The sequence below is a fragment of the Perna viridis genome, chromosome 1 (assembly GCF_037379345.1).
Source record: "Perna viridis isolate PV_CMFRI_1.1 ecotype Kerala chromosome 1, ASM3737934v1, whole genome shotgun sequence".
NCBI lineage: Eukaryota > Metazoa > Mollusca > Bivalvia > Mytilida > Mytilidae > Perna > Perna viridis.
In genome coordinates, this window is record NC_142445.1 from 66,792,611 (window position 1) to 66,936,789 (window position 144,179).

Consider the following 144,179-nt stretch of genomic DNA (forward strand, 5'->3'; position numbering starts at 1 on the left):
TAAAATTTCCAGTTTCTGTATCTAAATTATGTGTCAGTAAACATTCTGTTTCTTTTACATGTACATGTATTTTTCCATAATTCAACCCTATAGAAATTATTTACAATCAAAACATTGAAACTATTCATTGAACGAAGATGTGGGAACTGCAAAATAGATTTGGACAATACTTACGTTAATATAATTTACTGTTGTTTCGTTCATGGCAAATTATTCCGAATAACTAGATCATCTCGTCAACAGATTTACTTCACGGTTATCTCTTATTCTTAAGCTTATAATACCCAATATAATCATATCGAATCACTGTTACCAGCACCAACTGTATGCCACTATTGGTGGAAGTGCTAATCAATATGGTTCCAATATGGTGTGTTCCGCTTTCGCCTTAATTGGCTGGCTGTCAATTACAGGTCAAAAAAGGTAAATTTCGGATAACCGATATCCTTCTTCTGCATAAAACCAATGACGTTCTAGATGTGGGTGATTGTACCTTTATGAAAGGCACACATAAGAAATCTGAATGAATCAACTGTGGAACACAATGAAGAAAAGTCAATATATATATATATATATATATATATATATATATATATATATATATATATATATATATATATATATATATATATGATATGGAGTTGATTCACGTTTATCCTACATTTTATTTATTTATCTCATAACTCGGACTAAACAATCAATCAAGGCAGGGGATACGGCATCACCCCTTTGCGCCAATTGGAGAAATAAATGTAGTTCATTTGTTCCAAAATTATTTCTCCGCGTAGTAGAATTGCGCCAAAAAGACTACAAATTGCCTCAGTTTAGTAGTAAAATATCTTTAGAGGTAGTGTTATTTTCAAAAAAAATATATCTGAAAATAAGATATACATGTAAGTGAAATATACATCTAAAAATGACTAAACGATGTTGGCGTTACGGTGATGAGATCAGCAAATGGCTGATATATTTCTTTAATTATTTTCTTTAACCTGAAGATGCCAGTGATAGTTTTGTATACAGGATGCCATGTAAACGTGCATTTGAGCAGTTTTTAGATTACGTCTTAACAACTTCTGTATGCGGCCAATTTGGGCAGAAGGCTAAATCCATCGATACTGGCCCACAGTTAACACTTCAAAATCAATTTTGCAACTAAATCTTGTATCAAACAATTTTATCAACTTTAAATAGTTAAATACATTTGTAATCTGAAAAATGTTTCCCTGGACAACACTGTACTTGTTTTGCAGCTGTATAATATATATCCAGAGGCACTGCCAGTATCATTTGGTTTCAGAACCAACATAACGTGTATGAACATTCAGTACTTCACAACACTGTCATTAACTTTAGAATCTCTATTTCATTAAATCCTGTAAATCATCTTCACAATTTAACAAAACTTAGTTATTTTTACGTGTGTAGTATCAAGTCCTTGATACTTAATAAAAATCCCCTTTCAACAGAGACATCCATATTTGTCTATCTGCAAATATAAGAAGAGTAGACATTTATTTTTAATACTTTACAAAAAATTATCAAAAGTGTATTTTTTTTACATTGTTGTTTATCAATGCCTGTAATTGTTGATTGAGTGTATGTCCTTACTTGTAAATCCGTAAATCTTACTGTGTAATTCAAAATCAATATCTATTGAATATTCTAACGAAAACATTATCTGACATCACTATGGCTATAATAAGAAGATTTCATGTACAATATATTTTAACTTACATGCACATATGTATACTATCATGATAAAATGAGCTCGGAAAAGGAGATTATTACAACCTCATTTACAACCTGCGTATGGAGTGTTCATATCACAATTCATACGTTATACCAGAGCTTGCCGAAACTACGCAGACTTTTTGTATTGCGCTAGAACTCTAACAAATAGGCTTCTGGAACAAGGTTATGTTATAACAAGATTGAAATCATCACTACAGAAGTTTTATGGTCGTCATCATGAACTCGTGGAACGTTATGGTGTATCCATCTGCACCATGAAAACTGATTTATTCAACGGGTCATAGTTTCCCTTTCCTCGTTTGTCTACCCCGGACTGGACTTTTTATGAGCAACTCGGCGGGTGTTTCTAGAAAAGCAGAGGACGCTTACCCTACCGGTGCACCTGCTCCATGCGCCCAGTTTTTAGTGGAGTCCCAGTTGTTCATTTGCTTTTGTTACTTTGTATGTATGATTTTAGTGCTTTCCATGTCTGGTCTTTGTCCCTGGATTACATTCTTTTGATTAACGCTATAACCTTTGTTCCCTAGATTACTCTTTCTATTTCCTAAACTATTTCTCCACTTCTTATGCTAAAGCTCAAATGTTGAAAATCAAATTTTACCTTTTCCAATGTCGAAATAATACTGAGGGAGAATCTTGAGTGATACAAATACATGCACATAACTCTAATATGATTACCAGGTACCCTAATACTTTCCATTTACGAATCAATTTGTCGCAAGAAAATAAACTGAAGTATTTTTGTATTTTGTTGACTACTTTTAACCTCGTTGAGGCAAACATATTTTTTTCTTCAACCTTCTGTTTCTGCAGAAAGAAGTAAATTCACGCATTAGACGGCCCAATTGGCCCAGCTTTCCAATGGTAACACGAAAATTGCTGTAACATACGGTTATTATGTTAAATGCAATATATGTGCATGTACCACTTCCCTACCTAAAAATCACATTTTTTTCCACATCAAGACGTATCCTAGAATATTTATGCTTCAGTAAAAAATGTCTTATTTGGTATGTGATGTTTAGTACTTTCATAATTGATACTTCTGACTTTCAAAAGGCATTTTTTTTATGACAAATGTCAGAATTTATCAATAATAGGTTTGTCGATTTCTTCCTACAAATTCGACTCTACAAATTATTGCACAATGAAAACGTTTTTTATAACGTAAAAAATATTTTTTTTGTTACAAACTTGTGAACTTTATTATGATCTTGGTGTAATGTTAATCAATAAGATAAGAATACGATGGGTATTACAAGTCAAATAATACAATGATAAATGTAAGTATTTATTACTCAGTATGTTTCTATTGTATAATATGATTATTTCATTTTGTTTTTATATCCATATTCTGTTATACTCTTCTTTTTCTCGCGTTGTCTTGTTTTATCTTGTTCATAAGCTATTGTGTTCTTCTTGTGTAAATTAATCTTGTAAATTGTAGAACTCGTCCTTTTTTATTTAGTTTATTTTTATGTTCTTTGAGTATATAGGGGCAACTCTTTCGCGGTACTTTTGTATAATGATGTTTTGGGGCCAGTTGCAGCCTCTCTGTGTTATGCGCATTGAAGACCAATGTATGGCCTTAGGCTGAAATTTTTCATCCTGGTGGGGTTATTGTCTTTTTGACATATTCACCACACCTAGTATTCTCGTTATATTATAACGTTTTTATTAGTTCTTTTTCAATTTTATTTTCTTTATTTCTTTTATTTTAACTCTCTTTCTTGGCCATATGATTAATGTAATTTAAATGTTAAGGCTAGAAACCACTAATTCCACTTCCCATAGCCTTCAATGATAATTTCACAATATTCAATGGCTTCTCTTAACTTTACCTTAACTTTAACCTGCAGAGGACTATATATCAGCATGATTCTGCATGTCAGCTCACAATCCTCAATGGCATGTGGGATTAGCAGACTTGCAGTGCAGTACTGGTCACTGGAAGTGAAGGGTCTATAAATTCCATAGGAAATCCCAGTGTTTTCACAAGATAGGGGTATATTTAGAAATCATTATGGAGATTAGGCTTCACATCACAAGAAGCAAAATGCACCTATAAAATGTACAGAAATGTTTTTCTTTACAGAAACAGTTTAATTTCTTTAACTAAAATGCGAACTTTTTTTACAGCACTATGAGGGACAGAGGTAATTTCTGCGTAGGAGTATTTTTGCGCACGTTCCAAGTGCTCATTAGTTGAATTGGTGGTCTGTAACCTAAATTAACATTAGTGTCTCATAGGTCATATTTGGTCCATTATCGAGGTTCTTTAATTATAATTTTGTTGTACAATTTGGAACTATGCGTTAATATTGTACTCTGTAAATATATGACTTAAACTTGTTTTCTTTGCTATATGTATATTGTGTCACGCACAGTGCTTTGACGATATTAAATTCTTAATTATGTTACATTGGAACTATCTGCTTTGATTATACCAATCTCATCAGATTTGCATGTACTGATAATGTGTCCTTTTGTCACACGCCATACTCAATTACCACGTTTTCTTTTTTTTTACAGCATACACTTTAACAATACTGTCATATCATCTGCCTAATGTTCATCCTTCTTTTTGAAATAGACGAACGTGTCGTTGAACTCAGCAACAACTTTACCATGATTACTTTTAGTTTCAGTCATATGGTAATAAGTCCGCCCCGAGTTTTCTTCTTTTATGGAAATTCTTTTCAAAATCTGCATATTTCTAGTCCATGGGGAGGTTAATTTTCCAGCGGAAATTGAGATGGGATGTTCAAGGTGTTTGACTCTTCCCACCTTTTTTTTTTAAATTTTGTCAATTTTGGGCCCAAAAATTTACATACCCCTGGTACCCCTGGATCAGACCTCCCGGGTCATAGACACACACTTTTCGAAGAAATTAATAGATTTGTCCTTGTTGTCGAAGTACAGACTACCTGACCTCAAGCTCAACTGAATGATTCGTTTGTGTCTTTGTCTTTCTGTGTACAATTTTTATGACAAGAAAAGACAAGAAAGATACTTTATTATCCTCAGTTACATACGTGTACAAGAGGGTATCAACGAAATACGCCCCGTGCGGGTCCGGGTGTCAAAAGAATAGGCCCGCTAAGCTTGTAAAAGGCGACTAAACATTGCTCAGAACCCTGGCCCACAGAGCAACTGTGTTGTGTGCCCCAGGTAGTGGAATGGGGTACCCCTAGCATGTTACATGCTGTGGTCGTCAGGCCATAATACGGCAAAGCTGACCGCAAACCATAGTGATGCAACGTGCTGGAAAAGATGCCTCGTTCCTCGCACGTTAAAGAGTAATCGAGGGAACCAAAATTCTAGCGAAAATTAAAAGAATGTAATCAAGGGACAAAGACCAGACATGAAAAACAGACAAACACAAAAAAGAACACAAAGTAACTAAAATCATACATACAGAGTAACGAAAGTAAATAAGCAACTCGGACTCCACTAAAAACTGGAAGCATGATCCTAGTGCACCAGCAGAGTAAACGTCCTCTGCTTTCCTAGAAACATCCGCCGAGTAATCTAATTAAAATTTAATCTTTAATTACGCTATCCTCCATAAAACTATATACTATTATTATGACAGGAAAACACACATGGATCCTTGTGGCCCACCTTGGTATTACACTGTTTTGTACAAGATAGCTTTGTGACAACTTAAAAAAAAAGTTTTTTTGTTCTAGCGTCAGCCGTAAAAGGTTATATGAGAAAGACAACAGATCAATGAAAATGGCAACCACATACTGGTTTTTATCAACAGGTTTGCCAAACCTCAAAATTCCAACGAGAGTATCTTAACAGCTGTAATTAAATGACGACAAATTTAATGATATGAAAATGTAAATACAAATTATCTAGCAATTGTTCGTCTTTACACACCCCTTAAAAATTGAAATTGTAGGATGCTAGCCTTACTGGACTATAATCATCTGTAAGTAACTACTATTCTGTTTATGTATGGTTCAATTTGGACTAGCTTTGTCTGGAAAGTGATGTATCAAAAGAAATTTAAGTTGAGTATTCGGGGCTATTACTGTAGGTTTCGCTATTTTTAGTATCTTAGGTTATATCTAATTTTTAATTTTGTTTGAAAGTGTGTGTTTTTTTTAAATCATCGGAGACATGTTGGAATGTTAATTTACCCTGAATAGCATTTGAACTACACATACAGATGCTTGAGTGGCTATCATCTATAGGTACTGAATTTTATCTTTAGCTGCATTTACAGAAAAATAATTCATTAAAAACATTTGATTTTTCTGATTCATGACTTAGTAAATATGTTGGGCATTTAAGAGGGCTCTTATTTTCTACGGCCATATTACTTGCGAGTGGAATGTACTACTGATGTCTTCTTAATTTTAAACGACATCAGATTCAAAATTACATCATTTATTTTTTAAAAAATGGCTATAGAGTGGGCCAAAGGTCATTTGTTGTTTTTTTTTCTCGGACCTCCAATACGCCTTTTTAAAAAAAATAATTCTGATTGGTTCTCTTTTAATCTTTCTAACAATATGTTAGAACCAAAAAACTTAAAGGTATTGCTCCAATGATTTAGAATTTCTTTTTACTTTTTTACACATGTATTTGACAATTCTTGCATGTATATATACTACATTCACATCCATCAAGGTCTAAAGTAAAATTCTAATAAAGTTTTTTTTGCTTCTATACATTCTAATTTTGCCGGCTCCAGTAAAATAGTGGATCCTATAGGATTGTGGTATTTTGCCGTCTCTAAATAAAATTGATAGTAGGACTATAAAATAAAGAATAATACTACCTTTTAATCAGAATAACACCATAAAAACAGTTATACATATATATATATGCACATTAAACAAAGTACACACATATGGTCAAACTGAGATATAAATACGTCTTTGCATCAATAAATAAAAAGCTTCTTAAAAAAACTATAAAAGTATTGAAATTGTAGTATTTACAAGATCTTACTCAAACTGTTCAAAGATTAATCAAGGGAACCAAGATTCTAGCGGTAATCAAAAGCATAAAATCCAGGGACAAAGACCAGACATGGAAAACAGACACACACAACAAAGAACAGAAAATAATGAACATGATACATACAAAGTAATGAAAGTAAATGAGCAACTCGGACTCCACTAAAACATGGAGCATGGAGCAGGTGCACCGTTAGGGTAAGCGTCCTTTGCTTTTCTAGAAACACCCGCCGAGTTGCTTATAAAAAGTCAAGTCCAGGGAAGACAAAAGAGAAAAATAAAACAATGACACGTAAACAAATCAGTTTTCATGGTGCAGATGTATACACCGTAACGATACATGAGTTCAATAGACATGATGACGCCTATATAAAACTTCTGTAGTGATGACTTCAATCTTGTAGCAACATAACCCTGTTTCAGAAGCTTAATTGCGTAGTTACGGCAAACTCTGGCATAACGTATGAGTTATGATATGAAAACTCCGTAGGCAGGTGATGAAGGGATGTTGCCACAGATGAAGGGAAAATTGACAATTCGGAATGCAAAGTCATCGCGTTTGTCGTGTAGTTTGGTAAATAGTTTTCCTTTATCAACGACCCCAAAGCGTACGTCAAGACATGAGGCTGACTTCACAATGATTACTGTGTCTGTAGTATCTTTTATCTCAAGTTCTTTGGAGGTAGAGGCAATCTAAAAAGATGTATGATCATTACAGTTGAAAGCCTCTTAAACTCTTAAAATAAATCTTACATCATATCACACACACACACATAATGTACCTGCATAGTTTATAAGAAAATGTATGGATACCAGAAAAACATGTACATATACAAGTAGTATCTGTAAAAAAAATATATCACATTATTCTACGTATACACGGGGTCATATTTACAGTGGAGATACAGAGCCATTTTTTTTATTGAGGTGAGTTTTTGAGTCGTGCCCACTAAAGATGCTGCCACTATAGACATGAGCTACACATAATGTTAGTTTCTTTTGCAAATATTGCAAATACACAGAACTTTCTTCTTTGATAGAATTAATGTTTTCAGTCCTCTGTACAATTCTTCTTGATTGGTTGAATGCTGACAAATTTGTCTAGACAAGATGTAGAAACCATTTTGGGATGAGTTTCTGTGTGTTCTTTTTTACTAATTACTAAACCGTCATCGATTGCCGCCTGTCTTTACCGATAAACCAATCGTATGTTTCTTCATGATCGAGTTGACGAAGTGTACGCTTTGTTTTTCTTGCTCGTTTTTAGGCAGTCCAACGACAGTTTGTACAATCCCTTTCTATCTTCTTCGTTTTTTTAATTACTGGTGGCAGAGACCTATGATTAATTCTTGATCTATGTTCATAGAAGGATGGTATTTGAAATCGTGTCGATAGATATTTTATTATCGTCACTCTCTGATTCATCGTGTTTTTCACTATTTAGAGTATTCTGAATGTAATTGTTCGTATTTTAGGGAATCTAGAAAAATATATATAAAACCTTATTATACGAATAGACCGTAACCTGCTAAGCAACGTTTTCCAACTTCCATTGTTTACCTCGTTGGCACGAGAGAATATGGGTCCGAAACAACATATATAGTGGTCACTATTTATTACTTCCGGTGGTGGAAAAGAATCTTTTTCGAGGAAAATTCAAATTGTAAAAATATATACATGTAGTTTTGTCTTTTTGAATAAGGTGAACAGAATGAAAGATCAATTTGAACTTATGGGAAATTTGGATTTCAATTTTGTGGCTACATATCTGTTTTTGGTCTAACACAGTAACAGCTGTAAGGCTAAGAGAGGAGACGAACACTCACAACAACCCATACTGGGCCATAGGCACTGACAGGGCTTTACTATCCTCACGTACCCCGAGAAAATTCTACAAATTTACAGATATCTAAGGGTACCTGTTGATAATAAAGCCACGTCATTGACAATGACGAAGCATCAATGATATCCTACATATGTCAGTATGTAGATCATCTAGATGCTCTGAAACATGAATGGTTCAAAATGCAGGGATTTAGCTAGCGCTCATCATTTTCGTCATTTAAAATTTGAAAAGTATATAAAAAAATTTCATTCAAAAAGTTTCAGATAAATTTTCGTCACCTTAAATAAAAATGTTGTTAAAAACTGACAATCGAAAGTTACATAATTTCACCTGGCCTTAACACTCTGAGAAGTTTATGATCCCAAGCTTGGTAATTACCTGGTCAACCAGGTGTGAAATACAATCTATTGTTTTTAACCTGGCATCCCTGATATGTGCGTAGTTAATAATCCTTTAAAGTATCATCAATTTATCAATCATTTGATCATTAGGACCACTGAAGATAATCCCAGGGTTCTCACTCAACTTCAGCCAGTGGTTTTTGACCGCTGAAAAAAGCCTGGAGTTGACTCGAGACATTTCTGCTTTTAAGTAAGTTTAAAATGTAACTTGTATACAGGGATTTAGCCAGGATTTTCAACCCATTAGTCATTTTTGTGTAAGACTAAATCTCAATACTATTTTTTCTTTTCGCGTCGCAAATTTATCAGCATGCATGTATATACATATACTTATAACAACTATATTATAAATAATAACATGTTTATTTCTATGTCAGCACTTGTATATAAATAACAGATAATTCATATTAATAAAAAATATATAACATACAGTTTCTACATTAGCAACTATTCATGAATAAAAAATGCAAAAAAATACTTTGTTACTGTGTCATACATATCATTGTGTAAAAATCTAAAAATTATATACATCAGCTACTATTGCTGGCATGTGTCTAAGAATGTAAAGCACTGTTTACTTGATCAGTAATGCATAAACCTCCTGTCCTTAGCCATGCACCACAAAGTGAAAGCTATCTTAAAATCAAAGGAATGCATATCAGAACTGAACTGCCCGTTTATGATCAGCAGTGTTGATGTGCTTCTGTATATTATCTTTTAGGAATGCGTTGCTTCCGATAGAAAATGTATTGGTAAGTCCAGCATCTTGGCAGTCACAGCAGTACATCGCCCCATCTATGTAGTATATGCATGGAAATATCTTTGACCACTCTGGTTTAAATTTGGACGTTAATAGTCGATCACTGCAACTATTTGTAGTAGTTGACTTATTTTTAGACTTTTGACCTTGTCATGTGACGACGAACTAAAATAGTTCATAATGGCGGACATAGTTGCGATTCAAACTGTGATTGAAAAATCCAAACATCTTTCCATTTTAAATACATACGATGACACTTTGAGTACTTTGAGAACGTGTCACAGCGCTCAACAAACAAATCATTACTGTTAATTAATTTGTTTGTCGGAATAATTAGCCTCAACCAGGTGATCAAGCAAGATGTGATCAAAGGTGATGCAATCAAAACATTGGTCATGATTGTTTATTGTAAAACCCTAATTGGCTTGGCTTTTTTACCGATATTTCTTGAGGGGAGCGAAATATCAAGTGACGAATCGTGCACGAGAAAAATTCGCCACTTTCGAAAATCATTCATCAATGGCGAAAATGGCGAGCGCTAGCTAAATCACTGTGTATTGTTAAACAGTTTTGATCTTTAATGGATACCGACTGATTTTACTCCCATATAAAAACAAACCCTTCACAAACCTCGCAACATATATAGCTATCTATTTTTAGAAATTTAAATGCACACAAAAAACAATGTTTCCAATGTGTGCTTGGTCATCTCATGGATTTCAATTAATTTTAACACAATAGCAGACAGTTAGGAAGTATTAATCAATGATAAATATTTATTTTACAATTCTCTTTTCTTCTTGAAACGAAATCACAATGATTATGAACGTTTTCAATTCTACTCATGATCTGGGGTCAAAGGTCACTAAAAAAATTACCACCCAGCAGTAAGATATCACGCATCAAGCGCTTACAGATTGCAACATTCTACAGTTGACTATACCAGTGTGGCCAACCTCCTTTCTATCTGTTTAGTTTCTGCGTTATCTTCTGGTGACTGAGAGGGGATTTAGTAGGTACTATCTGGTCAAGACCTATCTTAGGAACAGGCTCAAGGTTTCATCAGTCAATTCTCTTCTAAAGATCTGTCTCCATCCTTCTGATTTGAGGAGTTTTAGGTTGAATAGGGCTTTTGAGGTGTGGTGTTTTGGAAAGGACATGAGGTTTTTTTTCTTGTTAGTTGAGTGTCGGGTCATACCATAATAGTAGCTTATGTCAAATAGTAGCTATTTTTTAAAGTGAATGCATCAAAGGACATGTAAAATGTTGACAACTTGACATGTACAATAACATGTGTCCGAAAATAGCCTTGGACACTGAATCTTAAATAGCTAGCACCAAACCTGAAGTGGGATTACAGATAATCATGACATTTGTCTTGTTTTAGTTTTTCACGTTACATTCTTATAAAGAAAATCGAATACTTTCAAAAACTTTTTTAATTTCTACTTTTAAAATATTTTGTAAAGTTATCTGCATGATTTGGTGGTATTTGTGTGGGATTTTAACCCAGGAATTCATGATCTGGTGGTATTGATGTGGGATGTTAACCCAGGAATTCATGATCTGGTGGTATTTTTGTGGGATTTTAAGCCAGGAGTTCATGGTCTGTTGCTATTAATGTGGGATGTTGACTCAGGAGTTCATGATCTGGTGGTATTTGTATGGGATGTTTACCCAGGAGTTCATAATTTGGTGGTATTTGTGTGGGATGTTAACCCGTCAGTAGGCATTATTAACTTACAGTGCAGCCAATTAAAACTGTTTCCTAGGTCACTAATCGATTGACAAATTAACTATGAAAATTGATGTTCAAGTCATGCACATTTGTAGATTTTTGTTATTTTTGATACATTTGAATGTAGATTCATGGATTCTGGATGTGAAGTAATTGACCTGACTGATTCACCACCTCCAGTTGACAGGAAAAGAAAGTGGTCAGAGATCAATTCTGTCAATAAGGTATGCGATATGAATTGTATTTTAATTTGTTCCAGCTAGCAAGCTATAATTTAGTTCAGTGGGAAAGGGCAAAAATTAAATCAAATGAACAATATCAACTTAATTGTAATATATACATGTATAATGAGGAATGAAACTGTTACCCAAACTGATGTTCCTATTTATAAAGAGTTATATGATAATGCATTTGTTGCATTTCACCATACACTTATCTGTTGCTTTTTCTATTGCATTTGTTGTTTTTTGGCTCACAAAGTATAAATGATTATCGAATTGGAATTTTTTCTCACAGTTCGAAACTTATACTGAAAAGCAAAATATTTGCAAATTAGACATTCTAACAAGAAAATGAAATATTAAATTTGAAGTTTTTGTTGTTTAGTTTTGTTTTCTTTATTTTTGAAATAATTTTACTCAAAAATCACATTTACATTGTATTGATATGTGTTGTACATATAAATTCTCAAGTTGGTGGAACTTTACTGAGAGATGGTCTGTATACTAGCTTGTTACCTAATCCTATTGATATTTTTTTGTTTTTCCAAAAATGGATATTGTACTTTCAAAATGTCATTTTTCATTTTTTTTTTAAATTTTGAAGTACGTGTAAAATGAGTGACACCAAACTCAGGACAAAAAATCAAATATATAATAGACTTAGTCCATAGCCAGGAGCACATCCACATGTATGTTTACAATCATTTCTAAATATAAACAACCAGTATTTCTTACTCTTTGTTTTTCCATCTAGAATAGAGAAAAAGTATCTGTGGCTTTATTTTTCTTCTTTTTTTAACTGTTAGACATTCAGCAGGCTTTATTTTTTTTTCTTAAAATCACAAATAAAAACTTTCGGGTAGGTTGACTGGAAACTTTACATTTTTAAAGGCCTTGTGCATGCTCATGCTAATGGTTCTTACATAGACAGTAAATGTTTGTTAACTACACATATTTGTAATATTCTAAATGATGTGGGGGAAAAAATCTCTGGTCTAAAAATTTAGTAGGTAGGTTTTAAATAAGTAGGTCAGTAAACAGCAAACAACAATTTTTTAAGGTCAGCATTAATGATCGGGGTTAGACAGGGCCTTGCATAATTTATCACATTCCAGCTGACAATGCCTCATTAAAATCAACAGTTTTTATGAAGAATGTTAAAGTATGTCCAATTGGAATTCTGAAGATCATCAAAAATGGCCCATTCTCAAAATTCCCATCCCAATCACTGCCGGTAACAGTCACTTTTACCCAGCTGTGTCTTGACCCAAATCTGCTGTACCCATTGTTTATATTTTGAAACATGTTTGTTATCTTGCTTTAGAGACCATCAGTATGGGTGACATCCTCCTTTGATGATCTTGCCCCTAATGACCAACCAAAGTCGTCTAAAAGTACAAACAAAGTGAGCTGGTCCAGGAAGAATTCAGAACAGGACATAAATGGACTTGATTCAAAATCCCAAAAGGCAACAGCTGTCACAGATTATTTTAAACCTGGAAAAATAATATCTAGAAATAAAAGGAAAAATGTCATAGAAACTGAACTCTGGGCAGATAAACATGCACCCACTTGTCAGGTATTTATTACTATGGTATTGTTGATTGGGTATTTATTTTCTTGGTTTTCATGGGGGGTTTGGAACCACAAAAAGAAGAATTCAACTTCACTTATCTAAAGTCCTGTTAGAAATACATTGAATGTTAAATCTGAATCATACACTTGTCGTGGAAGAAGAAGCTATAATGAGCAGTCTGCATCCTGTCCCCCTACTTGTATGATTACATGTAAATAACAAATCAATTGTTTATTTGTGCTTAATAGCCTTTATGTAATGTCAGTATTAATCATACATGTAAGTGATGTACTGCAATTGCAGCTTTTTCCACCTTTCCACTGATTATATAATAGTACATGGAGGTACATTTATAAAAGTGGCATTCAGTAAATTTCAGTTTAACCATCTTCATTCAACTAAGATATTGGAATGGCACCAGAATTTTTCAATCAAAAGAGTTTTAACTTACCAGAACTCTTACTCATAATCAGGGAAATAAAAATGGGAGTCCTCTACAGATGTATCATATATGTAACTTCTATTTGTAATTATAATTACCTCTGGCTCAATTGTCATGTTCTGAAACATGTCTTCTAAGAAAACTAAATGCTAAACAATTTTTAGCTCACCTGGCCATTCATGTAGGTCATGTGAGCTCTTGCCATCACTTGGCATCTGTTATCGTTGTTAACAATTCTTCAAACATCTCCTCTGAAACTACCGAATGGATTTGGATGAAGCTTAAAATGATTGTTCCATAGAGTATCCTGCACAAAATAACTGTTCAGATTTTTGATCTATTAAAAAACATGGCCGCTGTTACTAAAAGTAGAACATTGGGTCAGACAGCAGTTTTTTTGCATATATAGTGAATCTCCAAAACTGTTAAGTTTAACCACATTTTGACAGGTTATAAGTGTTCACCATGATGAGATCTATCTTTGATGTAATTTTGGGGAAAATCTGTTGACCCATGTTGGAGTTATTGCCCTTTTTGGATGTTTTTTGCTGTTTTTGATGTTATTACTTTCTTCTCCTTTAATAGAATCTACTGGACGAAATTTAATGAAAGTTGGTATACTGCTTTAACCTCTTTCCGAAGCATAACTAGTTCCGGTGTATTATTAATATCCCTTTTTGATTTTTAATTGTTGAGCTGAACGTTGAATATTTCCAATGATTCCAAAACCTCCGTATGCCATATTATTCAATCGCTTTTAGAAATGTAGAAAATACACTTGGAACCAATCTATTGATATTGATTTATCGTCATCCATTTGCAAAGCTTCCTAAACAACAATCAGGTAACCAAATTATGTCATGTGTCATAAGAAAAAACTAAGGAAAGCCTGATTAACAAAAAATGAACATTTTCTGAGGATTTAACAAATTATTAAAAGTATCAAACATATTCCCTCATCTTAAAAACATTTTACTTAGAAAAAGTCAATTGAAAAGAATAGATATGCAGTATTTAACTATAGGAAAGTTAATATTGGACAAAATTAAGCTGATTTGGGATATTTAATTATTTACTGATATCTCCAAAATTAAGAAAAAAAACATGTGACTGTGATGCTTTGAAATCTGCCTTCATGCTTTATTTTGTTTATAATATATCCCTTGTTTGACAAGTAATTCCAACATTGAAAAATTTGGATATTTATTTATTTGACAGTTTTTTTGTTGAGTTTATTAAAGTTGTTCAAATGAATAAAAAATTTAATTTTCAAAGTTAGAATTGATTCTAATGAAAAATAATTTAAAAAATGGTATATATCATATATTTTTAAATATTTGAAAATTTAACAAATCAGCAAGTTTCAATAATCTAATGATAGAGATCACCCTGCAGTACTACAATTTTAAGTATCAATGTAAAAACATATTCTAAACAATTTCATTTCTAAATCAATTTCAATTAAATAATTATTTGAATAGGAATTAAAATAAAATACCAGTAAACATCATTTTGAAATAATCTGCCATAAAAAGCAAAGTATTTGAATTCCCACAAATAAATATTTATTTTTCAGGAAGTAGATTCTATATAGTCATTTTTGTCCAATACTATATTTTCATCAATAAATCAAAATACTAGCAGTTTTCTATTTATATATAGAATTGTGTTGTATTCCATATGGCTCCCCATACTTGTTTAATCTCTGCACCAGAAGTAGGGTACGACAACAATAATAGCAGATAGTTGCATCTGATTTTCATTCACTGGTTTATTTATTAAACAAAGACAAGAATATGACATGATATACAGAAGTGGAGAGTAATATGTCCCAAATTTTATTGATATAAATAACATTGGGGTTGTCTGTACAGATCAGTAACACAATCAGATGATAAACATTTTGACCTCAGGAAGGGGGATAACCCAGTATATTACTGTTTTCTTTTAGGGTATCCTGCACAAAATGACTGTTTGGATTTTTTATTTGTGAAAAAACATGGCGGCTGTTACTAAAAATGGAACATAGGGGTTGAAATACAGTTTTTTGCAAATAACTCAAAAACTGTAGACTTTATCAAAATTCTGATGGAGAATAATTCTGTTCACCATCAGAAGACAGGCCATAGCCGAAATTTTCAAAATGATTTGTTCCCTGTTGTTGGAGAAACTAATTACAACAAAATTTGATAAATGTTGCCATAATTTTTTAAGGGTTCCTCGAAAAAACTGATCATTTAAAATTTTTCTTTCTTCAGTCAAAAAACATTGCCGTCATTACTAAAAATAGAACATAGTGGTCAAAATGCTTTTTTTGCAATTTTTTCCTCAATTATAGAAGAATAATGAAAATGAAAGCTACTTATAAGATAAACATGATATTATGAGTGGACCGGCAGTTATGAAATTAATTTTTAGGCGGCCATTTTGCTACCATTTTCACCAGTTGCTCAGATTCCAATGATTTTTGGTTTCTGAAGAAAAGTATGTGTTTTAATTTGAATGATGATGACAAAAGATTGTTCTTGACGGCCATTTTCCTGCAAATTTTTATACTTGCTTTGATTTCAACAATAATTGGTTTATATAGTAATCATGGTCTCCTGATATGAATGGTGACGATGAAAATGTTGGATAGCCATGGTTTAACTTCATTTTATGTTCTTTGTCAGCAAATGTATACTTGGCTGATGCCACCTCAGACATGGTGGAATAACTGAGCATAGGGAGACCCCTGCCCAAATTTTTGCCTTTACTTACAGCTTTCATCAATATATGCTCTTTTTCAGCATTTTTTTGTCGAACATGGTAACAAAGCATGATACGTTTACTTACTTAGTTAATAAGGCATGGTTTGTCAGGGGAGCAGTTCAGGCTCTTTGAGAGCCTCTTGTTTTTAATCTTCAGTAAAAAAGCTACAGTGTATGGTCAAAAGTGAGTCATCAAAATGGCTTACCATGTTCAAGCAAAATGTATAACCAAACTTTGTAGGTATTTTCCTTTACAATAAAAATCATTCTGATGATGAATTTGATATGAGATGTTTATTGGGGTATTACAATATACGGTCATGTATTGTGACATCATCAAAGACATTGACCTTCATAGACATAAATAAATCGTCTGCTAAAAATGGCAAACACCATTGAAACAAACAGTGATATCTTTATCAAATGATGGAGTTAGCCAACGTCTTATTGCAGAGATACTTAGATTGAGTCAACCAGGCATCAGTAAATTTTTGAAAACATTTGGTTGACAGTGGAAATAAACGTCGAAATGGCAGGCCAAGGAAAACAGATGAACAAGGGGACTGAAAATTTTGCGTTGTGGAAAATATGATCGACGTCAAGATTTGACAGAAATTTCATACAATGTGAACAATATGCTACTAATTGTTATATCTTCAAGACTGTTTGAAGGCGAATACGTTTTCATTGGTTCACAAGATGGAAAATTCAGAAGACACTGACAATTCGCAAAGAGAATCAATAGAAGCGAGTGCAGTGGTGTCGATTGAAACTATGATGGACTTTGAATAGAGAGTGGGAGAGGGTGATATTCAATGATGAAACAACGGTGTTCATTGATAAGAACAATTGCGTTTATGTATGGAGACACCCCAAAGAAATCTGGCGACCAGAATGTCTTGGCCTTCATGGAGGCAGCAAATTTTTGGCGATGTTTTGGGGTTTCATAACTTATAAAGTAGTTGGAACTTTTACAGAAGTTCAGGGAAATATTAACTCTTAAAAGTATATAAAAGTGTTAGACACTGAATTATGGCCTGTTATTGCCCGTCATTTTTCGACAGATGATTAATTGTTTCAAGAGGACAATGCTCCAGTCCACACCTCTACAGAGAAAAGCTCTGGAAAACCGAGAACAATATTATAAGTATGACTTGGCCCTCTCAATCACCAGACATCAACTTTATAGAAAATGTGTGGCGTACGATATAAATTCGCTTGCAAAAAGACGTACATGAAATTGTTTCTAGAGCAAAATTAGTAGAAAAAGTTAAAGAAATCTGGTTTTCACTTCAGTTGTATTATATCAAGAGTCTGTATGCTTCAATTCCAAACTGATTGCTTCATGTGATCAGGTCTAGGGGTCATGCAACCAAATATTGACAACAAAAGGTGGGGAATTCGTTTATTTATATGAAATTAATTGATTTTGTTCAACATCAGCCATTTTGGTGACTCACTTTTGGCCATACACTGTACTGGTAACTTTGGTTAAAATTTAACCAGAAATGCTGGCAAAACAACAATTGTTTTAATGTAGCAGGTGTTGACCCACAATTCAGTATCTAGGGAGGGGAATGAATGGTAGTCTTTAATGAGCTGTTTTCTGCTTTTAATCCAAAAAATTTAAATTTTCCATTTGCAAATTGCATCTTATGGTATTATACATCAATTTTCATGAGTATAGTGAAGCTTTTGAAAATGGCAAGGTTATTCAGTCAAAAAAGAGCATTCTACATTGTAGTTCATTTGAAGCCACATCAGGCAAGCATTAACATATATTTATGGAAAATGTACAGAAAAGGGCAGGGCTTATACAAACCAATAAAAAAGGCAGCTGCAGGGTGTTCATACCCACTCAAAACTGTTTGTAGAGAACACTAAAGAAAAAAAAAGTGAAATCAATAGCCATCATTAAAACTTTCATTGTTAAACAGAGTGTAATTTTCAAATGAGGAACAGCAAAATTGAAGTGATACCATGTAACACAGAAACAATTATCTGCAATAATAGGTTGATCTACAGTATCTGGATACCATAATACCAGAATAGGGAATTGATGATATTGATTATCTGGCAGACCTGACTGATTCCAGGGTTTGCAAGATAATCACGTCGCGATCATCAAGGATCGTGACAAATGTGAAAATCGCGAGGTGATGTCTGTAGGTGCTTGTAATCATTAAAAGTACTTGAAAACATAAGTTGGGAAATCAAGGACTTATAAATATAATTGTACATGTACTTTGGGAGGGTCCTTGAAACTCTGTTAATTATAGTTTGTTAAAACAAACTGATATTTGATTAAACATATTAAGTTTCAAGCTTATTTGTTGACTTGAATGTTACAGCTCAAATTAAAAAAAAAGACTATTGTGAAAATAGTTGAAATCGTCCAATCTAAAATAGCTTGTTTATATGAAAACTGCTGAATGATGGTTTAACAAAAGTCTTCATATGATAATCTTGAATTTAAAGTCCTAAAAAGGAGATTGATTTTTTTAATGTTTAAAGTTTGAATAAATCATGTGATACCTGTTGCTTCAACAAAAATGTGATACTAGCTTTTACATGTACATGTACTTTTATTATTGAAGGCTGACTTAGCTGTACACAAGAAGAAAATAGGTGAGGTAGAACTGTGGTTACAGAGACATCTTGGTACACAGCAGAAGGTGAATATATTTTATTATGATCATGTGATTATTTTGGTTTACAAATGTTCCAGGTTAGGAGGAGGGTTTAGCACTCACAAACCCAGCCAAATACTTTATGTGCCTGTCCCTACCCACAAACCTATAGTCCAGGGGTCGTCATCTATGTTCATTTTTATTCATTTTACAATTTTTTCTACATTTTTTGGGACCATTTACAGCTTGATTTATGGTATGGGTTTTGCTCATCATTGAAGACCATGTGGTGACCTGTAAAAATTTAATTGTTTGTTACTTGGCTTTTGGTGGATGACTGCCTCATTGGCAATCATAATACCTCTCCTATTTTTATACTGGTATTCATTGTAGTATCCAATATATTTTTGATGGTAATAATTACATTTTAAGTTCAACATAAGTTGACACATACTAATTCAAAAAATAGTGAATGCCATATCTAATGACTTCTGTTTTTCACCATCATGGCATGAAAGTTGATGGAATAGAGTGAGGTTTTGTTAACTTTAGTTTTAAGGTTTCTATTGTATTTATCAGGCAATAAAACTTGTTATTATATGGCTAGAAATAACCATGATTTTGATTGGAATGGTCCTTCGCAGATTATGATGATCCCTGCGCAAAATTGCTCGCATACATTCAAAACTTGTGAAGGCTTCATCGTGTACCCAAATATAGTATCTGGTAAAATACTATAACTTATTTTTAAATCTTTATTTATGATTGGTCAATATGTTAAGATGTCTCTTTTGGCCAATAGTAGCTCTCCTTACTTACCATTTACGTTCATTCAACAATATTGGCTGGTCTGAGCGGCAGCAATGGGCAAAAAAATACAGGTTTCTACCTTCAATAAAGATGATATTAAATAAATACCTTGACTTACCAAGACGTCAAAAGCTGATTTCCCTGTTCAGACTTTTATCAGCATGAGTAATTTACATTGTGAATTAAGAGAAAACACAAACACACACAAAACAGAAAAACAAACATGAGGCAAACAAAAGTGTCTTTTCCTTCCCAGGGACCCTGCCCTTTTAAACTTCTAGCTGGAGCACTGAACGTTATAATTGATTTAGGAAAGTCACAAATGCTTACATTTGTATCTCTGTACTGATTTTTACCTTTGAGCTTGTTAGTTTCATCCAGAAATTTTGTCAGTTGAAATTGTTGGAACAAATTAGTCATGTAATAAAACAGTTGGTAATTTTGGATTTCAGTTTATATTATGATTTATCAACCCTTGAGGTCTATAATCACTTTGCCTGTGGCCTTGTTTATTATTTTTTATTATATATAGATTTAATTATAAGATTGATAAATGATGATATTTAACTCATCCAAAGTCATTAATTGTATATTATCAGACATACCCTAAAAAGTCTGTACATTTTGGTATCTAAGGCTTGAGAAATTATTATTAATTTTAAGTTACCTTGTTTTCTACCTTTGTTTTATTGTCAATGTTTCCTTCCAGTTACCACCAATTCTTCTGCTAACAGGGGCATCTGGAGTAGGTAAAACAGCGACCATACAGGCTTTATCACATGACCTTCAGTATAGTGTACAGGAATGGATCAACCCAATTACTACAACGTATAACCAAGGACTTACTGATCAAGATGGTAATGTTGTTTGTTGTGAAAATTTATTAACTATGCTAGCTTGAAAAAAATCTTGGAAAATTTGTTTTTTATGTGCAGTGAATGTATATACTGATTAGGGCTACTCTAGAATTAATTGTGAGGGAAAGAGGGGTCAGGAACAATTTAAATATTAATTAAAATAACTAATGAAATATTAGTTTCAGCTGCAACTATTCAGAAACTGCAGAATGGAATTTGATGAAATTTTCACACATTAATGATCTCCATTGTACACGTCCTGTTTTGCTTTTGAACGAGTTCAGGGGTTTCATGATTAATATTGATATTCATAAGCAAAGTTGGAGGGGGATATTGCTCACAGTATTTCTAGAATTCATTGGAAGGTTTAGGAATTCAGGATGAAATAAAGTTTTTAGCCTTAGGATTATGTTTTAAGAAAGAACAAATTTGGGGTAAAGACTAACATGTACATGTATTATATTTTCCAACTTGCTCTACTTCAAAGAAATGGGAATTTTATTTTTTATGTTTGCCTGTCTGTAACATACATTTTCCTTTCATTCTCTACATATTGCAACCACACATTTTGATGGTATATAACATCAAGATGTTCTATACAGTGCTTTATAGTAGATGAATTCTGATATTACACTCCTTTACTTTATGTCCTTTTAAACATTTATGGTTGCTATCAGTATTATGTTCAATGTACAGTATCTCATGAGGTGTTGTTTTTTTACTACTGAATGTAAAAAGGATATAAACAATTATGATAATGTAGTCTAACATTGTTTTTTTTTGTTTTCAGATAAAAAATTCCATAATTATATTCCATCGGAATCCCAGATGTCACTGTTTCAGCAGTTTCTATTAAGGGCTAATAAGTACAACTCATTAGGTATTTTCGGTGAGGACCAGTCGTCTAGAAAAGTTATACTTGTAGAGGTAAGAATTCAGAGCATTGTCGTACTAAAGTGCACAACATGATTATATACATGTAGCTCAGTACTAAAAGGATAGAAATAAGTTGGTTATCTCTCTTGCTGAGACTGGTGAATAGTCTTGGTAGATTTTCTCTCAGTGGGTGGGGGGGGGGTTGTATTTTTACAGTTAGCTCTTTGATACATGTACCTTTTATTGTGGAAAATGATAAATCTGTGCTATCCTCTTTTGGTCTCTCTACAAAGGACAATGTGATTTACTGTCTATGTACTGGATTTCTAAACTCCACAAGAATCCATACAAACGACGTTTCATAGCTGGATTTGCAAAATGTACTACCAAAACCTCTTTCAAAACTTTTACCTTCTATACTCACAACTGTCAAAGAGGGTCTGCAGTCCTACCACAATACTTGTTACTCCCGTAGTGGTATTAATTCAATGTGGACCCTGAAAAATTCGAAAGATCTTTTGACTATCAATTCAAGACTATTATCTGAATATAATAGCATAAAAACCTGTAATTTTTCAACACTGTATATTTCTATTCCCCATACTCAGTTAAAATCTCGACTTATACATTATACATCGTTGTTTTTCCAAAAAAGATGGTACACCTAGATACAAATATATAGTTCTTGGTAGAGATTCCTCATATTTTGTAAGAAATAATTCCAAGTCATCTTCCAAATATACAGAGGAAGATGTTTACAAAATGCTGGAATTTTTAATTGACAACATATTTGTCCAGTGTGGTGGACATGTTTTTCAACAAACGGTCGGTATTCCAGTTTGAACAAATTGTGCTTCTGTACTTGTAGACCTATTCCTTCACTCTTATGAGGCTGACTTTATAGCTGATCTGACCCGAAAAAAAGAATATCGTTTGGCTAGATCCTTTGATCTCCATTTTCGCTATATACAAGACGTATTATCTTTAAACAATCCTAATTTTTGGGAATTTGATACATCGCATCTACCCCCAAAGAACTTGAGGTAAAGGATACTACAGACACTGTAAAGTCAGCCTCTTATCTTGACTTACACTTAGAAATCGATGGTAAAGGAAAATTATTGACCAAACTTTACGACAAACGTGATGACTTTTCATTCAGAATATATTGTCAACTTTCCTTTCATCTGTGGCAACATCCCTTCAGCACCTGCGTATGGAGTGTTCATATCACAACCCATATGTTATGCCAGAGCTTGCCGAAACTATGCAGACTTTTTGTATCGCACTAGAACTCTAACAAATTGGCTTCTGGAACAAGGTTATATTGCTACAAGATTGAAGTCATCACTACGGAAGTTTTATGGTCATCATCATGAACTTGTGGATCGTTATGGTGTATCCATCTGTACTATGAAAACTGATTTATTCAACAGGTCATAGTTTTCCTTTCCTCCTTTGTCTACCCTGGACTTGACTTTTTATGAGCAACTTGGCAGGTGTTTTTAGAAGAACAGAGGACGTTTACCCTTCCAGTGCACCTGGTCCATACTCCCAGTTTTTAGTGGAGTCCGAGTTGCTCATTTGCTTTTGTTACTTTGTGTGTGTGATTTTAGTTACTTTATGTTCTTTGTTGTGTATATCTGTTTTCCATGTCTGGTCTTTGTCCCTGAATTACATTCTTTTGATTACTGCTATAACTTTGATTCCCTTGATTACTCTTTCCCACAATTTCCAGAATGTTCTAGATTTTACTGATGAGTGTAATGGCATAAGGTATTATTATAACCTTTGTAAAGTCAACTTTGACAATATAGCAGACAGGGTTTTAAAATTGATATTAAGATAAAGCACCTTTGAAATGGGGGTGATGTGAATCATGCATGAAACTTTATTGCTTTCTGACTTGTATTTTTTCCCTTGGCATTCCATACTTTTTTAAGTATAGCCAGTAGATGTGAATTATTACACAGATTTCTGACTTGTATTTTTTCCCTTGGCATACCATACTTTCCTTGGCATACCATACTACCATTGCCAGTAGGTGTGAATTATTACACAGAAAACTGTTAAAGGCTAGGCTCATTAAGCGCTAATTAGTTTGCTTCTTTTTATATGGCACAAACAAAGTTTATAAACAGGAATCACCCTGTCTGTCTGTTTGTCTGTTTGTTCCTTCCTCTGTCCATATAATTTGTTTGGTCTGATTTTGGTCAGGAATGTATAATGCTGTTAGGGTAAAATCAAATCAGTTACATTCATGCTATACATTTGTTTTTTGTGGGTAGTAACATGATGCCCACTATTTGATTATTACAGGAGTTTCCAAATGTGTTTTACAGAGATGCAACAATTTTCCATGACATAGTGAGGTAATTTAATTCAACTAAATTATTTTATGACATTGTTTAGAATGTTTAGGTCCCTCTCCCTTTTTGTTATTTCATGATACTTTGTGATAACTTGATCTCCCATCCTGTTGGCTATTTCATAACATTGTAAGTTAAATTAAATTTCTTCCTTGTCTAGTTATTTTACATTGTGAGGTAATTTGACATTAACTCTCCTTCTTTGTACTTGTCATACCATTAAGAAGACAATATCTGAACAGTTTTAGTAATTCAATAACTGTATTGTGCTTTACACTGAAGTATGGTCTATACATTGTTCAGGGTTGCAGTGATATTGTTTTACACTGAAGTATGGTCTATACATTGTTCAGGGTTGCAATGATATCGTTTTACACTGAAGTATGGTCTATACATTGTTCAGGGTTACAGTGATATTTTTTTTACAGTAAATTTTCAACTTAACTGCAGACTTTGTTCACTTAACACAGATGTTTGTTTTGTCCAGGTTCAAAATACATTTACACTGATATGAATATGTGCTTTAGACAGTTTTTTTGGGGTTCAGTTTAGATGGATTTTGCTGTATGACAAGAAAGTTTGTATTGTACATTGTGGTACCAAGGGTCCGGACAGCCCATGTCAGACATTTTATCTACTTAGCAGATGTTTTTGTCAGTCTTTTACCTGCCTAGATCGAGTTTAAACTTTAAAAATCCTTTTTGTAGTTATTTAAAGATTAATATAGGAATTTGTGTTATTCCATCTTGTACTCTGTCTCTTACAAAATATCTCAACGAGTGAACGAGTTAGGTTTCAACCACACGTGGATGTCCTGACATGTAAACAAAACATCGTGTCTCTCAGACTTTTGCTTCACATCGGCAAACAGTCAAAAACTCCCAAATGATGAAAAAAATATTGATTATTTTAAAAATGAGAAATTGTGAATACATTTTGTATATTGATTTGAATGGGTTGTTAGCTTCTGTATTAAAAAGATTCAATCAATGAATTAATAATAACAAACTACAACTGATTCGTAGTTTCAGCACCATGTTCTTTCGTTACTGCTGAAAGATTGGCGGGGAAAATGGTTTTGTCAATCTTTTCCTTATTTAAATCAAGTAATGAATGTATGAAAATTCTCTGAGTCACTTCAGTTAATTTGTATACATAATGGTGCTGCATGTGAACCGTTAAATCAATAATATTGTTAATTTAATTATGCAATCAACTAATCAGTTACAGGTAAAATAGCAGTCACAGGTGCTGTACATCGGCTTATTAATATTGACACACACCTGTTAAATAATTTCCAATAAACAATTAGGAGACAGATAGCTAGGATGTTTATAAAGTAATAAAACCATGTTGACTGTAATTAATTAGGGTTGACGAATTTTTTTAATGTCCGATACTGGAAAATGATTGTCGGACATTTGAAAACTTTGTCAGTCAATGACCGGCATTTTTTACCGTTTCCAGATCCTAGTGTGGTACTATAGACAATTGTTGTCTGCACATCAGTTTGGTCAAGTTGGTGGGTGTTTCTAGAAAAGCAGAAGACGCTTACCCTACAGGTGCACCTGGCCCATGCTCCCAGTTTTTAGTTGTTCGACTTGCTTATTTACTTTTGTTAGTTGGTACATTGTACGTATTATTTTAGTTACTTTATGTTCTTTGTTGTGTTTGTCGGTTTTCCATGTGTGGTCTTTGTGACTAGATTACATTCTTTTGATTTCTACTTGATTACTCTTTGAGAAAAGTATTTAGATTTTTACGATGAAGTTGTACCATACAACAAAACGGAAGCTGGTATTGATTTTAAGGTTTGTTTATAATACTGTTAAGGAATACCAGGATGTCTGGACAATAACTGGAGTATAAGTATATGGATTTCTTTGAAGTTGTAAATAAGGCTGTATCATGTAACAACAAAAGATACTTGGACACTGACTTTATAGGTTGTAACTTGAACCACTTAGGACCAAATAGGCATCAGAAACAAAAAAAAATACTGATGTCTGGACAATAATTTGAGTCAAAGTATATCTATGATATTGTGCCTCACAGTTTCATATCACAAAAGGAAGTTTTGTTTCTTTTATTTGTATTTAATGTTGATAGGCTATGGCCCTAATGTTTTAAAAAGCAAGGGGTCAAAAAAGGTAAGAAAAAAACATTTTCCTAAATAACTGCATACTTAAAACTTCTTCGAGCACTTCATTCAGGTAATATCTTTATACTATGTCAAACATTTAATAAAGGTCAAATCAAATTTGAATGTTTTCTCTGTACTAAAAATGTGTCAACTACTTAAAATAAAGAATCAGTAAGTCTTAATGTCATTGAAGAAAAATGGCACAAAATTGAACACCGTTTTCGGCTGTTACAATCCAACAAGAACCAGTTTTCAGCTTTTGTATTACAATTTTTTTTTTCATATTCTATAAATGTAGTATGATCGTATGTTAGTTTCACTTGGTTTATTGTTTCAATATTGAATATTTTTTTCAATATAAAATTATTATTGACCAGAGAATGGTTGAAACTTTTACATGCATGTATAGTAATATTCTGTCCAATGTGATCTTTTTAAATAAACTTAGCCATTACTTTTAACCACTCTAATATACAATGTAGGTTGTGTTTTAAAAAATATGTCACATCTGTTAAAATGATATAAAGTAACGGGGAACTATTTCTTTCCAGCAATATGCATGTTATTTCCTTTGATGAGGTTACACATAAGGACTGAACCTGAAACTAAAATTCATTGTGTAATTAATTTCAAGCCAAAAGTTAGGTGTGACATTGAAATCCTTGTTTAGAGCATGTTAATGTGATGTTGCCAATAAAACACCTTCATGTCCCCCTTTTTTCATTTTTTATAACAAATTCTTCATGTTTATTTGTCTATAGTAAATAAACAAGTCTGCTGACCCCCTAATTTTATTTGCTAAAAATGCTACAAATACACTAAGGAACATAATATAACGTTTTCAAGAAATTCTATAAACCAGATTTTGTGTTTATAGTAGAATAACAACACATTATATGGTATATAAGTACTAGATATCCAGGGATTTCTATGTTTTTGGTGAAATGAAAGTTGTATTTCTCAGTTAAAAACTTGGTAACACATGCTGAAAATTTAGAATGTTGTGTTAAATTGCGAGTTCTAACTACAGACAAAATTTTTAAATATCTATGGATAGACGCTTACTGAACCTTTACCTTAATGCAGAGTGGGGTATTCTAGGTAGTCTGGAATATTCATATTAGTTGATGCCTGGCTCATAAGAACATAGGGTGCATCATCAATATAGTCCTCTTGGTGGTACAATTACCTTCCAACCTTATAGGGAAAGTATAAACTTTTATCAGAAACTACTGCATTTGTCTGTCTCTCTTTACATGTATTTACACTCTAAACAACATTTTGAGGAAATTTTTGTATGAAAATTGAGTTCATTTTATATGAATGTACATAATAAATGATGGATTCTTGTCAGTAGGAGGTTTAGGGCTAACTTTAATTTTCCAAGTGGATGTGTCACTTAAGATTTAATGTTTTTTATTTCAGGAAGTATAGAAAGATTGGAAAGTGTCCATTAGTGTTTATAATCAGTGATTCTACAAAGAGTGAATCTAATGAGAGATTACTCTTTCCTAAAGATCTCCAACAAGAGTTAGATGTGGAAAATATCAGGTAATGCATTCATGTTCTGTAGAATATTTAAAAAAAAAAAGAAAAGAAAAAAAGAGATTAATGGATAAAAAATAAGGGCTATTGAATAAAGGCATCATAGCTGGATCCAGAAATTTTAAATTGAAGAGGAAGGTAAAAGTGTTTTCCATGCTAACATTTTCTTGTGTTTGCCCTAATTTTCCTCTACATTTAACGAAATTTTCAAACAAATTATTGTAAGAATGAATTCTTGTAATGAAACATCTTTTTGCCTCCAAGTAATCTTTGTTGACCTGAAGTAAGATGGAAATTGTGTAGTTTGTATTGCAAAATCATCCATTGAACTTTAATCCTTTGATATTTCCACTGTACACCTCCTATTTTAAATTTTGATCAAAATCAGTAGGATTTCACAAAGCGAAGCATTGACTATGTCATCTATAAAATAGGGGAATGGAGACTAATCTTTCATTTGTTAATCCATTGCAGAATGGAATCTATTGAACACAGAATCTATTGGGTGTTTTGTAATACCCCTGAAAAGTTGCTTGCCCGTCTGTCTATCCATCTGAACATTCTTTGTTTCCAGATGATAACTTGAGAATTAAGCAATGAGTTTTTAAACTGTATACAGTTGTTAAGTACTATAAAATAAGGTTATGTTTAATTTTAAGCAAAATCCATAAGGTCATCTTAAGTTAGGCCATTTTGATCATTTTGCCATCCCCTTCTTAACTCACCTTGCCAAAGGCCATGTGAGCTAATGCCTTCATTTGGCATCCGTCACTGTCCGTCGTTGTTAACAATTTTTCAAAACTCTTCTGCTCTGACACTACTTGACCAATTGGAACCAAACTTTGTTCGAATGTTCCTTGGGGTATCCTGCATAGAACTGATGTGGGGATTTTTGATCAGTCAAAAAACATGGCCACTGTTACTAAAAAATAGAACATAGGGATCAGATGATAGTTTTTTTGCATATATCTCCATAACCATATAGTTTAGCCAAATAATGATTGGATAATAGTGTTTAGCATGATAAGATCCATCTGTTGTCAAATTTTCAGTTAAAACTGTTTAGCTGTGTTGGATTTATTGCCCTTTATTTGGTGTTTTTTTTCTATTTTTGATGTTATTTCTCTAAAAAAAAACCCTTCTCCTCTGACACTTTGACCAATTAGAACCAAACTTGGTATGCATGCTCCTTTGGGTATCCTACATAAGACTGATATAAGGATTTTTTTATCTGTCAAAAAATGTGGCCGCTGTTACTAAAAATAGAACATAGGGCTCAGACAGTAGTTTTTATTATATATCTCTTAAACCCTAAGGTTTACCCAAATTTTGACGTGGGTCAAAGCATTCAGCATGATGAGATCTGTCTGTGGTCAAATTTTCGTTTAAATCTGTTTAGCCATGTTTTAGTTATTGCCCTTTTCAAACATTTTTTGTTATTTTTGTTATTTCTTAAAAAAAATCTTCTCCCCTGACACTTGACCAAACTTAATATGAATGTTCCTTTGGGTGTCCTGCATACAACTGGTTTGGGGATTTTTGACCTGTCAAAAAACATGGCTGCTGTTACTAAAAATAGAACATAGGAGTCAGACAGTAGTTTTTCGCATAATATATCTTCAGCGATTTAGCCAAATTGTTTCAATTACAGAAATGATCTGTATTATAAGATTTACAAAAGTCTAGAAGGGATCAAAGTTGTCAGACAACTCCTTGTAAGAGTTATTGCCCTTGAAAGGTAAAAAATGACTTTTTGGGTTTTTTTTTTTACAGTTTTCAGCCAATATCTTTTAAACTATGATAGATAGAAACTTCAATTGCAGAAATGATTCTTATTATAAGTCCTACCAAAGTCTTCTGAAGTCAAAATATTTCGACAATTCCTTGTTAAATATATTGCCCTTGAAAGACAAAATTTAACCAGGTGAGAAATTCAGAATCCTGGGAGCCTCTTGTTCTATGTTTTTTGTGCTATTTTTAATGTTATTTCTTTCAAAAATCTTCTCCTCTGACACTACTTGACCAATTGGAAGCAAACTTGGTATGAATGTGCCTTGGGGTATCCTGCATAGAACTGATGTGGGCATTTTGATCTGTCAAAAAATATTACTGATGTTACTAAAAATAGAACACAGGGGTCAGTCAGAAGTTTTTCTCATATATTTTCTCTTATTTTTAATGATATTTCTTTCAAAAATCTTCTGCTCTGACACTACCAATTTAAACCAAATTTGGTATGAATATTCCTAAGGGTATTTTTCATAGAACTAATGTAGGAATTTTTTATCTTTGGAAAAACTTTACCATTGTTACTAAAAATATAACAATGGGGTTAACCAGAAGTTTTTCTCATATATCTCCAAAACCGTAATGTGTAACCAAATTCTTTCAACCGCTGAAAGGATCCTTATCATAAGGCAAAATTTAACTGGGTGAGTGATTCAGGCTCCCGGGAGCCTCTTGTTTATATTTGAATCCAGATTAAGTTGAAGGTCAAATGGTGCATGTTATTAAATTAGGGAGTGGGGTTAAGCATTGCTTCCAGTTTTTAGCTCACCTGGGCAAAGGCCATGTGAACTGTTACCATTACTTGGCATCCATCATCGTCGTCCGTCGTCTTCAACTATTTTTCCTCTGACACTACTTGACCAATTGGAACCTAACTTAGTATGAATGTTCTTTGAGGTGTCCTGCATAGAACTGGTGTGAAGATTTTTGATGCGCCAAAAAATATGGCTGCTGTTAATAAAAATAGAACATAGGGGTCAGACAGAAGTTTTCCACATATATTATTTGACCAATTGGAACCAAACTTGGTATGAATATACTTAAGGATATCCTGCATAGAACTAATGTGGGGATTTTTGATCCTTTGGAAAAACATGGTCACTGTTACTAAAAAAAAACAGGACATCAAAGTCAATTTTTTCTTGATTAATATGAAAGCTAATAACTCCATGGGAGGATTTGATTCACTTATCAGTGTTTGTTTTTTGCATGTTTCTGATTTGATATATAAACACACAAATAATAATTGATATTGAAGGTTATTTGTTGAAGCTGTTGTTAGTTGTAATTGTTCGATTGATACATAAAGGATGAGCAACGCATACCAATTATAATTAGTAGTCATTTGTTTGAGTTCTGCAATAATTTAATGTCTTCCTTCAGATGTCATATTATATTATGATCTTTTAATTCAGGTAACAGACATTCCATATCCCAACAAGAATCAATTCTTTTCTTTTGTGTAGTTTGTATTGCAAAATCATCCATTGAACTTTAATCCTTTGATATTTCCACTGTACACCTACTTTCTCTGTTTTTGAGAAGTTATTTATTACCGACCTTTTTAGACTGTTGAAGTAATATGCTGTGATCTACATTGATTCTGACATAAAAATAAAACTGTTCTGATGACATTGTCTAAGGAAGGACAAAACTTATCTGCTCGCATTTGAAACTCTGTGTTTTTCTTTGTGGATTTATTTGCTATATGTATATGGTATATGGTAGAAATGGCTGTGCAGTTCTCTTTGTGGATTTATTTGCTATATGTATATGGTATATGGTAGAAATAGCTGTGCAGTTCTCTTTGAAATGACATGAAGACTTAATTGACTACTTTACATGCCATGAGTTGATGACAGCTATCAATTACTAAAGATAACTTCAAAAATCTTCAGGAAACTTCAAAGAAAATCCATTAGTATACAGTTTACCTGAAAAAGTGCAGATTTACACAAACTGAAATTGACAAATTTGAAGAGTATAATCCATGTTACAGAACCTTTTGTTATTTTAATTATTGATCAACAAAGAATATAATGGGCACCCCTGTTGAGCTCCTGTATAAATGGTTAAAGATGCTCCTCATTGACAGTTGTACATAAAATAATTATCAATAGGTTGCATACATTATATAATTTTCTTCTTGTACAACTGCAAACAATTTGTGGTTGTATGGCCCAGTTGTTTTCGTCATTCATAGACACTTGGTTTTCGTGCGATAATATGAGTATTACTTCGTTGATCTTTATAGAATTGTATAACAAGGTTTCAAACTCAAAATAGAATTAAGGGCCAAAAAAGGGGCTTAAAACAAGCATTTCCTAGAATTTAACTATATAACTCCAATAAAAACATAGGAATATCTACATTATTGTTCCACAATATTCTATACCACAATGGTCAGACTTCGATTGATTTTTTGGGTAAAGACTTGAACTTTTCAGAAATCAAGGACCAAAAAGGAAGGCCAGAAACATTTATTTTCCTGATGTCCAGAAAATAGCTTGAGTATTAGTGAATGAATCTGTTTTGAAATTGTACTATATGGGTAGATCACCTAGAGACAATGTGTCGCCTTCTATGGATAATGGCCTGTGACCTTGAAATTTGACATCAAGGTCAAATTCCTGGGGTCTAGGCTGAAACATTTTTGCCTTTTGATGTGGGTTTTTGATATTTGGCACATGGGTAGATCACTTTTATACATTTCGTATATATATAGCTTAATTGCCACTGTGGGGGGACACAGAGATGGATTCCATCTCAATAGTTTATTTCTGGTCTGATTGTGAATTTTTTTTTATTAGATTCCTCATGAAAGTCCTTGCCTGCATTTTCGAATCTGATTTCAGATATCATTAACAGTTTTGGAATAATAAGGAGTCAGAGGAGGGTCACGCCCAAATGAATTGTCTCTAAATTTTTGGTGTGATTTTGATTTTTTTTTAATATTTGATTCCTCATGAAAAACCTTGCCTGTATTTTTCAATCAGATTTCAGATATCTCATACAGTTTTGAGTTGTAAGGTGCCTAATGGGATCATGCCCCAAAAAATGGATTTTTTAAATTTTTGGTGTGATTTTGAAAAAAAAAAAGATTTTATTGGATTCTGTATGATAATTCCAGCCTAAATACAAGAGCTTTAAGAAATATGCTTGCCAAATTAAGCCTGTGATTGACTGTTTTTGAGATGACGAGGTTTCTAGAAATTTGTTCCTTATTTGATTCACTTGTATTGGAGAAATTTATTTCCTATTAATCAGATGCATTACTCTGCATAGTCAAAATAATAGTTAGATTGGTTACTGGTAATGCTTAAGACACTTTTAGTACTTTATTGAGCCTACAGTTGATTTTGTATCGCTTTGTGCAATACTCTTCAGTTTTTGTTAAATTTTGATTTATTTTATTTTCAGTTTCAATGCAGTTGCTTCCACTAGTATGATTAAAGTATTGACAAAAATAGCCAAACAGGAGTCAATGCAGGTAATTTCCTATGACAAATTGCGAAATAGATCTTCTCATAGGCAAAAATATCAGAAAAAAAAACTTGAAAGTCAATTTTCAAGAGAAAGTGTAAAATTTGATTCCTATAGAAGTAATGGAAAAGGAATATCATGTTTACCCCACTCCTAAAACTAAATTACCATTACATACCACATGGACTAAATAACATTATTTAGGCCATTTCCCTACCTATACGCAAAGAACCATATATATTCTTCTTACAGCAAAAAAGATCTGTAGTAATCTTAATAAGGAATACATGACTGTAAAGTTATCATAATTATTTCCTGATATAAATAACCACATTGAACATTGCAATTAACATGAACCATTTAATTATCCATTTATATGTCATACATCAGAAAAGTTTTTCCTTTATGTTTTTTTCAGCTCATTACCAGTGATTGATATATCCCATCCTTTCTGGAGTTCTGACACTTCACTCTGTGAATTGATATATCCCATCCTTTCTGGAGTTCTGACAGTTCACTCTGTGAATTGATATATCCCATCCTTTCTGGAGTTCTGACAGTTCACTCTGTGAATTGATATATCCCATCCTTTCTGGAGTTCTGACACTTCACTATGTGAATTGATATATCCCAACCTTTCTGGAGTTCTGACAGTTCACTCTGTGAATTGATATATCCCATTCTTTCTGGAGTTCTGACACTTCACTCTGTGAATTGATATATCCCAACCTTTCTGGAGTTCTGACAGTTCACTCTGTGAATTGATAAAATGTCCACCATTTTGTGGTTTGTCTTTCAATACAGCCCAAAAAAATGTCCACCATTTGCTTGACTTATTTGTTTTGCTGGAGATTAAAAACACTTGTAAGCATTTAGTTCTATTTTTGTGGATCTGTGTACATGACCTTTTGATTAACATTATTAAAAAATAGGAGATGTGGTTTGATTGGGAATGAGACAGTCATCAACCAAAAGCCATGCAACAAACAATTATTCCACTTTCATCAGGGGAGATAATAGTTCATTGACTTCTTGATTTTATAGTTCTAAATTGTCCATGAAAACCACAAAAATACATACATCACAAGTATATATATGCATAAAAAACCCTATAAAAATTCATATTGGGAAGTAACACACAAAAACATAACTATATTTTTATTACATAGCTGTGATTTTTTTCAAATGCTCCCTGTGTTATAAATTTCACTAAATAACATGTGGATTCTCTCACTAAAATGTCACAAATACAATATCAACTTGTTGATCACAAAATTAAAATTTTATGTTGAAAAAGGTATAATTACTTTTGTCAAGCCCACTTGAAGATTTTAACTCTTGTTCTGCACCACTCATTAGTTTAGGCATTTTTCTGCACTCATTATCATATTTCGGTTATGCAATCTTTCCAATTAATTTCAAATACACAAGAAAAAAACTGTGGGAGTTCATTAAGACTTCTTACCATCATATTGAATGACTGTTTTAAGTAATATATCAGGGAACTCAGATGTTTTTGTTTTAAAAGGGGAAAGATTATTTAACAACAGTTGTATGTCTATCAAAGACAGTTTCTATGCAAAGCATGCTTGAACTACAAACTTTGTGTTGATTGAAGGCATCTATTGAATAATGACTTTTCAAATTTCTTAGCAGTACAAATGTACTTTATGTTTTTCTTTAGCCTTATTAGACTTATACATGTAGTTACATGAACTTATTTTGTTCTAACATTTATACTTTTTCCTTTTCTTTTTTTACTTCTACCTATAGGGAGGTCACAAGTTCAGTATGCCATCAAAGACTGTAATTGAATCTATATCTATGTCAAGTGCTGGTGATATCCGTGGTGCTATCAATGCTTTACAGTTTGCATGTGAAAAAGGTACTATTTGATGGTTACATTTCCATCATCATTATTCTTTTTAACGGTCTTATCATTATTGATAAGTAAAATCAATTATATGTTCAAAATATTTTTTTTGTATAGTCAACTGTGAGATAATATCAACTTCACTAGAATTTTGACCATTTAATATCCATGAACAACAAATCACTAGAAATGATCAATTTGGTTGAGAGATGGATAAATTTTCAGAATATAAAGTAATTCCCAGACTAGAGTTAGCTTATATGTCAGCCTATTACATGTACCTGTAGATGCCTATCTGTCTGTCTTGTCTACAGGTCATGTATGGGTTAACTGAAAAACTTTTAGACAGATTTAAGTAATATTTTGGTACACTGAAGAAGTCTTTGTGTTGCATTGTTGGACTTCTCACTTCTGAATTATAAAAAGTATTGACAGGCATAGCATAGGTTAGCTGTGCATTATCTGTCTTTCTTGTCTTGCAGTAACTTAAATGGTTAAATGGTACATTCACTCTGTCAAATAATGCACATTCAATTCGTATTTAAAAATTGACTACAAAATTTACATCCCAGACAAATGTTTGTCCCATCAAATCAGGCAAATAATACCCCATGAAAATGTACATGTTATAGTAAACATTCTGTTTATCATTGGAGAAGTTGTGGTCCCTTTTTCAATTTTTTAAGCAAGGTAATCACTTTCTGTGATCATCAGATCAAATTTCTGTTGTTATGAATAATGATGTCACTCTAACTCTAGACACAGTAGATTTAGTAGCTACAGGAAGAATGAAAGGAAAACCACCACCAAAAAAACAATCAAGTAGAACAACCAAGTCTAAACTGAAATCGTCTGAGAGTCAGACTGGTTCACCAGAGAATGAACTAGCAGCCATTGGAGGAAGGGATACATCATTGTTCCTGTTCAGGGCCCTAGGAAAAATCCTTTATTGCAAGAGTAAGCATCACTTTGGTCAATATTTTGGTGTTTCAGATGTATGTCCCAAATGATTTTAAATGGTAAATTAACATCAGTTCCAAATAGGCTGAGAATTTCTTTGCTATGACAGTATAGAATAATACCTGTAACTATGCAGAATAGCACTTTGTTTTTTATGAATTTACAGGTGTTTCTTTGTTATTCATTGATGGTCTGATTTTAATGTAACGAGAATAGATATGGTGATTATGTCGAAGAGACAACAACCCCACTTGGATGAAATATCAATCCAAGGCTATCCATTGGTCTTCAATGAACCATGTGGAAATCCTCATACCCCAGGGCAGGCTGCAGCTAGCCACATTATTATACACAGGTATACAGAGGTACTGTGAAAGAGACATTTACATTAATAGATTTTTCACGACCTTTTCTATATTTTAAATGGAACAGGGAAAACATCTATTTACGAAGGCAAAAATAAACTTAAATTAATTTTCATACAGGCAACCCATTGATTTATGGTAGGTCTAGATTTTGCCAGACTTTTAGGTTAATACATTATAGTATCTTAGCAGCTGAGTGAAAAGTTGTTTATTAGTCCCTTATTGGTAACTTTCTCTGAAAAGGACTTAAGGTTTGCATTCCATGTAGCCTTAATTCAGTCAGGCACAGGGACAGGTCCAGGATTTGATGAAGGTGAGGCATAATTACAAGAATCAGTATCTAATAAAATCAAATTATGACATGTCGAATGAATTAATATGATAAATTGCCATATTCAATGCAATATTTAGCAGATTACGATAGTTTTTTGTTTTGTTTCATTTAGAAAAGGCGGACGTACGCCCATCATGCCCTTAATTGGACCCATCCTTGAGGCAAGTCAGTTTTCCACATTTTTTGGGGGGGCATGCTTGAAGATACATTTGTATACATTATAAATTTTTGTAGCATTGCTCTATCATGACAAGTTACAGGTCAAGTTTTAATTTTGTTCTGGTTTGTTTCTTTTTTGCTGAGTTATGGCCCTTGTACTTTGAAAATTAATACACAAACTTAATTTTCAGTACTTTTTTCTCATGATTGCTGTTTTTTATTTGATATTTGGTACATTGCGTGACAAGTGTTTTCTGCATTTTTATGCCATGCTTGCTGATATACACTTAATAGTATCAAGTTTGTATTTTGTTTCAGTCAGTTGATTTTTTGCAAAGTAATGGCCCTTGGACTTAAAAAAATAATGCAAAAAGTCATTTTTGTGGACTTTTCTCATTTCTAAATTATGGATAATGCTTTCATTGCATTCTCTCTTCAAAAGATTTTTCTTCCGGTAAGGAATTTTTACCACAATCAGTAATACCTGGTAATAGGGATAAACAAATGGAAAAAGTAATAGATTTGTTACACCTGTAAATAAATAGGATTAGGTTCTTTATTACATGTACATACAAACTTATTAATAGTCTTCATAATTATCACCACATTTAAAGAGAAAGTGAGTTGGCTTGGAAGTGATTGTTGACTAGAATGAATTTGTCCATTCATCAGTGATATTATCTTGTTTTCTAATCTAGATTTCTAACTGTGAAATACTGAAAAGCAATTTTGAAGAGCAACCAGTAACGATCTGTGTTGTATTTATTTTTGTCACACGGAATTATTTCCTATTTATCAAGAATGTGTTTGCCTCTGAACCATTTTTACTATCTATATAATGAAAGAAAGGATCTTTGTTAATATATAAGACTTAAATCGACATAGCAGCCCCACAATCATTTCTGTAAAGTGCCACTTATTGGATGATTCTGTGCTGAATACAAAACGTTCCTAAACTGTCAGAGCAGACATCTAGCAAAATTCATTCAGGCAGTAGAGATTTCTATAGTCATGACCATCAGGATTTTTACACCAGGATATTAAGGAATTGCACATTCTACCTGTCAATATGTCCAATGGTTCACCTTTTAACAAATCTTGTGACCACAACTCTTCATAAACACTCAGGAAGGTTAGGTGGGCATCCTTTGTAGATCTACATTTAGGGAGAAAATGTTTACACAATGTCTCTAAAGAGAGCTAATGCAATTTATGTTTTTTAAAGTTTTAAATTTTATAGGTAGGTTAGACAGCATAAGTAGATTGATGTGCATGAAGGAAGACAGTTTTTATGGCTGCAAAGGGGATAACCCAACTTCTGTGTTTTGCATGTGGAAACATTGTAAGCCCTGGTTAACTACTTTATTGATTTTGATGAAATTTTAAATAAGTACTTTATATGTAAATATACATCTATACTACTAAAGGAAGAGACCGATTTCTTTGAGCCGCAACTCCTCTGAAACCATACAAGGTCGAATATATTTGTGATATAAAGTATAAATGTAGTGTTCCTAAATTTGTCCTGGAAACAATCTTTTTTTCTACGGAAAACCCAAATTTTTGGGAAATAATACCAATTAGGAGACTGTGTGTTATAATATGCTTTCGCACATTTCAATTGACATACTGTCCAGATCGTGTGTACATGTGTTACACAAGTATTGTACATTCATTATTTTACTTAACGAAACAACATCCACCATTTTTCTGAGGTGCAGAATATAGAAAGGCGTAGAATGTGCCAAAGTAAACCTTCCCCCTTGTTATGTGTAAAAACACCTGCACCCGAAGTCTGCGGGTAAGTCTTCGCCTTTGTCTCCCGGTGTTTTCCATTTGATAATCAAAACTTTGTACAGTTGTTAAGCACAAAAATACATGCATGTTTGATTTTGAGCTGGATAAAAATATTTTTCGAGTTATCAAGACACTACTTCGATGACCTACTTGAAAGCATTATTGGGCGTAATTCTTTGATAATTAACATGAAATTTCGCAGAATAATAGGACAAAATGCTAAAAAGTCCCCTTTTTACTTTTCTCACCAATTTATCCATTAAAAAATTACGAGTTTGGGGGTTGATTACATATGTGTATATACATATGAAAGGATGGTTATGGAGTGAATATGCACCTGAAAAAAACTCGCATGATACATTGAAATAACTGATATCAAGGAACAAGGCTTTAATGTCTCTTCTGCGTCTTGATGTTGCAAAAACATTAACACCCTCAAACTAGACCAAGAAGGCCCCCTATAGTGTGCTTATAAGTGAAATTCTTGATAACATAAAAATCATGGTTACTCTCTTGCCCACTGTCCATGGAGTGAAAACTTGGGCAAGCCTCAGGATAACCAGCTAATAGCACCAGGGTTACAGGTAGAGACTGCTAATATTGAATTAATCCATTGCTGCAAAGATAGGTCATTTACACAACGCATGTCTTGAGCAGTCAGATTGTTTTAATGGAGTTTGTTTTTTTCCACAACGGGCCATATCAACTTTTGAAGTCCTCACTTTGTCTTTGTCTGTGTCGTCATCGTCATAGAAAAACATCAGCTCCCCCCATACCCGTGGGTCAACTTAAACCTGGGACCAATAAAACAGCTTCTTTGTCCCAGATTAAACCAATTTTTCCAGGAAAGTTCATTTGGCATGAGGATATGAAACTTAAGGGTGCACCATTTAAATTTCGGGATTGGGATAGGTTTTTTCTTTGATTGTTAAAAATAGTTCAGTTCTGACTTAGGAGAAAGATAATTTGATAAGGAAGGATTAAAAAAACAAAAAGAAAAAAGTTAATGGTCAACTCCTCTTAAACCACTAAAGCAATTTTAACAAAACTGTACACAATTGATGTATGGTAGATGATCCTTTACAATGATTACTCATTTTGTTTGGATCAGTCAAATTAGTACTGTGTCCACATTTAGCTCAATTGACCGCGATTTTGCGGGCATCCTCTAGTTTTCAATAAAGGCAACTATTTGGCTGTATCTGTGTATAATGTTGTTTTGGGGTTAGCTTCAGTCTGCCCTGTGGTGTGAGGGTTTCCTCATTTTTCATTGAAAACCCATTGATGACCTTGACCTGACATTTTTCTTCCTAGTGGTGTAGTTCTTGCTTTGACATATTCACCATATCCACCAAAGATAACTACCATCAGAAGCATGCAAGAGGAGATAATCAAACCAGGAGTTGGTTAAAACTAAAGTCCAAGAGGGTATCATTTATGTGAGCTTCCTCATAGTATTCTTCATATTAATTATTTAAAATGCAACATGGATTTTATGTTTTTAAGGAGGTGATCCAAACAATTACACAGACCTACCAAGACTACCAACACATTTGTTAGAACATGAAAGAGATCCATTGATTATCAGTCCTGAGGTTAGTAGATTTTTTTAAAATATGATCAATTGTTGTTACTGAGAAAACCTGAATTAAAACAGAAACTCCAGTTTTACTTTTGGTATTAATGTTTATTTATAATAAAACCTTTTTTTTTCAAATTCTAACAAAGTGCTCTTAACATAAGATACAGTTCAGTTTTTTGTGTATTTCAAATTTGCTCTCATATTAAGTATGGGTCACATACTTTCTAGGTTTTATAAGCCTGTTTTTTCTTGGCCTTTTTACAAGGTACATGTATTATGGTATACATGTACATATATAACAAAAAATCTTTAAAACAAATATGTGTACAATGTTATAGCATTTTTTATTGACAGTTTTAAAGTGGAAATTTAATAGTGAGCTCAAATGATGTTAATGGTGTTTAGTTGAGCCTTTGAAACAGTCTGACTGACTATGGAATTGCCATTGGAAATTAAAAGTATATTTTGTTTTATGGCAGTGGCCTTTCGGGCATTAGAACAATAGGAAAAAGATGAAATATTGTTGATAAAATATAGAATATGAGCTTGCCAGTATCAGTGATGTTTAATATGTCTCTACTACTTTTTTTTCATTGACAGGAGGTGATAGAGAAGTGCCATTTATCAGGAGAGTATTTTACTGCATATCTTCACCAGAATTATTTGGAGTTTTATACTGATATAGAGGATTTAGTTAGGTCTACAGAGTATCTCAGTGATGCTGATTATCTCACTGTTGATTGGGCTGTAAGTTGTGTCAAAGATAAGTTAGGTCTACAAAGTATCTCAGCGATGCTGATTATCTCACTGTTGACTGGGCTGTAAATTGTGTTAAGAAGCTAAAAAATAGATTGTTACAACTAATTCAAAATATGTTCTTACCCTAATCCTCCAAGTACGCCTGGTCTATACTCCCAGTTTTAAATGGAGGCGAGTTTGCTGTTTTATTATTTTAATAGTTTCTGTGTTTATTCTTTTGCTCATTTGCATTATCTATGGTGTTGCGTCCATTTTTATGGGTCAAGTCTTTGTCCCAAGCATTGCCTTGGTAGCAAATTCTAATAATTCAAAAATTTTATAGTCCAGGTCAGCATTACAAGATTATGCTGCATCAGTAGCTACCAGGGGAATAATCCATTGTAACTCGGGAAGAAAACGACATGATGTTGGTGGTTCTGGGTTTGGATGGCGACCATTACATAAACCTCAGTGGTATACAGCAAATAAAATAGTAAGATTGAATGCTATATAAGAAAAATATTTTAAGATGTTCTTGATGGAAATCAAATATGTATTTGCATTTTCAACAATGAATGTATAACAAATGATTATATTTAAGTTACTATTTGACACCAGTCAAATGTCCTATCTTGACAGCCGTCTTTTTGAAAACCCTAAGGTTACATCTATTTTCATGAGTTGCTAGCTGGTTAATGACAACAAGTAAATGAATTGATAGTATTCTGTATAGACATTTATAGTGTTATGTAGATGTCAGGTCCAAAAAAAATTTGAAACTTTGAAGGATTAGTAAAAATTGCATTTAAGCAGATAAGTATACTCTATTATGAAGTTGGGTGATATGTAAGGATTGATAATGATTACTTGAATTTGTCCTTTTGTTTTCAGCTTTTGTATAGAATGACATTTTATATACATGAAGGAATGTCTTGTGAAAAGACATTTCTGTGTGTCAGTTTCCTAGAATTCACCACTAAATATAGATTGTTTCCCCTGATTAAAATTGTTTAAAAATCATGCCAAATTTCTGATCTGGGGGTTTTCAATCCATTAAAAAAACATGGCTGTTGTTACTAAAAATAGAACATAGGGGTCAGACGAAAGTTTTTCACATACATCTCCAAAATCATTAGGTTTAGCAAAATTCTGTGAGGTTGAAAGTGTTTAGCTTGATGAGACCTATTTATGGTCTAATTTTCGTTTTAATTTGTTAATCCATGTTGGAGTTATTGCCCTATTTTTAATGTTTTTTCTTTCAAAAATTCAGCCTCTGATATTACTTGACCAATTGGAAGCAAATTTGGCATGAATGTTCCTTTGGGTATTCTGCATAGGACAGGTCTGGGGATTTTTGATCCATTGAAAAACATGGCCCCCAATTAAAGTAGAATATATGGGTCAGAGAGAGTTTTTTCGCATATCTCCAAAACTGTTTGGGTTAGCCAAATTCTGACATAGGATTAAAGTGTTTAGCATGATGAGATCTATCATTGGTCAAATTTTGATTTTAATCTGTGCTGCCATGTTGGATTTATTGCCTTTTTCAATGTTTTTGTCTTCTTTTTAATGTTGTTTCTTTAAGAAATTTCTCCTTTGAAACTACCTGACCAAAAGAACAAAATGTAGTAGGAAAATTCCTTAGGGTTTTCTGTATAGATCTGATGAGGGGATTTTTGATCCATCGAAAAAAACATGGCCACATTTACTAAAAATAGAACAAAGGGGTTAAAAGTTTTTCTCATACTTCTCCAAAATGGCCAGGTTTAGCTTAATTCTTTCAATTGCTAAAATGATCCTTATTACCAGTACATGGCCAACAATAGTTTGCAAGGGATCAAATTTGTCCTACAAATGATGTTTTTAGCAGATTTAAGCCAATATCTTGATAACTATAATAGATAAAAACTTTCAATTGATGAATTGATCCTCCAGTCAAAATTGTTAAACAACTCCTTGTTAGAGTTATTGCCTTTGAAAGGCAAAAATTTAACTTTCAATCTACCTTAACTTATCTGCCGATTCTTATTTTCAACAGTCCCGACAGAATGCAGAATCTGGTCGAAGTTTATTTAAAAGTACATGTAAGTAAATATTTTTATCAGTTTTGTTTTGATCCGACTAATTCTATTTGCTCAGTCGAAATGTTCCTGAATCATGCTACTAAGCTAATATTCTTTGCATTTCCTTTTATTGATAAGTTAAGACAACAGTGGTCCTTGCACTTTTTTCGATAACAAACTAAATTTGTTACATTTAAAGTAATAAATCTTCAACAATAGCTCATTTTATCTACATTTTACAGGGACATAAAGTACAACAAATTTGCTTTGATCTCATTATGTAATATAGGCATTGTTGTTAACAACTATTCTAATCTGTTGACAGTTTATTGGAACAAGAGATTTGTTTTGTTTGGCTCAATTTTATTATGAATAATACTATCTTGATAAGAGCAATGTCATGTTGGATTCTGATTATATGAGGTTATTAGGGTTAAAATAATGTATGTTAATGTATCTAAGTAAATGCCCCATGAAATGTAAAGTTTCCATAGAAACCATAAAAAGTCAAGAATGCAATGGTTCAGATAAATTGATAACTCCCAAAAATAGAAACTATGTTTAATGAACATTGATCTTGTATTCCTACAGTGAAGTTGTCAATACTTTATTCCTAGATGCCATTCTGCATTTAAGTATACATAGAATATCATACTATATCATATTTGCATACATACACAATAAAGACAAATATCAGCAAAAAATATCAAAGCATCAGTAGAGTGATAATTCAGATACACCAAAATCCTAAAACATGGCCTGAATACAATAAATCACTTAAAGCAGAGCAGAACTAACATGAGCTACAACGACCTACGAATCCTTCCAGCTAACGAAAGGAAATCAGTTCTTTAACATTTCTCACCGCTGACAAAATGTCTCTAATTTGTATACATAGTAGCGACTGCTTGAGAAATATGATAATGGTCCGGGCCAGGGTTTCATATCCCCAAAAAATGGAAAACTTCATCATAACTATAATTTCAAGTGACAATTGTTTTTTTTATCATTACAGGCTGTGGTTGTCCCCCAGTGGTATTACAGGCTGAAGTTCTTCCTTAATTTTGTTTTTATCATTACAGGCTGTGGTTGTCCCCCAGTGGTATTACAGGCTGAAGTTCTTCCTTAATTTTGTTTTTATCATTACAGGCTGTGGTTGTCCCCCAGTGGTATTACAGGCTGAAGTTCTTCCTTAATTTTGTTTTTATCATTACAGGCTGTGGTTGTCCCCCAGTGGTGTTACAGACTGAAGTTCTGCCCTATCTGTCACTTATCAATATAACTCTACATAATCCTGGTGAGTCTATTACTGGTTTTGAATATATACCTGTACAGTGGGGATCATGTTAGGGAAATGTCCATGAGACAACCATTCAAGTAACCAGATACAAATGAAATTGACATGATTTCAAACTAGTTTTGAATGTCAGGAAAAACAAAAATTATTGAATTTTAAGTGAAGACTTTTTAGCTTGTCCTTTGTTTTGTTATTTCCAGGTCAGATCACATTTCTACAAGATGTATGCAGATTTTCAAAAGCCCGACTGACATTAAGGTATTAATGTGTTATTAATTTTTGCTTTAGATTTTAAGTAATGCTTTACGTGTTATTGTCCTTTATTGAATAGAGAAAATAAGTCTACTTTGTGAAGACAACTCCTCAGACACCATTTTGTACTTTATCGTGTTATGCCCATTTTAAATCAACAGAAATAATTTGACATTTAAGTACATTTGGCAGTTTACCAGTGACATTGATGTTTTATAAAAATATATATATAGTGATATAAATTTAACAAGTGAAACCTTGTAGTATAGCTGCTCTCGTGAATTATTCTGTGTACAATTAAAGATTGTAAATTAATTTCATACCTGTTTTGTTGCAAACTCTTTAAATAATGTTGAAATGAAGAATGGTACAGTTAATTACAAAGAGCAAGTTGACCCCAAATCTGAGTTTAAATCATTCCCTCTCATTATGTTTGGGGCCTTTGAAACTGCCCATGTTTTATGTGAAAGATGTACTTGTATCAAAACTTAAGAATGCATCACTGAAACCACTCAGTGGATTATTATCAGATTAAGTCTACAGTACCCTTAGGGTATATACTTTGAAAACTGTGTCAATTGTATAGAACAAGTGTAAGAAATTAACCTTACAACTTACTGTTTTTGAGATAAGGTACAGAGTGATCCATGAATGCACCCTGAAACAGACCTTTGTAAAAATATTAAATATGAAAGTATTGTGCAATATTGTGACCCAATGAGTTTTTGTGGCCATAATGAACTGTAAGTCCCTATGTTTAGTGTGTCAAAACTTGCCTCAAGTGAACAGACTGGCTGGGTCGTAACATGCTTTGCTCTACATAGCTTGTTTTTAATTCCTTATCAATGATATATTTGGTATTGACATTTTCAGCCTATTTATATATCTCTGTGTTAAGAAGTAATAACACCACTGTAATGTTGTGCAATCATTGTATTACCTAAGTCTCAAATATCAGTGTTGTATTCAAATACTCAGTAATTTAGTTATTTAGGTAATCTTTCCGTATTGAAGCATACCATTTAAGTCACCCTGATAACAAAAAAAAATTATATGAAGAGTAAAACCACAAACTATATTTTCTTTTACTTTAAATTGTTGTTCTTTTTTTACCTTTTTCTTTCCGTTAAGAAATAATTCACAGAGACTGAGGTTTGTCACTTGTCCATTTATGTTCATTAATTCACCCCAAGCAATAGTGAGTAAAGTAGTGGTGGAGTGAATTATATCAGATCTGGTATTACAGTCATTTTTTTCGTATATTCTTACATAGGCGTCTGTCAAGTGGAACAGTAAATCTTATAACCATGATCATGTTGGTAACCAGAATGTGTTGCTTTCCTAACTGTATGCCAAAATTAAATGAGAAGTTTCACTTAAATTGCAGCCCTAAGTAAACAAAAACATTTACTGTTTGTACTTCTTCTTTTTCCATTTCATTACCTGCCAGAATCCAGTACAAAACATTTTCACCTGAAATGTACATCAGAATCATGTGACATATGATTGTAATACATGGCATTTGATTAAAATTGACACTGTATAATGGGTGTGCAAACGATAAGATTATCTAGTCAATAAATCATGCTTGTCGGCTCAAAGTTTTTTTTGTAGTCAAACTCTAAGTATCTTTGTAGGTCTGAAAAACTTGATGAAAAAGATGTAGAACTTAACTCAGATGAAACTGAAAATGTGTCCCAGATAGTAGCAGTCCTGCAACAGAATCAAAAGACTGTTTCTATGGGAACTGATGATGTCATCAGCAGCAGCCAATCAAAGATTAATACCTCACAGGAAGAGGAGCATGAAGAATATGAAATAGAGGAATTTGATTTCTAATGGAAGGATTATATTATTTTGTGCATTGAACACCAACCCTAAAACTTCTGAAAGTGAGCAGATACAATGCAACATGTCATTGACTAATGTCAGTGTAAAACAACTTGTTAAATATCAGTGTAAAAAGTTCTGTTAATAAACATCAGGACATTTGACTGCTATAGACTATTTTGTTAAACCCTGTGATAGAAGTTGAATCTCAGTGTTAATACCTTACAGTGCTATTTATAGATGTTTCAAATGATAATTTGTTAACATTTGCATTTTTCTGTTACAATAAAATATTAGGTATAATCTATTGGACCTGATTGCTTCCTTGAAAAGTCAATACTCTATACCCTTCCATTCTAAGGAGTTGTTTTACTGATTTGTTCACTTGATGGAGACAGTATTGCCCAGTGGTAATGTGTTCAAAAATTTAACCAATTTCATTACTGATGAAATCAAGCTATACAAATTTTAAAGTTTTGTTGGTGAAATGTGACTAGGATTCATGCTACAATTATAATTCCTAAATATAGCAAGACACAAAAACATGATCATGATGTTCATAAATATTAACAGTGAACTAGGAGATATGCCTTAAAATGGAATAATGATACATTTGATTTAAGACATAAAAACACAATACGACATCAGCAGAGCAAGACTTCCATTGAAGGGCTGCAATACCTTTATTAATTCCCATGGGATATTGTAATTAATATATTCAGTAAATAAATTGGTGGAAAAAGAACCACAATATAAACAGGATGGTTATGAAGGTCATGGTATGTACATGAGGATTTTGGTGGTTGAAGCTCCCCTTTTGTTTGAAAACTTTATTCAATTCATACAACTTTTTGGGCAAAATTGACCAATGAAAAGAATGAACATCCACCCTTTGCCTCCAGCCACAAACCTTTTCCTAAAAGATTCTGGGTCTACACCATGATCATTTCTAAATTACACTCTGCAGTTCACTGTAGCAGGTTTATTAATCAACAATGTGTCACTGTAAGTGGTTTCTTAACGTCCTTGACTACACTGTCGGGTCACGCACGGACGTTCTGTAACATGGAAACTCCGTTTGATATTTATACCCCATTTAACGAGTTGGTGGTATATCTTTTCGTCGCAATTATCTCGGCTACCAAAGAAGAATCATTTCAAAATTGGTGTGTGGCTTTATATAGATTTTGTATACATCGCTCTCCGATATCAACTGTACGAGTGGGGTATGCATAGCACAACAACGCCTGCAACTTCTTATGTGTGTGTGTGGTTTTTTTTAGGGGGAAGGTGTACGTGGTTTCATTTGATATCCCTTTCGCACTTTCTAGTTTTAAAACTTAATTAGTCTTCACCGTCCGTGCGAGACCTGACAGGGTAGTCAAGGACGTTAAAAACCCCTTACTTAAATTAGTCTTTACTTTTTTTAATCAACCGGTTTGTGGTCCATTAGTACCGTATACGTTAAGGCACCTTCAATTATTTCTGACTATTAGAATGCGAAACATAACCGATCACTTACCAGTCAAAAATCATCTATCAAACTGTAAACTACATGTAACTTGGCCAATCAATCGATTCCATGTAACTGATTATCAGTCTAATCAACTACACTTTTGTCAGGATTCTTTATGTTATATCTCTGAAAAATATCAAGAAAATAATAATGACAGTTCAATTAACTATCTAACAAATTTCCTGTGGAGCATTGCATTATTAGGAAAAGTTATTATGGTGCATATTTTTACATATTTTTTTGTGTGTGTGAAGATAAATTTGGGGGTTAAGATTTGCCCCTTTTTGTAAAATCATAGATCCGCCACTTAACATTAACTTTAAAGGATAAAGCAAATGTTCAATGACGCGGGTCATATAGTTTAGTACTGTAAAACTTAAAAAACAATTATATGTAAATAACATCTTCAGGATGTTTAACATTTTTTGACAATACAAATCACATCCTTTAAAATGTGAAGTGATCTGTAAATAAAATAACAGGTAACATATTCATGCACACTCCTGAAGATTTTAGAGAATGAAAATATAGACGTGCGTTATATATCATATCAATATCCGGCTAATATTGAGTAATGTAAAACAGTTGCAGAATTCTACGCGAGGTAAGCATTACGATTATGTGTTTCTTTTATTTCATAGTACTGTTAGCAGTTTGAAAAGTTCAAGGGCAATTTAAATTATATATATTTACGTTCTTAAATTAGATGTTTGTACTTTGCATATCTCAAAGTAGCAAATGTAGGATGATTGTAAAAATTTACTTCAGTTTTTCCCCGAAATTCATGCAAGCGTCTATTACAACATGTTTAATGCGTGAACCAGTGCATACCACAGTTTTTGCTGATTTTACTATAGATGCCTAAATGGTATTTACAAAACCGTGCAAATGACACCCTCTTCTACCCTCGAAGGGTTCGTTGAGTTTTTTCCCAACAATGATACAATATATATAGCTTGTAGACCTTACTGTAGCTTTACTTGATGTTAATCTGGTTATCATGGAATATTTCTGTTGTTTTGTTACATATACTATAGCTAGCATAGCATACAGCCCCCTAGATGTCGGACAGTTATATACTATCAGATAACATGTATCTTATTCAGATACGCTTTATTTAATATTGTAGGCTCTTGTCATGGATGCTCTCGGCATTTAATAATTTTGTGGGTGATACAGGATTTGTTTCGTGAGGATTGCCTGATTCCTGATCAAATAAATTATATTGTGTTAGTTTAATTCAGGTGTTAAAAGTGAAACAAAAATCATTATATTGGACAAAATGGGCAAAACATTGAGTCCAAGGCGTGTTGCATTAGGTGTTTTAGCAATTGTAGTTTTGGTGGCCATCTTGGCACCAGTGGCTTATTATGCCACCAGAGAGGACAAACGAAAGGACACTCGATCCAAAGACGATGGTGGTAGTTCGAACTTACCACCCAATGCCCCGGAAAGGCAAACCCAAAGGATCGACTGCTTTCCTGACAGTGACACAGTCACTGAAAATGCTTGTAAGGAAAGGAATTGTATTTACCATAGCCCTACAGAAGTTGGAGTTCCGTCGTGTTTCTTTCCTGTAAACGAAGCATATGGATTTTCGGCCGAAAAATCAAACATAGATACACTTTTAGGTTACAGAGTTGGTCTTCAGCAGAAAGGAAAAACACCTTTTGAATCAATGAGTCCGGAATTTTCAGAACCAACGTTCGAGGTAGAGTTCCTTGGAGAAAATCTTGCCCATTTCAAGGTATGTGTGTATGCATTTTGTGGTATAAACCACAAAATTCATTTATGTTTCCTTAATTACTCATAATAAAGAAACATCTATATTTTTTCCCGTAAAACCTCGTAGTAGAATGTCTGTAAGATCAATTTACACTATGATAAACTTAAGAGGAGGATTGTGGACTTTCGATACCAGATTGGATTGTGTGTAGGAGAGAGATGCACTCTTGGCCGACAATAACAAGTTAATTTCTTAATCAAATTTCTCATACTTAGCCTTAAATTGTGAGAATGCACGAAGAAGCGAATATTAGGATGTCTGGTGTTCACTAAGAATATTAGTTAACCCTAGTTTAAAACTGAAAAGTTCTTTCATTTTGTACACTTTTATTCTCTCTACCAGTTCTTTACCTTCTCTTGTAAAAGGTAAAACTACTGTAGTAATTCTATTTTTTAACATGTATATGAATGAAAAGAATCCCGATTGCTCAACTTTTGTATATAATAACAAGAATAACAATAGGATAAATGGATACACAATCTTACATGGTGATTGTGAGTGGAGTCTCGTGCAGAAGTATACGATGTTTTGTTGGTGGTAAAGCCGATATCACTTGATCTTTCATCTCAATGTTATAGGTTTAGTATGTGCTGATATGAAAACTAAACTGTTTACAAAAGTGTCTTGTCCAATGACCCGACTTACCGTTTAAGTTAAGACAAACAGTGTATATTGTAAAGTGGCACGTCTTGGATCCTTAAGTATTCAAGAATAGAATTAAACAAGGGTTAATAATATTTATCCAAACTTTGTTGACCTTCAGTATACGCATAACATTTTTAAAAGTAGACACCGATTGATTATTAAGATATTTAACAACAAAAAATTGACACCAAAAAAGTATCCAAAATTCTTTCACCAGTATTTGAAAAATGATGCTTTGACGTAAAACATTTAAAAATGCACGTAAATTACACGGAGGGAAAATCAATTATGTCAAACCACAATAAGAATACGTAAAACCGATTTAAAAAAAAATTAGTCCGACATGGTCAACCAAATCCGTTCATCATCCACCAGACTGCACGCCCATATATTCTGTTTAAGTGTATTAGAAATAGTCTGATTTGTTTTGAGAGGAGAGATAAAGTTAACATTCTCCTTCATTTAGTTTTGATTGTTGTGTGTTATTCAGATCTGTTAATGTTGTTGATATTTGAATTACCTAAGTATGACTTAGTAAATATATAAAGCAAAATTTTACTTGAATTCTACTACAAAGAGGAATTTTCTCGCCAAAATGTGTGAACTATTTTATACCTTAGTATACACAGTCTATTCTAAGCGATTCTATGATACATGTATCTAGGAATAATAATTAAAAAAAATTGATGAATAAACTTATGCATGACTTTCAGAAAGAATTGTATACATAAACAGAAGCAAAACGAGCGTCGTTTCTCTCCAATTTCTACTACGACTTATTGTATCATGATCAGCTTTTATTATTTTGTTCTCTCCTTGCAGCTATATGATAAGGCAAGCTCAAGATATGAAGTTCCAATGGAACTCAACACCCCGAATGTAAAGACTGAAGCTTCCAGTCTGAAATACGAAATTAAAGTTACCAACCGAGACAATTTTGCCTTTGAAATTTTGCGTCGGTCCACAGGAAGAAAAATGTAAGTTGAATTAACTTATAAGCTTACGGGCTGATATGTCGACTCAATGCATCCCCAAAATCTCAGGACTCTTTTAACACATGATCTTGATGGATCTAATTAGACCTCTTTTTGACAAAATTTCAATTGTGTGCATTTGTGTGAGAATATTTTTGATTCCCCCTTTTCTTTAGCCTTCCTTTCTGGGAGTCCGTGGGACCGCGCTTACCGTAACCCTACCACATGATATTCTAAGCCTAATATTAACAGGTGTTTATGCTTGCTTACGGGAGGAATGATCTTTTGCATTATGATAACAAACCGATAGGACCGTGAACAATAGGGCGCTCTGAAAATGTAGTTGATAACAATTTTGCAAAATGTAGGCCGGGCGAACTAAACACTTATTTAAGCAAAAAAAGTTCGGCAATATTTTGTTTTGTCAAGACACTGCATTAGAATATGTACGTATTTATTTTATATAAACTCGTGTATGTGCCTCTGCAATCTGAACTTGAGTAACTTATGCGGTCTAGTAGATGTCGGTAAAACACAGTTTATCAGCATTTTAATCAACAGGATCGTTCAATCCTCTCTATGAAAGTTCGTATTCTTGAAAAAAATATACCATCCAACAAATACATGTATTCCTGTCGTAAGTGAAAGCTATCGTAGGGAAAGAGAGGAATAGTGGATACACAGACTGGGTACTACAATACCTTACGGGTGCAATGACAACATCAAAATATAGTAAACCTTTCAAGCCAATATAACAATAGCATATATGTGATGAATTTATTTGACAAAAAATCAAAGACGGATAAGGAATCATGGCCATCGCCGCCATCATCTGAGAGGCAAGCCGTGTCTCCATAGATGGTCGCCTTCCTTTCAAACAAAATGCTCTTGGACTTCATCACATTCGCACTAAACTCTATTCTATATTTACATTCTACTACACTCCTTCTCCTACAAGTAAGAGGTTGAAATTCCGTTCCTCCATACCCCAACCTCTTACTTCCGAGCGCCATATTGCATAACGATCGTTCCGACGTTCCTTGAAATCGGCAGAATTATAGTAAACTATTTACCATATAAAACGTTTTATACAGTTTCTTTACCATTGCACGGGAGAAGGTGACTGAACTGAAGAAAAACCTACCTGATGAGAAAATCCATCAATCCTGGAAATCCTTTGTAAATGCAGTTAAAATGAACTTCATATTTGGTTTTTAGCTTTTTGAGTGTGTAATTCCGGTTGACAAAATTACGGATTTTAAAATGTGCGAAACGAACATATCAAATTAACCAAGGAATTGCCTTTACCAACGTTAAGTTCGTTTTATCAAAAATATATTGTATTCCGTTAAAATAGTGACCTAATTCAAAATTGCTGGTCATTTTGACACTTGTCTTCATTACAAATGTTTTCTAGGTATTTAAGAAACATTTAGGATTTTTATCGCTCGATTTCCGGTAGGTTAAACTTCTTTTATATAAATAAAAGTCTTAAAATATTTTAAAAAGCATGTTTAGCTAATTCACATTTGCGGTGGCTTTCAACGTGTTAGATGCTAGAGGTTAGGATGGCACCAAGTCAGAAAATAGCTTGCCAGACAGCCTCGAGCATTGCTGGTGTACTACACTCCCTTTACAAAACAAGTCTTGACACTCCTGTTTCTGAACCTACCTTATCATTATACAGACTTGTGGCCGTCATTTTGGATATTGGCTTCCATGGACTCTCTAAACCAGTTTGAGTTAAAGGTCAGAATGAAGAAAAAAGATCATTTCTTCCACTACTATCACAAAAAAATCCCCGTATTTCAAAGACAAATCAATACCGATTATTACATATCCTATTGCATCCAAAATTTTCAATTAGATAAGACTATTGCAGGACCTCGAGATTGAGGACTTCAAGACTAAACCAATCCTCCCAAGTCAGGGTTTTGAGTCCACCCTCGCTCCCTCAAATCCCTGACATCACTCATTCATATTTGGCGGGTATCGTCCAGCCAATTTCGATTGGTTGCTTCTCCGGATGCAAAGCACCAATGAAAATCGATTTAACATAAACTGTCTGTGGAAAGGTAAACAATAATACGAGGTAATGGACGATCCGATATAGTAACTGAAAGTTGTATGATGTTACAAATGATGTAATATGGGCAAAAATGATAACTGTTGATTCTGTTTAGAGTCTTTACTGAAATAAATGACGTTATGTGTTGCAATTTTGTAAGTTAACAAGACTTTCTGTTACGAGTGATTTGATTGGATTTTGGATCGGGTTAAATTTAAGTAACTCACTAGATGGCGCTGGATGATACCCGCTAAATATGAATGAGTGATGTCAGGGGTTTGAGGGAGCGAGGGTGGACTCAAACCCTGACTTGGGAGGATGGACTAAACCACCTGACTGTTCTTGCAAAAACTCTCCATTCAAATATGTTCCTTCCGGTCACGTCATTACGGGAGATTTAAACATCACCGAAAACGAATCTCTCTGTAAGGTCCTTTCGAAACCAAGTACTTGAACAACGCTCCATAAATTGGAATTATAAATTAGAAGTTCATATATGGATGTCATGGAGGACTGCGCATGAAAATTAATTAAACATGAACAAAAAGACATTGATTCTATGTCAGTGGTTAAAGGCTATGAAGTCTTAAATTTTGAAAGTATGAAAGTTTTAAGTAGGTCAATGAGTGTCAATACTACATGATTTTTCAAAGACCATGATGTAGCAAAACCATTGTCGACTAAACATAACAAATATGTTGTCGTATCAACAGACAAAGCCCAAAACAACATTGCTTTTGTCTGCAAAACGTATTAAATCCAGTTAATGTTAATTATCAGAGGTAGACGTAGATAATAACAACAATAATAAGACCTATACTGCTACAAATGTACAACACTCTCCAAAGAAGAGATACTGGAAAACAATAAATCTGTGCCAAAGTCTCTCTACCAAAGACGATAATTGTGATCTACCTTTATTTACTGAGTTCCTAAACTCCACAGAATCCATACAAACACTACATAGCTGGATCTGCATAATGTACCACAAAACCTCTTTCAAAATTTGTAACTACTATTCTCATAGCTGTAAAAGAGGGTCTCCAGTCCCATCACGACACTTGTTAATTCCGTAGTGGTATTAATTCAATATGGATCCTGAAGCATTCGAAAGATCTTCTGGAAAACCCTCAATTCAAGATTATTATCAGAATACAATAGCATTAAAACCTATGATTTTTCAACTCTTTATACTTCTATTCCCCATATTAAGTTAAAATCCCGAGCCAAAAACATTATACATCGTTGTTATTCCAAAAAGACACTTGGATATAAATATGTAGTTCTTGGTAGGGATTCTTCATACTTTGTAAAAAAAAATAATTCCAAATCATCTTCCAAATATACTGAGGAAGACGTTTTCAAAATACTGGAAATTTTGATTGACATCATATTTGTCCAGCGTGCTGGACACGTTTTTCAACAAACGGTCGGCAATGGGAACTAATTGTGCTCTTCAACTTCCTGACCTCTGGATCCAAAAGAAGAAATGTCGTTTAGCTAGATTCTTTAATCTCAGTTTCCGCTATATGGATGACGTATTATCGCTAAACAATCATAGTTTCGGGGATTGTATACATCGCATCCAACCTAAAGAATTTGAGATAGTGGATACTACAGACACTGTGAAGTCAGCATCATCATATCTTCACCTACACTTAGAGATAGATTGCTAAGGAAAACTATTGACCAAACAATACGACAAACTTGATGACTTTTCATACCGTATTGTCAACTTTCCTTTCATCTGTGGCAACATTCCTTCAGCACCTGGGTATGGAGTTTTCGTGTCACAACTCATACGTTATGCCAGAGCATTTCTTAAAATTCCCTTTATTTTTCTCATGCTGCAACATTATGTGTCTGGCGTTATGGCGTTAAGTTGATTAGATACAGTGTGAAATTTGTCTTTTTCTTCCGAAATATAAATAAGGAAAATATGTTTGGATAAGATATCTAACCTTTAACATTTTACAACCTCGAGCACAGTCTTGAATTTAAAACCTAGATAGTCTCGATGTTTTTATACAATACAGTACAATAATTCATACAATGCATGATAATGGCCTGTTACAACAGATAGAAATAATACAAGTAACATAATGACAGTAATATTTAAACGGTATATTTTTTATGATTTACATGACTTTGCTAAATATTGAAGACTTTTATCTCTAGTTTTAAAATAATTCAACACAAATGTGGAGGACATGCTCATAATGGCTGTTGATTTGCTATTTAAAATAACATTTATTTTAGATAAAGAGCTTAGTTTCACAAATATAGGGAATAATTTATAACATTGTATTCAATGGATTTTGTTTTTATTTTCAATTTACCCAGTTAAAAACTACATAAACGTCCTGAAACATTCTGAGATATTTTTCTATCATTTGAAAATGGGAGCTTTTCCAAATTTTAGCAGTAGCTTATTTAACATTGAGCTATGTTCTTTATGTTTGTTATCGGCATTTTCAGTCTTATTTCAGTGTTTCAACTTTTTTAAATTAAAACAATTATCTTTAATTTATCAAAAAGGGAGAATTTACTAAAATCATTTTTTCTTTGTTTTTGTTATACCCTTTAAACTTTTACTCTCACTTTGCTCGACTCCACTCCGTAAGATGCATAATAAAATATTGGAAATATACACTGTAATTATTTATAATCTTTTATACATAACAATATTAGCCCTCTCAGTTAAATAGACTATAGCTACTGGTTTAGTTAAGTACAACTATGTTGACCATGTATTATATTACTACTTCCAGATTTGACTCTAGTGTTGGTGGGCTAACACTCACTGACCAGTTTCTCCAAATATCTACGAAGCTTCCATCTGAAAATGTCTATGGTTTTGGAGAAAATATTCACAAAACTTTTAAGCATGACATGAACTACAAAACATGGCCTATGTTTTCTAGAGATCAGGCTCCTGGTTGGACGGTAAGTTAAAGATTGGATTAAAAATAGGAGATGTGGTATGATTGCCAACGGAACAGTCATCCACAAAAAGCTAAACAACAAAAAAAACTTCCACAAGTCAATCGCAAACATAGGCGGATCCACTATTTCAAGTTATGGAGGAGGTGTTAATAGAATCAAATGTTGAGCGAAGCGAGGCAAAAAAATAGGTATAAATGCTGAAAAAAAAAGATGTAATGCCCCATTTTTTTAAAATTTGCCATGCATTTTTTTTTTTGTTTTGGGGAGGGGGTGCACCCTGCATGAATCTACGCCTATCAAGCAGGCATCTAATATTATTTATATTATGGAAGATGTTTACATACATGTGGGTAAAAATTGATTCGAATTCAAATGCTTTCTTTCTCGTAGATCGCTACGGTGTATCCATCTGCGCCATGAAAACTTATTTGTTCAACGTGTCATAGTTTTCCTTTCCTCTTTCGTCTACCCCGGACTTGAATTTTTATGAGCAACTTGGTGGTTGTTTCCAGAAAAGCAGAGGACGCTTACCCTACCGGTGCACCTGGTCCATGCTCCCAGTTTTTAGTGGAGTCCCAGTTGCTCATTTGCTTTTGTTACTTTGTATGTATGATTTTAGTTACTTTATGTTCTTTGTTGTGTATGTCTGTTTTCCATGTCTGGCCTTGGTCCCTGGATTACATTCTTCTGATTACCGCTATAACCTTGATTCCCTTGATTACCCTGTCTTTGTATAGACCTCTTTGCAGGCTCAAGTATTGAATTATGACGTGACAGTCAGTCTGTTATCAATATCTTCTTGACTGTAATATTCTACCTGTATAATATTAGCTTCCCTTCGTTGCAGTATTTATTTTGAAAATTAAACGATAGCTGCATAGACATTTAAGGTATTTTCTAACCGTTTCGATGTGTAAAATTCTTTCCTGAGTGGTATTTAGTTAAGATTTTACTAATGAAAAACTGGCGGGGAATTTAACAGTGGTTAACGTGACTTTACAGTCATGCAAGTCATAACGTTGATTAGGGCTCAACTGAGGGAGTAAATATTGTCATCACTTTGTGATGTCCGTCCGTCCTAAAAAAAATACTGAATCGCTCTGTATAGTCTCTATATGACAAGCCAAAGTGGACAAAGTCATTTTTTTTAATATTAGAAAAGATTTTTTAATATTAGAAATTCAATTTGTAATATTAAAAATTCATTTTGTAATATTACAAATTCCTGATTTAGTAATATTATAAAAAAATATTACACATTTTGTAATATTACAAATTGAATTTGTAATATTAGAAAATGAATTTGTAATATTAGAACATGAATTTGTAATATTAAAAAGTCACTTTGCAATATTGCAAAATCAGTCACATTTTTTTTAATATTACAAAATGATTTTCTACTATTAAAAAATCGTAACTGAATAGGACAAATCCATTTACTAATATAAGAAAATCAATTTCTAATATTAAAAAATCATTTTTTAATATTAGAAACTCAACTGAATTTTTAATATCAAGAAAGGATTTTTTAATATTAAAAAAGGGTTTTGTAATATTATAAATCAAATTTGTTATATTAAAAAATTAATTTGTAATATTAAAAAATCATTTTTAATATTAGAAAACATTAATTTTTGTCCTCTTTGGCTTGCCATAGTCGCTATATTTATATGGATTTATTTACAATCATTTCATGATTTGGATGTTTATTGCAACTATAAAATTTTATAACAAACTTCAAAATAATAAAAAATATAAGCTGGAATTGTGAAGATACAAACTGAGACGTATATTTCGGATCTATGTGGAAAAGTGAGTTATCTCCCTTTGAAAATAACTCCAAATTCTGACTCTTCTCAAGACTTTATATTTAACTCCTTGCTCTTCTTAAAAGTAGAAATTAATTCAGATAACATTTCGATTAGGAATTCACGGAAAACTTGTGTGTTTTTCCACTATGATCCCCCACAGCCTGATTCTTACAGAGAATAGCACTTAGTGCAGCTCTGTCTTATAATAACTGGCCTAAAACATCCAAATTTCCTCTGACCCTGCAGCCCTCCTCTTATTGGGATAACCCGACATATCACTGCCCAAATAAAAAGGAGGGTTGCAGAGTCAGAGAAAATTCGGACTACCTTAAAACCGGGCAGAAGCTTATGATTAATTATTCAGGCATATCTTGTTACCAAGACTCTTTTATTATAATTTTTGAGTAGGTCGTAGAAACTGTATTTGATTATAAGAATGCAAATGAAAGTTGTTCTCTGGAGATATTACACTTGAAGTTTGGTTACATATCTACTATAGAAACTAATGGGAAATTTTCCAGCCAAAATTTTGATTCTACAGCCAGTCGAAAATTGGTCAAGGTATATAGCAGATCCAAGGAAATGTCTGCAGGAAAAAATCATTTTTAGGAGGTAACATATGTGGTTTGTTGCTTGTCTTGACGTATGATGAATTACAGCCTGCCTGAATTTTAGGCAGACCCATACTTTACTTGGGGTATGTGTGGATAGTAAAGCTCAGTCATTGATTGAAATAATGCAACTAGCCGAAACCCCAAAAAGGGATTACATTGTACCTGTAGCTCTACTCCAGCATGAGCAATGCTAGAGGTTTCCTGGGCAGCTATTATAAATTGGTGCCATCCTAAGTTGTAATTTAAAATTATAGATATACATGTACAATATGACATCATAAACCCAAGAAGCTAAGCCAATATTGAAAAAAAAAACCAAAACTGTAAATTGAGGAACATTTTACGGTTGTGTATTTTTGCCTAAGCATCTACAACTGTTCATTTAGTCTAATTGAATTTAAATGACACCTTGGCCCAGCTGTTCAAAAGATTTTTCTGCTGGACAAAAGTAATATTCAATGGATAAGCCTAGAGCAATCTTTATAATTACAAAATGTATTTATCCACCAGAAAAGTTTTGAACACTTCAACTGATTTTTCAGGAGATGGCCAATCTGTATGGTGTTCACCCATTTTACACTTGTGTTGAGGATTCTACTGGTAACACTCATGGAGTGTTTATACTGAACAGTAATGCTCAAGGTAAGGACCATGTTATAAGAGGTATGTGTTGAGGATTCTACTGGCAACACCAATGGAGTGTTTATACTGAACAGTTATGCTCTAGGTAAGGAACATTTTATAGAGGTATGTTTATATTGATTCTCTGCCCTTCATTTTAGGTCTAACTTTGGGCCTCTTTCCCAAAGTCAAATGTTTATATTGATTCTCTGCCCTTCATTTTAGGTCTAACTTTGGGCCTCTTTCCCAAAGTCAAATATGCTCCAAATTTCCCAGTTGTGACTAGAAATATACATCATCTCAAGATTTGTTCATGATTTTATTATGAAGATTTTTAAGATGTACAAAACCTTTACTAATTCTAATGTATCAAATTAGTCATCCAGATATCACTTTGTGGTATACAATGGAAACTGTATAATGGTCCACATCAAGGATTTTATTCAGAAATTATTTTCAAAATACTGTATAAGAATCCACACCCTCATGTTTATAGGTTATTTCTCGAAGTCACAATTTTCACACTCTTTTTAATGTGACCTTAAAATTGTGAGGTCAAACAATGGTATTGTGTGGTCATTGTTGGCATTTTAAACCTTAAAATGATTATCTTGGCCTATTTAGCAATGAAAATATAACTCTCTGGCATCAACCCCAATATGGAAATATTGGGCTGGAATAAGTTTAAAATGAAATATTCTGACCTTTGATCACCAAAATTTGGTGTAGATAAAAATTCATTCTGAGTTGCAAACGTTAATGAAATAAACTGTTTGTCCCCTAAACTTACATACTGATAATTATAAAGCAAGTTTTGTACCATTTATCTCTGTCAGAGTTTTGTGGTTTTCAGTTGTTTCTATATCAGTTGTTTTTATTGAGAAATACAAGGGATATGGTGCTCTACTGTTTTGTATGGACTGGACAACCATTTGTTTGTTGTAAATGCCCACTTGTTACCTACCCCTTGTCACCTGGTTTATCATTTAGCTTCAAACCCTTGATCATAATAATTAGAATATGTGAATTGCCACTTAACTGAGCATATTTAGAGTGGTGACAGATTCCTTCCAAATTTGGTACGATGTACTGTTATAAGGTGAAGATGTGCATACTATATTACAATTTTTAATCAACAAATTTTGTAGAAGAAATCAAAGGGGACTTTCACTGTTTTCATCTGTTCATAACTTGGCAAAATACCTTGTGAGTGCAACTCCTCTGAAACCCCTTGATAGATTCCGTCCAAATCTGTGTCCAATACGTGGGTGCACTCACTACTGTTCTTACATCTTTAAACCTTTGATATTAGTACCCCAGAACTAGATGACTTTCAAAGTTAATGACGTAAAACTTGATTGTGCATGACAAAGTTGGAAATGATATGTATGTTTAGTCTGCAATATTGTTGAATATCTATTTTATGATCAAATGTAACGTGTACAACTTGTAGTGTAATTGTTTGTATTTCTACTGTTGACAAAATCTATATAGTGCTATGCGTTTTATTTTCACTAAAAACAGCTTGATAAGAGGGTTGTTCAAATTGTTTGATGAAGTATTAAGTAGACTTACAGGTAAACAACATAGACTTGTAGAGAACATTTTTACTGAGGCCAAAACATAATTTTTTTTGTTAATATAAGGAGAATGGTTATGGTTAATATGTCAGAGAGACATAGTATACTATAATATATCTGCTACTGAATCATTTTATTGACTTTCACCTACTGCACCAAGACTCATTTCACACAATCAAATTCTTCAAAGGGAGCAAACATTCTGAATGAGAATTAAATATAACAGGGGTTTCATTATTGTTTTACAATGCAGGTACCTTTGGTTTGTAGGAGGTACTTGTCATCATTTTGCTTAATAAAAATGTATGAAATTTTAAAAATCTGGAGGTACCTTTCAGTAGTTTAGAAGGATAAAAGTATCTGGTCCTGCCTCTTATAGACATGATAATTTTCACTACATCATGTTCTAAACTGAAAAAAATTCCATCCAACCTCAGTTTATTTTCTGTCTGTTACAGTTAACACATTTTTTTAAACAAATATATTTAATGAACTATTTTATTCATTACTGATATTAGTCTATACACAACAATAAGACTGAGATAGTTTTATTATTCCTTTACAATATAAAGCAACCTTTCAGATTTTCAATAGTTTGGTAAAAGAGGGGAAAGGGCATATCATGTATTTAGTGATAGGAATGTAAGAAAACTTTGATTTTTTTGTAGAGTATTCCTTCACTCCACTTCCTATGTTGACCTACAGGACAATAGGAGGTGTTTTAGATGTTTATGTGTTTATGGGACCAACACCTGAAAATGTCATCCAGCAATATACAGAGGTAAAAGAAAACTAACAGTACCTTGTTAAAGGGTTCTTGAAGTTGATTGTGTTAGATAAAACCTTGTTATCAGTTAGCTTGATGGAACCCTAAATTCCATTTATTGAAACAAATGAATTAGACTGAGTAAAAACAATTTGTAAATTATTTATGAATTTTAAAAATTGTTGTTAAGATATTTGATATTACCCCTTCTATTGGGTGGTTTAAATATGGGTTAGGCAAGCATTATAAACTTGGTCCAAAGTGAGAGTTATTTTTTTTAATAAAAACATTATTTTGTTGCTTGATTATTTGAATTGTGGACCAATGCAAGCTTCTTATACATCAGGAGGCTTCTAACAAATCAAATTATATTTCATGACTTCAAATAATGAAATGAGTGAGAATTGGTGTCTCATATTCTGTAGCAGGGATTTTTTTTAGAGGGGATTAGTGTTCTTACTTCCTTTCCTTTTCCCTACAAATGCTCTAGAAATTTTGGTATGAGGGGGCCAAAAGACCATTTAAAATGACTTTCAAGTCTTCATTTATATGCAATAAAGAATACCTAGAAATACCTAAATGTCCCATAATTATTTGGATTAAAAGGACATTTAGTCCATTCTGATCTTTATCCAGTGACCTTGCAGTGGCACAACTTTTTGGTCGTAAATTGATTGAAAAATCATTATTATGCAAAGAGCATAAGAATTTCGTTAAATTTTCATTAATTGAGTTTTTGTTCTTTCACCTTATGTCACTGGTTCATGCTAGGAACTTCCCTACTATTTCGGAACATTACACAAAAATATAGTCCAAATATAATTCCTTTTGTATCATTCAACACCTCTTTTATAAAAACTAAATATGCTTTTGGCAACTCATTGATATTCTATTATTTCTGCAAATAAAATTAAGATCTACTGGTAGTCTTTAAATCAACTGAAAATTTGAGGTACTCCCTTTCGGCCTTGAAAGATTTTAAGTAATAGATTTGCATTTAGAGAATTAATATACATGGAGTGAAGAGCAGCGATTTTTACAAAGTAAAATTGGCGGGAAAATTAAAATTGACGTGACACTTCTTCAAAATATACTAAAAGTCATATAATGACAAAAAAGCATTAATGACCAACATCTCCTGACTGTGGACAGGCAGATGTCTGTGGTGGAGTTCAACTACCTCAAGGAAATTATCTTCTTAAGCTAAAATTGGTTTTATTTGAGTATAATTTTTGTGTGTGATAAATACTCTATTTAAATAGTTTAAGAATGAAAATGCAAGTTTACTTTTGGACAGGTTTAAAAATTTGGGGATAAGGTGAAATGGAACAAACTTTGTAAATGTGTGTGAAGTTGGATACTGCTTACTGGTAACTGTGGATTACATTTATGCTATAGAAACAAATAGGAAAGATTGAAGTTCAATTTATACATGTTAGGAAAAAAGAAACAGTTCTAAATACATGTAATATGGGAAATGCAAATGTATGATTACAGTTCTATTTTATATCATGTAATTTTTGAAATTTTGTTTATGCTATAATTTTCACATGAACCAAAAACCTCCACATAATGTATTTGTATCTTGTAGTTGATTGGTCGTCCATACATGCCACCTTACTGGGCTTTAGGGTTCCAGCTTTGCAGATACGGTTACAAAGATCTAGAAGACATCAAAATGGCTGTCAATGAAACTAAGAAGTACAATATTCCTCACGTAAGAAATTCTGGTTAAAAATCATCTTCAACTTTCAGGGTTCTTGAATTGATCTTTGATTTCATAATTGAGAAATTGATTTTGTCTAATTTTGCAGAAAACATTTCAAGTACAATGTAGTAAATTTATCCATTTGAATTTACAGACCTGAATATGTTAGCTAAATATAGCAGTTATAATATTAGTTCAGGAAAGCTCAATTTGTTTTCATCTGCAAGGAGCATGACTGTGCTTTAAAATGAGACTATCTGATATAGAGTTTGTAAAAAAAATAATGACTGGAGAGCTGAAAAAAGAGCATGAATTTCCACTGCCCCAAAAAGTGAGATTTTTTAAGGAGTAGGATTCATTTCTCAGCCCCTTGCCAGAGCAGAGTTAATCTATAGTGCTCTATTTCACCTGGAATCTAAATAAGAATGATGTCTGTCACCGACATTTTTTATGTCGACCCCCTGTATTGACTACTTCCAGTTTTAAGCCAAACTGAGGCAAAACATTTTTTTCACACAAGTGACCCTTCAGGGGACTCCTGACATCTCACTCATGACAGTAACAAGGCTTATTTGGCAGTAGTAGCCTTCACAGTGTACAAGCTTTGGGATGAATTTGCTTTGCTTCCTGTTTTACTCCTGTCAAACCCCACATGTTGCAAAAAATGACCATTTTTAAGTGACAGACCATTTTTCCTGGCATTTTTTTTTAATATTCCTGGATTTGTAAACATGAGGCTGTATTTGACAACTTAGACTACATGTAATTGAAAGAGAGCTTTTACTTTTCAATAATTTGACTAAAATTGGGGAAATTCTTTAGAATATTTCCAGTGGTTTTTTTTTCTCTTCAGGATGTACAGTATGCTGATATTGATCACATGAACAAACAGATGGATTTCACCATAGACCAGGACAAGTTTGGTGGTTTGGATGCCTACTTTAGAGAACTTCAGGAGGATGGGATGCACACAATCATTATATTGGTCAGTTGTAGAATTTAGGAAAATGTATGCTCTGTCTTTAGGTCAAATTGGCTGAAAATATAATTATTTTTTACACCTATGACACATCATTATCATGCAGTTAACCTAGCTTCATTCTTGGTGTTTTGGGGATGGAGGTGCCATTCAACTCAAATTAAAACATCATTTCTTCTAGTTTGGGGTTTTACTTTACCTCTCCCTGTAAACATACTTTATTATCTAAAATTATGTAAAAAAAAAAAAAACAAGTATGGCCAAAATTAAAGTTAAGTTTGTTTCCCCTTACCATACCTATCCATAAAAATTGGCCCTACCCAAATAATTATTTTGCCATTCTCTGACAAGAATTTCAAGGCAACATTTTTCACATTTTTTTATCATGGTATTTACAGAATCATGTGAAGTTTGTGGAAAAACTATTTTCCCTACCTACCTACCCAAATCCAGGGGTTAGGGTTGGGTAAGCGGAAACACACATAATTTTAAGTGTAGCCTTAGTACAGTCATAAAAAAAAATATATACATGTATCTTAGACATGATTTATGAATGATAATTGGGTAAATGAGGACAAAGCTTCAGTATTGTTTTAAATATGTTGATATTTTTTCTCACACATTTCTATCAAGGTTCATTTATGTGGGAATTAAGGGACCCTTGTCATTTTTATATGCCTAAGATGGGACATATTATGGTATACCGTTGTCCGTCCATCCACACTTCGGACAATAACTCAAAAACACTTTCATCAACTTTAATGAAACTTTGGTGAATTGTTCATATCTATGGACATAAGCTCCCTTTCGATTTTTATAAATTTCGGATTTTTTGTTTCCCTGTAATGAATTTTTATACTTAAAAAAGGGTTATTTTCAAGTTTTCAGACAATAACTCAAAACACTTTCACCTACTTTTATGAAACTTTGGTGAATTGTCTACATCTATTAACGTAAGCTCCCTTTCAATTTTTATAAATTTCAGATTTTTATTTTCCACGTAATGAATTTTTATACTTAAAAAGGGGGTATTTTCAAGTTTTCAGACAATAACTCAAAAACACTTTTGCCAACTTTTATGAAACTTTGATGAACTGTTCATATCTATTGAAGTATGTTCCCTTCCGATTTGTATAAATGTCAATTTTATGTTTTTGTGTTTTACTCGTAAAAAAAGGTGGAAACGGTGAAGGAAATTTATTTGTTAAAAAATTGTCGAAAACGGACCATTTGTTGTGATATTGCTAAATTTTTGTGCATTTTTTATTTACTTTTTTTGGGGTGTGTGGGATTATTTGACAGGGCTCACAGTATTTCTAGTTGCTCATATAAATTCATTAAAAGCATAAGGACAAGTTTTTAACGGGCGTATCATAAGCTTAAAGCGCAGCTCTTTATTGTTTTTGTTTTAGCAGGAGTAAATGATCCATTAATGACTCTCTCATCCTGTTTGGTTGCACACATTAGTCCAATTCACCTCACCAGGCATGGAAGGACATAAACACTTTATTTTTTTCACAAATGGATTGATAGATTGATTGTAGTTTAACACCCATTTGTATGTATTTCTTTCATTTCTAAATGAAAATATTTAATAGTTAAACAGACCCTGCTTTATACTATGTCTGAACTTGATTTTTATGTGCTCACAAAAGCAACAGCCAGCAGGTGAGTACTCTAACTTGGATAGATTATTCAGGTCATTCTACCTTGTATATACCATGTGCTAATTACGATGAAATGCTGAACAGTTCAGTTTGTATTATCTAACTTGGTATTTTATAGCCACACACCCCAACTACAGAACTACTTTTATGGTATTCCAATACATTAAAGCATGCACATAAATCACAAATGGCGTAGTTTATTGATAGATGTCCTTGACTGTATTGATCGACTTTCCAATTTCATATTATTAGTGTTAAGAAAAACATTTTTGTTATTCATTTATTTTTGTTTTCCTATTTTTTTTAAATTAAGATATAAGAATAATTTTCAACTGTTTGTTGAACTATCAGATATAAACAACTTTAGGCCTGGTTTCAACGCAGTGTAAACTGTTTCGATGCTTATTCAGCGTAAATCGACCCAAAATTGTTTATATCCAATATTCTAACCAAGAATTGAAAACAATCCTTAACCAATTTAAAAGTCTTTGGTACAGCCTGGATTGGGTTTGAACCAGCCACCTGCTGCTCTCTAAATGAACATGTTATCAGTAGAGCATCAAAGGTAGTTCACAATTAGAGTGAAAACAGTTGATACCAATAGAATGAATATGTCAAAAGAAATAAGATATGAAAACATCAGAAATAAAACCTATGTTATGCTTTGATTTTAAGCCACAAGTATTCAGTCATTCTAGACTACTGATAAAGGTGCAGGATCATCACTTAATGTTGTATTCTATTTTTTTTGGTCAGGATCCTTGTTTTATAACTAATCAGACAGATTATGAACCCTATGACAAATTAAAGGAATTGTCAGGAGCTATAATGTGGCCTCAAGATGTTAAAGGAATGGAAGAGTCCAGTGATGATGGAGCAATGCTTGGTTATGTAAGTATAACTCTGATGTTTGTATAGTGTTGCCAGAAGATGTTAAAGGAATGGAAGAGTCCAGTGATGATGGAGCAATGCTTGGATGTGTAAGTATAACTCTGATGTTTGTATAGTGTTGCCAGAAGATGTTAAAGGAATGGAAGAGTCCAGTGATGATGGAGCAATGCTTGGATATGTAAGTATAACTCTGATGTTTGTATAGTGTTGCCAGAAGATGTTAAAGGAATGGAAGAGTCCAGTGATGATGGAGCGGTGCTTGGATATGTAAATATACCTTTGGGGTTTATATAGGTTTGCCAGAAGATACAGAATTAGCCAAATATACCAGAAATGCCCATGTTCTTTTGAAATACATTTCTGAACACAAATGTCTCATTCAAAAGTTTTTAGAAATAATTAATTCAAATTTTCTGTTCCATTTACAACCATGCAGTTTTCTGTATCTGATAGCAGTTGACTTCAGCATAAATGAAGATATTTTCTAGAATAAAACCATGACTTTCTATGTTGACATTTTGAAACCTTCAAAGCATTTTACACAGAAAGTTGACTGTTGGCATAAGTTTGATGTTCTGATCAGTCACTTTCTGTAAAACCACAGGCACCATGCTTTGTAAGTCTTCAGATACAACATGAATTATTACAGTTTGTGGTTCTAAACATTGTAAGTTACTGGTCTAATAATGTTTTGAGTACCGGTATATGAATTGGGGAAGCAAGCACAGGTAGGCTACATCAAATTATTTATGATCATGAATGCGAAATCTGCTTTTTTTTTTCATTTGTAATGAAAAAAATATTACAAATTTTCTTATTAATAATATTTTTTCTTTTTGTCACAAAAAATTCCACTTTGGTCCAAAAGGAGAAAATTCCAAAATTCACAAATATATTCTGATTTTGTTATGTGATAGGAGTTATAATCTTTTTTTCTTTGAATTACCTCCCTTTTAATATTAAACTGATCAAACTGAAACAAATTTTAAGGTGAATGAACAGTAATTTATAACGACAGATTTTTTAGCAAACATAAATTACATATGACATATACTATAAGATAGTTATTGGATACAATTCAGAACCTATTACTAATAAAAAAGAAAATTAAATGGCTTGGAATGGTGAATAATAGCCTCATACTTGGTATGTATAAAGTTTAAATCTTTGATCTTTCATTGTAATGTAATGTCAGCTGGAAAATGGAGCTTGTTATTTTAGATACATTCATAAAATGCCTCCTTCTTATCATTTAACCGAGAATATTCTAGCTTCACAGTTGTAGTCAATTAAAAGTATTTCTTTTTTGTCTCTGTCATAATGAACAGACCTGGGATAGCACAAACCATCATCTTTATTAAAGAGAACTTCATGTTTATCTCCATCACTTGAGATGAGTAATAAGTTGTGGTTCATATAATTACACACAAATATATTTTGATGTTGGTCTATTGATAAATCATACGGTCCAGTCAGTATGTTGTCATCATTAAAAATGAATTTAACTCTATAGTCTTGGTCTAGGATTGTGATTGTGTCTTTGTAGTAACATGTATAGCAGATTCTGTTGCTATCTGTGTCAATATGAGAATGGATGTCAACAGTATGGTCATCATGTACTTCATCTATTTTTTCGCTTTCTATATTGACCTTAATGATGCCTTTCCTTGGAACACAGCAAAGTAAGTGGCCATCACTATGTGTTATTCCCCTGATATAACTCTTTGTCTGAAGAGTTTTGATGACTTTACTGTTTTCTGTATCTATGATAGAGATTGTTTGTGATTTAGGATTAGAAACAGCAACATAATTCTCATTCATTAATGCTATGTCGTATACACCTCCGTGAAGACTGACTAATGTTTTCAGTGAGCCATTACTTTGTAGTATTTTTACTACACTTTTGTCATTATTAGCAGCTACCATGAGTCCATTAGACAGAATGCAACAACCAGTATAGGAACCTCCTGCATTTAATGTAAACTGTTGGTTAAGTGTCAGTTGTTTAGGAAACCTTTGCTCTACTATTGCCTGACCTCTATTGGCTTTGTCCTTTTCTATTGATACACAGTTCTTTTTCATGATCTTAATATCTCCAAGTAATGTCATTCCAAAGATAGTGCCCTCATCATTATCATTCTTTATTTCTATCTCTATATTATTCAGTTCTCCCTTTTCTGATAACATTTGTAGGGTATCCTCAGTTTCTCGAACTTTCCTCTCCATAAGTTTTGTTCCTATGAATGCTTGAAAATTTGATGCATGTTTCTTCGTGATTTCTTCATGCTTTAGCATTTCTTTAAGTGCTATTTCATTTGATTCAAGGATTTTGGTAGTGGCTTTGATATGGCTTTGATTTTCATTAATTATTAAATCTAGTTTGTAAAGTGTTTCATTTTCAAGTTTCTTCAATTGTTCTATAAGTTTGTTAGTTCTGTCTTTTACTTGTGTAGATAATTCTTCCTTAATTTTCTGTAGTTTGTCCAAATTGTCTTTCCTATCTTTGATTGTACTCAAAAAGGTTTGATGAGTTTTCTTTAATTCTCTCCACACATCTTCAAAAACTGCTGACGTTTTGATATTCTGGATAGCTTTATCAATATCTGGAGTTTCATTACATTTTTTGTGTGTTTTTGAAAGACATTCTTTGCACAGAGGGCAATCATGTGACCTGCAATAATATTTGTACTTATCATTGTGTTCTTCACAATTGACTTGAACATTGAGTATAAAGGGAGGTAATTTGTTGTAGTTTTCATAAGATATGGTGTTATGCCCCTTTGTTGCTTTTTGCACCTTGTGCTGTTGAGTACATATAGAACAAAGAGATTCTTCACACTCTGGACACCATACCTCTGGAGTACTTGTTTTTCCCTGTGGCTGGCAGGCACTGCAGTTGTTTAAGGCCATAGTCACCTAAAATATAAACATGTTCAAGTGGATCTTTAAATATACATGATATGTTTACTGATGTCATTTATGAATTAGATAATCAATGTACACATACGTGTATCAACATCATTGGTCCTCAGTAAATCTTTTTCATTTTGCTAAATTTCATGAAAGTCAGTGGTCCAACCTTATATATCAGGAATAATGTACAGTTGTATTAGTGAACCTCTGTAAGAAAGAACATCTTTTAACTAGATCCTTTAATCTCAGTTTCCGCAATATAGATGACATACTATCATTAAACAGTCCTATTTTTGGGGACTTGATACATTACATCTACCTCAAAGAAGTTGAGATAAAGGATACTACAGACTCTGTGAAGTCAGCCTCATATCTTGACGTACCCTTAGAGATCGATGGTAAAGGAAAACTATTGACCAAACCTTACGACAAACATTTCATTCAGAATTGTCAACTTTTCTTTCATCTACGGTAACATCCCTTCAGCACCTGTGTATGGAGTTTTCATATCACAACTCATACTTACCCTACCGGTGCACCTGGTCCATGCTCCCAGTTTTTAGTGGAGTCTGAGTTGCTCATTTGCTTTAGTTACTTTGTATGTATGATTTTAGTTACTTCATGTTCTTTGTTGTGTATGTCTTTTTTGAATGTCTGGTCTTTGTCCCTGGATTACACTCTTTTGATTACTGCTTTAACCTTGGTTCCCTTGATTACTATTTCATACATTATGCCAGAGCTTGCCATAGCTACACAGATTTTTTGTATTGCGCTAGGACTCTTAAAGTTAGGCTTCTGGAACAGGGTTATGTTGCCACAAGATTGAAGTCATCACTACAGAAGTTTTATGGTCACCATCATGAACTCGTGGATTGTTACGGCATATCCATCTGCACCATGAAAACTGATTTGTTCATTGTGTCATAGTTTTCCTTTCCTCTTTCATCTACCCCAGACTTTACTCTACCCGTGCACCTGGTCCATGCTCCCAGTTTTTAGTGGAGTCTGAGTTGCTCATTTGCTTTTGTTACTTTGTATGTATTATTTAGTTAGTTAATGTTCTTTATTGTGTATGTCTGTTTCCTGTGTTTGGTTTTTGTCCATGGATTACATTCTTTTGATTACTGCTAGAACCTTGGTTCCCTTGATTACTCTTCTAACAACCTAGTTTTGGTTCTGCTGGTACACATGTAAACATATGTCCCCAGTTGGTAAATATTTAAGCAGCCTCTGAAATTACACCTAATGTTTTGAAATTTCATCAATTATTTATACATGCATTCCTTGTTTATGTGTGGATTCTGGTAAGTTATAGAAATACACAATGTTGACATTAATTACTAAAGAGATACCGTAAATTGGGATATTTTGGTATAGGATTATTTGGCAGTTTTCTGACAGAACATGCATGTTTAAATTTGGTGTGTTTTATTCTTGGTGAAAAATAATCCATCTAATTATAATGCTACCAGTTACAGATTAGTTGCTTCAGCTTTTCTGAATAAGATAAAAACAAAAGAAAATACAATTATAAAATCTTTCAAATAAGGTTAACAAGGGTCACTTCAGGTAAACAAATAATGCATTTGTTTCTACATCATATGACCTTCACTCAACAATGATAGTACACCAATATATATTGGCAGCCTAAATACTTGCATACATTATATTTCAGTGTTTTTAATTTTGGCACATTTAAAGAGATGCCAAATGAACGAAAATAAAACTACAACCAAAATATTTATGGTAATTGATTTGGCCTATACATCTAATCAAGAATTTCAGTCTATTTAAACTGATTTAGTTTCATTTATATGAACCAGATAATCAACAGGGTTTATTTGGTGTTACATGTCCATTGTTCAGAGTTCAACTTCTGAGACACTAAAACTCAATGATTTAAAACTTTAAAGGGACATTGAAACCAATTTCTTCAACAACAAAAAAATCAATTGTTTATGATACACAGTTAACTTACAAAAAGTCTGAGGCTATTAAATCCTTATTTGGAGACCAGTTTTTTGTGAAGTTTTCCGTCTAAATTTAGTGATCCAAGTTCCCCTCCTACAGAACAACCACCATTAATTTTATGAAAAAGGGAAGTTAAGCTTTGCCATCTAAATTGTTAAATTTATTGGTATTCAGGTCATTGCAATGTATAGTCAATGAAAATTAACAACTACCAGTACATTAAAAGAAATAAAAACTGAATTTTCAGTAAATATAATAGACTCCAACCTACCAGTATTTTCTAAAATTTTGTTCCAATAGAGTAAACTTGATATGAAGCTATTGAAAATATTGTCTGTTGCTAAACACTACCTGGTGTTTTAAGGTGAAGGCTGATTCTACAGTTCAGTGAACAGAGTTTAAACACAGGATTTAAATTGTTTGATAGTACTATGGAAGTCAATTGTAGATACCTCGGTGTATATTACTTAGGAATGGGAGGAGAAATAAACATGTTTTTTTTAATGGCTTGCTAGTTGTTCAAATGGACCAGTGTCCATTTCTTTTTTTTCTTTTTTTTTTTTTAAATAAATGTTTGTCATGTTATAAATAACCTTACAAAACTAATGTTTGTTTTGTTTTGTAATTTAAAATAAATTATATTTGAAGACTGTGGTAGCTGTACTTGGCCAAGGACAACCAGTGCATTATACAAACTGTAGGATTTTTGAGGGGTGGCCAATTCTCTTATTTTCAATTGATTTACACACCTCCTGACCGATGTTGGAAAACATATTTCTAATTCTCAGACAATTATTGGTCAAAATACTATGGGGTTACTGTTGTGTGATTGTGTTTCATTGTCTAAAATCTCATTGGTCGAAAGCAATGTTGTGAAGTTTGTTGTATTATTTCCTATTGAGACTGCTGACATCATAGATAGAAGATAATTGGATAATTTGTACTTGAATTGATTTCATTTTGAAAAATTAACCCTTGTTGTGCTACACCCAGACCTGTTCGGGATTGGACCTGGTTCCACTGTATTGGTTCTGGCAGTCTTAATCTTAGTTTAGGAAAGTGCAGTTTGTGTCCATCTGCAAGCAGTGTGACTGTGCTTTAAAATGAGGCTATCTGATATAGAGTTTGTTAAAAAATAATGACTTGAAAGCTAAAAGAAGAGGTCACAAGTTTCGGCTATCGAAAAAATTATATTTTGTGGGGGGTAGGGTTCATTTCTCAGACCCTCGCCAGAGCAGAATTAATCTGTAGTACTCTATTTCACCTGGAAACTAAATAAGAATGATTTCTGTCACCACCATTTCTATGTCAACCCCTTGTATTGTCAACTTCTGGTTTTAGGCCAAACAGAGGTAAAAAATCGGAAAAAATCCTTGTTTTTTAACACGAGTGATCCTTCAGGGGACTCCTGACCCCCCACTTGTGACTTTAACACACTTTATTTGGCTTCAGTAGCCTTCAAGGTGTACAGGCTGTAGGATGAATGTGCTTTGGTTCCTAATTTGTTCCCAGTGAACCCTACATATAGCGAAAAATGACCAGAAATGGACAAAAATGACCATTTTCGAGTGACTGACCCATTTTTACGCGTTGGCCCAGCCACTCTCCCACGACTTCCTCACCCCATCCACCCCACCCCATGATCACCCATCTTTAAGTTATACATAACAATCAGCACCAGTACCATTGTGCAGCAAATTTGCATATAATTTGCATAAGTTAGCAAAATATCAAAATCTAGACTTCTGTTCAGAAATGCTTAGCATGATAAGGGTTAAGATGAAACAGAATCTACAACTTCAGCTCATTGATTATGAAATTTCTCCCATTAAGAGAAATGGATTTTATATTTTTACATGTTCAGTCTGAAGACTATCTATTCTATTTGTATTTAGTACAAAAATTCTGACTATTTCAAAATTACCAAACCATTTTCCATCACTTTAAATGATATATTTGATTACAACGATGACGAACCACATTGTACCATATCAAAATGTGGTATTAAAAATTGCAAAACATGCAACATTCTTATAATTGACTCTTACTTCTCCAGTTCCCTTACAAACAAAACCTTTGATACAAGAAGTCACGATGACTTAAGTTGCAAATCAACAATTTCAATATATGGATTAGAATGCAACTTATGTGGTTTAATATATATCGGAAAAACACAAGAACAATTAAATAAAAGAATGTGTGGTCATCTTTCGGGAATTAACACCACCAAATTCCTGACTGTTTATCAACATTTTAATCAACAAGATCATTCAATCCTCTATATGAAAGTTTGTATTTTAGAAAAAATTTACCATCCTACGAACAGTCCCATTCTAAGTAAAACTATTGTAGGGAAAGAGAGGAGTACTGGATATGAAGACTAGGTACTGCAATACTTTACGGATGCAATGACAACATCAAAAGTTTAGGAAACCTTTCAAGCCAATATAACAATAGCATAAATGTGATGAATTTATTTGACAAAAATCCAAGATGGGAAAGGAGTCATGGCATTGCCACTATATGTCACCTAAGTTACATGATGTCTTCATAGCTGGTCTCCTTCCTTTTATACAAAAAACCTCTTGGACTTCATCATATTAGAACCAAACTTTATTCTATACCTATCACTCTACTACACTCTGTTTACAAAACAAGTTTTGACACTCCTGTTTCTGATCCCACTTCATCATTATACAGACTTTTTGCCATCATTCTGGATATTGGTTTCCACAGACTCTTTAAACCAGTTTGTGTGAAAAGTCAAGATGAAGAAAAACGATCATTTCTTCCACTACTGTTTGTCAACATAGGTATAGATGCAATTAATTTGGCTAACATCCTCCATCACAAAAACGTTACCAACAAAATTCCTTCATATTTCAAAGACAAATCCATACCAATTATTTCATATTCCTATACTTCACTCATTGCATCCAAAATTTTCAATTTTAAAAGGCTATTGCAGAACCTCGAGATTGAGAACTTCTAGGCTAAACCACCTGACTGTTCTTGCAAAAACTCTCCATTCAAATATGGTCCTTCTAGTCATGTCGTTAACCATCATTGAAAACGAATCTCTGCGTAATATCCTTTCTAAAGGTCCCAAGTACTGTGAGCCACGCTCCATAAATTGGAATTATAACTTCAAAGTTCTTACAGATACCGTGGAGGACTATGCAAGAAAATGGATAAAACGAGAACAAGTTGCCTTTAGACCCCCAAAACTATCACAAAAACTGCTTTTTGGATTACCATATCAATATCTGGAATAACATCACGTTTTCTGTGTAATACATTGAGGAACTATATTACACCTGTAATAGTGGTACCTCTCCTTGTGTTCCACACAAATGAGTTGAACATTTAGTATAAAGGGAGGTTATTTACAGTTACCGGTATTGCTTTGTTCCCTTGTTGCTGAAGTACATGTAGCTGTTGACTGCATATGAAACTGAAGGATTCTTGACATGTTTGTTGGCAATCTCAAGAGACCCTCGTTGCTTTTTAAGGGGTTAAATTGAAGATAAAGTGAAAAACAAAGACAAAACAAAAAAAAACACCTTTAAATTTTATATTTCATGTTTGCAAATCTTCATTCTTTAATTTTAACTTTTGGACAGTGACAAAAATATCCTTGTTTGGGTAATAGTTTCATTTCTTAAATCATTACATATATAACAATTAAGTCGATATTGTTCATTTGATTCAACTGCACCACGAATACAATAAGGAGACTCCACTAAGTCACAAAAAAATTAGTGTTGTTTTAAGGAACTGTATTGTAGTCTTAGTCTTGTGTGTAATACTTGCTGACCTATTCTTCAGCCACAGTAATAATACATTTTAAACATTTTATAATATGGTTACGTGAAAAAGTTTTTAACATATTAAGAGAGCTAGATTATCATGTGGTACAAGATTCCAGGGCTTATAATTGTAGACCGAAAATAATAATCAGAATGAAAGTTGTAATTCGTGTAGATCCAATAACATTTTGAGTCTGGCAAGTACTATAAGAGTGGCATTCTTACTCAGGATCAACAATTGTAAATGCTATGAAGTTTCCTTGTTCAGAGTTTATGATTTTCCCTCCTTTTCTACAATTGTTCCTAACTTATCATATACCCTATCTATGGCTAACAAAGGATGGAGTATACATGTATCAAACTGTACAAATAGTTGTAATTATTCATATTTTATGAACAATTCTTTTTTTTTTTTATTCTTATGAAATTCATCTTCATTCAGGTACTATGAACTCAAAAAAGGAGGATCTATAGTCTTCATATGCTTTAAGCCAACTGTTGAATTAGGTTGTAGCCTTACCAATTTGGGAGTCTAGAATATACGGATCATCCTAATTCTAAACTTTATGGTTAATACAAAGTCATCTGTATTTGGTCTACTGCACACATTTTAAGTCATTCTGTTCATGTGTCACTATTACAGAGCCTGCCTGACTCTTAAATAAACTGGCTATGAACAGTTTGTTTTATTGCAGGTATGGCCTGAAGGAAAAGTTGTGTTTCCAGACTTTTTCAAGAACAAGACCAAAGAATTATGGATAGACCTTATTGTGAAACACCATGATGAGTTATCTTTTGATGCCATTTGGATTGTAAGTATAAATAAAAAAATTCATTAGATATTTTTCAAACATTCATTGCACATGTCTTGACAAAGGCTTTTGTTAACACAGTTAAAAACTTTTTTTTATAAATGTTTTATCACATTTTTTTTTAATAATTATACCCCTGCTCTGAGGGTATACCGTTTTAACCCTGTCTGTGTTTCTATGTTCCGTTACAATTTTTTTCTGCCACAGTTTTGTTAGTGACTCCTCACAGCTGCTTGAAATCTTAACATTCTTCCTGTGGGTATGCCATATGATGGGATACATTCTTCCTGTGGGTATACCGTATGATGGGATCCATTCTTCCTGTAGGTAGGCCATATGATGTGATATATTCTTTCTGTGGGTATGCCATATGATGGGATCCATTCTTCCTGTGGGTACGCCATATGATGGGATCCATTCTTCCTGTGAGTATGCCATATGATGGGATCCATTCTTCCTGTGTGTATGTCATATGATGGGATTCATTCTTCCTGTGGGTATGTCATATGATGGGATCCATTCTTCCTGTGGGTATATCATACGATGGGATTCATTCTTCCTGTGGGTATGTCATATGATGGGATCCATTCTTCCTGTGGGTATGTCATATGATGGGATCCATTCTTCCTGTGGGTATGCCATATGATGTGATATATTCTTCCTGTGGGTATGTCATATGATGGGATCCATTCTTCCTGTGGGTATGCCATATGATGGGATCCATTCTTCCTGTGGGTAAACCATATGATGGGATGTATTCTTCCTGTGGGTAAACCATATGATGGGATATATTATTCCTGTGGGTATACCATATGATGAGATCCATTCTTCCCGTGGGTATTTCATATGATAGGATATATTTTAGGAAAAATTTTACATCTTTTTGTTTACTGAAGACTTCTTTTTTTTTGGATTTTATGAAACTTGAAATTTTCATCACACTTTTCTCAGCAACTACTCACCACAATGGCTTGAAATTTTCCTGTAGGTATGCCATTTACCAAATTCAGTGACAACTTCCTGTTTACTGAGGACTTTGTTTATTTTCCTTATATCGAGATTGAATGTATGGGTATCACTACTGAGATTTCTTGTTACATGATTTGACAACAGGCATCCCGGGTGGATCCAGGGAGTGGGTTCTGGGGGGACTGGACCCCTCCTTTATTAATGAAAATGCTTAACTGTTGTAAAAAAATGTTTGAAATGTTGGTAATTTCTATGTATTATTAATAACATTCTTTTTCTATGCAGTGTTCATAACTAGTTATGATTAACTACAACATAACAAAGAATCAATGCTTCTCCTTATAATTTCTAAAGTTTGAAATTTATGGAATATTTTTGGTTTTTTCTTATGTTTTTGGTAATTTAAGGACATGAATGAACCAGCAAACTTTGGAACCAATGAAGAGAAACCATGGAACTGGCCAGAGAATGCTACTTATACATGGAGCCTGAAGTGTCCTGAGAGCATCCTGGATGATCCTCCATATAAAACTAGTAAGTATTGGGAAAAGTTATTTGTGCACTCCATGTCATTTTCAAGTGTGTGTGTCTGTCTATCTGTCCCTGTTTCCAGATGATAACTTTAGAAGACATCTTTAGGTGTCTTTTTTTATCATTTACATCTCTTTAAATTTAAAATTTTATCATGATCTTCCTTTTAGTTCCACAGTTATGCAGTTTTAAATTTTATGCAATTTTCTCTTTTTAAAAGACTTCAGAATGGATCAAAGTTTTCTTTTCAATTTCGCTTGTTTCTATATTTCCTTAGATTTATAGCCCAATAATAAGGCTGCTATCGTTCAATCTTCTATTATTTTTTGTTCTTATATTCCCATTAAATAAGGTATATTGGTATTACTTTGTTTGTTGGTCATTCCACCAATCTGTTTTTTTTCTGAATTCGTTATAATTATCTCTTCTCCCTATGAATGGAACAGTTTCAAATTTGGTGTGTGGCTTTCAATAAATCAGGCATACATTGAAAGTAATTTTGATTGCTGTCCAATAAAAACTTCCTATTTCACAAGATTTTGCCATATTTTACTATATGGAAGGGTAGAGAAAATTGTCTCCTTGTTCCTGTAAACGTGACGATTATAATCTTAAATTTTGGAATGATTCAAGTTCATTAAACATGCTTTAAGCACATATAAAAAAAAAAGCACTATTTGTGATGTAACTATATTTTTTGGGTTCCATGTGAAGAAGAGTCATATTGCATGTGAAAAACATTACCTTTGAAGAGTATTGACAAGTTCGATTTATTATCCAAACGTCAGATATTGATTATTATGGTATATTTTTAACCAAGCAGCATGACACCGTCTTCAGTGTTTACAAATGACATCATTTACATTTACTTTCACTTCCAGGTTTTGGGAATGGCATTTCATAAGTTTTCAAGCTAGGTTTAAGTAATATGTCTTGATATTAATGTAAATGTTGACTCCTAGAATTAGCAGTTTCAATATTTATTCCAATATTTCAAACCTATAGATGTTTGGGACCGTGGACTATTTGTAGTGATCTATTTCACCTCTTCACACAGCAACAGCATCAATGTAAACGCTAGCCGATTAATTTGAGTTTTATAGAAAAAGAACAAGTCCATGGAAGAGAACCACAGGGATCTTTACCCAACTATGAAATAACATTAGGGACATATCATGAGCCAAGGTTCCTTTGTTTGCTTACATGTTATCATTATCATGAACCAGTGTATGAATAATTTCGAAGGTACAAATACGGAGCAAGTTCATCGAACATGGCAGATTGCATTTGGCTGCAGTGCTGTCAACATCATTTGAAATATAAGGAAACAGTCATGGGAAGGACTTAATGCTGCAAGAAACCATCATTAATGCAATCTCCCACCACACCGATAGTGTCGTTGGATGTTTATTGCGTCTTACAGTATCATACGATATTTTCCGGCAATATAGGAGCACCACTTGAGGAATTTAATGGGAACCTGACTTTGAAATGAGTGAAATACATGCATCATTTATGGTGGATAAGAAATAAGGGACTTTAGGATGCATGGTTAACATTTTTAAGGATCATTTGATGTGGGAAAGGAACTAGGAACTATTAACTTGTTAAGTTGGTGAATATCAGTGCTGAAAGCTATTAGTATTACATTTGGACTAGGATGAGGGCAACATAACAAGTCACACAAGGTGTACATTTGATTAAAGACACACAAACTGCAATCACTAGGGGTCAATAGCAGTCTGTTATATATCCTACTGAATAGAACACACATTTATTGTAATAAATATATTGTTCATTTTTAAATGGTTTATTCTTCATGCATATGCCTGTAGAACACACAGAAATGTAATATTTAAAACCGAGAGCCATCTTTCCAAACGAACCACTCGCCATACCTGTTACAATATAAAGGGCCAATACCATGTGTGTTCATCCACATGTATCAGTCCATCTGTTGTCATATCTTATGAGAGAAGCTCCTTCTAAACAGTAGTATTTAGTGAAAAATGTAGATGTGATTGTAGAACGAAGATTAATATAGTCTAATGCTTCCAAAGAGGATGTTAACTGACTTAAGAGCTTTGCATGTGTTTCTTTGTAATTTCAATGAACTCCTATTCAGTCATTGAATTTAAAAAAAAAAAAAAAACTAATTTCTTTTTAGGGCAGCATTTTGTAGTTGTGCTTGAAAATAATATTTGTTGTAAATCACTTATTTATGAGGAGTCAATACTAATGATAAGACATATAAGTATCTCATTAAAGAGGTAGGCTCATACTTTCATGGTATATCTGTTCTTTTTTAACAGAAGCAGCTTATGTGTACGGAAATAACAAGAAGATTTCTGACAAGACACTTTGTATGGTGGCTAGACAAGGGGATAAGAATGACATGCTGCACTACAATGTACACAGTCTGTATGGCTGGAGTCAGTCACTTCCAACTCTACAGTAGGTACACTCTGTCTGTTACTATGGGCTGGAGTCAGTCACTTCCAACTCTACAGTAGGTATACACAGTCTGTATGGCTGGAGTCAGTTACTTCCAACTCTACTGTAGGTACACACAGTCTCTATGGCTGGAGTCAGTCACTTCCAACTCCACAGTAGGTACACACAGTCTGAATGGCTGGAGTCAGTCACTTCCAACTCTACAGTAGGTACACAGTCTCTATGGCTGTAGTCAGTCACTTCCAACTCTACAGTAGGTATACACAGTCTCTATGTCTGGAGCCAGTCACTACCATCTCTACAGTAGGTACACAGTCTGTATGGCTGGAGCCAGTCACTTCCAACTCTGCTGTAGGCACACACAGTCTCTATGTCTGGAGCCAGTCACTACCATCTCTACAGTAGGTACACAGTCTGTATGGCTGGAGCCAGTTACTTCCATCTCTACAGTAGGTACACAGTTTGTATGGCTGGAGTCAGTCAATTCCATCTCTACAGTAGGTACACACAGTCTGTATGGCTGGAGCCAACCACAGATTTCTCAGCTTCTACTGAAGGGAATGCTTAGAAGATATCTGATATATTGCTTTCTCATGATGACTTGTACCATGTTTGAACAGAAAATTCTATGGGTGATTGAAATTAGCTTAGTTTAGAATGAAATTTGGTTTAATCAGGGTTCAGTTAAGATGGCCTTTACTTAAGTAAATTTGCGCAGTCTGTTACATGCTTTTTGCTGGGTTGCACTTATTCAGATTGGCTTATAGAATGGTGAATGTCGGTCAGGTGGAGGGGCAAGTGTATGTCTGTCAAATGAGTGTTGGTCAGGTGGGGGGGTAAGGCAATTATTTTTGTAACATTTTTCTCAGCAACTTTAAATCACAGCCACTAGATATATGTATTAAACTTTAGTATAGGATCCAAATATTGTAATTTCAGGTCTGTCACACTTCTACTTCCTGTCCACTTCTGTCTGACTCAATTTTGGTCTTCTTGCAATGTACTCAGTTTGCTGCTGTTGTACATAGTTACCACTGAAAACTTTTTTGTGAAATTATTTCAGTTTGTTTTTTTTTTCCATTGGAAATTCAAATTTTATCAAGGTGAGGGATTCAAAGTACTTTGAGCCTCTAGTTGAATTTATGTTATACATATTTATTCATTTTAATAAATCTGGTATTGTTGAGTAAGCTATGTTTTCTCTATTTTATAGTGCCACAAGACAAGCCACTGGAAATCGTAGTATGGTGTTATCTAGGTCAACGTTCCCAGGAAGTGGGAAGTATATTGGCCATTGGTTAGGGGACAATGAGAGCAAATGGTCACATCTGAGAGAATCCATTATTGGTATGTATTGGAAAAAAAATCATTTTCAATGAATAAGAAAAAACAAGCATGTGTTATCAATGTAATACTGTAACCTGTGCAATAGTTTTCATACCCTTAAACTCTATCTTAGAATAACCTTGTCCATCTGTTTGTTCATCTGCCTATACACATGTATCATGAGCACATATCCTCTTAAACCACTCAATACAAAGTTTGTCTGTACAAAAAGAAGCTCTCTTATGTTCTTCTTGGTTTATAATCTAATGTGAAAGAGTTACAAAACTTTATCAATAAAAAAGGTTACTTGAACATATCATGAACCACGTCACAGCTATTTATTTTGGAAATCGCTGCTCTTACTGAAGGTGTAATGCTATACAAGCAGATACCTTTTCATTTTATTTAGACTAGTTCCTATCTCTGTCTTTATTTCCCTCTCATTTGTAATGCAGTATTTTATTTTTTGTGCATGTACCTGTAGTACAGAAAGTTTGCATAATTAAAGGAAAGACAAAAATATTTCTGTGTGATGTTGAGCCATCTGATTTGATTGATTTTCATAACTGCTATACACCATATTTTTTAGGTATGCTGGAGTTCAATTTATTTGGTATACCATATGTAAGTATATTAAATTGCTGATTCTTTGTTCATCCTTATTTCACTGTTTCTACTTTTAGGAGTTAGGCAAATGCTTTATACTAAATTTAAAATTGTTCTGGATGTTTTGGCAAGTCAGTTATGGAGAAAATATCGGTAGGGAACACTTAAGGTGTAGAAATGATGCTTACATGAAATAAAGAAATGAAATTCACTTGAGATATTTGTTAATGTATGATTAATGGTCAATATCTGTCAATATTTGACATAATAATGGCTCATTTTTGAACATGTTTTATTCAACCAGTGATGTTAGTCTGATATACCCATACAACCAGTGATGTTAGTCTGATATACCCATACAACCAGTGATGTTAGTCTGATATACCCATACAATCAAATTTACCACAACAAAGCAATTGATAATAATGTATGAATTTTAGTTCAGGGTCCATGGGCTGATACCATGTGTGTCAGACTGAAAATGTTTATATGAAGAATGACTTTGTGAACGATTGCCATGTTTAAAAGATAAAAAAGGAACTAAATATAAATAAAATATGAATAAAACATAAAAACAAATTGATAAATGTTTAACTCGAAAATGAAAATGTTTAACCAAGTGACTACAACTTTCTTTTGTCTATACCTACATGTTGAGCAGGATATTTAATATGCTATCTAACAGGAAGATCATTTTGTAAGAAAGACAGGCATCCTTAATAAATAAAAAATTAATACTTTGAGTTCCCAAGAAAGACAAGTATCCTTGATAAGTATCATTTAATATGCTTAGACCACAAAAGCAGTACAAAAATTCTGAATGATCTCTTATCCTGTATAAAATGCTCATCTTTTGAACTAATTTTGTTAGCTCACCTGGCCATAGGCCATTTGAGCTATGGCCATCACTTGGTGTCCATCGTCCTTGTGTCGTTGTGTCTTTCATTGTGGTTAACATAGTGTTAACTTACAGCAGTCATCAATATATGCTCTATTTCATCAATCTTTTGTCAAACATGGTAACAAAGCATTATAACTTTATGTACTTTAATAGTTAATAGGGTATGGTTTGCAAGGTGAGTGATTCAGGCTTTTCAAAAGCCTTTTATTTTATTCTCTATGAAATTGAACCAATTTGGTTCCTACAGTTTGAAAAACAGTTAAAACTAATAAAAATCATCTTGCTTAAGACAGTTTTTGCTTTGTTATTTACATATAATGTTTTCTATCAGATTGGTGCTGATATATGTGGATTTTTTGGAAACTCAAATGCTCAGCTTTGTAAGAGATGGATGCAACTGGGAGCATTTTATCCTTTCTCCAGAAATCATAACGGAATTAATAATATTGTAAGTGGGTATATAAAGCTATTGTTTTTATTCTTAAAGAAAACCAGGTTGGATAGATAAAAGTAATGCCATATTGACCTTGCAGTGATTTTGTAACTTTACATTTGAAGTCTGTAATTATTTAAAATGTAAATTTACCAAGAACTGTATTGATATTGTTATGGCTTGATAAAGCTATGTTCCCTATTGAAGGTAGCCATTATTATGAAAAAAAGTAACCAGCAAAAGAGAGGGTATAATGTCATAAACTTAGGATTTCTAGCTTTTCAGTGGTATTCATTTCTGTAGTTTTAAATTCAAGATTATAAAAAATGACTTCAATACATTGTCATCTGTCTACAATGTCTTGCTATATGCATTCCATGGTACTTGTTTTGAAAAACTTAATTATTGAAGCTAAGCTTTAAATAATGACTTAACTAAATAGTGGTATTTTTCTGTTTTAAACCATCATTTCAATCTGTATGTAGTTCTATCAATTCTCTTGGTTACTAACGATCTTTGTTTTCACATATTGTTGAAATGTTATTGAATTGAAAATGAATTTTACTTTAGTACAGTTGTACTTTCAAATTTACAGCCCCAAGATCCTGGATATTTTGGGGAGGAGGTTGCTAAAGCTTCTAAGGAGGCCTTAGAGACTAGATACTGGTTACTGCCATACCTATACACACTATTTCACAGGGCACATGTTGATGGTCATACTGTAGCTAGGCCTCTACATCATGAGTAGGTAGATCTTATTATAGATATTGAGCAATGTTACTTCATCATTTCTCAGTAGGCTTTCATGTGTTATGGGCAACTTAATGTGTCATAAATCAATTGTTATGTTAGTGATATACCAGTATGAGGTTTTATAATTGAACTCCTTTACTGGTTTATGGGTTAGTTCTTCTAAAAAATTCATTCTCACCACCCAATTTTTTTTTTTTCATCATGGATTTTTTGTACATATTGAAGTGGTTAAAGATGAATAAAAAATATAAGATATTACAGGACTATGTAATACTCAGAGGTTATATTAGTTAGGTTAAACTGTAAACATGAACATACTGGAGTCATACAAAAATTTATTAAGAAAATGATTTTCTTAACAATTTTCTAATGACTGTAAACTTTATTATGGTCATGTTTATAAGTACAGATATAGACTTGAAATCAAATATTAGAACTATGTTACAGAATATTATATGTTTAAGTTCAGGAATGTTAATGCATTTAAATAGTAATCAGTCTGTAACAAATCCTGTCTTGACTGTAACTTATTATACAACCACAAACATTTTTAGACATATTGAAATTAATCATCCACAACAAAAAACTCTTTTAAGATGTATTTTTGGTATAATGCCACCATTCAATCATCTCCTTGGTTTAATGGCATCCCCTTGTCAGTCCATCATTTCATCCTTCTAAATTTCGTTGCAGTCATCTCAACTCCCACTGGCTGAATGGATTTCTATTCAGTAATGTTGATTTTTATAAATTTTGCATATGTTATTAATGCTTTTAATTGCAGTCCCAATACTGTTTTGTATGACTTGCTTATTTCACCATCCCCGTGTAGGTCAGGGTGTTAAAAGAATATGCCTGCAGCAGCGCTAAGCTTGTCGTAAAAGGCGACTAAATAGTGCTCAGAACCCTAGACGGGGGCTAGGGCGCTCTGCCCACAGAGCAACTGGGATGTGTGCCCCAGGTGGTGGAATGGGGTACCCCTGGCGTGTTATATGCTGGGGTTGTCAGGCTATAATACGGAAAACCTGACCGCAAACCATAGTGGTGCACCGTGTTGGGAAAGATGCCACGTTCCTCGCACGTTAAAGAACCCTACTGTGGTATTCTCCCGGAGTAGGAACCATAGGGCTCCGCCACAGGAGGCTAAATTGCCCGACCCTACCCACCTCTCCCTATTTCCAGTGGCAATCAAAATTTGTCGACCCCATTGTCCTTGTGTCCCATCCCTTTTTCATTTCATCATCATTTCATGTTCATTTTATTATCCATTTCATGTTCATCGTCTGAATATAGCTGAAATATTGCTGCTCAGACGTTAAACCCCAACAAACAAACAAACAAACTTATTTCACCAAAATCATGGTTGCCACTGGATGGATTGATTTCAAAAGGGGTATCTGGGTTAATATAGATGGGGCTTATGTTGTAAGTGATTGTGGTTGATGTCTAACATAAGTCTAATATGTAATCATTCAGTAATATGTAATAATGTCTAATATGTTTTATGGCTTTGCTGTCTTTGCACGACAATACCACACCCTTATGTTTTCATTGATATGAATGGAAAGAAGTTTGTGACCAAACAAATTTTTAACTTGACATAATTTTAATAAGGGTAAATCTGGGTGAATATCTAAATAGACAGTGTTGTTAGTAGTTGAGACTGATATTAATATAATGATACTCATAATGTACTTATCTAATAAAAATATCATATGTCACTTCAAGTTAGTCTCATACTTTCTGATGTTCACCTTATTGTATGATGTGGAGATGATGGAATGTCAAATAGTGGTATTACTTCTTTGTTGTAGGTTTCCTAAGGATTCAGAAACTTTATCAATAGATGAACAGTTCCTTTGGGGAGCCTCTTTGTTGATTTCTCCTGTTTTGTTTGAGGTATGTTTTGTATAAAGTTGAGGCTGAAGCAAGGTATTGCCATTTTTACTTAAAGTAGTATTCTGTCAGGTCATCAATGCATTATAGACATCAGTAATGTTGCTGCATATACTATGTATATATAGTCTTCGCAACACAGGAAGTGGAGTTTATCTCTAAGCAGTACTGTAGTCACAACTTGCTATTTACCTTTCTATGTGCAGAATAAATTTATATAATGAGGCAGGTATTGATCAACTCTGTATGACATCAAAACTGTCTGTCTGTTACATTGTGTGTGCTTTCAGCATCTCTTATTTTATTTATCTGATTTCAAATTATACTACACACCATCATTCGGTAATATGAATACATTGTACATTTGACTGAGTGAGACATTTGCTGATCCAGATGATCTTACAGTTTGAACTCCCCTTTTATTGGAAACTTTTATTAATTTGTAGTATTTTTAAAGCAATAATGGTGAAGTAAAGTAGAATTTTGTTAAATTCATTTTTACGGAAATCGAGTCATGCCTGTCCGAATTTGTATTGTATTTTATTATTAGCATGGCCACATCCAGGCCTTTTTGCAGAAGATACTTTGCTTTGGCTTATTTTTGCAAAACTAGTGACATTTATGTGTAAAATATGCAACGAACCCGACGTACTACTGCAGGCAACAAGTACCATGAAATTCTTCAAGCGCTTAAGGGGGACCATGAACATATTTCAGACCAAAATCAAACACCGGCATTAGATTCTTCGCCTTCGGTAACCAACCCCGGGGCAGCACAGAATAGCCCACTTTCACAGGACCCCGACTTGTCTTTTGCTACTATTATGGACCAGCGTCTACTTTTAGAAGCCCCACGCTCGGCCCCAGTGACAAAAACCACTAAAAGTTCAGTTACGGAACAGAGACACATAAAATCAGAAATTTCAAAATTGGAGGCCCAGTGCGAACAGCTAAATCTTGAATTAACAAAAGTTAGGTTGGAGAAGAAGCAGTCAGACCTCACTAAAGCCTTGGCTTTGGAACTTCAAGCTGTACAACCTAAAGACACTAGTCAACTCAACCCAGGATCAGGTACACAAATAAAAAAGGCCAAGCAAATTACTGACTTTTTATTTTTAACATCTCTTGATTCTATTGAAGAAGAGGGCCATATAGTAGATATCGGGGGCGGAGCTCGTATCCAAATTGACCGCAAGAAAACACCCCTTAGTCAAGTCACTTTGGAACAATGGGGCTTCGCGAGCCTTGGTATTTTCAATGAACTTGTGCCTACTGGTGAATTGTCTTCCTTAGAAATCAAGGGGTACATTAATTACACACAGAGCATATTTAGACTTGCTGCTAACCATATTTGGCATAGTGTACTCTTGTATGATAAGGAATATAGGGACCTTCAAGCTAAAGAGGGATTTAAATGGGGGGAACCCCAGAAAGATTTGAGAGACTTCCATCTCGTTCCCAGGAATAACAATCTAATTATGCGTACACTTAGTGCAATGAGCAAAACTTCACACTCTCAAAATGTAATGGAAAATTCAGGGTCGAAATTCAGTCAGCGGAGAAGAGGCCCCTTTTTGCCAGATGGTAGGGAAATTTGCAGAAAGTTTAATTCGGGATCTTCAAAAGTGTCGAATGGCTCATAATTGCGCAATCTGTTATTCTCGCGATCACAAAGCAGTCGAGCACAATGCAAAAAACGAAGGGAAGAAACCGCAACAGAATCCCACATCTTAATCTTTCCTCGAAGCATGTCTTGTGTCAACACATACCGTTTAAATGTGAATTCATGGTCCAATTTGTTGCCTAGTGATGATATAGATTATGATTTTTTATTGTGTGGTGTCAAATATGGTTTTTCTATCGTGGACCATATGCCTAATTTTAATTCCCCAGTTTTATGTGATAATTACAGATCTGCATTGTCAAACAAAAGTTTAGTGGAGAAGCAAATTAATGTTGAAATCGAAAATGGCAACTATGTGGTGACCAAAGTTCCGCCTCTTATAACTAGTGCACTTGGTTCAGTTCCCAAAACTAATGGATCCGTGCGTTTGATTCATGATGCCAGTATGCCAAATAATTTTTGTGTGAATAGCTTAGTTCAGGAAAAATCATGCTCATATATGGATCTTAATTATGCATATAAATTAATAAAACCTAATGATTACCTTTGCAAAGTGGATTTAAAAAATGCATATAGATGTGTAAGCATTCATGAATCAAATTTTAATCTCACTGGTCTTCATTGGAAATTTGATGGCGATGCAGATGAAACATACTTTTATGATACAAAATTACCGTTTGGTGCTTCAAAATCGCCAAGTATTTTTCAACGTCTTTCAAGTGCAGTGTGCAGAATCATGAAGGCTAAGTTTAATATTCTGGTGATTTCATACCTTGATGATTTTTTGATTATCAGCGACTCATATAACAATTGTAAAAATGCACTTCAGAGGCTTCTTGAAATTCTGCGTTTGCTTGGTTTTCATATTAACTACAGTAAGATATCAGGGCCAGCACAGAAACTGATTTTTTTAGGTGTGCTAATTGATACGGTAGAGATGACGCTGTCATTGCCAAATGAAAAACTATCAGATTTTAATTTATTATTACGTTCATTTCAAACCAAACGTCGTGCGTCTAAAAGACAGCTTGAATCACTCATTGGAAGTTTAAACTGGGCATCGCAAGTCATACAAGGAGGCCGCCCCTTTTTACGTAGGATAATAGACTTACAGAATACACTTAAGGGTCACTCTGATAAGGTTTTACTAAACTCTGATTTTTTTGCTGACTTAGACTGGTGGCTTCATTTCAAGCATTTTTTTAATGGAAAGACTCATATTTTAGACAATAAGGCTATTTCACCACTTCAGTGTGATGCTTGTTCTGAGGGAGGGGGAGCAGTTTTTCTAGGTGACTTTTTATACATTAACTGGGCTGTTGATATGCCTGAAGTTGCTCCTCTGCACATTAATTTGAAAGAGACAATCATAATTGTTGTTGCAATTTTTAGATGGGCTTCATTATTGCAAAATAAGAAAGTAATTGTATACACGGACAATGTTACTGCCAAGAGTGTAATAAATAAAATGTCAAGTAAAAATCCAACAGTGATGGTGTACATTAGATTTTTGTTTTTTATGCAAGCTGTATTTAACTTTTCAATTTTTTGTGTACATATACCTGGCAAGCGCAACAGACTAGCCGATGCTGTATCTAGATTACATGAAAATGACAGACTAAGTCAAGTTTATGAATTGTTATCATTGAATCAGATAGGACTATTTTATGCTTATGATCTGCTTAATCATATGTCTTATAAATATTTTATTCACAGGTGGTTATGTGGAAGACACCCTCGAAAGGGCTGTGGCTGAGTACAGGGCCAGGGGCTGGGCAGAGAGCACAAAGCAGTTGATTTCAGTTGATGTGCTACCTTTCCTTTTGTGAGACTATGTTTAAACAGCCAGTGCCTATCTCAACCCAGGATGTTTCCTTATACATAGCCTATTTAGCCTATTACAAGAAATTCCGGTTTTGTACTATTGAGAATTATTTGGTGATAGTAAAACATTTACATAAAGCCAATGGTTTTCATGATCCTCTTGATAATTGGCACATAAAACATCTATTGCAAGGAGTCAGGAGAGAATTAGGTGATGCACAAATAGGAGCTACAGCAGTTACTCCGGATATCCTTCTGCTGATAAAGAAGGCCTTAAATTTGTATAGACTTTTTGATTTATCCATATGGGTAGCAATTGTTTAATTGGATTTTTTGGTTTACTTAGACCTGGCAATTTTTTGCTCACGGATAAGCATACTCCTATATTACGTATTGAGCAGATAGATAGCTATGAAAACGGATTTGTAATTACATTTTTTTATACCAAAACTATACAATTTCGTGAGAGACAGCTTTAAATTGTGATGCCGCAGATTACAGATAATCCTCTCTGTCCAGCCTCTGCCTTAGTACGTCTACTGAGCCTTCATGAAATACTAGGGTCTAACGGTCAGTCCTCTTTGTTATGTGAAAATGTTTTTAAACCTTTGTCATATGTGCGTTTTATAGCCTTTATTAATGATACTCTTGCAAGTGCAGGCTGTAATAAGAAGTTAACTGGACATTCATTTCGAAGAGGTGGGGCAACCTTTGCTTTTCATGCAGGTTTGTCAGGTGAAACCATACAAGATATAGGCATGTGGAAAAGTGATGCCTACTTGCGATACATTGACAAAGGCAAGTCCGACAAAACAAAAGCAATGAAAAAGTTTGGGGAGGCCTTGCCTAAAACTGCCCTTTGAATTATTATGGATTTTGATATATAAATGTTCAATTCATTATTATTATTATTATTTTCTTTTCTTTCTATTACCCTTTGGGTTCTTGGGTAGTTTTTATATGGTACTTGTAGCAGTTAGCTTACATGTAGTAGGCTTTTTGTTTATTATATACTTAACATGCATTGCTTATTTCATATATGTAATTGTGTTGTTTAATTTGTAATTGAATAAATTGTTGCACCCAGCACTTGATTTTCTTAAGTATGAGTTTTGAAGTAAAAGCCCAGAAGAAACCCCCTTTCCATGAAAATCTCTGGATCCTTGTATGGTTCTTTATAGGACCAGAGCATCAGTAACATACTATATATATGGATTCTGAAACATTAATGGCACAAAGTTTTTTTTTTCTCAAAAATGATGTACATTGTTTAAGCTTTCAATGCAAGTGAAGAGTGGATGTTCAGGAGACATCACGCAACAAACGGCACTGATCATCAATAGACATGTTATTAATACCTTAAATCATATTTCTAACAGAAATGCACTAATCAGAGTATAATTTAGTACTAGATTTGATATGGCTAAATCTTTACGTATCAGGTTTTTTTTACATATGATATATATTCTGAAATGATGTATTGACACATATTTATGATTTAAACATGATAAATTGTTTTTTAGAACCAGTCAGAGTTGAAATTTTACACACCAAAGGGAAGATGGTATGACTTTTATAATGTAAGTGTTTCATATTTATATTTTTTATAAAATACATTTGAATACTTGAATGAGAAAATTATGGTTGTATATACATGTACTGCCACTCCATCCAAATGTCCTGTTATAACTCAAAGCCTCATGCATAATTTTTGTAGAATGTCTGTCTTACTGGAAGAAATTTTCATTATATTTTGTTTTTTTCTTAAATGATAGAAGTTTTAAAAATCCATTAAGGAGGGTTGTATGTTTGACTTCTATAGAATTGTATATATCTAAGAAGTCTAGAACTTTGTATTAAATCAAAGGCAAAACAATAAAAATAAATGAAATATTGAATAAAATTACAGAAAAATATTAGTTCAAGATGTAAGTTCTAAACAATTTTAGTTGCCATCTGATATCATCTTCCTGTTTTGTGGGACTCGTCATTCGTTACTCTATTAAATGATAGAGAACATTTTCGTCACTGACATCTCAGCTCTCATCTCACTGGATGAACTGTTTTCAAATGTGATGTCTGGCTTTAAGTAGACGGGGGATACAGGTGAATTTGGGTGGTCTCAGAAATTAACTTTCCTGTATGAGTTGAAGTACACTTAGTACGACAATGTGGACTCTTTATGTTTTTTACTGCATGCTGAGACTGGCTTCCTCTTACACATTGTGAAGGATTAATCCCTCTTGAATACTGCTCAATATTGGGTATATTCCTTTAAATTGATTTTTTTTCATGACATATAGGCAATTAACAGGAATTCATTGTAGTTGTGATTACCCTGTAGTTGGAATCTTGGAAAGTAAAATTGTGAAATAATTCCTTGACGCCCAAATGTCCTCCTAAATTTAACTCAGATGTTCTGTATTTTATATTTTACCCTGATGTAAACTGTGTTGTAGGGATCCCTTGTTCCAGGAGCAATGTGGAATACCATATCAGTAGAATCAGACACCAAGATACAGCTCCATGTAAGAGGTGGGAGTATCTTACCAATGCAGCACCCTGACAGGAACACTACATATAGGTATTAGGCAGCAGCTTGATTGTACCATAGAACTTTTAAATTAATGAAATAAGTAATGGCAGTCACAAATCAGAAATTATTTAATCTTTTACTGCACCCCTTGATATTCTAAAATTCCAGAGAAAGATAGCAAAAGGTCAAATCTTTCTAGTAAATACTATATTGTATGAAACAAAAAACATCATGCAACTCAATTCTTTTCATTCAATGTGCATTGGACTATACAGATGTTAACTATACTCTCACTCATCAAAATGGATGATATATATGGAGTTACCTTATCCTTCTGTCAGTATGTCCATCCAAAATGTGTTACAATTATCCCCATGCCAAATGGATTGTGTTTTTAACTTTGGTGTATAGATTAATAATAGATTGGTTGTGTTGTAAGTGATTTTTAGTGCTGTTCAATATTGACTTCCTGTTTCTTAGGATTTGCCATTTTAGCTCATATGTCCTACCAAAGCCTTCTTGATTCAAAATATTTGGACAACTTGTTGTCAAATTAATTGCCTTTGAAAGGCAAAATTTAACAGGTGAGCGAGTCAGGCTCCTGGGAGCCTCTTGTTTACTATTTGGAATGATAGATTGATAGAGAAAAAAATTGTCTAAAAAATCTCTGCTCTGCTCTCAATGGATGGATAGGTTTCAAATTTGATGTGTCTGGCTTTTATAGATGACTGATATCATGTTGAATATGAGTATTCTTATGACAATGACAATGCATGCAACTTCATGTTTAATTTTGAGATTTATGAAAAATATTGACTGTACCTATAACTATTGGACAGTTATATTGGCTCCATGTCTTATATTCAGTTCACATTACAGATGTGTACATTTTTGTTTCAGTCGAAGAAATCCACTCTCAATACTGGTAGCACTTGATAATGATGATGACAAAGGAGGCAAAGCTGAGGGTCAAATGTTCTGGGATGATGGTGACTCTATAGGTTGGGTCAATATTTAAGTTTTACTTAGTTTTTTTGGACAGATGGTTAGTTGATTAAAGGAATCTCTTTCAATATTGTTTCTGATTTATCTATCCAGACATATTAGATTTTCAAACATTGAAAAATTAGGACAGGTGCTTTATCTGCACAGTTATAAAATAGTACTGATAGAGAAAGATAAATACAAATATTGAAGAGTAGAGAGCTATAATGTAGACAATAAAGAGGTCTTTAATGTATATAATTTCTGTGAAGACTCTTAAATTTTGTAATTCCCTTTTATACAATTTCATCATCATGTATGGTCTTAAATCTAAAATAATAAACTGTAAATAAATTACTGTTTTTATGTTTGTGTTACACATTGGAACAAATCATAGATGAATATCTTGGTTTATTTGTATTTATTTTTTCAGACACATATGAAACTGGACAGTATTACACAGCCAAATTCAAAGCTGACATGGTATGCACAATTACTTACCTGTTTGATCAATGTTGACATGGTATGCACAATTACTTACCTGTTCGATCAATGTTGACATATAATTTTTGGTTGCTATTTATGGATTTTTTTCATTTGATTATTTTTCATTTTTCTTATTTATGAAAGAAGCAAATTTTTTTCTATTTCTGAGAAATAAATGTGAATTTTTTTAAATTTGCTATTATGACTTTTTTCCATTTTTGAAATTACTATTTTCTATTTTCTGTCCCACAGAAAAAAGAAAACTTATTTTTACTTTGATGCATTTATTCATAGTATTATTAAAATGAAATGGTTCTATTTTGTACATTGTAGAATAAAGTCTGGTCAGAGAGAGATGGTGGAATCGATCAGGTTATTGAAGACCTTGTTGTGGACACCATTACAGTTTTTGGAGTAAACACTCATGTCTCTGCAGTGACAGATTTAGACACATTGAAATCTGTGAAAAGTTTTACCTATGATCCGTCACAGAAGGTATTAATGCTATTTCAAAGCTTTTGCACTCCACAGTACTTAACCCAACCCAACCAGTTTATGTAAATTACAGACCTGATCTGGTTCTACTCTTTTAAATCTGGATTTTACCACTAGGATTTTTTTACTGTATGTTTTTTTTTTTTTTTTTTGCATTCCTCAGAAAATCATGAGCATCCATGAAATCAAAATATATAACATTGTATAATGTATGAACAATAGTTGCCAAAATGAATGAAATTTTCAAAATATAACAAAAAATGATCTTATTGTTCCAAATCTGCTAGTAATTTGTACCAGTTATCCACTTACATCTCAGTTACATGGACTCATCATAATTTTTTATTATGATTAATGAATTTTAAAACTAAAATTGTAAGATTCTGCAGTTGTGTATAGCTAAGTATAGCAGTTTTTCTATTTATTTGAAGGTTCTGAAACTTTCAGGATTAAATAAGAAACTGAAGGACTGGTTCAGCTTTTCCTGGACAAGGTAAATGACTTATCATTGCATTGTATGGAAATATAAAACTTGCCATGTTATGTGGAAGTACTTCAATTCTTGATTTCAATTTTCATGGATTGCAGACAAATCACTGGTTCGTGGATTCTTAATTTTGTAGTTTGACATTTTCCATAGTACTTATAAAAAGAAAATGTGTATTTCGTCAGGAGTTATATATTGTGATTTGAGTCAACCACGAAATCCATGAATATTGGTATCTCACGAATTTAAGTACTTTCACAGTAATGCCTGGAAGTGACTTTTCACAAAGTTTGAATGGATAAGTATGTATAAAACTTTCTAGACACTGGACAATGGTTAAATTTATCAAGATATTTCCCCATTTTACATTTTGTGAATTTTCTGATTCAGCCATGTATTGATTTAGATTTGTTTAACCCTCAATTGTCAATATTAACATTTTAATGTGCTTGCTAAGAAGTATAAAGATATTTGTTGATATTAAAGATGTTGTTCATGTAAAACTTCGATTTTGAACTATTGAAGACGGCACATTTTACAGGACAGTATTATGTTTTACAGAAACAGCACTGATGAAGAGAACAATCGTATAGACTGTTACCCTGAGAGACTAGGAAATGTTGATATTGTTACTAAAGAAAAATGTGAAGAACGTAATTGTATCTACAACCTAACAACATCAATGAGTCCATCATGCTATTATAAACCCACCACTGGGTATCGAATGACTAATTTTACCCCGACCAAGTTAGGCACTGATTACCACTTGACTTGGCAGGGGAAATCCCCATTTGGAAGTCCTATACAAAATGCCATTCTGAGGGTTGAGATGAGGGAGACAACAATACTTAGAATAAAGGTATCTATTAAGGTGTTTTTGTATTCTTTTTTTTCATTGTGTCCCTTCTTGGGTGTGATAAGCAATATAGCTGGATTTATTATACTCTCTTAAGTGAAAGTATATAGTAATGATGTTTTTTTTTTGTTTTTTTTTTATACTTGCATGATGTCAATATCAATTTGTCAGGACTAACACCTGTGATTTGCATATTAACTCATGTTTTCAAAATATGTCTGCTCCTTTATGTCTATTTTTCTGTGAAAGAATTATTGATTTGGGATATAATTTTCATGGTTTTTCATGGTTTCTTCTAACTGAATTTATTATTAGGAAGATGAAAAATTTTGTTGTTAGATAAAGTATTCTAGATATTCAACAAATTCTTGAATAAATGACCATACATATTTTTATAAGTTAAGAAAGACAATTGATACCAAAAGGATAAAAGTACCCTCAAAATTATATGTAGAATTATCTTTAGATATTACTCAAAATGGTGCCATTACTTCAGTAGCTTTATGTTCATGGAATGCATTGGTTTATAGCTTTTTGATGCTGATGCTGACAGATACGAGGTTCCACTAGTAGTAGATATTTCTAACGATAGAGCTATACACCTGTGGTACAACTTCAAAGTGATAAACAGTAATCCATTCCATTTCCAAGTGGTCAGGAAAGGACTTGGAGGTGGTAGTGTCTTGTAAGTTTTTTTCTTGAGATGCTATTAGAAATAGCTCTCATTTTGATCCTTTTTTAACCAGACTTGACATCCATAGATTGAGTCTTCATTATTAACTTCAGATAGGTTTATAGGAAGTTTTTGCCTTGTTGAGAACAGCTTTTTTTAATTACTGGTACAACATATTTCAATAAAGACTCCCTGCGGAGAACTAGTGTCACTTTTTTCATGTTACTGTTTGAGTAGGATAAATAAAACAGACAGAATTGCATTTTATTTGTTGATTTAATGATTTTTCAGACTTTTCTGCAATATTGTTTATGTAAGTCATTGTGTCTGATGTCCCTGTAGTTGGAGAAAACCAGTATCTGTTCTAGTGAACTTTAACACCCTATAATATATAAAAGAGCACTATGTACACAGATGAGGATATGAGTAAGCTTACATAACTGTGTTTGTGGTATTATCTCCCTTGCATTGATAGGTTTGACACCACTGTCAGTGGCATGATATTTGAAGATCAGTTTATACAGATAGCTACCAAGCTTCCATCTACCAATGTGTATGGGTTTGGAGAAAATGTTCATGGCTCCCTCAGACATGATCTGAATTGGAAGACATGGCCCATGTTTGCTAGAGATCAGCCAACTGGGGATCAGGTACTATACATTCAGACTTTTCAGAGTAAAGGATTACTGTGATTCTCATATTCAGTTGTCATGGTACAAGTACGGCAGAGAATTAAGAATCACATTTTTGTCAAAAACAACTGAATTAAAAAATTAAATGCATTGAGCATTGATTGAACATTTTATAAAAAAAAAAAATGGGGGAAATGTTATTGAAATTTGAACTTTTGATCTTTGATATAAGTATTTTAATTTCATCTGCTTAACATATGTGCTGTACTTATTAGTTTAATAGACGTCTCGCCACATGTACAGCCATTGCATTTTATATCTAGTTAAAAATCTTTGTTCAAGAAGTGGGTCAAATATACTCCAAGAGTAGGTGGAATATTGAAAATTACCTTGTTCATTCATCCGTATGTCCTTCTATCGTTCCATTCATCCTTAGTTCATCGTAATGTTCTGGAATCCCAACAGAGGAAATTGATTTCAGATTTTGTATGTGGCTTTATATATGCGGTATGATATGTATTACTATAAGATATCAACTTCTTGCTTCATGGGACTTTGCCATTTTTCATTATATGGAATGATGGAGAAAATTCTTGCCACAAAAATCTCAGCTGCCACTGATGGCAAGATGTGCAACTAAATATTTAATTTATGCGTTTTTTTCTTTAAACAGAACTACCAGAATCACTATGGTGTACATCCATTCTACATGTGTATAGACAAACCAGGCCAAGCTTATGGTGTTCTTATTGTCAACAGTAATTCACAAGGTATAGTCATTCCATGTAAAATTCAGAATTTATAGTTGTAAAGGGGGATAATCAACATCTTGAGCCCAGGTTATTCATCCACTGAACAAAAGTTCTCTCTGGATAAGTCTAGTATGATCTTTACAAGTTATTCAAGAGATTAATATTTATTAAGACTGGACAAAGATTTGCTTTTTTCTGAATGCTTTCGGATATTGTGATAGAGTTTTGTATGTAACCCTGTACTGATGTGTGACAAAGTTGATGTTATGTTCAGTTTCATTAATTTTTGACAAAGTAATTACAGGCCTTGACTTAGGAAATTTCTTCAAATGACACATTTCTGGACTTCTCAACACTTCCTTATATTATGATCATTTTTGGGTATGTGAGTGTGTAGTGATTGGTTACAGATACATTTTGAACTTTGTTCCATTTCAATAATTTATTTTAGAAATCTGTTAGCTATCTACTAAGTAAAGACTTCAGATGTTAGCTGATATTGTGTATGTTAGTGTACCTAGACAGATTAGAGATAGAGTATTCCGATTTTTTTTGTTTTTTTTTTATCAATGGTTTAGTTGACACTATCTTTGATATTTCAGAATACTCCTTTTCTCCATTACCTATGCTGACTTACAGGACTATAGGAGGTGTTTTAGACATGTACATATTTATGGGATTGACACCAGATGGTGTTGTCACTGACTATGTCAATGTAAGATGGCTTTACAACTTTTTAAGAGCAATGAATTTTAATCCTAAAGTTTTCCTTAAATATAATGTAATATTGTTATAAAGGAGTAGTCTAATATCATAAATCTAGGAAGAAGAATTCAGTATATATTATTAGATAAAAATCCAAATTTTCATTGCTTCTTAAGATATATTATCTTGATTGAAATTTGCACATTTTGTGTCCTGGTCTACCAGAAATGTGCATTGAAAGTACTGAAAACAAAAATCAGTAATTTGGTAAATATCTTGTCTTAGATTTAGTCTATTCATAGGTTAAATGAACAATTACAACATAGAAATTACAACTCCTTGTTTTACTCAGTAGAAGGATAAAGTGTATATCCTTCTGTAAAATGGTTAGTAAATAACAAATTTAATTAATGATATTATAAAGGACCTGAATTGACTCAAAACATTCAATATTTTTGTGAAAGCAGTCTTGGATAATCAATTTCTACTGTTCTGAAAAAGATTCTACACAGTATTTTTTTGTCTGTAGTAATTATGATATATTGTGCTATTTTAACCATCTTATCTATTTCTTAGACTTATGTGCTTTTCATTGCAGTTCATCTTTAATTAATTTAGAAATATTCTTATTAAATATTAGTACATGTATTTTATTTTGTGTACTTGAGTCACATATGTAGATTCACAATAAAAATAGACATTAGGTTGATTTAAAAAATGCAAAAAGAACTTTTATAGTATTAAAAACTTATTCATACATAAACTTTCAGATGATTGGAAGACCATTTATGCCACCATATTGGAGTTTGGGTTTCCAGTTATGTCGCTATGGTTACAATAATATTACTAATCTGAAAGCAGCAGTTGATAGAACACTAGAAGCTAAAATACCATTGGTATGTTCAAAAGATAGAGTATAATATGGAATCAACTGTCTGTTAGATGCATCTGAAGGGAGATAATACAAAATAATAGTTCTATATACAGGCATAAACAATAGTTACTGTTAGATGCCTACAAATATGGATAATCCCATATAAACGTTGAGTGTTTAAGTCCATATTCAAGGCTGTTTTTTTTTCTTTGTCACATTAGCTTGCTCACAGAATTTCTAATTTTCTTTTATTGTTGTATATAGGAATGGTATTGTCTGTCCTTTAAAGATGAAATAGGATAACTTTTTATGCCTGCAAACTGAGATAATCTTAAGGTTCAACATGTTAAGTATATCTCTTGTCACATTATTTTTTCTGTATTTTTTTTTTCAGGATATACAGTACGTAGATATTGACCATATGGATGAGAGAATGGATTTTACAATTAATGATGTTGACTTCCCTGATTTAAATCAGTATTTCAGGTCATTACAGGCCGGTGGAATGAGTACTATAACTATACTGGTAATTTTTATATAAGTTCTATTTATAGTATTCGTGCTTACAAATGAAGTCAGAGCACAAACAGATTTCAGAGGTTTCTTTCTGTTACAATTTGATCATATTATTATGAAACTTTATACAAATAGTGAAATGCTTGATACACCTGCACTTAGTGAATATAACAAATTATTTTTAAGTGAGCCAGACATATTGGAAATGAAATGAACCAAATTAAATGGTTTCAATTTAAAAATCTGATAATTAACTCAGATGTGAGGAACAATATTTGTTTTGTTTTGTTTAGTTTTTTGGTTTTTTGTTGTTTTTTCTTTCTTTCTTTCTTTTTCTTTTTTTTTTTTTTTTTTATTTTGGGGGGTGGGGGGGGTGTTATTCCCTTTCCTGAATCCTCCCATGAATTGAACAATTGTAATATCTACTTCTTCTGCCAAGCATGAGCATATGGGCAGAAATTCAAAGCTGCCAACCCTTTAATACTATTATAGTATAAGTCTTCCAATTTTGGCCTTTTAAATACACTGTACAAATAAGGTAGAAAATGTTATGATTTCCAATTTTAAGCGAAAAAAATGAAACTCTTGATTTTCTTCATCGTCATGACCTTTTCCAGTTTTTGAATTAGTAAAATTTGCTTCTTAGTCTTTACGGCTATGCCAGTAATGTATTTACAAAAATACAAAATGATTCTCATAGATTTCAATCAAGCTCGTGTACAAGCTTTATAAAACAAAAAATGTCTGCTTCTTACAAAAAACTCCTGCAGACCCAGCCTAACTATTCTTTTTAAATTGAGATTGGCAGCTCTGAAAATCGAAATTATTTGGCTCGAAGTCTGAATATCTTGTTACGGCAAGATGATATGTTTTCCTGGAGGCTATTGAATGTGGGAGCTTACACAATTAATACCTCTCTGGCCCGGCAACTTTAATACAAGACAGAATCTGTTTAAGTGATCCATCAATCGAGTCTAATCTTAAAGTGCTCTATCCTGTTCAGTGAAATATGTCTACTCTAAGCCCTGATTACACTGAACACCAAACTTGTATGGCAGTTTTACTTCAGATATCTATACAGTATAAATCTGTGTAGAATGAAGCCCTACATAAACTATATAAATGCTTCAGTCCCAAACAGTTTAGACAAGTTACACTGTATTAGATTTGATATTATGGTATTTTTAACTAATGAATGACTATGTTTATAGGACCCTGCCTTGATATCCAATGTGTCTGGCTATGAGCCATATGAGGAGATGAATGCAAGAGATGCTTTTATTATGTGGCCAGAGAACTATGACGTACCAGAAAACAGCTCTAATGAAAGGGGAGCATTACTTGGATATGTAAATAAATTTAAGATATGTCTACACATAGAATCTGGATTAATTCCTTGTTAAACTCAAGATTGCTGTGTATTTTCACCTGTTGTTTCGCAGTACCAGATTCTCAATTATAGGTTAAGGTGATAGCTCAGACTAAATTTATATATATTAATCGCTATAATTTATTAGGGGTATAATTTATGGAATATTAAAATTCCATGCAATTTTTATTTTTAAAGGAGCAGATGTCCACTCCATATGCCACTTGCAAGATTGGGATAATAGTGATAGGATAACTTGTACAGAATAATCATTGCATATTGTAGATGTGATCATCCTATTTTAGATTTTGATCCAAATGTTATTTGGTTTGTTTGTTAGTATTCCTTTATTTTTTTTTTAGGGGAGGGGGTTTCAATCATTGCCTAATGTGAATTTTGGGGGACTTCCTGTTATCACCATGTCTGTCCTTCTTTCCATTTTTCCTTTATCAAGAGAGATACATTCTCTTAATTGTTACTCCTCCCATACCACTGCATGGATTTTAGTGAGACTTTCATAGATGGAATGAGGATATGCATTTTCTATTTGAGGTTTGCTTGAAATAAATTTGGATGTCATAAGATGCAAATACAAATACAAATACATTGTACTTTATTGGCACAAACTTAATTACAGTGGATGGTTGTGGCCTATTACAACAATAAATGTACTTTACAGTGAAACATGATAAATTTAAGGTATAACATAATAATTGGTTAATATTTCTGTCTTATTCAGTATTATTGGAGACTTATATCTCTAATTTCAAAGCAATTCAGTATAAATATGGAGGACATTCTCAAAATAGTTTGTGATTTACTATTTAAAAGAATATTGATTTTGGATCCAGTATTGTAATCTGCATAGCCAGGAACCAAAGTATTTAAAATTATCAATTGATTTTAGTCTTTCTTGTTCATAATGAGGACAGTGGAGTAAGAAATGTTCTTCATTTTCAACATGACTTAAATTGCATACCCTACTCTATGCATATAATGAAGCATCCACTTTAGTAAGCATTGCTCATAGTTTTCTAGTAAGTATATAATACTTACATTATATATAAGTATATAATATAGCTTGACATCAATTTTTTACAGGTTTGGCCAAAAGGGAAAGTTGCCTTCCCAGACTTTTTAAAAAATGCCACCAACGAAGTCTGGATGTCATTGATTAAAAAGCATCATGATACAAATCTAACATTTAATGGGTTATGGATTGATATGAATGAACCAGCTAACTTCGATACAAATAAAGACCGAATATGGAACTGGCCTGAGAAAGATAGGCCATATTGGAGTCTGAAATGTAACAAGGGGGATAAATATGAGGACCCACCATATAGAACAATGGCCACTTTCCTCTATGATGATCGGAAATCAAATTATTTCAATCGTATCTCTGATAAGACATTATGTATGGTAGCTACACAGGGAGAAAATGCTAAGTATAGGCATTATGATGTTCATAATCTGTATGGATGGAGCCAATCAAAACCTACATTAGATGCTTTACAGGCTGCAACCGGGAAACAAGGAATTGTCATCTCTCGCTCACCATTTCCTGGTAGTGGACAGTATGCAGGACACTGGCTTGGGGATAACTCAGCAGTGTGGGAAGATGTGAAGTTATCAATAATTGGCATCTTAGAATTTAATTTGTTTGGAATACCCTACATTGGTGCTGATATCTGTGGATTTTTCGGTGATTCCAATGCCGAACTTTGCAAAAGATGGATGCAGCTTGGAGCATTCTATACATTTAGTCGAAATCACAATGGATTGGGTACTATTGATCAAGATCCAGCTGCTTTCAATGATAATGTCACTAAAGCTGCTCGACAAGCTATAGAAACAAGGTACTGGCTGCTGCCATATCTACACACGCTATTTTTCCAAGCACATGGGACATATAATAACTTTGGGAAAACTGTTATTAGACCATTATTCATGGAGTTCTCTGATGATGAAGAGACTTATGGTATTGATGAACAATTCTTATGGGGTTCTGCTTTGATGATATCACCCATCCTGAGACAAGGTCAAACAAAGTTAAAGTACTACCTCCCTCAACAAACATGGTATGACTGGTATACTTTAAAAGAAGTAAAATACTCTGCCTCAAATTACTATGAGATGAATGTGGATGCAGACTCTCCCATACCTCTTCACATTAGAGGTGGCTTTGTTATACCAATGCAGACACCAGCCAATAACACACATTTCAGTCGTAAAAACCCAATAACACTGAGAGTGGCTCTGACAAGTGATCAGTACTATACATATGCTTCTGGAGTCATATATTGGGATGATGGAGATGGAAAAGATAATTATAAAAATGGAAAATACTTCCAAGGAGTGTTTGCATGTAGAAATGGGATGTTGAGTATGGATGTCTACCAAAACTCTACAGAAGGAACACATGGTGTTGTTATCGATAATATTGAAATTTTAGGCATTGACACTAGTTGGGATAATGTCTATTTCTATGTCAATGACCAAGAACATCCTCAAGCTAATGTCAACTTTACAAAAGAAAACAATGTTGTTAGAGTCACTAATTTGAATCTGCCACTTCACAAAACTTTTATTGTTCAGTGGAAAAATAAGAAAATGCAAGAAGATTTATTAATGGAGGCAGTTTCTAGAGTTGATTGTTTTCCAGATATGGATAATAAGTCTGATTCTTTCAATCAGAAGAATATGGAGGAATGTATTAGAAGGGGTTGCATATGGGAACCTTTAAATGAAATACCGTCCGCTGCATATTGCTATGTTAATACGTCAATCTATGGGTACACTCAAACTGGCCGATCCAACTCTACACTTAATGCTGAATTTGTTGATCTTAAATGGAAAAATAAATCTCAAATGTTTGAAGGTGATATTGAAAATATTCAAATGATCATAACAAGACATTCTGATAAAATATTACAAGTAAAAATTATTGATCCTGCAAATGATAGATATGAGGTTCCTGTTAACTTTAACAAAATACCAAACAACGAAAAGCCAGAATTTTATACTGTACACCATAATAATGATAAACATGGGATATTTAACCTTAAAGTGCAAAGGACAAATACATCAACCCTCATATGGGATACGTCTGTAGGTGGACTTACCTATGCTGATCAGTTCTTACAGTTTGTAACAAAACTTCCATCTAAGAATGTTTATGGTTTTGGTGAAAATAGACACAAGAGTTTCCGCCATAATTTTGAATACCAACGTTGGCCAATGTTTTCTAGAGATAATGGTGTGAACTGGGGAGACTATGCCAATCTTTATGGTGTTCATCCATTTTACATGTGTGTTGAAGAGGATGGCAATGCTCACGGGGTTCTGTTGCTAAATAGTAATGCCATGGAGGTTGTACTTCAGCCCTACCCATCCTTGACATATAGAACAGTAGGTGGCATTCTGGATTTCTATCTGTTCTTTGGACCTACTCCAGAAGATGTTATTAGGCAATATACAGGGTCACTTATTGGAAAGCCATACATGCCACCTTACTGGGCACTTGGCTTCCAGCTGTGTAAATATGGCTACAACAATTTGGAAACTTTGAAAGCGGCAACTGAGAGAACAATTGCAGCAGAAATACCATTTGATGTTCAATATGCTGACATAGATCACATGGATGAGAGAAAGGACTTCACAATAGATACAATAAAATTTAATGGTCTTTCAGACTATGTAAAAGAGCTGCAAGGTAAAGGGATGCACTTCATCATCATCTTAGATCCAGCATTAATCACCAATGTTACTAATTATCCACCATACCAAAAGGGTCTTGAACAAGATGTTTTTATAAAATGGCCGGATAGTACCCATCCAGACTTCAGTGAGTACAACAGAACAGACATGCTGGGCTATGTTTGGCCTAAAGGTAAAGTTGTTTTCCCTGACTTCCTTAATAATAGAACCCATGAATACTGGAAAGATCTTATTATTGAACATCACAACAAATTACCTTTTGATGGTCTCTGGATTGATATGAATGAGCCAGCAAATTTTGGAACTAATGAGGATCGTCCTTTTAATTGGCCTGAGAGTGCTAAGCCCTACTGGACATTGAAATGTCCACATTCAAAACTAGATGAACCTCCATACAAACCTAGAGGAGTTTATGGTCCAAAGTTATCAGATAAGACTTTATGTATGGTAGCACTGCAAAATGATGGAGTTTACCAACATTATAATGTCCATAGTTTGTATGGTTGGAGTCAGACACAGCCAACATTAAATGGCCTCAGACAAGCGGTAGGACATGATAAGAGGGGAATGGTGATTAGTCGCTCAACATACCCATCTAGTGGCAAATATGCTGGACATTGGCTGGGAGATAACAATAGTGAATGGCCTGATCTTCATTTCTCTGTTATTGGAATTATGGAATTCAATTTGTTCGGAATTCCATACATTGGAGCAGACATTTGTGGATTCTTTGGTGATTCAACTGCTGAACTTTGTCAAAGATGGATGCAACTTGGTGCTTTCTACACATTTTCTAGAAACCATAATACAATAGGAACAAAGCCACAAGACCCTGCATATTTTGGTCAAGAGGTGGCAGAGTCATCTAAACATGTAATGGAAATACGATATTACCTCCTGCCCTATCTGTACCATCTTTTTGCTGAAGCTCACAGAAATGGCGGAACTGTTATTAGATCTCTGGTTCATAATTTCCCATCAGATATGAATACATGGGATATAGATACACAATTCATGTGGGGTACTGATTTAATGTTTGCACCAGTTTTAAAGCAAGGAGAAACTAAAAAGGAAGTTTATTTTCCTGATGGTCGCTGGTATGATTATTACACAGGTAAAGAAATTCAACAGGTTAACAGAAAACATTTTGTTCCAGCCCCCAAAGATATAATTCCAATTTTCATCAGAGGTGGTTCAATAATTCATACACAACACCATGCTAATACAACTGTATTTAGCAGGAAACAAGAAATGGGACTACTTATTGCTCTTGATAAAAACAATCAGGCTGCAGGAAAAATATACTGGGATGATGGGGAAACAATTGATACATTTGAAAACGACAACTATTATGAAGCCACTGCTTCAGTTAAGGATAACAAACTGACATTTACTGTCATCCATAACACAACTGATGCTATTAATGGCCTGATGTTTGATCATATTGTTCTTCATGGTGTAAGCTTCAAACCATCATCAGTGTCAATTAATAGAATAACAGAGACTTCTACTGATATAGAATATTTATATAGGCAGAAGTATTATAAGTTATATTTATCTGAGCTTAATCTACCTTTAGGTTCTAATTTTTCCATAACATGGTCATGAGACTTTTTGAAGGTGGTCAGTGGTCATGTTTCTATGGAAATCCATATGCTGTAAACTCAGAAATTATGGTGATTTCAGTAATTCATTTATTGATACAAGTATTGTGCAATTGCAATGATTAAGCTGAGAAATAGTTTTTATTGATATTCAAAATGAGAGGGTTTTTTTTTATATCGGGGAAATTATTATCATATTTTTCTTAAAAATTGATAATAATAAAAATTTTGTCTGTTAAAAAATAAAAAAAATTTTTCATAGTGCATAGTGCAATAAACAAAATATGCACATGGAAAGTTTATGTTATTTTTCAATAGACAAAATTTTCATTATTGCCAATTCTTATAAATTATATATATTTTAAAATATATTTTATCTTTAAACATGAGAAAAGTAGCTCTGAATAGGGGCGTGTCAATATTTTTTTATCCATTGAGGTAACAAAATTATTTTAAACAATCAGATTACAGTATTTATCTCAAATTAATTTATTCTTAATTATTAAAATTCACAATGTTTTCTGAATATACAGTAACATTTTTTAACATTTTACCTATTGAATTTTTTTTAAAACAGACAATTCATTATCCAACTTTTCTTGCATTTTCAACATTTTTACATGTCAGTTTTTGTATACCTCAATGTTTAGACTTAAATATTATAGTGTAATCTTCCATGCTCTTCTGGTAATGGTGGAATGATTTACTCAAAGCCCCATCTACTAATCCCAGAATTCCCTGTTTCAGTCATTATACGAATTCATGAACTCACCTGAGCTGATGGTGATTTGGTCTCAGTATCGTATTAATTTTCCCATAGACTTCTATAGTGAAGTGCATATTTTTAGGATTTTTTTTAAAAATATGTAAATTGATTCAATAAAACTTTCACTTATGTAGCATTTCTAAAGACATGTGAAAAAATAATTTCCCGCAAAGAAAATAGGGTGAGTCCACGAAGATCGGACAGAAAAGTAGTCTCGAACTATAAATAGCCATTTTCCCTACTTTCACTTTCGTTTTGCACTCACCAAACCAACCTTTTCAGTGGAACATTTTTATGATATCATGTTAGATTTTCTTTTTAAAAAGTTCTTCATCTTACAGTGTGATGTTTGCTCTATTTTATAACTCATTGTTCATATCTTTTGACAAAATATTAGTTTGTAGAGAGGCAAAAAGAAAATGCACTATATTTTTATAGCATCCATGTTTTGACGTACACCTGCTCAGGGATATGCAATACAATACTGGTACCATATCTTAATACGTTAATTTATTTCGTTCTGTGGAACGAAGAAGTTTGATGAAGCAAAAGAAAGTATAAAAATGCTCTTTTTGCAATAATTAATTGTAAATGGGAGGTATAAGGGTACGTATCTGAAAATCTTATTGGAGTTGATCAGTGAGGGTGGGGGTTACCTCAGCCTATGTACTTATACTGTACTGCATTCATTGGATAACAATGGTTTTCATCAGTTATTTCCTTTATGGGCTATGACTTAAAATAGATTTCTGATGTTCCCCTATCTTTTTCAGTTTGTTTGTATAATTTTCGTAATAGTTTGAATTGCAATGGAATAATGAAGCTTACTGGAAATTGACAAAATTATTTACTAATTGTTAATCGTTTTAATTTGCTATTTATGTAACCAGATACAATCATGCATCCTTTAAAGCCTTTATTTTAGTGCTTTTGTAAGAGATATTTTAGTGCAATATGATAAACATTTTGTATTTGAAATTACAATGTTCCTATTTAGATCGTTTCTTAGTTTCCATTATAATTGTAAAAATATTTTGATGGGGTTTAAAATTGATTATAGCATTATGTGTTATGCAATATTTAAAAATCCATAGGTATTTATAATTTATATACAATAAGTAGACCATTTAACTAAGGATATGAGTACGATCAAATAAATTTTGCTTGATGATCAATATCTGTAACAGGATTGGAAATTTGGTACAACAGCAGACATTGAATTTTTTAAAGAACTCATTTATGGAGAGCTAAACTGATGTCTGGTCCGTGTTCGTCCGACGATGAGCAGCTAAGATAGGGAATATCTGGTCACACAGTAGGGCTCCGTAGTATGGTGCATGGACAAGGACTTGAGGTCACGAGTTAGATTCATTCAATTAGCAAAAAATACTATCAATGGCCATACACTAAAAAAGCACAAGGGAAACAGTCCGCCGTCTTGGGTTTCACCAATATTCTTCACTTTGAATGATTCAAGTCCCTGTGGGTGCATGTACAAGTAAATTTTCTGTTGCTTTTAGGTGATCGATCAGTTAGGGTTTCATGGAGCTTCAAGAACCAACCGTCTATAACAGGAACTCACTCGTACTATTTATAATGTAGCGTAATGTTTCAATGTGTGATGAAAGTATACGCCATACTTTCTTCACACATTGAAACATTACGCTACATTATAAAAAGTACGAGTGAGTCATACTTTTAATTTGTTGAGTCGGTGCATCCTGCAAGATCCAATGCAGGATTAATTCCATTTACTCTGCGAGTGATAGTTAAATGGTGATCGTCAATGTCTCGTCATCCTTGTTTTACGGTATTGTATGTAAAGAATTTCTAATGTATTTAGGCGTCGCCCATTTTATTATCGATTTAGGGCTGGGATAATTTTTGTTTTGATCGACCTTTTTCAGCGGTCGTATAATGGCGTTGCGCAGTCGTCTGTGCCGTCTAACGTTTACACTTGCATGGTTTTTGTTCGATGATTTGAGTATTTGGTAGTACAGTACAGTTAGGTCATTATTATTATTGTTATAAAATCCAGTAGCCATGGTAACATACTGAAAAAAATATTAGTACAAATCAGGGGTGCCTTTCCAAAACTAACAGCCAATTACTATGTTTTATAGAACATCAGGCACTTAGACACTACCACAGGATGAAAGCATGCATGGAGTAGGTGGAAAAAGGGTTAAAATAATAAGACCCTTTTCGATTCATTCTCTCACAATTTTAGTTCCAAGGTATTTTGAAAATCAGCCATCTGATGCTGAGGAGAGAACCTAATACGGCAGGGGACTGAAACATTCCGGATACCATTCTTCCTTTAAATTACACCTGTTTACCATTACCTATATTACATCTGTCTATGTATAAATGCTTAACTACATTTAAACAATGTATCCAACAAAATTCAGCTTTTAATTTCAAGTTTTACAAAACTTGACCGGGGTAACTTGGTGTGCGAAACAGTGCGCCTTAATGTAACTGTATAGTGCACCCTTTAGTTGATTTATCTTTTAATTACTAAATTCATAACAAGGTTTCAAACCACAAAAGGAAGGTAGGTATCGATCTTTAGGTTTGTGACCTGAACCGTTTTGTAATCAAAGGCCAACAGCATTTGAATCATTTTAGAATTTAACTTTAATTTCTTTAAAAGCATATGAATGTCTTATATTTTTCCATGAAATGTCGAATTGGAATTGACTTTGGAGGTTAAGACTTAAACCCTTTAGGAATGAGGGATGTCCAGACAATATATTGATATTAAAAGATCTCGTTTGTACCATACCACCAAAGAAGGCTTTTTGAACCGATTTCTTAGGTGTGTTTGATAGTGTAATATTTTTTTTTCAACAGTGGCAAGATTTTAAAGGGGGAGGGTTGTGATTGCGTCAAAGTACTTAAACCCCACCGCATTTGTCGCGCCTGTCCCAAGTCAGGAATTTCTGGCCACTGTATGTCTTGTTTCGTTTTCGCCTTTAGTTTATGTTGATTTTTATGTTTGTGTTACTTGAGTATGTAGGGGCAACTCTTTCGATGTACCTGTGTATAATATTTTAGGCGCAGCTCCAGCCTGCCCTGTGGTTTGAGGATTTCGTCGTCATTCATTGAAAACCCATGGTGGCCTTTGGCCGACTTTCTTCATTCCGGTGGGGCTGTTGTCTCTTTGACATTTTCACCACATCCATTCTCGTTATAATTCCCCTTCTGTTCAGGGTTCGCCCTCCTAGCTGCGCCCTGGGAAGCATTTTATTTATTTTTTTAGACAAAGTTTTTTTCTGTCCATGGCTGAGTAATACCCCCCCCCCCTTTCGCTAACAATGCGGTTAGTGCTTTAAACCTTAAAACCATTTTTTGTAGTACGATTCTCTAGGGACCTCCATGTCCTGCGGCCATAGTTTATTGTCGAGAACATTTTTAACAATGTCAAAATCCACTCTTCAATAACGAGATGTATGTAAATAATTGTCCAGTATTAGCTCACCTGGCCTAAAGGTCGTGTGAGCTATTTTCATCACTTCCGTCGTCGTCTGTCGTCGTTAGCTTTTTTCAAACATCTCTGAAACTGCTTCACCAATTGGAATGAAACTCGGCATGGTTGTTCCTTAGGGTATCCTATCTATCTATCTATCTCTACCTTCAAATTTCCGCACTCCATCATTATACTGACTATAAAGTGCCGTTTGCATGCGTGGCTACCGCATAGATTTAAGAAGAACTTTTAATATAAGCGATGGAAATTATATACAGTGAAAATATTTTTTCAATCAAAAGTGGTTTTGTTTGTTTTTGATAGGTTTTTTTTTTTTTTTTGGTTTTTTTTTTTTTGTTCTTTTTGTTTTTGCTTTTTGTTTTTAAAACTATGTACATGTCTTGCTGTTCAGAAAATTTGTGACAGAGTAGATGTGGTGATCTGCTCTTTGAAACTGTTTACTGTAGTGCAAGAAACTGCAGATGTTGGTAGCATGTACCACTGAATTATGGTATATGGATAGTATGAAAATTTATAAGTGTCTTTCTTTGTATGAATATGTTTATAATGGTAGGGATGTTTATTTCTGGTTATATTGTCAGATGGTATAAGTAGATTTGTTGGATATATTGCCTGTTGAAGGTGAATGATCTTATAAAATACCACTGGCATCGTCTGAATACGCCTAAGCTGTAATGTTGGCCATTGCAGATGTTCTAGCATGTCTGAAACAAAACTGGTGTTATGATATCTGTTACAAGTGAATCGAGCTGCTCTGCGTTGGGCCATCTCTATTTGGTTGATTTGTTTTTTTATTATGTAGGTCCCAAACGCAGGTGCTGTATTCAAGCACAAACTGGTCGTTTAAAATTTTTGAAATGTTGATAACCATTTTACAGTGCCTTAGGTACTCAGTTGTACTTACAACATCCATCAATATATGCTGCTCTCTCAGCAATTATTTTGTCAAACCTAATAATAAAGTAAGATACCATTACTTACTTGGTTTGCCAGGTGATCGATTCGGGCTTTTCGATAGCCTCTTGTTTGTTAACGCAACGTGAAGGAGGGGGCTAGAATTAGTATAAAGACCGTCCATCCGTTACTTTACAGTTATTTGTTTATTCAACTCTTCTGAACGGTCTGTTAAAGTTTGGGATCCTTTCATGTTTTATTATGTTGCAACGCCATTTGACTCGTTTCTTTTACGCGAATGTCTGTATTATTTATGATTTGCTGACTGTTATGACTTACAAGTATGTACATGCTTTGATGACGCAAACTGTAATTGTATCCAATCGGAACTACTCGGCCATTTCCGCTACACTAAAAATAACCTCGGATGCAGAAAGGAGAATTTCTTCTTAAAATAATGTCGGAATTGTAGTCATACGCGACTCGGAGTAGTTCTATCCACCAGGTGGCGGTAAAAAATTGGTTAGATATTACTAGATATAAAGAACAATAACTCTGTCAAGAATTTGGGCCCGAATAGAGGAGCTAAGAAAAAAAGTATAGGTTAAAATTTCAGTCAGGTAAAACTATAATTTTATAAATGGATCGGTCAAATTCCGGATGGACTCTTTCGACTAATGCCTTCGAGGTTTTTCTTCTGTGGAACTAGAAAGGTTGAGGTGTTCCGATTATAATTGTACGAACGCGTCAAAGGATAGAGTGTGCTATTTGACCTCTGTCTGCCATTCGAAACATCATATTTTCGTTGCACTGTTTCAGCAACTTCGTGTCACTGCCACTTAACATTGGGGATACATCCCAGCTAAGGGTATCACACATCGCTTATCAAATTCAGACCTTTTGTTTGGGTCCTTATTTAAAATAAAAAATGCTTTATACTGCTCACTTAAGGATTATAATATAAATCAACTACTATAATAAAGCAATACTGAATACAATATAAATAACCAAGCGCAATATCAGAGTTAATTGCTATAGATCCAGAAAAAGGACCAGGAGCACTTAAATAAATCATTAAATAATCAGTTGACCTCAATGAAGTGCTGGGATTGAATACAGCCACACCTTTACAAAACTTGGGATTGGACAAACCGCTTCATAATAGCTGTGTGTTTTATTGAGATGTTATGGGACATGTGTCCTCCATTGTTGTATTCTTTGGTATCAGGACGGAGGATGAATCAATAAAATGGATTTTATGCAGCTTAGATTTGAAGTTGAAAGATTAATCAAGGGAACTAATATTCTAGCGGAAGTCGAAAGAATGCTATCCAAGGACAAAGGCCAGAGATGGAAAACAGACACAAAAAAATACAAAATAACCAAAATCCTACATACAAGAAAACAAAAACAAATGAGCAACTCAGACTCCACTAAAACTGGGAGCATGGACCAGGTGCACCGGTGGGGCAAGCGTCCTCTGCTTTTCTAGAAACGCCCACCGAGTTGCTCATAGAAAGTCAAGTCCAAGGTAGACGAAAGAGAAAAGGAAAACTATGACACATTGAACCAATTAGTTTCCATAGCGCAGATGGATACACCATAATGATCCACGGGTTCATGATGACGACCATAAAATTTTTGAAGTGATGACTGAAATCATGTAGAAACCTAACCCTGTTCCAGTAGCTTAATTGTAAGAATTCTAGCGCGATACAAAAAGTCTGCGTAGTTGCGACAAGCTCTGGCATGAATGAATTTAATACCATTGAATTAACTCGTACACGAATGTACGAACAAAATAAATAAATTCCAGCGGCCATTTGAAAATTGCTTACTCATTATATACCACTCTTCTTTTGTGGCATAGCCGGACGGCTATTTACCATAGAAAAACAAGACTTATTAGAGGTATTAACCGGTAACAATTATTATCGTTATAAGCAATTATTATACATTAATATTGTTATTCTAACTTCTTAGTCTTAATTCTTTCAAATGTTAACCAGATTTAAGAGCTTAATTCTAATTGAAACTTTAAACTTAAAGATAAAACATCCTGTCATTCCAGATGCCGTGCGAGTTGTAACAATATATAATTTCTTTAAAACGAACCCAAATATATGCAGATTTTAAAGTATCAACACTTAAGTAATCTATCTTACAATTAAAACTGGATAATGCATTGTATTACAATACAACGCATGTAGGTTTAAAAGATTATAATTAGACCAACTATACCATATTGGGTTCTAAAAACGTGTGACCGTGCGTAAACCCGTCGGTTCGTGTTGCTTATGGATTGACAACACGGTGATCAGAGCCTCCACGTACGTCTCGGTAGATGCTTGACCGATAATGCTTTGTCTAATGACGAGTGTTTTGTTTATTCATATCTCGGGATCTCCTCGGACCTAATCCCATCTCTACAACAAGTTTAGGCCTTATCGGTTACATCTTCAGTTCGAGAGACAAAGGGAACGATCAATACTGAATGGCTTAAAATGATCATCTGAAACAATGATCATAACTTGGAAGATTTAAATTGTTGACTTGATATAAACATTGATATTGACAAATATTCATCAATATTTGTGTATTTTCTTGCGCAACGATACGTTGGACTGATTTGGATTAGCAATATTAGTTTGACTCAGAGTAATCAATTTTGGAAGAATTTTTGTGTCTCCTCAAATCATGGTTCGTTAATTAAAAACTGTCTCCTGTCTCGGAACGGATTGGATAATCTGTGAAAATTATCGTTAATTTTTAAACGGTTGTATTCTTCTTGTCAAGCATGTGGACCCAAAAGTTGATAAAAACAGTTTCATGATGCACGGAGTGTCGAAAGTAGTTATAACGGTAGAGGACCAGTATCCCTCGGATGTTCAGTTTATTCCACCACCCCCAAAAACAAAATGGCAAAGCAAACAATTACACGATTTAATCAAAAGAACAACTGTGGTCGGACGAATGCTTACAAGCACACCGACGAATGTACAACGGAAGGATTCTGACGACAGGTTTCCAAGTGCGCGCTCAATTTCATCCATTACTAGCAAGGTTCCAACTACCTCCTCAAGTCGACCTCAAACTGCAGGATCCTGTAGACCGGATGTCAGACAAATTCGAGATGTTCAGAGACCAAAGACGGCCTACCAACCTCAGGAGAACAAACGTAAGGGGAAGCCAGCTGTCGGACTGGGAATGATTCATAGATTATTTGAAATATGGGAGCCACAATTATCAAAATCTTACCGCAAACCTGCTGTACAAGGCGAAGATGACAGATTTTTCAGAAGGCGAAGAAAGAGACAGGCTAAAGTTCATTTAAATATGGCTATTCATTTTCTTGCAAAATCTAAGACTAGGTCGCTATCCAAGGCTAGCCTTTATTCAAATAGTTCAAAGTGATTTACGCCATTTTCCTTGGAACATTATATCTATATGTTCACGTAAGTTACATGTAGGCAAAACTCAAGTTATGTATTCCCAAGTAAAAGACGACATTTGTGGGTTAATTATATTCACTGCCGAAGAATGACATTTCTTTTGAAGAGAATTATAATTTTATATAATCTGTTATTTGTTTCTATAAAACAGTATATGTTTGACACGTTTTTTACTTATTTATCTTATTTGTTAGTGGTTCATACCAGTTTGCGATGTTAAAACCCAATAGGCCTTTGGTTGACGGCTATCCTTGCCCCTATGTATTTTTCAATGCGGACCATCTGCATGGTCCCAGATTCAGATTCAATATTTTATTTAAGTATCACCACTTGTACAATATATAAAATATCATAATTTATACAACATACTTATGCTTAAAAGTCAACAATAAAAGACATACAAGTATGAAAAGCAGTGTACAAGTGCTATTCTATTAAGAATTATGAGAGACTATTAAGGTATATTCATATATGTACACAGGCAAAATAAAATACAAGAAGAAATATACAGCACATTTATTAAAGTTAACTAAATAGTCCTCCTACATCAAATATTATAGCAGGTTTTAGCAGCTAATGGACATAATTCTTCACAATTAAAAATATAAATAAATTTATCGTTATCAGATAATGTATAAAACAGTTCATCGTATTTACACGCTTCCTCAAATAATAAATTACGAAGATCTGCATACAATGGACATAAAGTTAAAACATGTTTTTCAACTGCGATAATATCTTTACAATTTAAAAAAACACAAATGCGCTCAGACACTGGTTTGTTTTTATAACTTCCAGTTTCTATTTTTAAAGGAGCAACACCACATCTAAATTTTGCAAATGTATTTCTGTGTTTTTTTGGATATATTTTGTGTTAGATACGACTCTGAACAATAGTTTGTTTTATATAATTTATAAGTTCGTAGTTTACTACCATTACTTTGTAACAGTATTCTATTTTGCCATTCAAGAGTAAATTTATCAAATAAAAAAGTTTCAAGTTGAACAATAATATAATAAGTTGCATATACATCAAAATTACACTTTTTGAGTTTACACATTACTCTAAAACACCAGTTTTTTTCTCTTTATAGCATTTATATGCGACCATATAAAAACTTCTGAATTAATTCGATCACTATACATAATATTGCATCTAGCCCAATGTCTAAAAACACGTCTATTGCTTAACATTGGGTGGTCTCCAGCCCATATCAGCATGAATAGCATCATTTGGTGTATCCAATCTGTATCCGCTTCTGTCTAGCAATGTAATTGGAGGGTTGCTATGTTGTGTTTTGTTTTATTGTGGACGGGGAGGCGACGCGTGTGAACGTTGTGAAGAGGACGGGGAGGGGCGTATGAACGTTTTGTAAAGAGTGGGGAGGGTGTATGTGATTGTTTTGAATAGGGCGTGAAAACGTTTTTAGAGAAAGGGGAGGATCATGTGAGTGTTTTGTAGAGAAGGGGCGTGTGAATGTTTTGTATACATAGGTCGGGGAGGGAGCGAGCGAAGTCCTGTAACGGAGGGACGTGTGATCGTTTGTAAATGACGGGGATGGGCGTGTGAACGCGAATCAAAATACGTCCTACACGAAACCAGAAAAGTGTTTCATATTGGCATGTTTTGCTCTTCCATCAATTCGTAACAATATGTATTCTTTATGAAGTAGCAGGATATCCGAGAGTTCAGAAAAGCGATCACTGGTGTAATTATATAGAAAAAAAGGACTTATTTTGCAAGAATGAAATGTTTGAAATTAATTTCTACGTGCGAACAACGTCGTTGCGAAACTCATACACGGGATATTATAAATAACATCCCATTTTTCGAAGACTATATATATTGATTTATGTTGATTTTTTTACGCTAAGGAAAAATTACATTGTAATAACCATGGAAAGGGAAGTGTATTCAATGGAACCAAATTTCTAATGGAAATCAAACAAACGTAATCCAGGGACAAAGACCAGACATGGAAAACATAACACACAAAAAAGAACATAAAAGAACCAAAATAATACATACAAAGTAACAAAAGTAAATGAGCAACTCGGAAATTAGAATCATTACAAAAGAAACATAAGTGGTTCATGCTGAGTGTCGACACACAATCATACAGTGCTTTCAGTAAAAATGTTTTACGAAACATAAGGATAAACAAAAAAAGAAGCGATAGCTCTATAACAAATTTTCTTTGGTCCGACAGTCAACCACTCCTCTCATAAGTGCAACAATTTTCAATTAATATATCAATCATGAACCGATTGTGATTTAATATTAAACTTGAATACTTGCCCCCGGAGATGAAAATAGAACATTTATGCTTTTTTGTTACGCTTTTATATTGTATTTCCTTATTTTCGGCGACTAGCCAAAATTATGAAATGTTTTTATTTAGCAAAAGTGAAATTAAGCTTGCAACCAACTACATTTTTTTAGGTTTTATTTTAAGTTAAGCCCAGTGGTGAGCTGAAAGAACGTCCATGTTAAATACACGCAATGGTTTGTCAAACAAGTTGAAAAATTAAAAGTTTTATTACATAATAGTGTCCCAGAAAGTGTGCGCTTCACAAATGCAACAAATTTATCGCCTCACTCTTGCTCTTCATCCCATGTGAGACATAAAGCGCTTTTGGGTGTCTTGGACATGCTGATTTTTTCTTATATGGAATGGTAAGTCCCATGTCAAACCCTCTCGGTGTCATGCTGTAGACGATATAATGGGGCCGTCGTAACTGTGTGAAAGAGATGTTTTCCTTATTAATACAAATGTGATTCAATAAAAAAAGCACTTCAGGAAAGATAAACGTTCCCGAAAGTGGTTATAAGGTTTTTTTTAGATGTAAAAGTAAACACTCACGACTAAAGTTTTACAAATTCAGAAATGTACATTAAATACAATATTTAAATTCATCGAAAAAGTGCACTGCAATTTACATTTTAGGGAAGATCATAATCTACGGAAAAGTTTCCCGAAGATGATTATTACAAGCATTTTTATACAATTATAATTGTAGATAACAAAAACAAAAACAAAAGGTATTCCACTGTCGGTCTTTTATTGACTGTGCTCTATGAACTACCCGATTATTATAGGGATTTACATTTGATTTCATGAATTAGTTACAAAGCACTTCATTTTTAATCCTTTATAATTGATTATAATAACGAATCTAAGCAATTTGTTAGGATTTTGGCCAATTTCAATCCCTCCTGCACTGCCAAATTTAGGATTTTAAACTTGACTGATTCTGCTCTGTTCGTAAGTAAATATAATGAGAATAGGTATGGTGAATATGTCATTGAGAAAACATCCCCACTTGGATGAAAATGTCAGCTCAAGGCCACTATGGGTCTTCAATGAACGACGAATAAACTCTCACACCACAGTGCAGACTGCGGCTGGCCCCAAAACATCATTATATACAGGTACATCGAAAGATTTGCCCCGACATACTCAAGTAACACAGAAATAAACTAAATGTGAAAACGAAACAAGACATACAGAGGCATGAAATTCCTGACCAAGGAAGGTGCAAAAAATGCGGCGGGGTTAAAGTACTTTGACGTGATCACAACCCTCACCCTTTAAAATTTGGCCACTGTGGAAAAATTATTACCAATTAAACACACCTTAACACCAGTTTAAAATGTCTGAGTCCCTTGTTGCAACGGAAATAATGAAATTGAATATAAATTATTCAAATGTACAAACTAAAGACTACTAGCAGTGAACTAACATGCCAGCTACAGACCAGTTTAAACCTACAGAAAGTTATGTCCCCATTGTTAAATCAATCCCAATTCTTCCCTTGTGGGGTTGAGAACCACGGTACATCATAAGTCATACAAAAAGACTCAACCTATATCATGCCAAAAACTGCCTTTAAATATAATTTCTATGTAAAGCCCATATGAGCAAATCAATGTTAATACAAAAAAAAACGCTATCCTTGACGATTTGACAATACCATAACTATATCCCTTACGAATAAATCTATTTAGCAATTTAGTGAACTTATTGGGGAGTATCGAGTTTTCCGTGCTTTGTGTAGACTAAGTAGATAACCGTAAAACAAAAGGTAAGAGATACCCGCACGTATTAATCCTTCGCAAATACATCTGTATTTGAGAATGAATTCCTTGTATCGGTTAAAAAAATGTGAATAATTTTACGAGCTTCTGAAATCGACAACCTTGTTGTAGTAATTTCTCGGATATATAAAGATTCCTTTCGTTAAAATCTGAAACATTGTGCCAAATATGAGCAAAGCGAATCAATTGTGATATGTAAACACCATATGATGGTGACAAGTAGACTTTAGATTCCTAACAAAAGCGAAACCGACTTTTAAGAGATATTGAGAAATGGTGATGCTTAATTAAGAGTGTTGTCAAGTCTTTTCGTCCTTTTCTGTCTTTTTTGCGGCCTGTCAGTCGCCAGTCCTTAATCTGACATTAGACAAGTCCATATCATATTCTTCCAAGTCCGATGATTTTGGATTTTGCGGAACACGACAAAATTGTGCTTCATAATGCAAGTGTTCTAGATTTCTACTAAGCTGTGCAGTACCCGATTTTTCTAATTAAATTAACATTTTCTATATCCAAAAAAAAAGCCCCAAGACATTAAACCTAATCCAAACACAATACAGGATTGTTAACGACAAAACAAAGTTGTTACGACTTGCAGATTAATTGTTAAAGAGTCTTTAATTTACCAAGAGTTATGCAAATTTTAATCGGTTTTATTGAAATGATAATCTTTAGGGATTTAGATTTCATTAGGTTATTTATTCATGCAAATTAAGTTTTTATGTTAATAATAAGAGCAATTCCCATGAATTAGTTTTATGCGGTAGGTTTGTGTTCTTTATAAACACCACTTAAGGAATGGCGATAATTTTCTTCATTTTAACGAGTTTGATGGATAAATATATGAAGAACTGACGCAAATATTATTGGTTTTGTTTCCATGGTAACTACAACAGTGCAGAGAGGGATTGGAAAAAGCAGTTGATTAATTTTTTTATATCCGTGCTTCTCAAATTACTGTTTTAGAGAGTTTCCAGTGAGATTGTAAATATGGAACAATATTCAGGCATAAAGCCGGGATGTGTATCTCCAATGATGAGAATCGGTGAAACTGGGAATGATAGGAGTAGACCGACCACGTCAATCCGGAGAAAATCCAGAATAGACAGCGCAATATTCCCTGTAACTAAACAGAGGGTAAGAACAAGTGTAAGTTGTAGACCGGAAGCATTGCGCAATGGGGTTGTGGACATCTATGGCAGCATAGAGAGCACATTTACAAAAGAGAACGAACTTCAAAGAAAACGACGACTAGACTATAAAGACATTCTACACCATCTACTGGACGAATGGGTTCCTCAGTTATGTGATAATTATAGACCTTTTGCTAGTTATTTAGATAGAGAAGATACCCTTAGTGTTCTGACACTTGTCTCAGCGAAATCTTCGGACACAGGTCGTCGTAGTAGGCCTTCTAGTAGAAACAGTTCGGCAGGATCTACAGTAAAATGACGCATGGTTTCTGGTGCTTTTGTTATACGAGAATTTGGACCGCATATATAACGATATCATCCTCAGGGATTTATTCATACATTGTTGTTTGTAAGTTGCATGTCATGTTGTTAATGAAAATGATGAAGAAAAAAGTAAGTTTTTATTTTCTCAACCTGCTATTGTTTATACACTACTTACAAAGCGTTGATTTTGCAAGTCCGTTGAAAGTGCACAGGGGTTCAACTAGCCTTATTGCTGCAATGAAGTCAGGCGTGCTTGTTAAAACCTCACAAAATGTAATTTATGTTATTATGTTTTAAACGATTACTCTAGTAGGTGAGTTTTTATAAATTGTGAGGTGTCATGATACACGTATAAACATTTTAAGTATTGGGAAACCGAATCGTCTCAATAAGCAATCGATCAAATGAATACAAAAATGAAAATAAGCAAATTCGAACTTGAAAAACTTGCGTGCAAATATTTAAGAATAACTAACAATTCGAAAAGTTAATTATTGTACTATAGAGACAGGACGAGCAAAACACCCAATACTGACAATACTAGCAGTGGCAGATCCATGGAGGAAGTAGGAGGTTGGCACTTCTTTTTATTGGAAAATTTGTCATTTTCATATGTGGTCGTGGGCAATTTAACATTGAAAAAAATACCTTAGCAGTATAAATGGTAATCAAGAAAAAATATCAATATCGAAAGTCCCACTAAAGGAGCAAAACTGAACAGGAAATTCCAATTAGAAGTAAACAAAGAACAATCCGCACAAAACGAAATGGAACTAAAAACGTACACGTGTAAGAACGAACACCACAAACAAAACTAAAAAAAAACAGAGATGAACTCTTGTACTCCGGAAGGGTGAGTTCCTTGTTCCTCTCAGACCCGCTGCTTGTTAAAGGTGAAGTCAATGGACGAATATCTAAGATAGTAGGAAGTCGTTTTTCGTATTAGGACATCTCTACAAAAAAATCATAATCCGTCGAGATAAACAATTGGGTCATGTCATCTTTAAACTTGGGACTTGAGTATTCTTAGTATGCCACTATCTTCATTCATATACTAAATGAATTATGTAGGCAACTAGATATTGTCGACTCTTAAAACATTCACCTACCTATGATAACTAAAGTTATCGCCCTTATATTACTTAAAAATCCATTTTGAGTGGAATATCCTTGGCAGACCTATAACCGCTTCCTCACTCTTCTAGCTTATAGATTTACATGATACACGACACTTGTCATCTATATAAGGTGTTAAAGAAAATTATATAGACTTGAAATAAAAACAATATACAAATGAGGCTTATAATAGATGTAAAATGCGACGGTCGCCGAGCGTTTTTTTTTTTTCGATTCGTGCCAGATTCGTATATCGTTATTGTCAAGGAAGACAATAGTCTGAACTTGACTTGGAGATCGTCCGCATCTGGGATACCGGAAGTGGGATAATGGCATGTCGAATCACCAGAATATTAAAACGTTCCGCTGCTGTTCTCTGTACCCTCCCCATTTCCACCTTGCAAAGTTTACTTAAGTATACGCTCCGCCGCCGATCATCCAATCATCTACACTCCCATGTCAAGTTAAATATGTGATGTTCCATATTTCTTACGACGACGTGGAAGTTTTATGATATTAAAGGTTTTTTGTAATGTTTGTTGAACTGTAATATTTCTATGACCATGTACTTATTTTAAGCTATTTAAATTTTGACTCAGCAAGCAGGACTATTTTTTCGAGTTGACTTGACGCAGATCAAACATTCGCAGGCGCACGAGAAATTCAAACCAGAAGTTTTTGCTCATTTCTCCTCTTACTGTAGATGTCGGGAGTTTCTAGCGGATTTTTGGACCTGCAATGTACACTTTTTGAGTTGTAAGTTTATTGCTAATGTCTCTAATTGCATGATGGGTCCTGTAGGTTCGAACGTGTTTGGCAAAAACATTTTACTCGGATGTCATGTGACTTCTGAGTCTAAAATTCATCTGACATCAGATGTCAATCAAAACGACCTCCGGTTGATAACCGCCTTAAAAGTACTTCCACCGCGAAAGAGATCTGGCGGATGAATATTAAAATGTATCAAATTGATTATTTCGTATAAATACATTGCATGTTTCTATAGTTTACGGTTGAAATTATATTTTACATGATTAATTGTCAAAGAAAAATTCAAATACATATATAGAAGTTCGAACTATATTTTATCAAAGCATTTGATATCCATGTATGGATTCCATATGATTGGCTACGTTTTGTGTGGATGTGTAGTTCCAGTAGTTATGAAAGGACAGATCCCGTTGTAAATAATTAATCTTTTTGGAAGTACAGAAAAAACAAATTCCATCAGCGGATTATAAAGTTTTTAAAATACCTATAAATATATCATGATTTCGGAGGTTCAACGCCATCGGCGCTTCGATTCACGCATATTAAGGGTTTTCACGTTGTACATGTTGTGTAGTGGGACAACCCCATTCTCGTGGACAACCCCATTCTCGTCAAGATACTAAGCCTCCGATAAAAATTCAAAACAATGATAGAGTGACATGTTTTTTCTATACACGTAGCCTGTACATTCTTCTAATAAATATCGAAAAAAATATTATGATTGTATATACTGACCTACTAAAAGATTGGATGAATGGCAAGGATCCACGTGCAAAGATCATTGGCCGCCATTGTTTTTGTTTAACCTGGTTCCGGTGCAAAATTTTAGTGAGGAATGTATCCTACATCATTAATCAGTTCTGTGCATTTTATTGTAGGTTGCAAAATCAATATCAAAATTTGAATCTAACTTTGAATGCATACACGGATTTTAGGGTGTACAGTAATTCGCAATGGTGAATTTATAAAACAAAAAATAATAAACCATATTATGCTATAGAATGTTGAGCTGATTTGAATTTGTCAGTAAACACTTCTTGACCTGACCTTGATGATGTTAGATCCACATTATCTGGCTCCTGTTAATCGTTACAAAATATCCAAATGTCTGATTATGCCGGAAAAGGTTGCACCAGAACAGGTTAAACCACTGTATATTGTTGTACTTCTACATGTTACAGTTCATGTGTGTTTAATTTACATGAAATGCGCTTAATGTGTACATGTACAAAAAAAAACGAAAACAGTTTTTGACTGCATGCACAGACGTAATTTAAAGAGTAAACAAATATACATGTAGCATTTAATTGAAAATGTCAGAATAAAAGGAGGCCATGTGGCATGGCATATTAATTAAATTCGGTGATATTGAAAAAATTACTTCTATATAGCCAACTAGACGTTTCGAGCATAAAGGGTCCCCATGTGGACCTGCTTATGCCATTCCTCTTTAAAATTTGTTAATTTGTTTTTATTACATTTTTATTGTATTAGAAATTGGTCCATTCTCAAATTTGTAATACCTATTATTGTACCTGACATGTGATTTGAATAGACTTAAAGTTTGTTGTTTGGGCAAGGCATGCAGGGGCGGATCCAGACATATTGAAAAGCAGGGATGCCAGCCGAGGTTCCTCAGAAAAAAGGGGGTGACATGCCAACCCCCTGCACCCTCTTGTATCCGCCACTGGCATGGACTTAAAATTATGCAATACATTTTTTTGTCAGTCTATGCATGTATTAATTACTACTGTCAATGACCGTATATCACTATTAAATATACAGTCAACACATTTTGGTTGCTCAAATAGAACGATTGCCGTATAAAAATCAAATAATCAGGATCTGCGACCCAGTGTTCGAGAAAAAAATCTTGCCGGTTAAAAAAAGTTATATAGAGTAACTTGCCATTAATATTTAGATATTGGAGTAAGCTTAAGGGAACCAGTAGAAAGAACAGATGAAAAAAAATGAAAATTTGTTAGAAAAAATGTATTTTTTTTCAAACCCTCGGTGTTAATAATAAGGGGAATGCAAACTTGACTAATCAAGATGGAGGGACGAGATACGTAGGTAGACTTGTAGGACAATATCTTTCCTTTTGTTTCATGTATGGACAGACTTCAAACATTTGTTTTTGTTTTATTTTATTTTAATAAGTCGTCTTCATAGCTCAGTTTCAGTGTTCATGAGCATACCAGGATCAGGTCCGGGAATATTTAAACGGTAAAGGATTCCAAAGTTATCTTTTAAAAGCTACTGTACATTTACAATTGAATGTTACAATATGATTAAACTGTGACAGAGAAGTATGTTATAGTTACGCAGCGTATATAATAAATGGTGTAAAACACACAATATCTCCCAGCAACGTAGAAAACAGGCATTGAATCGAACCTTTGATTTCATGACCGTGCCTGCATGGTTTGTCTATCTTTATGGGCAAGTAAATATGCATTTCATTTAATTTATTGAGCTTAAATGGTTTTCTGTGCAGTTAAATGTATTTCAGTATATTTATTGCGAATCTTATTTTCAATTATGTCAGAAATTGAGGAAATAATAAAATATACAAATATAGTTGTGTCTGGGCGATAAATGCTTAAATTGATGTTAAGAAAATTAATAACATCAATTATTGACAAACCGCGTCATTCTCGAAATAGGAAGATAATCGCTTGTTTACTTTTCAAATCAAAATTCGATTTAACCGCAACAGAGTTGTCTCTTTATGATTTGAAATAAAACTTCGTGTGAGTTGTGGATGTACATATATGAAAGTACGACTTTCGTGAATTCAAACCGCTTTACATAACCGAGTCGCATTCAATCAAAGTTTCAGCCGAACATTCTAATATATGCTGTTTCACAGTTCAAATATAGCATTTTTATAAACAATTTTGGACTAATTATTGGTTAATGAACTCCTCACGTATTTCTTCCCTAATGTATATCTATGTGAAGTTACCATATCCAGAGAGTGATCGAGACGACGTTACATTCAAAAAGAGCAGGGGCATGTTCCGTGACCCATACACGTACACATAGAACTTATATTTTTACCAGGACACATTACAAAGAAGATAAGCTCTGAAGAGATTTTTATCGACAAGTATCAACAATAACAACACATTCAATATTAAGACCTACAGACACACAGACATTGGACATACACTATACATATATAATATAAGAAGAATGTTCTTGCATGATACTGTATTAAAACACAAACTAAGTCATGAAGCACTAAAATTTACTAAGCATATGCAAAGCAGGAAAAATAAATAAATTAATTACTGAATAAAACAGAAATATTAACTTTAAACAGTCAAAGAAAATTACTAAGATCTGCAGGAGCCACTTCTGCACGAGTTGCTATACCACTTGTTGATCATACTTTTGAAGTGATTGGTGTTCGTCTGAGCGCGGATATCTTCCGGCAGCTCACTCCAGTGTTTGGCTCCAAGATACCTATATGAGTGGAGACCAAATTGTGTAGTTCTCATGTGTGGTATTTACATGTGTTCCTTTCTAAGAGGAAAGGACACGTTTTTTAAAGTTAATATCATGGAGAAACACAGGAGATTCTCTTTATAGAGTATTTTGAATGTTTCGATAGTCAACCTTTCTTATTTTTAATGAAGGTAAACCAGATTTTGATAAAAGAGTCATAATCACTACCGTAGTCTCCAAAGATAAACCTCAAGGCACGCTGCTATATTCTTCCATTATTTGAATGTTACATTCTCCACAAAAATACCAAACCACAGGACGGTAGTTAAAATTCGCCATCATATATAAATGATAAACGGTGAACCTTCCCAATTTTGATAAATGTTTCTCAATTCTTTTAAGAACATTTAATTGCGTTGAAGCTTTTTAACAAATATCTGAAATATGTGTTTTAAATTTCAATTGACTATCTGTTGTCACAACCAGGACTTTAATCTCATTTTCACAAACAATTTCATTACCTTCCTAATTGAATTTGATATCCTCATTTTGAGGTTTATTCCCAACACCGATAGCGAGGAATTTGTCCGGATTAGCTTTCAACTTATTATTAGCAAACCAATCAATTAAAATTGCACTTTGTATTATTCCGGTGAGATCGAACCCTGAATGTGACAAAGTATTGTCATTTGCATAATCATATAATTCATTTTCTTTTACTAATTGGAAATATCATTTAGAACAATGTTGAAGAGCACATGACCTAAGACCGAGCCATGTGGTACACCTTTTTATCCTATAACTAAGCTTTCTACTCTACAAATAAAGGGTGTCGAATAACCCAAAGTACATAATTTTCTTCGCCTGGTTACCTTTTCAGTTATGAGCAACGTTATAAATAGGAAACAGGTTACTAGTTTAAAGGTGCCGTCACCGACCGCCGCGCTCAAATAAGGGTAAGAACAAAATTACCGAAAACTAATCCGATTCATAATCAAGTTCAGTCCAAAGTAAATCTGGCAAAATAGACATTACACCACCGGAGCAGCTGGTACCGAAATGGTCCTGACTTGGTACTGGCATTTTAAACGAAATGGTGGGTTTAATCTAGGTTTTACAGCACTAAACCTCCCTCTTCCATTTCGGTGTGAATATACCAGTGGTTATGAAAAAGCATTTGCATGCTATTACCATAATCGGTAAATCGGCGGTCACATCAGCACAGAGAACAATTTATGAAAAACAATCATTACACATTGTTTTAGAAGAAACTGAGTATTTTTCAACCAAGGACTGATATCTCAAAAAGAAATTGGTTAGAGAACTTTTAAGACGCATTTCCGCATACCTCTGATTCAGGAGTCTGTAACGCAGATATTAATGGCGTTCAAGGAAATCAGAGTAGTTAGTATTCGCTCTCGCGAATCAATCGTGAAATATAAACACCATATGCAGGAGATGAAGGAATATTGCTCCACAGGTGAGGAAAATTTATTATATTAAAATCAACGTCGTCTCTTTTAGCATAAATTTTAGTATTGAGATTGACACTGTTGATAAATTCGAGATGTAGGTCCAAAAAGAACAAGCTGTAGTCTATAGTCTGTAGTCTCCTTTATCTCGAGCTCTGGGGGATATATTGACGGTAAACATTTACGAAAAGAAGGATAAACTAAACAATTTTGGACAAATTTCACTTGTTTAAATTAGAAAATGTGGTTGCAGGATAAAAAAAAAACACAATACATGAACATTGCTGAACATATCAATATATTTATTTGTACTCGCTTCGAAACAGTCAGATTAGTTCGCGATCTGACTGCTCCTGAAGCTCATCAAATAAATTTGATATTTTTAGGCAATATTCATGCATTGTATATACTGAATATTACATGTCAGAATCTGTAACACATGCTGTATCAATCCGAAACTCCTATATCAACCCAATGACCGGGGGCCTTTGGGGTGATATAGGAGTTTTGGATGTGTATATCCACCCCAAAAGAACTTCAGATGAAGCATATTACAGACACAATAAAAAGTCAGGCTTGGACTACAATTAAACATCAATGGAAGAAAGTTCTATGACAAACTCAACTTAATTCTCGTTTCGCATCCTCATCTTTCCTTCTTCTATGGCAACACACCATTACGTTATGTCGGACTTGGTCGAAACTACGCGGACTTTTTGTACTGTGCTAGACTTCTTACAATTGTGGCAGAACTGCTTGATTTATGTCCCTTGATTAACTTATTTCAGTTTAATTAATTTTGTTGTGTTTTGAGATTTAAGTCATTGATAATTTATTTAGATAATCTAAAGATACTGAAAATGAAAATAAACTTTATCCAGATTGATATATTTTATAACAGATTTTCTCAGACATTGAAGCATTATGATTTATTATTCACCTTATCAATGAATATTTATAGATTGGAATAAGATAACTTTGCCAACTTTTCATAATTGTCTGAGGACTAATTTCTAGTCTAACATTGCGAATAGCCTAGCTGTTCCAACAAGGTTAGTGCAATTGCCACATACCTACCCCACTTGAAATGAGATTGCTCCATTTTGATGACTTCTGTATACGATACAGTATTTTGTACTTGGGAAATAAAATGTATTGCTAATTGTATTGATTCCTTTACATTCGACCCACATTGCGCTACAAAGCTTTGCATTTGTCGTCCCTCTTATAGTCAATCTAAAGCTGGTATGAATTGTAATCTGAGTCTGCCGAATCTTAAGCAGTAATTGCACCTGCTACACAATATTAAGCTTCCGGAACAGCGTTAACTTGCTACAAGATTTAAGTTGCCATTGCACAATTTTATGGTCATCATCACATACTGGTCGATCTTTAATTTGATGTACCCTTTTGCACTATGCAAATAGATTTGTTCACGGTGTCATAGTTTTCTTCTTTTGTCTATTCAGAATGTGACGTTTCATGGGCATCTCGGTAGGTGTTTCAAGTAAAGCAGAAAAAGGCTTACCCTACTAGTGCACCTGGTTCGTTTAGAAGAGTCCGCTCAATTACCTTTGTTTATATTTTTGTGTTGATTTGGTTATTGCGTGTTCCTTGTTATGTGTGTCTATAATAAAAAAAAATTCCTAGATTCTAATACCCACCCTATCCGGTTCTTTTTATAATTACTATCAAAACGAAATTTTGAAAAAAAAATCCCAAACTAAAATTTCCGGAAAAAGTTCGTGTCTTGTCCGGATCCGTTTGATATAGCTGTTTAAAATCGCCCGTAGAGGTGGTTGCAACAACTACCGTCTAGTTTTTCGGTACGAGTGACTTTAGTGTATGATATTTAGTAATAGCAAGTACTATCTTTAAAAATAAAGACAGCCGACGCGGTAAAATTTTACTTCTAAGTTTCTACATTTCTTTCAAGAAAATAACACATGGCACGCAATTCAAATTTTCGATACAGTTTTTAACGCTATTTCAAGTTTTCGATACCGTTTATTTTTAACGCCACTAAGTTATCAGTATTTGGCCAATCGGGAAACAAAATTGCGATCAGGTGACTTGCGTTTACAAAGAAGAGCGTCCTTAAGATCAAAGGGTAACAAGCGAAACTATACCGACTGCGTCGGAAAAAATAAAAACCACCCTTCCCTTCTGGGATATAACCTTTTCTTCGTCTAGTTGTTATCCCTGGATTATGATCAATGTTCTTTTTGATAAACGCTCGAACTCTGGTACCCTTGGTTTCCCTTTAGATACTTACTTTATTTGACTCAGCGACTAACTTGTTATGAATTGAATATTAACGCCAAAATCAGAATCAACTTGCACTCCGTTAAATACTTGCATAGACAAGTGTAAAGTAAAAGAACAATAAAATGTGTTGAACTTGATGTTTTTTTTCTAATTGAAATGAAAAAGGAAATGATTTTATTTCTACTTCGTGTCATTATAAAATACGGAAGCGCATTTGGTCATTTAAAAAAAATTAAATTGTCGACTTTAATCTTGGAATTATCAACATTAATCTTGGAAATTCCGATGAGCGTCGGACCAATAAGCGTCGGACTTATGAGTGTCGGTCTATCGATGTTATCCATAACATCATCAAACCGGAACAAAAAAAACTCCTCATGATAAAACTATATATCACATCAATATCTTTACGACGAAAACTAGCGAGAAAAAAACAAGCATACTTCATTTCCTTTTTAAAACAGATGTATCTAATAGCATGCAGATTTTAATAAGTTTTAAGTTATCAATATTTTTACGGGAGATTTATTATTATTTGCCTATTCTTCCTATTTTAGGTCAAGGACAACCCCTCCCCGGTCAATTGTATATCCCCTTAAAATCCTGGATCCGCCCCTGGGGGCGAATCGTCATAATATTCAGTAATTTATGACGGAAAACCGAGATAATGTCATAAGTCCGACACTCATTCGTCCGACGCTCATTGGAAATTCGGAGATTAAGTTGATAATTCCAAGATTAATATAAAGTTGATAATTCCAAAATTATAGTTGGAAATTTAAAGATTAAAGTTGATAATTCCAAGATTACAGGTCAGAAATTCCAAGATTAAAGCTGGAATTTCTAAGTTAAATGTTGATAATTCCAAGATTAAATTTGGAATTTCCAAGAATAAAGTTGCTCATTCCAAGATTTAAGTTGGAATTTTGAAGTTTAATGTTGATAATTCCAACATTAAAGTTCATAACTCCAAGATTAAAGTCGACGATTAAACAACATTTTTAAAAAAGATGGCCCTAATACGCTTCCGTAATAAAAATACATGAAAGAACAATGAATAATCTCCATAGTCCATTATGCAACTTTACCAACTGATCAAAACAAAGTCGATCTAGATATTCACGTATTCTGTACAGTTGTTTGGTTCTTCTAAAATATAATAAATTATGAACTCACGAACGACTATAGTGACTGATGAGTACTAAAATATATCTCCAATCGCTAATATCACCTAGAAAAAAAAACTTCTGATACCATAATTTAGCTAGGATCGAGAATTATTTCCACTTTGTTTTGTTTTAGGCTTTTGTAATATGTGAACAGTTTCTATGGCCGTTTCAACTGCTCGGAATTTCAATACAGTCGAACATCTATAATTACAGTTAGGGCTTTTAGATTCTCGTATGTATGGTGATGCACTTTTTCTATACGATTCCGTACATTGTGGTTCCCATAGTGCATACAATTGGCGAATTACTTTGTGGCTCCGTGGATAATTGCTCAGTTCGTCCATCCCTGTATTTTATTCTTATTGAATAATTATTCGTAAAACCACTATGAATACCTAATTATATAAATAACACACATTCCATATTTACAGTTTAAGCTCTTAATGTCACATCTTAGTGAAAGTCATGTTCAGTATACCACAAATTTCATCTTATCTTCCAATTTCATATGATAAGCTTTGCGAAAACAACGTATATTTATAAAGGAACTCATTACCCTCGCATGGTTGGGAAATCTGATAATCTCTTTTAATTGACAATAGATGTATTTAATTGAAACCGACACGATTGATTACGCGTTGTTCTCCATAGATATATTCCTATATAATTGAAACCAGCATTGATCCTATACTTTACAGAAAAATGTCATTGAACATTAAAAACGGGTAATTCAACTCCACTTCGAATTTCAATCTCAATAGATTGTATCTAAGATATGTTTGTTCATTGTTGCCTTTATTTTTGTTTGTGTTTATTAGTTGTGTTTACCTTTTGTTTGTTGGCCATATTTATAGCGTTTTATCCCCCGATACTAGTAATACATATGCGGATCCAATGGGCGGTTGTCGGGTCCTTACTTATGCACGAACATTTTGGTTTACTATATAGAAACTAAGTGGGCTAGCTACCACTGCTCGAAGGGTTGACCAGTGTCTTTGCTGTGGAATTATATAGATAATTTGTGGTACCCAATCACACCAGCGCTTTAACCGTTGAATGTTTTGTGTAAATTTTAAATACTGATCGAAACCAATTTTAATCTCGGAATACAACTTCTGTAAAACGGTGACAAGAAGTCAACTCCAAAGAAATTCATACTGGACGTAACGAAGGTGTTTGTAAACATTTTTGGAAGAGACAATACAAGTCTTTTTTTCTAGCTTTATACAGAAACTGACGGACATGAATTGGTCATTGAGAGTTGGGTTAGTTTTGAAATGATCCACAATAAGATTGTTTTATGAAATACTTTACTTCAAGAAATAATCTTACTTGATCTTCCGTTTCAATCGAAAGGCCTGTATGAGTTTGCCCGTCTGTCTCCAGATAGTTTACAAATAACATCTAATAACTTGAGAATTGATCAAAGAATGTTTTAAAAACACATTTGATAAGTAAAATAACAAGTACATAACAAGATTGACTAATAGCAGGATTCTTTTTTTTTTTTTTTTTGGTTCTTAAGTTTTGTGTTTTAAACACTTTTATTGCTTTGATTATAAAGTCAGTAGTTAATTGTCTCACGTCGTAGCGCGCCATGATATATTGTTCAATTAAATTCAAGTCATATTTATAATTAAGGTGAAAGTAGTGAAGGTTTCACAAGAAGAAATAGCATGTACAATTACAATTTACAAACAAGTTCTATTTAAGCAGTTACATGTAATGTGGAGCCATACTGTGGAACTTTAGAGAAGAATATCGAAAGCATGACCTACTTTAAATTTTATTAGCTATAAAAATTATTCCTCTCGTAGCATAGGACGATATTACTACTTTATTTGCTTCGATGTTACATAGTTTGTCAAATGAAAACCATCTCCTAGGCTAAGATGACATACAAGTACACAAGTGGTAAACTTCGGTACATGTCAAATGGTGCAATCTCTTGAGAGTACAATTGTAATGATAGAGAAAACATACGGATGATATGGTTTTCAAGAATTGGTTGAACTTTGGCTTAAAGTTCGAGGCTTGAGGCTTGCTTTCCGAATCCCAGAGCCAGACTGAGAACCACTTTCTAAACTTCCCACTGAACTTATCCTACTGAGGCTTCCTTTGTTTACACTTCTTGCCTTCTGCATAAGGTGTATTGTTTCTAATACAGTTTCTGCTACCTTTAATTTCCCGAGTCCAGATTTTGATTTTTTATTCGTTTGGACTTCCGGTTCAGGCGGAGTTCGCTCACAGGCGCTTCGGCGATATGATTTCGTGAACTGAGGTTCCCATAGTTCGAACAATTGGTGAAGAACATCTCGACAGGAACTTGAACGTTTCAGTCTCCTATTACATTGAGTATCGTAAACGTGTGGCATACTTCTGGTTCAATGATTTTCTTCTCCGTTAACAATGTTACATCCTTGAGAGAAGTAAGTTCGTTCAATAAATTACTGTTGATCTATGTGTTATATCACATCCACTATTATTTGCTTATGTGTAATGGGTTGTTACAAATACTATATATTGACTCTTCATTAATGTCTTTCACAGCAAGTTCACTGTAACTCTTTGTAAATTGTTCCGTGAGGCGACTCTGGGTCTATCGATCTCTTGGACGCTAAGTTTAATTTGTTCAAAGTTGTTTTCCGGTGCTGTGTTTCCGTTTGTCTAATTTGATAAATTGATCTCGTTTTCATTCAATAATTCCACAATATTGCTATTCTCGACATTAATAAGTCCACAAATTAGGAGAAAATTATCTTGTTGCTATGATTTGATGGTTTTTAATCCTACTATTTAACTAAATAGCTAACATATTCCACAAGAGCGTGAAATAAACACAATATTTAACTTCTGTCCCTCCTCTGTTTCGTTGTCGTTTAGTTACACAAATGTCTGCTGCTATGGTGGAATTGAAAGTTCTATACAATTCCTATTCTACTTTGGAAATAATCCACGACATGGTATATCGCATATCAATTTGTAGCCCCTGTTTCATACATCCCGTATCCTTGATTAAATCCTCGTAATTTTAAGGTAAGCCGGCGAAAAATCGAAATTTAATAAGCGATGTTTTCATAATTACGTCGACCAGTATTTTTAAATGGTAAATTTGTTCTTCTCTGTACCATATTCAACTGCAAGGTTTTAAATTGAAAATAAAACATACATATACGACTCGACAACGCACTTCAAATGCAATTGATCTAAATACGTACTAGAGCGAGCTTTTGTTAAAACATTCTTTTATTGTGAAAATGAAATAAAAACATTTGGAATTAATAGACAGTCAATAAAGTTTGAACATCATATTCACAGGTGAATTAAACATTTAATAAAATTAATAAAAGGTGTTTATATTGAGAATATAGAATTAATCCTTTTCAGCATGTTTTCGCTTTTTGCATAATGTTATATCTGTTGATATTTGTTTAAGTATTACAGATGTACCCCACGTTAAGAAGGAACCATTGCAATTCGTCGGGGTATGGGCTTGGACAGGTGTCATCCTGAAACTTCATAACTCAATTCTAAAGATTTCTTACGTAGAAGAAACCACTATAATTTATTATCCCAGGTGCTGTCCGTTTTAAACTTATTTTAAATTCAGTTGTAATAATTTCTTTTTATTTGCGTTTTGCAACTCATAAAAAAACGTATAAGTAGATGTATTTGTTCCCTCGTTTTCGAGTGATTGTGGCAACTTTTTGGGGATGACTTCCCGACAATAGTTTTTTGTAAGCCCGAATAAATTGAGTATGATATTTCTAGAACTATGTCATTGTTCTCTGTGGCGGATCCATGCTTATCTTTTTCCGACGCAGTCGACGCTCTTCCTTGGAAACGCGTCACCTGATCGCAATTCTGTTTCCCGATTGACCAAATACTGATCACTAAGTTGCGTTCGAAAAAAGCTGTATCGAAAATTGAAAATGCGTGCCATGTGTTAGTTACTGAATGAAATGTAGAAAATTATAAGTAAAAAGAACAAATTTCATTGTGTCAGCTATCTTTTTTAAGATGGTATTTGTTTAATAAATATATATATATATCCATCCTGTTACATCATGTGCGAATGTTTACGCTCTAGATTTACTTACGAAGAAGTATCACTCGTTTAATGAAAGCTATATTAATATAGCCTGGTTGGCCGAGTGGCCTAGAGCGTTGTGCAGGAGGTGTTGCCTTGGATGTCAGAGAAGAGAAGGAGCTCGAATCCCGCTTAGCGAGCGGCTAAATGTGCATCACAAATTTGCAGCCTCGTATATCGATTCCAGAGTTGGTGTGTAGCTTACATATAAATATTACTTCTGCAAATAAAAGTGGAGATCCACCCTAGACTCTAAATTATCATATTATGTTCAATATCGGAGTCTTTGTTGTGACATTCTTTGTTGCTTGTTTTTCAATATCGTGATAAATTTTGCGCCACATTTCCATGACATAGTATACAAAATAAGGATTGTTGAACATAGCAATTAAAACCATAATTTGATGAAAGTTTCTGATGCTTTCATAATGTCATATTCACAATCGATCTGCAAAAATTCAATACGGTATTTTAAAGAAATGTTTATTCAACCTTTAACGATAAGAAATTAATGTAAAATTATCCGTTCGCCCCATTGAAACATAAATTAAGCCTTTCGAGAGAGGTGTTTACACACAAATAACATGTAATAAAATTACTTGGGTCTTTTTAAGTTTGCTTTTTCAATTTGACGGTTAAAAAGTTTGAGTTTGATGAACGTTTGACATTTCATTATATTTGCCATCAGTACTTTAAAACCTGCTTTATTTGATACTTAATTAAATCAGCTTTATGAGTTGATTAGAATCAGAATATACCAGTCGATAGATAGCATGTAAACCAGAATATACCAGTCGATAGATAGCATGTAAACCAGAATATACCAGTCGATAGATAGCATGTAAACCAGAATATACCAATCGATAGATAGCATGTAAACCAGAATATGCCAGTCGATAGCATGTAAACAAGAATATAACAGTCGATAGATAGCATGTAAACCAGAATATACCAGTCGATAGATAGCATGCAAACCAGAATATACCAATCGATAGATAGCATGTAAACCAGAATATGCCAGTCGATAGCATCTAAACTAGAATATAACAGTCGATAGATAGCATGTAAACCAGAATATACCAGTCGATAGATAGCATGTAAACAAGAATATACCAGTCGATAGCATATAAACCAGAATATACCAGTCGATAGCATGTAAACCAGAATATGCCAGTCGATAGATAGCATGTAAACCAGAATATACCAGTCGATAGATAGCATGTAATCCAGAATATGTCAGTCGATAGATAGCATGTAAACCAGAATATACCAGTCGATAGATAGCATGTAAACCAGAATATGCCAGTCGATAGATAGCATGTAAACCAGAATATGTCAGTCGATAGATAGCATGTAAACCAGAATATACCAGTCGATAGCATGTAAACCAGAATATACCAGTCGATAGATAGCATGTAAACCAGAATATGCCAGTCGATAGATAACATGTAAACCAGAATATGCCAGTCGATAGATAGCATGTAAACTCTATGTATTGATAGATAATATATCATTCAAAAGGAATAGGTAGAAGAGCTTCTCAGTAGAATTAATTCTTTTAGATGACATACATGTTAAAATGTTCATATACTGCAACCTAAGGCGTTTGCCATATCTAAATCTTATAACTAAAAGACTTCATAGCTCATGGCAACTAAAGGTAGTAGAATACAGTTAGGTCATTTCTGAAAATTTTGATCATTTTATTGAAATAAAACTGTTTTGAGGCAGTCCGCACAGAAATTTCTAGTGTTTTGTCATTAAAAAGTGCCTATTTTTGAAATCCTTGGTGTGTGGAGGTTCAAGTCATTTATAAATAATTTAGTGATTATTCTTATAAAATCCAGTAGCCATGGTAACAAAAAAATATTACTGAGTTTTAGTACAACTCAGGGGTGCCTTTCCAAAACTAACAGCCAAATACTATGTTTTATAAAATATCAGGCAGTTAGACACTACCACAGGATGAAAGCATGCATGGAGTAGGTGGAAAAAAGGTAAAAATAATAAGACCCTTTTCGATTCATTCTCTCACAATTGTTTCATCCAAAAAGTTCGTGCGAAATAAGGTATTTTGAAAATCAGCCATCTGATGCTGAGGAGAGAACCTAATACGGCAGGGGACTGAAACATTCCGGATACCATTCTTCCTTTAAATTACACCTGCTTACCATAACTTATATTACATCTGTCTATTTAGAAATGCTTATCTACATTTAAACAATATATCCACCAAATTTCAACTTAGTGCACCCAAAACATTGCCGTTACTGGCAGATAACTGGAATACCCCTCCTAATTCAGTGGTAATATTACACTCCCTTCATTCATTTCAGAATCGGATATGGAGAGGGACTGATTTATACGAGTTAGGGAATGACAAAGTTGAATATGCAGCAAGTAGAAAAACATGCATGTGGTCTTCTTTTGGTTTACTTGTAAGCACAACAGAAAAATGGTAGAGTTGTCATTGTGGCGAGTTAAACATAAAGCATAATACTTTTTTTTAACTATCATGCAATTTTATGCAACTACTTATGTTTTTCAGACAATCCATATAGGGACTTCCTGAGCTTTAATTAAAAAAGAAAATCATAGCCTTAAATCATCAAAAATAGAACTCACTTAGATATATAAAATTTTGTCATCCCTGACTTGATTTAATTTTTTAAATATTGAAAACAAATGCAGTTTTGTGCATGGTCACCCTTTGTAGAAACACAAAAATACATCTGTCATCTACCCTACTACGTATACTTGAAAAAAGAGAAGAGATTCCTTAAATTTCAGTTTCCGTATTTAACATCTCTAAATAATCCTAGTTACAAGGATTACATGTACCTTCATAACATCTACCCAAATAAACCTGAGTTAAAGCAACAACTGATACACCTTTTTCTGTCTCATATCAAGACCTTATTCTGTACATAGATAATACTGGACATTTGAAAGCAAAACTTTATAACAAATGTGATGATTTTGACTTCCCAATAGTTAACTTAATGGCAATATACCAACATCTTCAGCCTTTGGTGTATACATTTCACAGTTTATTCCTTACTGTGGAGCCTGTGATCTGTACACAGACTTTCTCTGTAGAGCGCAGATATTGTCAGATAAATTTCTGAGTCAGGGGTATATTCAGTCTTTGTTCAAATGTTATCACTACAAAAGTTTTACGTTTACGGGACAGGACTCTTGTCGATGAGTTGTATTAATGTTTCTAGACTATCACCGGATTATGTTCATTTTCATTTCGGCGGAGCAGGACATGCTTACCCTTCCGGAGTTCCTGTTGTCACTCCCGGGAGATCATATTTTATTCGGTTAGCTACATTGTGTATGTAGATCGTCTATGTTTCCTGTGTTCATGTTCAGGCCATGTTGTTTGGATTTTGACGTGTTTGAATTATTTCACTACTGACGCCTCTGTATTTTGCCGATATTTGGGAGTTGGTTTTAGAATAAAACATCTATTTTCAAAACGAATTACAGTTCGTCTCTTTTACATTCCAAATGGTAGCCAAGTTTAAGGTGCGCCCCGGCCCCCAGAAAGACATGCCAAGAAATACCCCCAAAAAATTCTGGTCTGCCCCCTACAGGCACTAATTATCTTTGGTAACGCGATAGTATAGATATGGTCATGAATGTATCTATCATCTTAGCAGGGTCTAAAGTTGGATTCTGGAGCGATTTGTCTTGTCATGCATACTATTAAGCCGAAGGTCTTATGATCTTTTAAAGTAGCCTAATAACATAATTTTAGGAACAGAAAAGGAAAATATAATTTCAAGTCCTTCCTTCGTAAAATTCCCTTGCAGTAAGTTCGGCTAGAATTTAAGAAAAAAAAACTTTTTTCTGGATATTTACACGTCAGTAGCGATTTTTAGCAAAATAGTACTACAAGGTGTGAATCTGAAGAATATTAGTAGAAACTATGTGGATTCTTTAAGAATATTTTTGGGGGTTCAAATTTGCCAACAATGCTGTGTTCTTAACCTTTTGAAAGGATTTAGGTCTTAATACAGGTGGTGCTGCTTAACGACTCTATATTACGTAAGAATATGATGATCGAAACAATATTTGGGGATGTACTTAGTATATAATGTATATTTGCCAAAGACATCACATTGTCTACATGCATTAAATAAACGTGAATGCAACATCAATGTAATGAACTCGGTCACATCTTGCAACTAAAATAAAACCTACTGACACGAGACCGCAATTACTTTTCAAGTGCATTTCAATATACACATTTGAGCAGATTAAAAAAATTCCACCGACGAAAACTGAATAAAACTTCTCTGGCCTAAAGATATGTACAAACAGGATTTTATATATAAATTGTAGAAAATTTTACCATCATTTTCTGAAATTAATATATATAATTCGGAGATGGGGTAAACATAACAAATGAACGGAGTTAAAAGTCCTAAATTTTAACCTTCTTCCACTGAACCAAATCACAACTTTTAGTCAGAATTGATTAATGAAAAAAAATCCCATGTAATTTTAACTTATTTTCTACCAGTTAGAAGCAAAACTTCAGCAAATAAGTTTCCAGTAAAAATATGAAAAAATGTGGAAGGTACCTACTACCAAAGTTGGAACTATATTCGGGAATTAATTGTGTTCTCGTACCTACTACTTGAAAATGATAGGGACAGAGCGTTAGCGAAAAATCGTTCTGTCGGAAGTGACGTATGGAGTTAAAAAAGTGATTGTTCTAACTTTTAACGAAGATATAGGAACTCTCGCATATTCTCGTTGGTCGAGACAACAGCGATATATACATATTGATAAAACAAATGTTATCAAATAATACTATATGAAAGATAGCACTTTCCGTAACCTTTCTCCTGAATGACTCCATTTGCACGTTTCAACACAAACTTTGTTTTCAAAACTGTTGTTTTAGTGCGTTTAAAACGCCTAACGGATCTCTTGCTAAAAGCCCAGGCGCACGAGCTATCTCTGAAAAAAAGCTACTGATATTTTGCGCAGTTGGCATATTAGCCAAATAAAATTGTTACTTAAGTACTTTTTATGGTAGTAGAACGAAATATGCTCTCGCTCCTGATGAACGTTTTGAAACGTGAATCATTCAATTAATACCAAATAATCCAACGACAACTAGGCATGGTGAACAGTGAAGGGATCTTGTTTGTCAATCGAATACAAGAAGTGTTGGAGAAACTATAAATCTCAAACTATAAAGGAGCGACATTAAATGCAACATTCAAATCAAAAACCCAATGGAAAAGGTAGTAAACACTAAGCAAGAACAATACTGGTTACAACAGTCTATGAAAGATCAAATGGCTAAGAAATCTACAAATCAAGAATATCCCCATGTCTACACCACATAATATTTGGAAGGGTGTTGGAAAAGATCCAGTTGGTATTCGAGCGGGCGAGATAAAGGCTAGGCTGGCTACGCAGATGTACATGTTACAAACAACCAAAGCTAAGTACTCGTTCACACCGAAGTGTAACATGTGCAACTTAGAAGATGAAGATTTGTATCACTATCTGATAGATTGTAGGCAACTGAATGGAATGCGCATTAGACATCTCGAGAAGCTGATAGGATATCTTAATATGATCCGAGGTGGCCTATTCTAAGATGTACTGAACATCATTTAACTGATGATAGATTATACCAGGAGAGGCTAAAGTTATTGAAGTAGGTTGAAAGGGGAATGGACTGACAGCGTTTTCGTGTTATTTTATATTGCATATTTTATACGCATGCAGTTTCTTTCGGTGATTTTGTCTGCTTCGTACTTCCCTTGACTCCGCGACGGTAGATCGGTATATAACGCCTCGCACACCAGTGGTTATGGGGTTTTGCAGGATTTATTTTGTGGAAGGACACTATAAATAATAATTGTATATATTACGTCGGAGCTTTCCAAAAACAATACCTCTGTACACACATATTCACCGAGATCACTGCACAGAGGCCTGCTCCCACTATCAAATATGCAGCCCCACTAGTATATAACCACGAAAAGGGTGATCCCAGATTCGAGGGTTCCTCGCTTCAACTCATTTCTCTCCCCCCCCCCCCAAACAAAACAAAAAACAAAAACAAAAAAACGATAATATCACTATTTACTGCTCAGCAATCATTTTTCTCGAATGGAAATCGCAAGCTTGTGTAAGTTGGGGTTTGTGTGTTTTTTTGTTTTTTGTTTGTTTTTTTTTTTTTGTGATTATTTTGGATAAAAGGCTTATATTGTTGAAATTTACTCAATGTTGAAGGCTAGACCGGTGAATTTTTGGTACATATCTAGCTCCGCGGCAGAAGTTCGTTTCCTCTCTTTATTAAAATATGTTTTGAACATCAGACGTATTATTGGTCATTTGTATAGTTTATATAGTTCTGACTGTACTGTAGAAAGTCCCCGCATTTGTACTCAACATTGGTTCGTGCAGCTTTAGCATCACACGCATCGATTAGGTATACTTTGCCTTTAAGAATCAAATATTCTAAATTTTGCACAACACTCAATCAAAACAGACTTTTTATAAAATATTTATTCTGCAAACGGATAAGCAAATATAATTATATATAACTGTTATAACAATAACGAATAAATTAAAAATCATAATTTACAAATAGAAAAAAAGAAACAGATACCGGTATAAAACAATCTGACATCTGAATTCCCATCTCAGTAATGCGGGTCAAGTCCCGGTTCGGACACTGTAAAGGAGGGTGCCAGCTGAGGTTCCTCAGAAAAACGGGGGCTAAGACATTATTTGCCATTTTTACCAATATTACACATGAAAATGACAATCTTTCCAACAAATAGGGGGTGCTTACCCCCTGCACGCCACCCCCGACTGGATCCGCCACTGGCGGTGAATCTATCGTCATTCCCGATTCGACCCGGTATAGGTCTAAGCTACTTTACATAAACTGGTGTGGCAAGTCGGGAAATGCAACCACATCAATGTTCGCTTCAGTGATGAATTGGCATGACACTTAAATTGATTAGTCTCTCTGTCATGGAGACTGCCTTCATGTACAGTAGTGACTGAATAATTTTAACTCATCAGTCAACAGTGACTCAACAGCTAGCAAATCTGATCACAGTTGTTACTCACAGGTTACGACATGTGTCAATATGTACATACAAATGTACATGTATATAGTGACCTTCTTCATGAATCACTTCCCAACCGGTCCTTCACTGACACCGGGGTCAAGAACCTTACGTTTGCATATCTTCACCTGATCTCGATATCTGACGTAGCATCAGATGAAGAGTTGCTATCTTCTGATGACACCAGAGAGCTGTCCGCACTAGATGTTTGCTCCTCTGTTGGATCATTATCACTCTCACTGTTCCTGTTTAATCCACCCAAAGTTGAAGCGGCAAAATTGTGGAGGATCATTCTCGCTACTGCCATAGTTTTTCTCTGGACGTAAATTCCGTACATGTGTCTCACATTTTCAACAACTCGCTTTCGTTGTCTCAACATGTAACGAAGTGATTTTGGTCCCCTTTCTTTACATATTTTTAGTCGTTTGTCGAGTTCGTTTATCCTGATATCTAGAACTCGGAGTTGACGTCTTCCAAACATTTCGGCTTTAATCAGTTTTTGCATCCTTGTCAATGTCACCGGTGCAATACTTGTCACCTGTTATCAAAAACAAAAAATCATAAACATTATAGGTATCAGTTTACATAATGAATATATGACAATTTTGGGGAACCGGAATACTAATATGTCCTATCAAGTAGCCATGTATAAGGGAGCATTTTTATTGTTAACAATAAACCTCCCATGCCTGTGTTATTATGACTGAATATAGATTTATTTGTAATCATAGACAATATTTTTTTTTTCTATGTTATTCAATCGCCTCTCATAATTCCTTTAAACATTGAGACATTTTTTATACGATAATCTAAAACATTAAATAAATGGTAAAACTTATAAAATCTATCCATCTTTCTATTGTAGTTTAAACGGAATCTTGAATGATTAAGTTTATCGGTATCTTGAATGGTTAAGTTATCTCTCTTTGAGTAGTAAAAACTTGGGCTCCAGTGATGCGGTACGATATGAGCTGGGAGAGGATGCCATTAATTGATCGCTTACAAGTGAATTATGAACAAAATAATCAATAACAATGCTGTAGATAGAAATATTAACTCACGTTCACAGAGTAAACAAATGGACATTTAATTTGTCTTAAAAAATATTTGTTTCTTACTAAAACGGCATTATCATAGACATTTTACTTTGAATATATCCTGTACAATTACTACGTGGTTGTTTGAGAATAGGGTATAAAACTTACAAATGTAAACAGTCGTTAGACTACAGAAAAGGAATGTTGTAAGTAAAATAAACAAAAAAGTATGGGATTTTCACCTCTGAAATGGTGTTTCATTTAGCTTGATTGATTAAATTCACGGAAGTCGTTAATGTACTATTATAGTAAAACTTACTTCATCATTCATTTCCATTTTTCCTTTCTCTTTTCACCGTGTTCGTCAAATGTCTTTGTCCTAGGGATAATATTTACAAGTTTCGACTTGTTGATTTGACCTTTGAACTATTGTTTAACCTTATGTAAACATATTGATTGATTATGCCCTTTGACACCCGGTGACACATTAATGTTACCATGGATTTAGATTAAATCTGGAGAAGTATTAATTACTACTAATGTCATCAAATTAAACATCTATTTAAGTCTGTGTATAAACAAAATAGTGTCATAATTGTGTATCTTTATGTTCCTAAAAAAATCAATAAAAAAGTTTTAAAAAATTCGCGAACCTTAGTAAGAATTTTACAATTATACGACATGCTTTAAAAACAAAAATGTGCCGCCTTGAGACATTTAAGTTGTATTTAGATTTTTGTTACATATCATATAACTACCATTAGCGGGTATTATGGCAAGCCCAAGTGGACAAAAATCAATATTTTGTAATATTAGAAACTGAATTTAGAAAATTAGAAAAGATTGTTTAATATTAGAAATTCAATTTGTAATATTGAAAATTCCTGATCTTTTAACATTATAAAATATCACACATTTTGTAATATTACAAAATGAATTTGTAATATTAGAAAATAAATTTATTATATCAAAACATCGTAATTGAATGCCACAAATCCATTTTCTAATATTGGAAAATCAATTTCTAATATTAAAAAAACAGTTTTTCAATATTAGAAATTCAATTGAATTAAATCTAATTTGTAATATTAGAAAATGAATTTGTAATATTAAAAAAAATCATTTTTTAATATTAGATTATGCTCTTTTTTTGTCCACTTTGGCTTGCCATAGGGTACAATCAAATACATACTGTGTAATACGACACAAACCGTAAAAAGTATCT

General features: G+C 33.6%; 6 protein-coding genes and 1 long non-coding RNA gene across 11 annotated transcripts in view; 3 read left to right on the forward strand and 4 right to left on the reverse strand.

Annotated features, from left to right (window-relative positions):
• The window catches only part of LOC148629944 (uncharacterized), a 2,064-nt gene extending 1,860 nt beyond the window's left edge, over nt 1-204 (reverse strand). The window contains exon 1 of the mRNA XM_088578706.1: nt 175-204. Within this exon, the coding sequence (XP_088434832.1) occupies nt 175-204 (30 nt within the window). The remainder of the gene's footprint in view (nt 1-174) is intronic.
• An 8,142-nt stretch (nt 205-8,346) lies between these two features.
• On the forward strand, nt 8,347-46,521 carry LOC148629945 (cell cycle checkpoint protein RAD17-like). 5 transcript variants are annotated; one of them, XM_088560135.1, is made up of 18 exons: nt 8,347-8,394; nt 11,604-11,700; nt 13,022-13,276; nt 19,063-19,140; nt 20,615-20,762; nt 21,553-21,689; nt 23,958-24,010; nt 27,576-27,701; nt 32,904-32,973; nt 34,740-34,851; nt 35,599-35,796; nt 39,961-40,049; nt 40,637-40,783; nt 41,118-41,267; nt 42,813-42,858; nt 44,054-44,134; nt 44,335-44,392; nt 46,024-46,521. In XM_088560135.1, the coding sequence occupies exons 2-18, from the start codon at nt 11,608-11,610 to the stop codon at nt 46,223-46,225; spliced, it is 2,043 nt and encodes a 680-aa protein (XP_088416261.1). In that variant the 5' UTR covers nt 8,347-8,394; nt 11,604-11,607; the 3' UTR covers nt 46,226-46,521. The 5 variants fall into 5 exon arrangements, 4 of the variants coding, with proteins under 4 accessions (XP_088416261.1, XP_088416278.1, XP_088416288.1 ...); XM_088560144.1 differs by having other exon boundaries at nt 8,358-8,433; XR_015918341.1 differs by lacking the exon at nt 42,813-42,858.
• LOC148629946 (uncharacterized) lies at nt 44,133-52,396 on the reverse strand. Its single transcript, XR_015918342.1, has 3 exons — nt 52,282-52,396; nt 47,739-47,858; nt 44,133-45,859 (listed from the first exon to the last, which is right to left on the reverse strand). It is a non-coding gene; the product is annotated as an uncharacterized LOC148629946 (long non-coding RNA).
• On the forward strand, nt 48,178-115,066 carry LOC148629947 (maltase-glucoamylase-like). The gene is made up of 32 exons (XM_088560121.1): nt 48,178-48,336; nt 48,862-49,479; nt 50,986-51,140; nt 55,977-56,151; nt 59,119-59,218; nt 61,446-61,558; nt 63,135-63,260; nt 64,105-64,236; nt 66,654-66,788; nt 76,177-76,293; nt 77,670-77,796; nt 80,106-80,247; nt 81,461-81,594; nt 82,163-82,197; nt 83,412-83,528; nt 84,109-84,257; nt 86,081-86,165; nt 91,134-91,190; nt 92,070-92,194; nt 93,047-93,147; nt 93,564-93,613; nt 93,950-94,111; nt 94,543-94,604; nt 95,160-95,457; nt 95,985-96,139; nt 96,603-96,777; nt 97,433-97,529; nt 98,114-98,226; nt 98,987-99,112; nt 99,485-99,616; nt 100,818-100,955; nt 102,077-115,066. Exons 2-32 carry the CDS (start codon nt 49,015-49,017, stop codon nt 106,301-106,303), a joined length of 8,325 nt encoding a protein of 2,774 aa, XP_088416247.1. The 5' UTR covers nt 48,178-48,336; nt 48,862-49,014; the 3' UTR covers nt 106,304-115,066.
• LOC148629948 (uncharacterized) lies at nt 64,469-72,048 on the reverse strand. The gene is made up of 2 exons (XM_088560180.1): nt 71,944-72,048; nt 64,469-69,704 (listed from the first exon to the last, which is right to left on the reverse strand). The coding sequence occupies exon 2, from the start codon at nt 69,696-69,698 to the stop codon at nt 68,037-68,039; it is 1,662 nt and encodes a 553-aa protein (XP_088416306.1). The 5' UTR covers nt 69,699-69,704; nt 71,944-72,048; the 3' UTR covers nt 64,469-68,036.
• Nucleotides 87,907-90,805, forward strand: LOC148629949 (uncharacterized). Its single transcript, XM_088560193.1, has one exon. It carries the CDS (start codon nt 87,911-87,913, stop codon nt 89,540-89,542), a length of 1,632 nt encoding a protein of 543 aa, XP_088416319.1. The 5' UTR covers nt 87,907-87,910; the 3' UTR covers nt 89,543-90,805.
• Nucleotides 115,067-141,952: 26,886 nt separating the features above from the next.
• LOC148629950 (uncharacterized) lies at nt 141,953-142,427 on the reverse strand. The gene has a single exon (XM_088564794.1). The coding sequence runs from the start codon at nt 142,420-142,422 to the stop codon at nt 142,042-142,044; it is 381 nt and encodes a 126-aa protein (XP_088420920.1). The 5' UTR covers nt 142,423-142,427; the 3' UTR covers nt 141,953-142,041.
• Between the last annotated feature and the right edge of the window lie 1,752 nt (nt 142,428-144,179).

Coding starts and splice junctions, on each gene's coding strand:
- LOC148629945 (XM_088560135.1), top strand. CDS start 11,608: ATGGATTCTGGATGTGAAGTAATTGACCTGACTGATTCACCACCTCCA. Junction 41,268..42,812: donor GGTATACAGCAAATAAAATA/GTAAGATTGAAT, acceptor TATTTTCAACAG/TCCCGACAGAATGCAGAATC. Junction 42,859..44,053: donor AAGTTTATTTAAAAGTACAT/GTAAGTAAATAT, acceptor TTATCATTACAG/GCTGTGGTTGTCCCCCAGTG.
- LOC148629947 (XM_088560121.1), top strand. CDS start 49,015: ATGGGCAAAACATTGAGTCCAAGGCGTGTTGCATTAGGTGTTTTAGCA. Junction 64,237..66,653: donor TGCACACAATCATTATATTG/GTCAGTTGTAGA, acceptor TTTTTTGGTCAG/GATCCTTGTTTTATAACTAA. Junction 98,227..98,986: donor TTGTCACTGACTATGTCAAT/GTAAGATGGCTT, acceptor ATAAACTTTCAG/ATGATTGGAAGACCATTTAT.
- LOC148629948 (XM_088560180.1), bottom strand. CDS start 69,698: ATGGCCTTAAACAACTGCAGTGCCTGCCAGCCACAGGGAAAAACAAGT.
- LOC148629949 (XM_088560193.1), top strand. CDS start 87,911: ATGTCTTGTGTCAACACATACCGTTTAAATGTGAATTCATGGTCCAAT.
- LOC148629950 (XM_088564794.1), bottom strand. CDS start 142,422: ATGCAAAAACTGATTAAAGCCGAAATGTTTGGAAGACGTCAACTCCGA.